This window comes from Lepus europaeus, chromosome 19 (genome assembly GCF_033115175.1).
Source record: "Lepus europaeus isolate LE1 chromosome 19, mLepTim1.pri, whole genome shotgun sequence".
Taxonomy (NCBI): Eukaryota; Metazoa; Chordata; class Mammalia; order Lagomorpha; family Leporidae; genus Lepus; species Lepus europaeus.
The window spans coordinates 56,984,285-57,128,463 of NC_084845.1; positions in this window are offsets into that span (position 1 = coordinate 56,984,285).

The window sequence follows — 144,179 nt, forward strand, 5'->3', positions numbered from 1 at the left end:
ACATTTTACAGGCATTCTTCATGTTGCTGATATCCTGTTAGCGCAAATCATGACTCGTTATCCCAGTAAAGACACCTTACAGTGTGGGAGCTGTCATAACTTCTGCTGGGCACTCAGCATACAGGTAGGATGTGAACAGGAAAGTGTGCCTAGGGGACACGTGTGTCCATGAGGCCTTGATTCTGTAGTTAGGTATGTTACTACATGTAACAGGTGAGGAAGACAATTTACTGCATGCCTTAAGAATGCATGAGCCTGGAGGAGCTGCAGTGAGCCACTGGTTCTTCCAGAATCAGTAGTATTTAGGATGTGAGTTCTTAAATATCAAACACTGAACAGGCTGTGGCCAGCCCTGAAGGTAAACACTGTTATTGCTAGACGTGTGAGTCACTTTTAAGTTCTGCAAGGTGCTGGTCAGTCTTGCCTCTTATTGGAGTTCTGTGATAGCTCCTCTGGCTGCGTTGCCCCATGGAAAGGCTGCATCGAGGGAGATCAAGATGCCCCCAACATGCACCCAGGAGAAGAGAACTCGCCTGTTCCATATGCAATGTGTGCAGAGCTCTAGAAATGGGTCAGCAGAGAAAGAAATGGCTGCCAGTCCCTCTGTAGGGCAATTCTGGAATGGAGCAATGAATTCTGGGTGCTCTTTGCAACACATGTCCAAAAAGGCCTTGGTGGGGCATCCAGGGGCCAGCTTCCTGGTCCAGATGTGTTTCCTCTGCCACTCCTTCCTCGAGATGATGACTGATGGGTGCGCCCCCTCCCTGCTCACCCTGCAGGTATCAACACTGGGTGCCCCTTTGGAAGCCATGTCCCTGGGAGGCATCGTTTGTGGGGCAGCAACTCCCCAGCTTCCCCTGGAGCCAAGCACAGATTTACATTTTGCTGTGGGTGTTCTGCAGGTCCCAGGCATTTCCTCGCCTTTCAAGAAGATTCCCAGTGAACATAAATCTTACTCCGGCTCTGACAGCCTCCACTCATCTGTTTACCAAAATAAACTTTCAGCATACATTGAAAAATAATTCCTAGTGAAATATGCATCCCCATGGCATTCGAGTCTGGTATTTAATGTCTTTTTTATGGTTAATAATGCATCAAGAGCATCCCCATTCTGAAACTGTCATTACATCACAGCCGTGATGTGCGGGTCCCATTCCGGTGACTGAAGAACTCGGAGTCGGTTTTTATTTCTTTAAAAAAATACTAATGTATAATTACAGTGGCCTGTTTTCCTCTGTCCGTATTTCTTTCTTAATAAACATGCGGCTCGTTGGAAATCAATCAGCTGAATATACCTGGAGAGACTCTTTGCTTTATACAGATAAAGAGACACACAATATAAACAACCCTAAAATCCCTTCATTAGAACTGCATCCTGTTCGGAGAGTACCCTGGCCTTCTTTTTTTATTTTATGTTGCTTTATTTAAAAATAGAGCCATCATTGTTGTGCTGTATGAAGTAGTGCAGCTAAGCCCCATCCTTGCTGGTGGACGTGGAAGAAATAGAGTATTTGAAACAAAACATCGGCACTCGTTTCAAATCTGGCCCCGTGACGTCTTAAAACATCCAGGAAAGTTCCGTTTGCCTTGTGTTTGCTGCAGAGTGAGCTTTGCTCGGCGAGTGTCCATTCTCTCTGCTCCTGCTTCGGCCAGCGGTGCTGAGGACAGGTGGAGGTAGTGCTGGGCAGAAAAGTTTCTTCCCCAGTTAGCCAGAGGCTCCCACTGGGCTTGAGGAAGCACAGCCGCAGGGCCGTCGCGGCTGTCTGCAGTGACCGCATCCGTGCCAGAAGTGGCTCCCGTGCCACTCTGGCCCATTTCAGACGGTCTGAGGGTGACACACTCAGGGGAAAACAGCACGCTCGTGAGGGCTCCGAGCCGGGCAGTTGGCTTGCCTGGGTCTGTGGCTCTGAGAGCCAGGTGAGATGACGAGGTGACCTGTGTAAAGTGTTCAAGATGGGCCTCCCACCTGGGAAACACCGAGGAAACGGTAGCAGGGGGCTGAGCAGGTGACTGGGGACTCAGATGGTCTGGGGCTCGCTGGGGGAGACTGCCTGCAGAGACTGTCTCCTGTGTAAAATGGGAGAAATCGGATTCCTCCCTGTTCTCCTGCAGGCACAGGAGGAGGGTTGGAATGAGATGCTAATGTTCACAATGGAAACCACTGCACGGATGACATCTGTGAACAGCATCAGTACCAGCAACAACACTGGCAGTTGGTCGGCTGGTCTGTGTGTGTTGGCCAACACGGAGGTGACAGGAGGTGATAGGCTCTTTGAAGCTCCCTCTGCTTAGTTAACTTCCTGGAAGATTCAGATCCGAAACACAGATTTTGAGCCAAGACCCATCCCAGGATGTCCTGAGAGCTTTCCTCTGTGGCCCTTAGAGCCCATCCATGTTTAGGAAGGAGAAACAGGGCCCAGCTTTGTGGCACAGTAAGTTAAGATGCCCACCGAGTCCCCACTGCTCTGCTTCAAATCCAGCTTCCTGCCTGTGCCCCTGAGGAGGCGGCAGGCGATGCTCAGGTCCTGTGTTCCCTGCAACTCCATGGGAGACCAGCATGGAGTTCCAGGCTTCTGGCTTTGGCCTGACCCATCCCTGGCCATTTTGGCACCAGTGAACCAGTAATGGAAGATCTCTCTCCCTCTCCCTCTCCCTCTCCCTCTCCCTCTCCCTCTCCCTCTCCCTCTCCCTCTCTCCCTCTCCCTCTCCCTCTCTCCCTCTCCCTCTCCTTCTCTCCCTCTCCCTCCCTCCCTCTCTCTCTCTCTCTCTCTCTCCCTCTCCCTCTCCCTCTTCCTCTCCCTCCCTCCCTCCCTCCCTCTCTCTCTCTTCCTCTTTTTTCTCTCTCTCTTTCAGAAATGAGAACTCCATGATGCCAAGTTTGTGTCTTGCAGGTCTCAGGTTTACATCATCAGTTCCAAGAATCAGCTATAAACCACAGAATAGGCGTTGAGGGCAAACCCTCATTTGTACCTTAAGGGGACTGCTCTGGCCAGAGGCTAGCAGCAGCCTTGTCCAGCAGCCAGCTGAGAGCCCTGGCATGTGGGACTTCCCTCTGATGTGCTGGCTTCCCCCAGCCCTGGGACTTAGCTCCGCACTTCCCCCCAGGCAGAGCACTTACGAGACTGAGTCCTTAGAGTTCCCATTGGTGCAGGGAGACTGGGGGTTGGCTTTTCTTCGTTTTCCTAAGTTCTGAGTTGGTGGGGTTCTCAGAGAAGCCCCTCCCCTGAAAATTCTTCCATCTTTGCCTGGAAAGGAGCACCCCGTGAGCCCAATCCAAAGCACCAGTGCCTGGGGAGGGGAGCATCAAGCACCTGTGCTCCTTGGGTGGGGTCCCCATCCCTGCCTCCTGTGCCCTCCCTTTGCGCCGCTGCACCCCCCCGGGCCTCCCTCCCAGGAGCTGACAGGCCTCACAGTGTGCAGACAAATGCAGATCGCTTTCCCTTTCAGAGGCGGTTTAAGAAGTTCCCCTTTGGTCGTGTTCGCACGGGCAGCCTTTCAGCTCTCGGGCTTCCTCCGCCCGCACAGTTCAGGCCCTTCCTGGCTTTCCCCATTGTTCCACTGCACGGTACTTTTTAAGTGTCAAAGCACATTTGTGTTTCCAGCAAGAAGGCACCTTTTGCTTTTTGCCTTTAAAAAAAAAATTTGCATGCGGCCTCCGTGATTCTAATTCCCACGGAAAACTTAACAGCACCCATCAGAAACGGCACGGACACGCCGCACACAAACCCAGCGAGCCGACGCCCGTGCCCCTGCACACACCCTGCCAGACACACAATTCCTTGCTGTAAAGCCGGCTAATGTTGATGCGTCCAGGCTGGAAATGACAGGATACTGTGGAGGGCCAGTCACTTAATGAACCCCTGCGGGACCAGTCCTGGTTACTAACAATTTCTCTCCAACTCATCAGGCAGGGGACTCGCAGCCCTTGGTGCTTCACTCCATCACGTCCCCCACTGCCCCCTTCTCCCTGCTCCGCACACACCAACCAATTACAGCTACGGATATAAATTGGACCCCTTTTCTGAAAATGCTCCCTCAACCTTTTTTCCACCCTTCCTTACTCAGCTCCGATCTGCCTGCCGCCCAGGAGAGCCCTCATGCACATAAGTGCACACACACACATGCACACACACATGCATGTGTAGGCACACTCAGCCCAGCCTGGTTCTGGTTGACTCTGTATTCCCTTAATCTACTGTCAGGAAATACGGGTTAGCAGTCACTTTGATGTGTTTTATCTTTGTTGGGTAGCAGAGACAGCCCCAAGTGTTCTCGTCCCTCTGTATGCCACACCTTAGAAAGTTCTAGACGCATTCTTGGAGCATACCTGGTGTAAATCATTTTGTTACTGTTGTGTTTCTTGGTTATCAGTTGATTATTTAGCTCTGAGGCTTTGTGTTAAGACCTGATGCTGTTTAAATAAAGCAATTAAAACATGGGATTTACAGATTTGCAAGTTGCGTCGTTAGAATTTGAGACTTTGGGAGCAAGACGGGTGAGGGCCTCTACACGCATGCTGCCCCAGCTCTGGGCCGCGGGCCATTTGTCAGAGATCCTCAGCATGTTGGGGCCAGAAACTCAGAGTAAGAATTTGCAGGTGTTTATGGCACTGTGACATTATAGCTACCTCCAAGTGACACTGCATTTTTTATTTGAAAGTAGACACACAGACAAGGATCTCCCATCTGCTGGTTCACTCTCTAAATGCTCAACTGACCTGGACCAGGCTAAAGCTGGGATCCAAGAATTCAATCCCAGTTTCCCATGTGGGTGTCGAGGACCCAAACATTGGAGCCATCACCTGCTGTCTGCTAGGGTACAGATTAGCAGGACACTGGAGTCAGGAGCAGAGGCCGACATGTTAGTATTGTAAACGGCAGCTTAACCACTGCACCAGACTCCCACCCCTAGTAATTTGGATTTTAATGTGTTTTACAAAAGGCTTGTGTGTTTGTATCAACACATCACCATCGATAATTTGAAACAGCAAGGTTCTCCATGAAGATGATTCCCAAGGTTACCGAAGGAAACAAGAGGCTCCTTTAAGTAATTAGACATTTTGGTTCAGTTATCCTTTGTAACTTTGGCTGTTTTAGTGAATGAGGTGATGGAGAAAAGGCAGGAGGGGAGGGCATTAGGTGCAGTGGTGAAGTGCAGCCTGGGCCACCAACCTCCAGCTTCTTGCTAATCCACATCCTGGAATCAGCTGGCGATAACTGGTGACTCAGGTCCCTGGTGCCCACGTGGGAGACCTAGATGGAGGTGCAGACTCCTGGCCTGGCCCAGACGTGGCTGTTGAGGGCATCTGGGGAGTGAACCAGTGGTTGGCAGAGCACTCACTTCCTTGCTTTCTTATTCTGCCTCTAATTTTAAAAAAAGGCAGAAAAGTTAAAAACTATCTCAATAATGATAGCAAAGAAATGAAGATGACCCCATGTTGAGTAAAGGTAGATACAAGAGAGACCAAAGCACTCAGCAAAGATTCTGTTTGGAAACCACACAGCTAGCATGTAGCCAGCTTGTGTCCCTGTATATTGACCCCAACCCACACCAGAGAGGGTGACGCTTACGGTGCTGGGCTCTGGTGGTCCTGCTGGCTCCTCCAGCCTTGTCGAGGTCATTTTTTTGGAGGAGGCTGTTGCCGGTCCGTGAGCTCCAAACCTTGCTGCCTCGGGGCTTTCTCTGTGAGATGCTCCCCACATGAGACCTCAGTGCCCTGCAGCATGGGAACTATCACCCAACTAAGCAGAATGATAGGTGTCTAGCAAATCGTGGGCTGGAGACTTACAAATAATAATAACTGGAATATTGGGTGCACTTCCCATTCACAGACTGCATTCATGGCTGTGAGTTCCCTCAACGCTCAAAGCAGACCAGCCAGGGAGATAGGGTGGGGCTGAGTGTCACTGTTGGAAGGCGGATCTGTTACCCAGGGCACACCTGTACCAGTGTCTGTCCATCTGTCCGAATGCTGCACAAAGCCAAGGGAGCCAGAGGAACTCCTGTTTGTAGCCATGTTGGTGTTTGCAATGTGAGGAGAGTCTTGGAGATGTTGCTGGATGTCTAAGGTCCTCTGGGCTCTTGGGGTGTTTTTAAAATAAAAGAACCAAATACCTGTGGGTTTTATTTGCTGCGTTATGGCTCCAGGCAGTGGGGAGAAAGGGAGGAGCCAGCATTAAAAATGACAAAGCACTTTCATTTGCGAGAGCCATCGAGGAAGGGGGAGACGAACGTATTTTTCTGAGGGAAAAGCAATTTTGCAAGCCCTGTGCGTGTACAGGCCAGCAGGACCGTGAGCCGGCTCGCTGGGGGCCTCTACCTTTCCCGGGGAAAGATGGGTGATGGATGCCTTCTCATTACATGGCTGGGAGGGAGTTATATGCAAAGTTCAAAGAAGGAAAAAAGCCCCCATTCCTGCTCTTCTTCCTTTCATGAGGGTCTTTCTAGACTGGAGACCGATGGAGCTGACCCAGAGTTACCCCGAGGTGAGGAGATGTTTCTGGGGCAGGCAGGAGAGCCGCAGGTCACGAGGCCCTGCTGCCTCCCAGGCTGGTGCTCCCTCTGGGGAAGAGCACAGGTAATAAATGCCTTTTTGCAGCAATTAGACTCAAGAGCAAAGGTGAGCCGCCAGCTGCACAGGGTAGCCCCTTTTTTAAGAACAGCGATAAAAATGACGGTGAGCCACCAACTTGGAAGAACCTTGCTCCCGACCCAGGAGGCAACCGGCTGTGGGTTTTCTGTTAGTCAACTTTCCACTGCAGCTTCCATGGGCTCCACAGGTCACGTGTTCAGGGAGAGCTCAGAGCGTCCCCCTCCGTCCTGCATTTGCTGAGATGCATTTAGAATCACAGTGTTACAGAATCAAGATCGGGACAGGGTACAGGTACAAAGTAGCCTGGGTTGCTTCTGACCCTTTGGAGAATGAGCTTCTGATGCTTTGGTTTTCCACAGAGCTGTTTGCCTAGGGGGGACCATCCGGCTGTGCCTGCCTTTTAATTACTGCCTGTGGGAGAAGGGGAAACATCCCAGCAAACCCTGGGCATGTTCCCGGGACCCTGCACACAGGCACAGGTGCACACGCCCGCACTCAGTGGAGTCCCAGCTTTAGAGCACTGGTTAGACATCACAGGCCACCTAGCGGGAAGCCTTCTTAGGAAAACTGGAGGTAAGAATGCAGGAACTGAAGTCTGCTCTGTTTCTCTGGCCTCAAGGAAATCACTTAGCCTCTCTGGGCTTCAGTTTCCTAATATGGAGTTGGGGGGTAGAGCTTTGGATTTGATGACATTTGTGATTTCAAACAGACTCAGTGTTTCCTGGCTCAGTCCATCCCTATCTAAAGGGAGTCCCCCCACCCCCGAGCATATTTTGTGTGTGTGTATGTGTGTGTATGAGTGTATGTATGTGTGTGCACACATTTGCATGCATGTAGCCCCAGCTGTACACAGGTGTTCATGCAGAAGCACCATTTCCCTCTCTCTCCAGCCCAGCCTCCGTGGGTGTGCCCCCTCTGCTGTATCTCCCCTCCCCTCCTTCCCATGAACTTTTCATGGCCCTGTAATATCCAGACAGCTACATCTTCTGAAAATCATAATTAGGGTGATGCCGGAATGACCCATCTCTGGAGCCCCTAGCACAGATGGAAAGCAGCCCCGGATTCCTGTTGGAGGCGGCCGCGGTGAGCGGAGCCCACTGGAGCGTGCAGGGAGATTGGCTGCATGCTCCAGCGCACTGCAGCGGGTCAATACTCCTGAATACACTCATCAGCCCATTTGCACCTTCGTGAAAGCACGTCTTAGAGTCAATGAATTAGGTGTGGTGCAGACATCTCCAACATGGAGTGCAGGGGAAAGAGAGGGGAGGGTTGCAGGGGAAAATCTCGCTGCCTTTCCAAAGGGCAGCGGGGTGCACTGGGCTCATAGTCATGGGGCAGGTCTGGAGGCAGGAACCCATGTCCATGAGGCTGGAGCTCCCTCTGCTCACCCTCCCTGGGCCAGGATCTGTCTCTGACCCTCCACTCCTGCCCCACTGGGTAGAAACACCCCAGGCCTCCAGTTCTTTTGAGACTGCTGTTCACTAGAAACAATGTCCTCCTGTCTTTCTAAGAGCTGCTTCTGGGCACTCAAGTTCCCAATCCCGCTCTGGGCTCTGTGAGACCTCCTGCTGCTGGCCGCTGTCCCCTGGTGGTGGCGGAGGAGTGACGCTTGATGGAGGTCGGCTCATTATGGGAGCTTCCGGCTGATGGGACCGGGCCCTGTGTGCTGCAAATGATGGGCCACAGGGGTCAGCACCTGCAGGGCTGAGGACATATGGAGTGCACAGGTGACATCAAGGTCCCCAGCCACTCCTTTGAGGAGGCTCAGCACCACCTCCCCTGCCCCCGCCACTAGGTGGAGGGATCAGTGCTGTGCTGACCCGTAGGTCTCACATTTGTAAAGAGGCCCCAATTTAGAGCATGTGCTGATTTCCATGACAACATTGTCCCCACCAGAATGCTTGCCACAACAGCTGCGTTTAGCCACTGACACACACGAATCCTGAGAACGTAACTGGCTCTTGTGAGCCAGCCCAACCAGGGCCAGCGCTGCACCAAAAGGTACTTCCATGATGCCCCTGGGGTCACAGATGGCGGTGGGGTGGCTCTTCCCTTGGAAATGCCAAAGGGCATCTGTCCCACAGAGCAGTGAACCCATGTCCACTGGCCGATCCTGCTCTTTCCCGGGCCCCCTGCATTTCTCCTTCCGGGACCTCTGCTTATGAGGTCTGACTTAAAATTCTGCAGATTTGCTGAAGACTCCCCAGATGCCCTCTGGAACCCCCACACTCTCTACTGCAACTTTTTGCCGGTGTCTCAGACTTAGGACCTTTACTCTGGGCCTCCTGATTCCCCCCGAACTTCCTCCCCTGGTCTTGCCCAACTCAGTAAATGGCACCGCTGCCAGTTTGCTCCAGGGAGCAACCATCCTTCACCCTCCATGCCCAGTCTGTTGCCTGCCCCTGCAAGCACACCCTGAGTCCAGTTCCTTTTCCCATCCCTGCTTTAACACCCTGATCTAAGCCACCAGCTCTGTTCACTAAGCCACTGCAATGATGTTGTCACTGTTCTCCGTCTTCTCCTGGCCCCTGTGCTCTGCTTGTTCACGGTAACCCAGGTAACCTTCAGTGTGCAAATCAAATGATCTCTCTCTGTCTCTCCCTCTCTGAGTATGTGCACCCCAACTCCCAGTTTCAGACACTCGGAGAGCATTACACAGCACTTAGATCTGCCTCTGGTTCTACCTGCCCCCAGCCTCACCCAGTGCCACTGTTAGCCTAGTGCCTACACTGCAGCCACTTTCCTCTTTAACTCTACGCACAGAGTTTAAAAGTTTTGCATTTGGTTTGCCGTCATGATCTTTACATGTCTCATTGTCCTTACCAGTTGGGTTATACCACGAACCTCACCTCCCCAGGGAGACCCTCCCTGATTACCTTCAGAATCGGCTGTTTAGAATGTGCTTCCTCTGTGAGCTCCACGTCCATGTCAGTAACCAGGGCGATGACAGTGAGGCCCAACCATAGAGCAACTGCAAGAACAAAGGGGTACATTTCTTGTGCACAAGACAGCAGGTCAGGGCCTGCCCTCACGTCCCCTTCCCACAGCCCTGGGCATGGTCACCATCTGCAGGATCCATGTTAAGGTCTAGGCACAGGGGTGGGGTTGGGGGGCTCATGCCTCTTGGGCTCACTTGCTACAGGTGACACCTCACTCACCGCCAGCAAAGCGGGGAAGCAAAGTCTGCCAAGGAGACTTTGGTGCTTAGTGTGTGCTGAATGAATGAATGATTGAATGAATGAAAAAATAAATGAATATTCCAGTTGAACACAGGAACATTTCAGTTCCCATTTAAAAGTCAGCAAATCCATGGAAGGAGGGTTAGAGAAAGGAAAACACAAGGCTTCTCTTCTTCCTTGATCCCACAGGACCATGGAAGGCACTCATAGGAAACCGGTCTGTAGCCATCCTGGCCTTGACCTACGTCCCCTCCCCATGAGCCTGTCCTGTGCTGCAAACTGGAAGGGAGTGGGGGAAGAGGCCCACTGGGAAGCTAAGGGAGGAGCCTGTACCTCTGGGGCTTCCTAACTCGCCTCCCCCATGCCAGCCCCCGCCACGTTCCCCAGTCTCAGGACGACAGCCTCCCCCCTCAAAGGCCCTGTCCTGGGTATTCCAGGGAGGGCGATGATTATGCAGCCACAAAGGAAGAAAAGTCCAAGAATTCCTTAGTGGTGTTCTCTTCCAAGTCCTGTTGAAAGTGTGGCTCTGCCTGAGATGTTCGTGTGCCATACTGTGCAGAGCCCAGGGGACCGCCGGTGTGCAGAGGAACGAATCGGCAGATGCTTTGTGTTTTCATACTTACCGCGGGTGACCAGGGTTTCTGAGTGGGACTCTGCTGTCCGTGGGGAGTTGTACACTTCAGGGCCTATGATGAAGCTCAAGTCTGTAGGCCTTTGGAACGTGTTAGTCACAGAATCGCATCCGGAGGAAAACAATGGTGTCTTTTGTGTAGCAGTGTAACGGTTGTATTAATTTCAGAAAGAATGCCTTGGCTGATAACAATTGTGGGATGATAGCCACCTACTATGTGCCAGGCGCTGTTTTGGGTGCTAGGGAGAAGCCAGCACTCAATTCAGACTTTCTTACAGGAAAACCAAGATAGTAATGATGTGTTTCCGAGCCTTGACCCTGTTGGCACTTGGGGTCAGAAGATTTTTGGTTGTAGGGCTGTGCTGTGTGTTGCAGGTACAGCATCCCTAGCCTTATCTGCAAGATGCCAGTGGCACCCCCACCCCAAGAAATGACAATGACAAAAGTCTCCAGACATGGCTAAGTGTCCTCTCTGGGGTAAGGTGACCCTTGTTGAGAACCACAGCTGTGGTGAGGACTTAGGGATCAGATCTGGATTCAAGTCCTGGTTCCACCAACTGTAAGGTTTAAACTCAAGGCAAGTCTCTTTGCCCTTGTGGGCCTATGTTTCTTTATCTATCAAATAGGGTAGGTAGTAAGCTGATAATAGATCCATGAATGTACGATGGTTAGGTCTGTCATTAGCACATAGATGTGCTCCAGAAACATTATATAAAGGGGATCAAGTGCTATTGGCTTCAGGACTATGTGGAAAAACTCAGTTAACATAAAATCTAGAAAATTCTTCATTATGCCCACTTCTGTATTTGTAGCAGGGTCTTCTGTGCCATTGCAGGCATCTCTGTATCCTCCCGTCTACATTTGTATCGGGCATTGTTTTAAAATGCTGAACAGGACATCAGTGTTACCGGTGGCACAGAGATAGAAAACTGCTCCAGCATTCTTGTTCTTAATTAATAGTTCCCTGTTTTCTAGAATTTTCCTTTGCGACTGCTCTTTAACCCCTAGGAATCGTGACAGCTCTCCTGAGAATGTGGTTTCCAGTAGGAAGTGTTGGCTTCTCTCTCTGAAGATCAGGTCCCAACTTTCCATAGTTTACGTGGTGTGATGGGAGCAGGGAAATAGCACAAAGTAGCCGAAGGAAGATTCATCTGAGAACGAACACATCCCTCCAGTGACATCCGGATTCTCTGCTCTGGCAACTTCACAGCTGTGAATGACCCCAAACACCTGGGGGTGTGTTGGCCTCTACTTCCAATCTGAGGTCCTGTCGTTGATCTCAGAGGAGTCAGCATGTGAACAGCTGGCTGCACTGGGAGCACTGAATGTGGAGTTTATGTAGAGGAAGGTGGGAGGCACCAGGGTGGTGAAATACTCCACTGGAGTCACTGGAGCCCAACCTCAGACCACTGGGCAAGAATGCGTTGACAAGTGACAATGCCAACCTTAAGTTGGAGGGATGGGAGGGAAAAAATGCAGCAAAATCTATTTCAAAAAATTAGGTATATAGCGGGGAGCCAGCATAATGACACGGCAGGTCAGCACTTGCAACACCAGCATCCTGTGTTGGAGCTGTGAGTTCTGGTTGTTCCACTTGCGGTCCATCTCCCTGCTAATGTGTTTGCAAAAGCAGCAGAATATGGCCCACGTGCTTCAGCCCCTGCCACTCAAGTGGGTGATCCCAATGGGCTTTCAGGGTCCTGGCTTCCGTCTTGCCTAGCCCTGGCCATGGTGGCCATTTGGGGAGTGAACCAGTAGATGGAAGATAGCTTGCTCGCTCTTTCTCTGTCAGTCTGTCTCTGTCTCTGTCTCTGTCTCTCTCTCTCTGCCTTCCAAATAAGTAATAAATCTTTAAATATATATATATATATGTATGTATATTTATAATGGAAGATCATCGAAGACATTTACAGAATAATAGAAGTTTTGCTGTATTTTGAAGGGAAACAACAGTGATTGTCAGAAATGACATTTACGCCCCAGATAACCCCGTGCACCTTTTGTGGCCAGCATGGCCGTGCTTCTCACGTTGCCGTCCATCTCTGGCAGCACTCCTCTCCGAAAGTGCTTTTCCAGGCCGGAATCACCACCCTTTGTGGACGCTTCTAATTCTGGGATTAGCTGGTTCCAAACAAACAAACAAAACACAATAAGCAGCTTCCGGCTGGGTGACACTGCTCTGTTAACAGTAGTGATGCTGTTAACTTAGACCTCCTTGCCGTGGAATGAGAATTTATAGAGCCCTCTGCGGGCATGGCAGGGTGACAATGATGGCTTCTAAACCCCCCACCCACCCACCCCGTAGCTGAGAAGTTGATGTCATGGGAAAGATCCCCTTTCCCCATGCAGGCAGGGGACTCCATCCCCGCCATCCTCCCCGGATGCTGCCTGCTCCTTTGTTCGCTTCTTGCAAATTTCCTGAGCCCTTTAAGCCACTAATACCGGTTGTATCCCCAGCAGCCACAACACATACTTAAGGCATTATGTTCGGCACAGCTTTTCCCATAATTAATCTGGCAATCCTGTTTTATGATTTGTTGAGTGGTTCATGCAAGATAGACCGTTCTCTAGAACGAGCTTTCTGGAGGAATCCCTGCTGTGGCTCCAGCCCCCAGAGCAGAGGCCTGGGGACCATACTTAGACGGCACCTGTGGGCACGAGGAGGCGATGGTGCCGGGCATCAGCTCTGCGCTTTGCTCTCAGAAGGTTCCAGCACTTGCTGGTAAACTGTGGGACTGTGGTGAGCGCAATGACGGGGTACCCAGGGTCCTCACGGCCGGGACCTAACATGGCACTCGCAGCTTTTGAAGTGGGAATAGGGACACTGGCTCCCAGTGTCCCAGTGTGGGGGAGGCAGGGCCTTGGCCCCAGCCAAAGAAAAGGCTGAAGGCATGGGGAGTTTCTACCCAGAGGTGAGGCATGCTGAACTAAATTCCAACGTTTTGGGGCTGGTGCTGTGGTGCAGTGGGTTAACGCCCTGGCCTGAAGCACCAGCATCCCATATGGGCGCCAGTTCGAGTCCCAGCTACTCCTCTTACGATCCAGCTCTCTGCTATGGCCTGGGAAAGCAGTACAAGATGGCCCAAGTCCTTAGGCCCCTGCACCCATGTGGGAGACCTGGAAGAAGCTTCTGGTTCCTGGCTCCGGATCGGCACAGCTCCGGCTGTTGCAGCCATCTGGGGAGTGAACCAGCGGATGGAAGACCTCTCTCGCTCTGCCTCTCCTCTCTCTGTAACTCTGTCTTTCAAATAAATAAAATAAATTTTTTTTAAAGAATTCCAATGTTTTATTTTACAGAGGGCATTGTCCTCTTTCCCTGACTGGTCTCAAAGGCCAGAATGAGGAGCAATGGGGAGAAATGACAAGAAATAAGATTTTTCTCTCCAGATTTAAAAAAAAATGCTTCTTACCAGAGCTGTTGGGAAATATCCCAGGCTTGCCTTGGAGCCCTGTGTGTTTGCTTGTGTTGGAGGGAGCAGGCATTCTGGAGAATCAGACACCAGGCTGCAGGAAGGAGTCCTGGTCTAAATCATAGGTTTCTGCATCACTTTTAAAACGACAGAGAGACTGCTTGACAATTTAAAAAAAAAAAAAAGATTTTCCAGATATAAGATCCTGCTTTAGAGTATGCGTCATCAAGACCAGAGAGCAAACGATTTAGACTTTGTGGACCCCGATCTCTCCTGTGAATACTCAACCCCATGATGGAACAAAGGTAGCCACAGTTCACAAACAAGTGTGTCTGGGTCCCGATGAGATGTATCTATAAAGCAGGCGGAGGGCAGGACCTGGCCCCTGAGTTCTGGTTTGCCGTCACCTGCCTTAGAGGAGACTGAGAAGCACAAGACTGGGGGACGAAGGCCACGCTGCTGCCCTGGGTGTGCTTGTGAGTCCTGCCCTCATGCACGGCTCACGAATGCGCGTCTGAGTGTGACGAGGCATTTTGTGTGCGTCGAGCTCGGGGAAGGGGAAGGAGAGAAAGAGACTGAATGCACACCGGCACACAGGGAGGCGAGGTCTCTAAGATGCAGTGGCCGAGTCTGTGAGGACTGGTTTTCTGTCACCGTGATGTAAAGGCTGCTGCCCCAGAGGTCCCCCAAGGGGAGCTGTACACACTGTCTGAAATTCTTGCTGCTCCACTCTCTTTGCTCTGGGCATCTGCCTTGTGAAGGAAAAGGTCTAACTAAACATAATTATGTCCTCCCTAAAGGAGGGATGGCATACTTGCCAGCCTGGCCTGTCAGAGCGGCTGGTGTCACAGAGGCCGCCAAAGGGGGCCGTCAGGCTGCTGCCTGGTGCTGCCAGGGACAGCCAGGCAATCCCCAGCCTCCGGGAGGAGGGAGGGAACCAGCAGAAGGGGGGTCCTGGGGGGGTACCCTTGCATCTCATGCCCCCAAGCCCTGTCCACTTATTTGTGGTAGACACAGTGTCATTTTCAAATTATTTTTATTTATTTGTCTGAAAGGCATAGAAACGGAGATACAGAAGGATGTCCCATCTGCTGGTTCCCTCCCTAAATGCCTGTGACAGCTGGGGCTGGGCCGGACCAAAGCTGGAGCAGGGGAACTCCATCCCCATCTGCCATATGGATTGACGGTGGCTCAAGTTCCAGGGTGTGCATTAGCAGGAAGCTGAGTCTTAAACAGAGTAGAGGGATTTCCGGTAGGCACATGATATGGGTTCAGATGTCCCAGGCACCAGCTTACCCCGTGCCAAACGCCGGCCCCCAAATTCTCTCTTCCTGCACACAGCATCATCTCCTGGAGCCTGGGTTATACACGTGGCTACCCTTTGCTGTTCTCTGGCTGCTTTTGTCTTCATCAGCCCCTGGTCTCTAAATGCTTCTGTCTTCCTCACCTTGGAAATCACCTAGCTCCGGAACACCCCACCAAAGGCCTGAACTCACACATGGGTTCCTCAGATGGTAAAAACCCTGGCCGCCATTGACTGTTCCTGGAGGTTCTATGGCAGCCATTTTGTGTTCTTTGCAGAGAGGGGGGCCATTTTGTCACCCAAGGGCTCTGTGGCTCTGTGAATTTTCCAGTCATCTCTGAACAGAGGTCTCCGTCCACCAGGAGCACACACTGCATTAGCAGTCCTTCATCTCCCTCTCTTGGTAGCTCCATGTTTGCCTTGCTGGGTGCTGAACAATGGGTGTCCCAGTAGCCAGGTGAGCCTTTAGCAAAGCATGGAGCTATCCAAGATGGGGCTCACGTAGGTGGTCTCTGTCCCGACCTTTGTGTTCCTACAAGGAACGGCACCCATGGAAGATGTACCTGGTTTGTGACAATGTATTTTATCACCAAATATGGACATGAGTAGATTAGTACCAGTTCTTGGAAATATACCCAGCCCTCACAAGGCACATCTCTTCTGTATTTTTTTTTTTTCAGTTGAAAAGAAAAATTTTGTCTGATTCAAACACTCTTGAGGAAAAAGATAAAGTTATTGAAAATAGGAAAAATTTTCTATGGGTTTTGTAGAAATTAATTTAGAGTCTCAAGGTTATGAAAATAACCTTCCAAGTAACTCTTCCCACAGTCGGGGAGTGAAAACAACAAATGGCTTTTTCTTCTCTCAGTGATGTGTTATCCTGAAGTCTTTAATATTACTCCCCGTTTCTTATCAGGAGCCTAATGCACGATTTCCCCCCAAGCTGAACATTATTTGTTATTTTTTTCAATAATGTTCATCTACATTTCCATGGAGTTATGGAATTCTCAAAGCAAAATGAAATGTGAAATTTCCGAAATGGGAAATGATAAGGATTTGCTTGCAAACGTACTGGATGCCACACTGTGTGGATGAATTTTACCTTCTGACCTGTCGTTTGCTAAAAGCAGGCACAGTCCATGGATCGTTCGTATTCCAAGGAAGCTGGGCTCACACCGTCTCATAGACTATGCTGTGAAGTGCAAGAGAAAAACCAGGGCTGTGCTGGCCACCTGCAGTTCCCTCTGTGGCCACCTAAACAAGAATCCCCAACTGCTCTTACAGTGAGAGAACTAATTTTCTGTGCCGTTGGGCCCTTTCTCCAAGCTACACTTGCTGATAGCTGGCTTTTGAGGGCATTCCTGGTTTATGTGAGGAATGCCACTTACAGAGGGGGCCAGATGATGCTGTCTTTGGCTATATCAATGGAAAACCTATGTGATAGGGGGCATGGTCGCTCCAGGTAGTCTATCGGGATTCAGTGATGATAATGACCTCTGAGAACTAGATTTTTAAGGCCTGAGTGTCACCCAGTCGCTTCTCCAATCTCCGGAATCTTTCTTCCCTTCCACACACAGGACTTGTGTTTCTGAGTTTCACAGTCATTGCTGCAGGCTACATAGCCTCCTGAATACCTTCGTTAAGGAGTTGCTACCAGGCTTACCCCCGAGGCAGTCTGTTGTTGGACCTGAAATTCTGACATTAGTGTTCCTAATGTTGGATTAAGGAAGGAATTGTTCCCTATGAAAATGCAGATACGGCTGAGGAGCTAAGCCATTATCAGAATTATGAGTGGAATATTATTTGTTGTTATCTCGTAATAGTCTTATAACTAAGCACTATATGTATTAGCTCATCTGCAACAACCCATCAAGGTCAATGTTTTTTAAATAAGTAAATCAGGATGCAGAGTTTACTTTTCTTATACTTACTTACATATCTAGTAAGTAGTGGGCCTAGGATTCAAATCCAGATATCTGTCTTATTAAAAAAAACCTGGAGCACCCAGGCCACACATTTGGCCCACCAGTTAACACACCACTGGGATGCCCATAACCCCTGTCAAGTGCCTGGATTCAAGTCGCAGCTTCACTCCCAGTTTCAGCTCCTTGCTCATGTGCACCCTAGGCAGCAGCAAGTGGTGGCTCAGATACTTGGGTCCCTACTACCCATGTGAGAGACCCAGATTGAGTTCCCAGCTCCCAGCTTTGGCCTGGCCCAGCCATAGAATTGTAGGTATCTGGGGAGTCAGTCAGTGGAGGGGAGGCCAATGTCTAGCTCTGTCTCTGTTTATCTGCCTTTCAAAGAGATAAGTATTTTTTCACATGTTTGTGAACCTGATTCTGAGGGTTGTCTAATGGACCCTCTACAGTCTGTTTCTTTGTTGAAAGCTGCTATGGTAAAAGAATGAAAAAGAAAAGGAGAGCAAGATCATTGGTTGGTTTAGGATTGAGGACATGCTAGGAGAATATGGAATGGATGCTGCTAAGGAGACATTACTTGGTGTCGCTTTGGGATGATGTACCCTGTGGTAGCTTCTGAATTATTCCTCACTCAGTTTACATGAGGAAGGAATCCTGACCTTTTTCCCAAGATCTTTCATCTCAAACCCTAGGAAATGTAGCGACATAAGCTGGTTGCGTTAGGAAAGACTGAAGCGACCCACCTGGGTCTACAAGCAACAGCAGCCTTCGTGTCGACCAGGGCAGCAGGTGCTGCAGCCCTGAGGCGGGCAGCTGCTCACTGATGCTGTGTCTGCAGAGGGGACAGAATGGGTTGAGACGTGCGGGTGTCTCATGAGAAGGTTTCTGGAACAGCAGGCGTGCTCATGAGCCAGCTGTGCGACCTTTTTTTTCCCCCATCTGGATCAGGATTCTCCCTTCAAAGCCCAAGAAGCCTCAGCCCCAAACGGCAGTAGTAAAGGGGACTTATGGACTCATACAACAGGAAAGTCCTTGGGAAGGTCACTGGGGTGGGAGCCCAATCCACAGTAGCATTTGATTGGGACATAAACAAGGTCACCAGGTTTCTTCTTGCCCCCTGTCACTTGAGCTGTCGCCTCCATCCTGGTTCCTTTCCTGTGAAGGGATCTCCTTGGAATTGGGATTTGGTTTCCCAGCTGGTCTTCACCAAACAGCATTGCCTCGCTGTGCACAAGCACACTGTTCTGCATGCTGGGAAGAGCACGCGGCTTCCGGGCAGCACCTGCCACATGAGCGCTCAGGAAGTCCTGGGTCCCTTCTGTCACTTATGCATTGCCTACAAGCCTCCTCAAGAGTGAATTCTCAACACACGGTGCAGAAGGAAGCACCTGCTTACCAGTGAGCACGCAACTTCTCACAGCCCATCAGGAAGTGAAAGCCCAGAGCAGAGGTGACAACCACGGGAGTTCAACTCTGGCTATGGCATCAGATCCTCCAGGCCAGAGAATGGCCTGCAGCCTGATTTTATGAATGAAGATGTATTGACGCATCACTATGCCCATTCCTTTACATATTATCTGTGGGTTCATTTTGAGCTTCAAGGAGTTGCCAGGTAGACTTAGAGAGTCACAGGGGATCACATGGCCTTCACAGCCTGCAACACTCGCCACCTGTCCCTTCACAGAGAAGCTTGCTGGTCCCTGGAACCCCTGAATTTAGCAGGTCAAGGATTCCCCATTTCTAAGAAGCTTCCAGGTAATGTTGACGTTCTTGTTGATGTTCTTGGCCAAGGAGATCCCTGCTGTTTCTTCACTGGACCACTTCCCACCTAGAAACTCTTGTCTAAAAATGACTCATAGGCAGTCATGGGGTCCCCAGACCTCAAGAGCAGAGCAAAGAGAATTCGACGCTGTCTTCCCCTTCCCACCACCCGCTGGGTGGCTGCAGGCTCATGCTCTGGCCCCCTCCCATTTGTCAGTGTTCCCCCACCCTCTGGTACCTTTGCTCCACCATACCAAGAATTTTCCAGTTCCTCAAAACAACAATGGGGTGGGGGTGGGCAGCACTGGGGGGCAGTGGGTTAATCCACTGCCTGCAATGCTGGCATCCCATATGGGCCCAGTTCATGTCCCGGCTGCTCTACTGCTGATCCAGCTCCCTGCTAATGTACCTGGAAGAATAGCAGAGGATGGCCTAACTGCTTGGGCCCCTACTCCCCACATGGGAGACCCAAATGAGGCTCCTGGCTCCTGGCTTCAGCCTGGCCTAGGCCTGGTTGTTGTGGCCATTTGTGGAGTAAACCAGCAGATGGAAGATACATGTGTGTGTGTGCATCTTTTTCTCTCTCTGTAACTCTGCCTTTCAAATAAATAAATTTCAATAACAATAAGTCTTACTGCCTCCCCTCTCCATAAGCAGAGGCAAGGAGGATGACCAGTGGGGGCCACTGTTGCTACTTTCTCAGGACTAGACCCTCGCTGCAACAAGTGCTCAGGTTCAGACAAGCAGAGCACATGTTTGTATGGAAAACTGGAGAAGTCACCACAGCACATTCTCACCTCACCTCCCCACAGAGGAAAGATCAAGGCATCTACTCTTGACCCTTGGGCCTCCATGCTGTGGGAGCTGGGCACAGATGGGTTTACCCCAAACCAGCCCACACTTACCACCTAGGAAGTCTCCTCTTGGGTTCTGCAAGCATATCCCAGTTGTACAGTGGTCCCCTGCCCTGGCAATCCATTGTCCACACAGCAGCCAGAGTGCTCTTTGTAAAACATAAATCATATTACTGTCTTGTCCAAAACCTCCAAGGGCTCCAGTTGCACTTAAACTAAAAATCCATACCCTTTGTCCATTTTCTGTTGAGTTGTTTGTCTTTTTCTTGTCAATGGGTAAGAGCCTTTTGTGGATGAGCCGTATCAGTCATTCACAATGCAAACATTTGTCTCAAGTCTTGTTTTTCTTTCGACTTTGTTTATGGCTTTTTTGTCACATAAAAGTTTTACATTTTTATATAGTCAGATTTGCCCAGCCGTTCTTGTATGACCACTGGTGTCCTGGCATGATGAAGATGGATGGGTGCCTTTCTTAACGCGATTGTAACTTAGTTCACCGGGATTTTTCTTCTAAGAGGTTTTTGTGGTTGGTATTTTACATGTAAGTCTTTATTCCATCTGGGATTTATTTTTGCAATGGTTTTGCAGGGTGTGTTTAATTTCCTCTAGACCTGGGTCAGAGAACATCAGGCCCACAGGCCATATAAGGCCCACAAAACCAATTGGTGCGGCCCTGCCAAGGCAACCATAGGTAGGACTTGTAATTCAATAGATCTATGGCAGGCTGACTTTTAAATTGGCCCATGAATGATGCTGTAAATATCTAAGTAGCCCTTTGTATAAAAACAATCCCCTGTCCCCTGAAAACCTAGACTAAAGGTTAGCAAACTATGGCCCACAGGCCAGATGCCTGTGTTTATAAATAAAGTTTTATTGTCACACAGCCATGCCCATTGACTTCTGGATTCTCCATAGCGGTTCTTGTACTCTCACAGCAGAGCTTTCTGGTAAAAGAAGGTATCATAAAGGCCAGAAAGTCTAAAATATCTACTCTCTGACTCTACAGAAGGTGCTCACCAACCCCTAGTCTAGATGCCTGGTGTTGGTATCAGCCCACTTAGTCAAACCGTCCACTCTGTGCCCTCAGAAATGAAATTCTGTCTGTCATACATGAAATTCTAATGCGCCCTAGGATCTTTTCCTAGATTTTCCCACTGTCTCCCTGACCTCTGCTTCTCTTTGCCAATGCCATTCAGATCTGCTTGCTGTGACTTTGTATTGGCATGCCACATCCCCCATCACGACTCTTACTTTTTGTGATTTTCTCAGTTGTTCGTATGTAGTTACCCTTCCATTGGAATTTATGCTCTTTTAACCCAGTTCCTAAAACATGAAAACCTCTTTGGAATTATAGTTAGGGATATATAAAATTTATTTATGTATTTTAGGAAGAATGGATATATTTGCAATGCTAACTCTTTTTTGGGGGGAGAAGGGGATATCTTTCTGTTTCTTTAGTTCTTATTTGGGGTCGTCAGTAATTCACTTAGCTCTGCAGTATTCAGGGTCTGGTCACCACAGCAGTAATTGAAACAGGAAAAAATATACATGACATTACCTAGTAGTAAGTGGTTACTTAAAGGGTTAGAAGGAGGGCTCTTAAGAGAAGGAACAAAGAAAACAGAAGAGGAAACTGAGGCCAGAGTTGCAGTTCAGACCTCAATGGAGAGAAGACCACTTCCACAGGAATACACAGCTGGGGTGCAGTTCCTTTGTTGTGAAATTTGTACCTAAATGTTTCCATAGTTAGTTTTTAATCTCCATTGTTGTTATTCCCATTCTCATGTCCAGGTACTTCTTGCCAGGACAAAGTGAAACTGTTGATTTTTGTGTATTTATCTTTACTAATTTGTCTCATTATTTATTTGACTGGAGCATTCATTGGGTTGCCTGAGTTTTCCAGATATTTGAACAAACCAGCACAAAAGAGAAAATTGTGGGTATTTTTCTCAGTACCAGTGATCTCATTTTCTTGCCTCAGTACATTAACAGATTCCTTAAAGTTAACTTTAGCAATTGATATATTCTACTGCACCTTATATACTTTTGTTCTTTATATATTGAGCTGTAGGGTTGTGTATTGCATACAGGTTTATGGACATTGCATCTCCTGCTGAGCTTTTCAGCACTGTATAATGGCACACTTCATTCTGTTTTATACCTTCAACTTTAAATCCCACCTTTTCTGATGTCTGTATTGCTATATTTGCTTTCTTTTTTGCCTCTCTATCTACAGTTTCCTCTCTTCCTTCTCAGTTTCTCATTCAGAACCAGTTAATGTAACTATCACTTGAGTTTCACCGGAAGTTTCCATGATTTCTGTGTATTTAGGCTCTAAACCTTGCCAGTCGTTTGCACTGAGTCCTGGTGACTCTCTGGCTGCTACCTCCTTCAGGAGTAGGCATTGAACACGCACTAGGCTAATCTGTCCTAATACTGCTCTGGTGTGGAGTTGCAGTTCTCTGGAGTAGGAAAAGAGCTTTAGCAACAGCCCCCACAGAAGACCCCAGCCTTTGTCTCCTGTCGTCCCTGACATACCTGGCCCAGCCTCTTACTTCGTACAAAGACAGAGGTGACTAGCCAGATAGGCTCCCTTTCTGCCTGTATTAACAATAACTTCCTTGTATGAGTTTGGTGTTGTGGAGGCATTTTGTATAGTCTACACATATTATCTTACTAAAATCCCATGGTGGTCCTGGGGAATAAATTGCTATTCCTAGTGTCAGGTAGGGTTAAGTGACCTTCTGGTTAAAAGCTGGCTTGGAAACAGCAAAGATGAACTTGGACTTTATTCTGCATTTGTCTGTGCCTTCTGCAGGGCCCAGCAGCCCATTGTGCCCCCCAGCCAGAGCTCAGATTGGGGGTGTGGGGAGATAGAGTCAGAAAGCCAGATCCTTCCATAGTGACCCAGCCATGGCTTATCTCACCCACTTCACCGGGCTTCATTATAACCTCTCCTTATACTTAACACCTTTACTTCTCTAAGATGTTGTCATTAAACATCGGAAAATTCCATCAGAATCATAATAAAATTTGAGGTTAGGCAAATATGAGAATGGCTCCTGGCTTCAGATCAGCCACTTCCAGCTGTTGCAGCCATCCGGGAAGGAAGCAGCAGATGAAAGACCGACCGACCTCTCCCTCCCTCCTTCCCTCCCTCCCTCCTTCCCTCCCTCCCTCCCTCTCTGTAACTCTGCCTTTCAAATAAATAAATAAATCTTTTTTAAAAAGGAAGCACCGGAAAGTATTGGAGCAGTGATAGCTGGTACACAATGAGACAGAGGTATTAACTCCCCATAGATATTCCTGATGGTTGAAGTGATGTGAGAAAGAACAGTGTCTAGTACAAGGCCAAAAACAAGTATTTCACAAAAGAAAAACTGTAAAGGGCCAATTTTTTGAAAAAGAAATAATAATTATCTTTATATGTTTTCAATGCAAATTTTGAAAACTATAAGCTACTCTGCATCACTCTCTAAAAGCAAAAGGATTTGAAAGTAACGATACTCGTAGTGTTGTCCTAGGAAGATTTTGACTGTTTTGAATGCTGCTAATGGAAAGTAAAGACTCTTCAGGAAAGAACTTAGAAATGTGGACCACGATTTTCCCTTTTTAAAAACTATCCCCTTTTTTATCTATTTTCTTTATCCGAAGAATTAATCCTAAGAATGTAGTAAGAATGTGTGGAGTAGTTTAGATTCAGAAGTCTATTGCAGCACTATTTATAAAGTGAAAGTTAGAAGCACCTTGCATGTTAAGCAATAAGGGATTGATTAAGTAAAGGATGGTTGAATGATGGTGATATGTGTAGCTGTTCACATGTTGTTTGTGGATAGCAGTTGAGATGGAAGAGGCTCACGTGGCCGTGGTACTCTTGCTTTCCCGTCAGTCTCCGGGACCACGTCTATCCTAAAGCAGCCATCGATGTCTGCAGGGGTCTCCTCAGGGCTGTCAGTTCAGTTCTGCACGTCTCATCTGTCTCTGAGCTGATGCCACACCCTCCAAATTACTGCACGTTTGTAATATGTCTTGATACCTGTTAAGTCCAATTCCCTGGTCTGGTCACTATATAAAAGACAGAGTTAGGCTGGCGCCGCAGCTCACTAGGCTAATCCTCTGCCCTGCGGCGCTGGCACACCGGGTTCTAGTCCCGGTCGGGGCGCTGGATTCTGTCCCGGTTGCCCCTCTTCCAGGCCAGCTCTTTGCTGTGGCCCGGGAAGGCAGTGGAGGATGGCCCAAGTGCTTGGGCCCTGCACCCTCAAGGAAGACCAGGAAGAAGCATCTGGCTCCTGGCTTCAGATCAGCAAGATGCGCCGGCCGCAGCGGCCATTGGAGGGTGAACCAACGGCAAAAGGCAGACCTTTCTCTCTGTCTCTCTCTCTCACTGTCCACTCTGCCTGTCAAAAATAATTTAAAAAAAAAAGAAAAAATAGTAATAATAAAAGACAGAGTTAAAGCAGCCAGATCACTTGGGGCACTGCTGCAATCATCAAAAGTAGTGGTGGCATTGGAAATACTCCTGTTCTACAAATCTCAAGGTCATACGTTGGCAGCTTAATAAAGTTTCTTTAATCATGCAAAATAGCCACCATGTAGAGGATCACAGTGTTGAGTTGAAGATTCTGCAAACCCTGGGCTGTCCACTCTACCTTTGGTTGACACAGCTAGACAAGAGGAGGTTCCTCTTTCTCCCAACCATCCATTCCGTTGGCCTCTCAAACCATGTTTCCTGGAAAGTGTGAAACATCTGTCCGATTGCTGTAGTTGTTAACACCCTGAACAAAGACTGCAACATTGACCCCAGCCATCAGAGAGAGAAGCACAGCATTCCTTCTCCTGAGTGGTTGTGCTACTTCAGAAGAACTGATCATGACTTTGAGAGCTTTCCTTCCTTCCATGAAGATGAAATGAATTAAAGTTTAGCAAGTAGGTGGTGAAAGCCTTGCTGATGTGGCTGAAACATTCGCTGGAAGAGCTGACTGAAGGTCATGGGGAGAAAATAGCCCAAGACCTCATATAATTTTTTCCAGAATTTTCTACAGTGATAAAGAATTATAGTCAATGATGACCTTTGTAAATCTGAATGGCTCTAGGATTTAAAATGGTGCCTTCAGTAACTATGATGTAGCAAAAGCGTAGATAACTCATTGGCTTTACAGCAAAAAGTTATGTCAAGGGTAACATAAATAAGCAGCTGTCTATATTTCTGAACAATCAACCCCACAGAGAACAAGCCATACCTTTCTTAAAGTTACAAAGTGAAGCAGGATGAAGAAGATAGTGATGGTGGTCAGGACTTAGAATTCTTCACATTTTCTTTGCTTTCTGCACTTGACCTTGTAAGTGGGAAAGTGTTTACGTAAGTATAAAACAAAAGTAAAATCTGAAAAGCCATCCTTGAAAAATCAAAATCAAGATGAAATCAGTGAATCTACCAGTATATCCAACGGATAGCATGACCGAAGAGATTCATCTCGATTATTTACAGCATAGTGGTTTGATGTACAAAATTAAGGACCAGAAAAACTGCCAGAAACAATCCCCACAGTGTTCAGTAATGATGTTACTAATGGTTATATTTTTGCTACTTTGGGACTATTGAGTATCCAGTGTGGGATGAAGCAAATAACTATTTAGATTAGTGTCAATGAGAACTGAGAAACTTTTTGGCATATGAAGAAATGGATTCAGTTGCAAGATCAAGATATGTGACATTAAAATAAAACTTGAAATTCTGAATTTTAATAGGAAGTGTCAGCATGAATGTATATTTTATCTTAAATCTATATGCCTAAATATTTTATGTAATTTTATATAGTTTGTGGTATGTATGTGCATGCGTGTGTGTGTGTGTGTCTGTGGTGCCTTGCTAGGTTCACGGAAAAGGGCCTGGAAGCAATGCCTAACATTAGCAGTGGTAAGCCCTACAACACAGAGTCTGGGCTCTAAATACTACTTCTCACCGAAAGGACCCAGCATTTCTTAGTGAAATGGCTAATTCCAGTCTGGGGCAGGAAAGACACCAGGTGAGCTTGGAACATTTTGTTACACCAGGAAACAAACACTGCATGAGCCAGCTTCCAAAGCTTCCACTGTCCAGAGAAGCCATCATCTGATGACTGATGACAACAACCATGGTGGATTTCAGTGGATTGAAAGACCACCGATATGTTCAAATCCATGAATTCATGATGACTGGACGAAACCTAAAACTCAAGGAAACTCAGTGTGGGAAATTTCTTTTGTTGAAGGTATTCCTGTTTTTCTGAGAGAGAAGGAGGAAGCCAGGGAGAAGCCTAGGATGATAGCACTAAACTGTGCCACTTTGTAGTCCTTAAACAATCATGGATCTAAGCAAAGTTCATGAGTACTCACATCTGGAAGAGATCCAACAGGGCATTCAGCCTCCTGATAGAGACAACACGAGGCCACCAGTGGCACAGGCTGGGCAGAGAAGTAGATCTGATCAAAGCTCTGGATCCAGCCACCGAGGTGCAACTGAACATGTTCATGCCACCTTAAATAAGAAAGTGATCAGGAGCCGGCACCGTGGCTCACTTGGCTAATCCTCTGCCTTGCAGCACTGGCATCCCATAAGGGCGCCGGGTTCTAGTCCCAGTTGCTCCTCTTCCAGTCCAGCTCTCTGCTGTGGCCAGGGAAGGCAATAGAGGATGGCCCAAGTGCTTGGACCCCTGTACCCTTGTGAGAGACCAGGAGAAAGTTCCTGGCTTCGGATCAGCACAGCACCAGCCATAGTGACCATTTGGGGGGTAAACCAACGGAAGAAAGACCTTTCTCTCTGTCCCTCTCTCTCACTATCTAACTTTGTCAAGTAAAAAAATTAAATTAAAAGAAAGCAATCAGCAGAATGCAGACTGTGAAGCTATAATTTCTTCAGCAATACAAACCTTCCAAGGACAAAAGGGAGCCCCACTGATTACTCATGGACTTAAAAGGCTTATCAACCAATTGCCATGTATGGCCCTAATTGTATCCTAGCTTAAACTTTTAAAAAATTAAATGTATAGGACAATCTGGGAAATACAAACGATGCTGGATATTTGATGAGGATGTCTTTTTAGATGTGATAAAAGTATTGTGGGTATGTTTCTTAAATGTATCATTTGGCTTTAAAGATACTTGTTGAAATAGTTATAGATGAAATGAGTGTCTGAGATTGATTGGGGAGAGAAGGGGAAAGAGATGAACCAAGGCTGGTTATGAACTGATCGCTGTTGAAGCTAAGTGAGTTTTATGAGAGTTCGTTATTTTCCATAGCAAATGTTTTTTAAAATTTATATAATTTCATGTAGGATCTGGATTGTGTGGATGGATAGATAAATAGATGTACAGGTATTGCTTTGCTTGGTATATGCCAGGGATTGGTACTGGCACACTCACCACCTGGGTACCAAATGCCAAGTCGCTTACGTGAAGTGGCATAGTGTTTCCAAGGAACTAACACACACCCTGTCATGTCCTTTACGTCATCTCTAGATGAATTACTATGCGTTGTCCACCTTTCATTTATGTGGATTCAGCATAGCACTCAGTGTATGACAAAGCCAGGTTTTGCTGTTTGAAACATGCAGTCATTTTTAAATATTTTTAATATCTTAATCTGTGCATGGTTGAACCGTGTGCGTCTCCATGTGTGTATGAAAAGTCCAAACATGCATTCTTTATTTAAAATATGTTTAATTGGAAAGGCGGATCGAGATCTTCCTTCTACTGGTTCACTCCCCAGATGCCTGCAATGGCTAGAATGGGGTCAGGCCAAAGTCAGGAGCTGGTAGCTCAGCCCAGGTCTCCCACATGGGTGGCAGGGACCCAAGTACTTGAGCCATCAGCTACTGGCTCCCTGGGACACACTCACAGGAAGCTGGGATCGGAAGCTGCTTCAGGATTCCAACCCAGGCTCTCTGCCATAGGACATGGATATCTTTACACTGCACCGAACACCCACCCCCAAACACATTATTTAAGAAGTAACTTACCTGCCTCTCTGCTCCACATTGGCCCTGTTGCTGGCTCCCTTGTCTTCTCTGCCGACTGTTTTCCTTGCTTCTATTGGCAGAATTGATTCTGACGGATCAGCAGCCGGGCCGGAGGGTCTGGCTCATGAGCCGTATCCCAGTCCATCCCCTGCAGGCTGCACTTTCTGTTCTCACCATAGGAGGACTTGCACTGTATGCCTTTGAATTTGCAGATTCTGTCAATCCCGGCTGCACTAACAGAGAGTTTATTTTTACAGCGCAACTTCTTTCAATAGCTTTGTCAGTTGACTGAGTCCAAAGTTTACACAACCGTTGAATAGTCTGAAGGGTTAACTCACGCTTTATTCTGTTATATAGGGAAATTGTGTATGGTAGTGATGACAGAGATGGGAGTTTGTGAAGATCTCTTTGTAAATTCCTGAACCAAAGAAGAATTCAGAGGCATGGCCCGAGGCAGAGAGGAGAATTTTCTCTTGTGCTGCCTCGCCATGTCCTTCGAACTCACATGAGGATCTGGCCCGCCCAGGCCCCACCCTCATGGTGTCCTTTTGCCACCAGCACTCCAGCGGGACTGGCAGGGGCTGGAAGCTGTGGCTGGCAGTTGCATGGAGGGAACAAGCCCTGTGTTCTATTCACACCCTGGTCCTCTAAGACTCTTGGGGTTACCCCTGCAAAAGTCCTTCTTGGACAGAGTGGTGTTAAGAGTCCGGTCCAATTTGTCCAGCCTGGGCCGGTCTTCTTTCCTCCTGGGTCGTTAGTGGTAGAACAGACTTGAACTGCGCCCACCAAGTTCATTTTACCAAACATTCCTGACCCCAGAGCTGTGTTTTGTGAAAGACAGCACAGCTCAGCCAAGGGGCTAGGAGACGAGGCTCCACTCCACCAGGTGAGGAGCAGGGGCTGTGGCTGCGCTCTGACAGTTGCTCTCTTACCAAATGAAATGAATCTGGGGACCTTGCAAACCTCCAAGTGTCTCTGATTCTTCACTCTGGAAAAGTTTGAAGCCTCAGTACCAGCAGCTGCTGCCCAGCTGTCTCTGGATGCTAGGCTCATTACACTCTGTGAAAGCAATTTGACAGGATCGGGATGTGTTTTGTCATTAGGGTGGGAGCGCCACCGGTAGTGACTCTGGCTGGGAAGAGGTGTGTGCGGAGGTGTTTGTGTGCAAGGGTGGGTGTTTCAGTCGCAGGTGTCGCTAGGCGTGTGTGTGTGACAGATGGGTGTGAGGTTTTTGAAGCTTTCATTACTATTTTTGTTTTGTGTTGTTTCTTCTGGGGCGATGCCCCCAAGAGCCAACAGTGTGGCTTTCCTGGCCAATGCTGTGCTTCTCTGCCACATCCCTGGGGTCACACAAAATTCTCTTCCTCCTCCAAGCCATTTTGGCCTGATTGTTCTGGCCAGCCAAAGAGCATCGTCTCCAAGATTTACGTTTCCCTTCCCTGTTATCTAGAGGAGCAAGTCATCATTCCACTTAAAAAAAAATTATAATAACTTTATTACATGAGTCAAGGAATAAAACCTTTGAATGACTTTTACTAAAATCCAGTTTAAATAAAATCCCGTAAAATTATTTGCCCATTAATCTCTGATTTGGGCTTGGCTGAATTTAAATGCGTTTTCTGGCAAGTGCTATGTGATACACAACTCGTGCAATTAGTGGTAAACGTGTTATTCTTATCATTTCTAATGTGTAATAAGCAGAAGCCAGCCATTTCTGTGTCATGTGTTCTTTTTAAACCTTTTATCACCCTTAAAAAAAATCTTGTTTAATAGATCACAGACATGATCTTTTAAACTGTTTTCAGTAGTTATGCAAAATCTTCACAAAAGTACTGGTGGGCAGGCTCCAGGGACTTCTCCACTTTAATCAGCCCTGAGAGTAGGCAGGATTTAGAAGTCATTTCTCAACTCAGGATCACCTGCAGAAAATGAAAAAGTCCCAGGGAAGACTGCTGAGTATAAAATGCCATTGTGTACATAGACTTTTATGGACTCTGAAAAGCCCTTTGACTTCTTGGAAATAGAAGCGATGTTGGAAGTGGAACGAGTAGAAAAATCCGTGTGACAGGTGCATGTGAACACAGCACTGATGTGGAGGCTTGAAACAGAGTGAAGAGGTCTGGGAAGGGGGCTCGCAGCCACTGAAAATCTTAACTGCTCACCCAGAGGGGCTGGGCTGAGACCTTGAATGGGAGGGAAAGGGCATCGCCATCAGCGAGACGGGCTTTGAACTGTTTGCCAGTGACATTGACTTCACAGCCCCAACTCAGGCAGCAATAGTGCAGGAAGTGGAGCAAGGTGTGGAGCATGGGCTCGGCGTGAGGATGAAGAAGCCATGTTTAAAGGCGGCGTGATAAAGGACAGCTGCCGCTCAGAAGCAGCTGCCTCTGCGGACCTCGCTGGCATTTGCTGCAGCAGGCAGAATGGGCAGGGAGCCGTCGCAGCCAGGGCACTGGGTGCTGTTGGCCCATGGAGATGCCCGTCCTGCCTGCGTTGCTTCCCGTTGCGAGATCTTGGGCAACGCATTCAGCCTTCGGGTTGGGAGTCAGAAGGGCTCACCTTGAATCCTCGCGGGTGAACGTCCCTCAGTTCAACAAGATGTGCCAGTGATGTGCTTCCTAAGAGGAGAGCAACCCAGGAGATTTGACTCATGCCTGCACCATATTACAGGGCTGTTACATGAGCATTGCTGTGCATAAGCCAACCACTGCTGGCATCTCCGAGCTTCTGTTTATGTTCATGTACTACCCAATTAACACCCTGTTAATGGCTGCACACATGCCCCCGGCTTTGCCTTGCCACCATCACCATGTAGTTCTTCCCTACCCCTAAACCTGTCTTCCCATAGGAAACCGTCTTCATTAATATTCAGGCAGAACTCACTCTGCTTTAAAAAAATGTCCAGTGGCTTTCATGAGAGAATGCGTGTGACCTGTCAGGTGCAGCCGTTCTGTCTCTCCCTGAGACAGACACGCCGGGGCTGCGGCTGAGTTATAGTGACATGCACCAGGTGGCATGGAAGTGATCACTGTACAGCCTGGATTTAACGTTATTGCACCTCCCTTCTCACCAGCGCTGGTCTTTTCTGGCTACATGGCAACCAGGAGCCTGAAGGCTGGGAGTGGCAGGTGCAGAGCTCAGAGAACAAACTTTGGCCTTGATGTCTCAGTTTCCAGCGAGGAAGAATTCCTTGCCTACTAATATAGAAGCAAGTTTTTGCATGTCCTAAAGCTGAATCACTGACCGACTGACCAAGTGGTATACTGAACCAGTTTCACAGAGTAAGCTTCAAGGGACCTGGCCCTTCAACTATACCTCGACTGAAATCTCAAGACGAAGGCAGGAGCATCGTCGTCCTGGGTCCATAGGCTGAGTGTTCCTTTACAAACAGTGTCCACGCTGAGTCCTGCAGTGTTGCCTGATCCTGGCCAGGCATCAGGGGTGCCTTGAGCTCATTACTCCAGCCGGCACACCCACCCTCCAGGAGCTGACTCTGCCTTGGCACCACCAGCTGCTGGCATGCGCATTTTCAACACACTCACCGGTGGCTCTGCCACATGGTCAGGAGGGAGAACTGTTGCCATGCTGTTTCGTGCTTCCATCAGACTGTCATCTATCCCATCAGCCCATACCTTCCTCCAAAATCCTGCGAGCCAAGAGTGGTCTCTGTATTATTGAGAAGACATTCAGAGACTGAAGAAGTCCCAGCACTCCGCCTGTGGCCACAGAGTCTGTGAGTGGCCCAGACAGCCTCCAGTGCTGACCTCATGGGCGTGTGACTCAGGCACCTGTACAGGTCCCAGGGATTAAAGGTCCTGTGCTTGGCCTGATGCTCTGCTGTTGCCATCTTGAAATCCTCAATAATTTTTTTAGCGTGGATACTACAGTTTTACTTTGCCTTTGGACCATACCAATTACATAGCCAGATCTACTTCCTAGACTTGTGGCCCTGTGCAGCTTCCATCACGTTAAATTCATGCAGGGCCTAGGGAGTGTTCTTCTCCAAAGTGAATGCCTTGTGCCTTTCCAGCCCTGGGCTGTGAGCTCCTCGCATATCATCTCAGCACTCTCAGTAACCCAGTGTCCTCACTGTCAGCATTGAAATTGAAGAGTGTTCCTCAAAAGGTTTGCAGAAAATGGAAGCAAACAATAATTTAATGGGTGCAAAAGGTTGTTGAAATCCAAGCATATGAGAGATCTTCCATTGTATATTATGGAAAAAAATGCAACAATTTCAAAAAAAAAAGAATCTGTACCCAAGCAGAATTATCACTGAGGTCCATTTCTCCACAAATGTTTTGAAGTACACATATGAGAACGTAGGGGTCATACTGTGTCTGTGGCGACAGTCAGGAGGTGTCTTTCCCACAATTAGATCTCACATCTACCGTGTATCAATCCTACGACCCTAAGCAAGTGGCTTGGGATCTCTGAATTTCGGTTTCTTTTCTGTTAAAATGGCGGTGCGATAATAATTGCCTCAGAGAGTTAATTTTTTGAGGATTAAATGAGTTAATATGGACAAAGTGTTCGGTGTGTAATAGATACTCAACGAATGTTGGGTCCTTGAACGACATTTATACTTAGAACGCTACCCATGACATGCCAAAATAGGGCTTTAAATGGTACCTTACTTGGGAGTCTGAAGTGTTTTCGTGGCATGGGATAATATAGTCAAGGTGCAATTAGCCATACATTATAATATTTTAAGTGACTCAAGTGACACTTCTTATGTCTAAGTGTGATCTCTCCCACTTTAGCATTTATCACAGTTTAATAACTACCGAATTCTGTTGAATTAAAATACTATTCTGTCTGGGGACACGTTGACCCTTAGCTTAGGAAGGCTCATCGCAAGCTCAGTTACAGCCTGGAGGGCAGCTCACTGCAGGGATGGCCCTCGCATGATCTTTTGAGATGAGAAAAGACCCCAAGTAAAACCGAGAGCCCATGACCTTCGGGAAACCAGGCAGCTTCACACCTGCACAAGGAGAAGACGCAGGCGGGGGGCTTGCCCACCATGCCGATGTCTCCGTGGGAGTTTACAGGGGCTGTGTGTCTCATGCGTTTGCATTCGCTGTTAGCTTGTTGAATCCACACAAAAACCTGTGTGGTAGGAAGGGGGTGTGGTATTAAGGCCTTCCTGTCATCACCCCGCAATTGTTTCCATAGAGAACCACGGGAACACACCTACCAAGTGCTTCTATCCCATGTCCAGTGTTGTGTGTGCGTTTGTTCAGAGCTCCCCTGCAACCAGCATGCTTGGGGATGCTGCCCATCCTACAAGTGAGGGGAATGAGGCTTGGAGAATGCATGGAGTTGGCTTGGTGGTGGAAGCAGAGTTGACACCCAGGGAGGCCAGGCCTTGAGTCCCCTGGGCACCTGAGCCCTCTGCTCCCCTGCGGGAAGGAGGAGGCACCTGTCAGCCCTCCATGACCGAAGGGTTGTGGGCTGGGTGGGAACTACACCAGAATGTTGTCATGGCCGTGTGGACCGGCTTAGACGTGTGACCCCATAAAACGTACCGTTGTTTTAAATTATTCAGAAGCGGTGAAACATTAGTTTTTCTAAGTGGCCATTTTTCTTTTCTTTATCGCGCACTGTTCTTCCCGCCGCACCGTGCAGTGCAACAGCGTGATTGAGGGGCGTGTGGTCTTCTGAGCAGCCGGCCGCTTGCGTGCAGTGGTCTCACGGCATCTGTCCTGTGCATCTCAGGCTCAGCTCCAGAGCCATGGAGCCCAGTTCTCCCAGTGACTGCTCAGCGAGAGGGCATTTCATATTAGCAGTTCTTCATGAGGTCGCTGAGATGGTTTTAGTTAAAGGTCAGTTGGCTCCTCGAAGAGTTCCCTGGTGAGTTGCTTGGGACCTGGGAGACAGGATCAGCATTGCTCACTGTAAGTGAGGAAGTGTGTGTGTGAGTGTGTGTGCGTGTGTTGAGTGTGCACGTCTGCTCACCCCTAGTGCTGGATCCAGTGCAAGGAAGGCCAGGGCTCAAATCAGTCACAACACGGGCTCTTACACCATGTCCTCAGGAAGTTGGTGAGAGATGTTAGATACAAGGACTTTTCAGCTGTCTCCAGAAACTTTAGGGTCCCAACCAAACAGAGGATGAAATGTGAACTGTTTTGAACTGCTCTTTGTGGTCTGGTTGTGATCACAGACCCCTCTGAGAAATAATAAATTCTCAAAACCCCCACTTCACCCCAGGAAATACATGTACACGCACACACACACACACACTGACATGTACACATGCACACACAAGCACGCACACAGATGCACTCACACATGCACACATACAGGCACACTGACATGTACATGTAAACACATGCATGCACGTATATGTGTGCACACATGGACACTGACATGCATGTGTGCGTATGTGCAGGCATACACATACATGCATACGCAGTGCTGACATGCACACACTGACATGTACACACATATGCATATACACTGACACACTCACATGTATGCACACACTGACATGCACTCACAGTTTTGTCAGCAATACCTGCCACGTGTCATCCATGGGATTTGTGCATTGCCTTTTAGGACCACTGCACCGTAGACTTTCTCTCCTGCCTCAAAACAGTCTTCAAGGACCCATGTCTTTTCCCATCCATCTCTTTCTGTCCCTTTGCCCCACAGAAGGGTCAAAACAGGGCAGATTTTATTTTCCACCACTGCATCATACCATGAGCATTTTCCTACAATAATATTCATAATGATCCTTACCCATGGCTGCATCATTTCCCGCCTCGTAGCTGTCTTGGCATCTTCGTAGGTGCCCCCTCTGGCTGGACACTGGGGTTGTGTCCAGTGTTTAAACAACATCTCAGCAAACAGTGCGCCAGCAGCACTGCTCGTTCCCCACTGGAACTGTCAGAACTGTCCCACTGTCTTGAAGAGTGTTAGTGGTCATCATTTTCTTTTCCTTAGCTTAGATGTCCTTGTGCCTCCCCCTCCTGCCCGCCCTGAGCTGGAGGTTTGAACCAGTCCCATCTCTTGCCACCATCAATTTTCTCATTTTCCTCTTGTACCTTTTGGTTTCTCCTTTCTCGGACCTCTTCCCTTTCCCCAAGAATGCATTGGGCCAGAGCTCTCTTGCCACTGTGGGTCTGCACGTGCTGGTTCCCCTGCCTGAACTCTTGCCTCTCACCTGCATCTAACATCCCTATTGGCTGTTAGATGGAGCAAAGATGTTAAGAAGGGGATTCTTGGGTCAGAAGGGGTGAGTGTGACTTTCTTGGGATACTGTGAATCATAGTGAGCTGCAGGTCAGAGGGTGCCATGGCTGTGTGCCCTGCCTCAGGACGTCAGTCTTGGTGGACATCTTTACAAGCCCCTGGGGAATCAGAGCATCCTGGAAGGAGCGTGGCATTGGGAAAGGGGGGCTGACATTGAACCAAGTCTTGGCTCCAGCCTTGACCACCTCCCTCTCTGTCTGTATGTCACTGAACAGCGATTTCTTCACCTGTAAAGGCATTAATGAGATGTTGCCTGGCTTGGTGCCGAGCCCCCGAGCTAGTGTTTCGTAAATAGTTCCTCTCCTCCATTCAAAGCTCTCAGACCTCAGCAGGGTCTAGACTCATGACTGGCTCACCTTGGATACTCAGTAAATATTTGTGGAAGGAGTCGACATTGACTGATAGCTTTGGGGTGCAGGTAGGATTCCCCATCTGTACGCTCACTTATTGCAGCTCAGGCAGATGAGCGGGCAGTGCCTGCTGCAGAGCTGAGCACTCTGTTTGGGAAGCAGAGGAGTCTGTGATGACAAGTGCATACCCAGCCAGGCAGCAGCTGTCTCCAGATAAGGGGGTGGCACCATGCCAAGTCCCCGTGGCCTCTCCACAGAGGCAAAGGAGTAATTACGATCCTCACGCTCCTCCTGCGGAGTGCCTCCCTCCCTGGAGCACGTGGCACTTCACACACACTGTCTCAGTGATCTTCACCACCTGCTCGGGAGAGGAGCAGTGTGCCACAGGGCACCCCGGAGGCCCCGCGGACACGTGGCGAAGGAGGGTTGGTGATGAGAAGGACTGAGCAGGGTGGCAGAGGCACGTGTGCTTGTTCTGCTGGTGGGAATACGGCAGAGGTTGCAGCTGCTGCCCACAGTCAGTGGGGCACAGGGAACAATTCAAGACCTCTCAGAACTTTTCCCACAGCTCTCCCAACAGCGCCCACCACATCCACCAAACGGCAACTCTGGGGTAGGGGAAAGAGGCAGATAGAACCACTCAGGCCCAAGTGCTAAGAATCTAACAGAGTCCATAAACTCTTTAGAATGCAGTCCCAAGTTCTCGAAACCACACCTAACAAGAAACCAGCATTGTGACACCTGCAATACCTGCATTCCTTATTGAAGCAGTAGTTTGAGTCCTGGCTGCTCCACTTCCAATCCAGCTTCCTGCTAATATGCCTGGGAAGGCAACAGACCGTGGCTCAAGTACTTGGGCCCCTGCCACCCACGTCGGAGACCTGGATGGAGTTTCCAGCTCCCAGTTTCAGCCTAGCTGGCTGTTGTGGACCTTTGGGGAGTGAACCAATAGATGGAAGGTCTCTATCTCTTCCTCTTTTTCTTCCACTCTGTCTTTAAAATAAATGGATAAATACATGTCTAAAGAATGTCCTAAAATTGACCAGCTTCAGTTGTGATGGCCTTGTGCAAAGCTGCTTGCTCTGCCCAGGTGTTGCGAGGCCACCCCCTACACAGATGATGCATTGCGCTCCCCCTGTGACAGTCCCCTGTGCCTTTCCTTTGTAACACAGGGTTCACTGGTAACTATTTCCTTATTAGCATGACTATACACATGCTCTCTGTCTATCTGGTGAGATGGAGAGCTCAGAGAGTGTTCACCTAGTTCATCTTCTATATACCTACCACCAAGCACAGACAGAGCACTCAAAAATAATTTATTGAGTGGCTGAATGAGTTATAAAATTTAAATGAATAGGAAAAAAATAAAGACACAAAAATCAAATTACAGGAGAGAAAACACCTTGTTTCAGGATGAGCCAGCATTTGTTATAGAGACACCAACCAAGGGCCTTCCCACAGTTCTAAAATGAAATGAATTCTGTGTAACACAGAACTAATGGCCTAAATTTCTGCAGCTCAACGAGGCCACGGATGCTATCCATCTTGTTTATCCGTCATATCCTGGGGGTGAGCACAGCACACATCGCAAATTATGTACTAAATAAATATTTGTTGAAGGGTGCATGGAAGGAGCATACGGATGCTTTAAAATTCATCAATCCATGCCCCATTAATTAAGAATATTGGATAATTAAGACACGGTCTACTTGAGTTTTTTCTTTGTATTTTATTTATTTATCTTGAATTTATCATTCTTCCTTGCCTCATTTGGAGAAAAAAAAATAAGTGCCAGCAACAAAAGTCTGTTTCACACTATGCTTTTGCTCACCACGTCTTTGGCACGTAGTCAGATGAAGGAGCTGAGATGGAAAAACAGAGGTCACCATGTTTGCTTTCACAGATAGCACAGTGTTGGAAAGATGTCGGTAGAGCAAGTGTCGTGTCTAAGGTACACAACAGTTAGCTTTTGCTGCGTAACAAACTACCCCAGAACTTTCTATTTTAACGCAACAACCACTTGTTCAATGTGTACCTCTGTGGGTCCACAGTCTGGCTCACTGGAGAAGTGCTGTGGACCTGGGTCAGGCTCAGCTGGTCTTGGCTATAGCTTCTTTGGGAGCAGCTGGAGGCCAGCTGTCTATGCACACGACCCCATCTTCCAGCAGGCTTGCTCAGACTGACTCCCACGGAGAGCTTGGGTGTTCAACACCGAGGTCTTCGAAGGCCCACCCACCAGAGCTCTCGCAACGTCCCCTGCACTGCAGCCTGCTGATCGGAGAAAGGCCCAAGGCCCAGATTCGGTAAACAAATAGAGAGCATCTCTTGATGGAGTGAGTTACAAAGTAGTGTGGTTGGGTTTTGTTTTGTGTTTGTGTTTGTTTTTTATTGGAATGCTAGAGAAACAGAGACAGAGGCAAGAGATCTATCCGCTGGTTCACTCCCCAGCTGCCTGCGGTAGCTGGGACTGGACCAGGCCAAGGCAGGAGCCCAGAACTCATTCTGAGTTTGCTGCATGTGTGATAGGGACCCAATACTCCAGCCAGGACCTGCTGTCTCCAGTATGCACACAAGCAGGAAACTGGAATCAGAAGCAGAGCTGGGACTTGAACCCAGCCTTCCAGTATGGGAGGCGGTTCTCCCAAGCAGTGACTCGACCACTGTGCCATGGGCTTGCACCCCAGCCACTTTCTCAATCATGTACAACACTTACCAGAAAAGGGGGGCACGTCTTTAAACTTAACTTTGGTAGCTCTCATTTGTATGCAAACTAAGCAAGATGCTCACAGAGGTGCGGAGCTGCCTGGAATTTTATTTGGCAGTGCTTTGTTAGCTATGTTAGATTGCTTAAATCAGACCACCTGTCTGCCCCCACCAACTCCACATTAGGGTGATGCTATTATCCATTTGCACCTCTGAGAGACAAGGAAGGCTTCCTGGGCGCAGGCTCCTGAGGACAGCGCCGCTGGCCGGTGGGCAGGTGCCCTCTTCCCCCGGCTTCCTCCGCCATCAGGTTCCGGAGATGTCAGACGAATTCATCAGTGGTTCTGGATGTTTCTTTAGGACTCATTTGCAGGACGTTCGGCAATCCTTCCAGGCACTCTGTGAAGTGCCGCCCGCCTCCGGTGGGGCTCACACCCATTAGACACTCCGGCTGTAAATTGGATGCGCCAGCTCCCGTGAGCTGGTGCCAAGGTGTGAATTAGACAGGGATGCTTTGGACTGTTCCTCTGGCCTCCCGACTCTGTTCCTGGGCCATCCCGGGGCTGGCCAAGCCCTCAGGCGGCAAGCCTGACCTCAGCTGTCTCAGGACAGGGAGGTTCCACAGCAGGTCACAGCGAGGAATTGTGGCAGCTCCTGCATCCCTTTTGCAAACGCAGGAGCTCTCAGAGATTGGAGCCGCTTCTGATGCCTTCCCCAGGTGCAGATGTTGGCGAGGTCTGCACCGTGGTGGGCAAAAAGGTCCCGGGGGAAGGGGCAAGGGAGGAGAGCAGGGGGATGCAGGCCAGGCTGAGAAGCCAGGGCACCACTGGCTGCTAAGATTGTTACAGATCGTGTGGAAACCACTTTCCCAAGAGGATGAGAAAAACAGAAGCTGGCTGCTCAGTCCCTCTGTGGGCATATCCTTCTTTGAGGATGCTCGGAAAGGAAATCGACACATCGGGTTCACGTGGGTTACAAGCACGGAGGCAGGAGGATGGATAACATGGTTGGAGCCAAGTTGGTTGACAACAGTGACACGGCCAAGCTCAAGGTCAGGGTGGGAGAGGACCAGCAGGGGCTTGAGTCCCAAGAGGTGCTGGGGGCCACCAGTGTCCCAGACTCCTGCCCTAGTTCTTCAGTTCTTCCAGACCAGATGGCTCCCTCGGAAACGGGGCCTCACACGTGTTGCACGATGTCTCCGACATTTCCGGAGCTTTGATGAGCTTTCCTAGATCTCATACTCCATATTCCAAAGCTACCCACATTCTCTTCTGCGCCGTTAGACCTGCCTTTTCATTTTTTCATTATCTTCCCTTCCTCCTATTCCCTTCTTTACTAACTCTGGGGGATTGGGGTGCTTGCGACCCTCCATTATTTTACTTTCTTTTGCGTTGCCTGAACTGAACTGGCCCATCAGAAAATCACAGCTGTGATCCCAGCAGTTTGCAAACATTTAACGAAAGAGACAACATGGACTCCTAGGTCCCCCATCACCATATATGGCAACTAGTCACTCAGCATTTATTTAGCATCTGGTTACCACACACTGCCAGACAGCTAGCTAGCTAGACAGACAGGTAAAAGCTGCCTTCTCACAGGTCAATGCCGCCAGTTCTGAACACAGGCTACCCAGCTCCAAGTCCTGGCTCCCTCTGCATGTGTGGGGAGGGGGCGTACATGCTTCTGGGCCTCCGTTTCCTCACTGGACGGTAGTGAGGAAGCAAGAATCGTGCTGGGCATGTTGGCTGCAATCAGGTAAGATTATACACCATGCCCTTGTTGTGGTTCTTACTCTCATTGTCTCCTGTTTAATGCTCACAGCCACCTCCGGCTGTAGATGTGAGCTCTCCCCTGGTGCATCGTGTAGTGCACCAGCAGCCCAGGGAAGGTGAGCAGCTTTCCCAAGGCCGCACAACTGATGAGCCGCAAACTCCGTCTGCCACGGGTCTGCTCCACAGCTGTGTGTTCACGCACTGCCTTACGTCTTACTCAGGCTTTCAGCCCGCACACAAGGTGCAGGTGGGTAATTCTTACTTAGTTTTCTACCAATAGTTGTTTGATCATTTAACAGAAAAAAACCATCTAACAAGACCTACCCATGATCAATACCCACACACACTGAATCTTTAATGCTCTGTCTTATCAAATTAGCAGCTTCTACCACGACTCAGGGTGGAAATCAATGCTCCCTTGACCTTCAGCTCGTACCAACTTGCAAACACTCACGCCTCAGGGCTTCCGTGCCTCGGGGGTGAAAGGAGCCTCTCACAGCCCGGCAATGGCGGCCCCTCCGGCCAGCCTCCCTGGGCACACAGCACACAGCCAGGCAGCCTCTGGCCTCTGCCGGACCCTGACACGTGCCCCCAGCCCCACGGTGATTTCCAGAGTTCCCCATCCAGTAGGACGGAATTGGAAGCTTTGCCATTGGAGTCCCGGAGCTGTCCTAATTGGTGCTGTTTCTCCCCAGTTCGCGTCCTCCACTTCAGCCAAGTTTCTTGCTCTCCTCCTCCCATTCACCCCTGGCTGGCTCTTTGCTCAGGCCAGAGTCTTGGTTGCTTCTCCTTCCTCTATCCTTTGGTGCCCAGTGGAGGTTTTTTTGTTTGTTTGTTTGTTTGTTTTAAAGATAGAGTTACAGAGAGGCAGAAAGAGAGAGAGAGAGAGAGAGAGAGAGAGAGAGAGAGGTCTTCCATCTGATGGTTCACTCCCCAGATTGCCACAACAGCCGGAGTTACGCTGATCCACAGCCAGGAGCCTCCTCCAGGTCTCCCACGTGGGTTCAGGGGGCCAAGCACTTGGGCCATCTTCTACTGCTTTCCCTGGCCATATCAGAGAGCTGGATCAGAAGAGGAGCAGCCGGGACTAGAACCGGTGCCCATATGGGATGCCGGCACTTCAGGCCAGGGCTTTAACCACTGTGCCACAGCACCGGCCCCTCAGTGGAATTCTAATGATCTTTCATACATAATAACATTTTACTGTAAAACATTCCAGGAAAACCCAACTCTTTTTACTTCCACTAAATTCTTTGATTTTGTCAACTCTAAAGAGCACGGCTTGGCATCCAGTTGTCTGTTATCTTGTGTGGTCGTCATGAGCTGTGGCATCTCTTCAGCAGAACACAAGGGCCTCGATTTCCACAAATGATACCTGCTCTTCCTAGCCTTAAAAGAATGATAATGGGGCAGGCATCTGAGGCAGTGGTTAAGACACTCTCACATCCCATGTTGGGGTGCCTGAGTTCAAGTCCCAGCTCTGGTCCAGATTCCAGCTTCCTGCCGCTGTGAACCCTGGAAGGCAGTTGTGGCTCGAGTACTGGGTTCCTACCACTCACTCATGTGTGGGACCTTGATTCGGTTCCTGGCTCCTGGCTCAGACCTGGCATAGTCTCAGCTCTTGCATTTGGGGATTAAAGTAGAGCATGGGTGAGCTCTGTCTCTCTTTGTCTACCTCTCTCTGCCTTTCAGGTAAATAAAATAACAAAATGTATTTAATGAATACTAGATGGCATTTATTCAATGCTTATCATGTACCAGGTAGTATTTCAAGCAATGACAAGTTTTGTCTTGTTTAATCCTTTCAGCCGCTTTATAAAGTGACGAGTGTTATCATGTCCACTTTGCAGATGAATAAGGAAAACCCATAGTCCCTTCACACATGAAGAACCAACGGTACACTTGGCAAGTGATAAAGCCAGAATCGGTCCCCAGTAGTCGGACCTCAGAGCCCAGGCTCCTAGCCCCAGCACTTCTGTGCCTCCCACAGCTTAACAGAGTTGTTTCACAATCAATACCCATTGTAAAATTGATCCCTGAAGCATACGCTGTCTTAGACTCTGTGGAGTGACTACATACAGTGATGAGACGTAATCTGGGTTAGTTATCTGTTGCTATGTAACACATTGCCCTAAAACCTAGCAGCTTAAAATATTTACCATCTAAGCTTAGCTGGGTGACCCTGGCACTGGGCCCCTGCCTAGGATGCATTCAAAGTCTGGGTCAGGGCTGCAGTCATTCCAGGCTTGACTGGGGAAGGATCCACTTCCAGTCTCACTTACCAGGCTGCTGCAGAAGCTGTTTGCTTGTGGGCTCCTGGCTGAGGCTTCCCTTGCTCCCTTACCATGTAGCCTGTCCATCCTGTAGCTCCATCACGCCCTTGCAACTTGCTGCCTGCTGCAAACCCATACAGAACAGTGCAGGGGGGCTCCCTGCAAAAGGGGCTCCTACACTGATGCCTGCTAGAGGCTAAGAGTTGGCCAGGGGGCGTGCCTAGGACAGGGCAGCCAGCCAGAGTGTCCTGGAAGAGCTGGGCAGGTTCAAGGAACAGCAGAACACTCTGTGGGTGTGACCTGTGAGGGTCAAGGTGAGGACCCAAGAGGAAGTCTTGGCAGGGCCTTTGTAGGTGGGTCCAGAGTTTTCGTGCTTCCCCTGAGAGCAATGAAGCTCCCCTGGGGGGTGGCGGTTTAGGCCATGGAGTGTGGACATGGAAATGTGTTGGAAAAGATGAGATGGTGGGAGAGGGAGATGGGCTGGGGGTTCTTGGAGCAGGAGGGGGAAGAGATGGGTATTTGAGTGGGAGCATGAGAGTGAAGAATGGACTAAAACAAGCAGCCACCCAACAGGGACCATGGTTCCGACGCTGGGGCACTGAGTGGCTCCTGCCCTGTGCAACCACGTTCCTTCCACCTGCCTGTCTGCTGGGCCAAGCTGAAGCTGTCATGTTAGGTTCCTGTTAGGGTCTAGAGGCGATGGGGACATAAAGGGTAAGCCCTCTGATTTTCTTACAAAACCATCCTGGAATTCAGGTGACGCGGGCACGTGCTCTCCATGTTCATGCCTTCTTGGGTCTCGTTCTCTCTCACTCTGTCCCCCCCACCGCCCCATCCTCTCCCTCTCATAGAAGGTTCTGGCCTTGCCTCCACTCCTCCTGTTGCCATCTGAGTGGCCACAGGCTACCCTGTCATCATTTGCTCCTTTTCAGGAGACTCTGCCATTGCTTCTTCACCTCTGTCTGTCTCTCTCTTTGTGTGTGTCTGTCATTATTATTGTCAACACCTGTGTCTTCACACGGGTTTTCTTGGAAATAAAACCAGAGACGAACATTCAAGAAAATATGTGTTGGGGCGGCGGTGCTGCCAACCCTGGTAGGGGTGTGAGGTAGAGACTGGTACCATGTGTGTTATCATGCTCATGTCCTCTGTGGCTGCTCGGCGCCTCTGGGAGACAAGCAGAGCACACACTCGGGGAGCTGCCAGCCAGGCCCCGGGAATCCCCAGGACAGCACTGGTTAAAAGCTGCTCCTGCCCGCTTAGCTCACAGTTACGTCCCAGCCCGGGGTTGCAGGCTCCCATGGCCAGAACAAAACATTGTCAGGTGGGACGCTCAGGTGTTGGTGACAAGTGCTTTCACGTGTGGGGTGAAGGCCATGAGTAGACCTAACAAAATGTAATGAGAATAACAGCTAAAAATGCCCTCCTGTAATTAGCCTATTTAATCCCCACGGAAGTGCTAGCTCGGGCGCCGACACATGAAGTTGCTCAACAAATGTTAATTGAACTTGTTAGTGTCGCGGTTGTGTCGTGCAAGGTCGTTTGGCTGGCAGGCATCGGGGGCTGCCCCTCCCCAGGGTCACCTGGGGCCCAGTCCAGTGATCTTCCTCCTGTAAGACAAGGGCAGTATCACCACTGGGCGGGGTGCCCCCTGCGTGGAGACAAGCTAAGGACAAAGAAGGGCCAGGGAGACAGAGGCCCGACCTTGCCAACGTCACCATCTTGCTCGGGGTCAGTCCAATTAGCAGGATTTGTCTGATAAAATCAAGAGGCAAACTCCCACATGACCTGGAGAGCTGAAGTTGAGACTGCAGGGAGAACAAATGAGGGTGACACAGGGTGCACAGCAGCCGTCTCTCTCGAGCCCCCGGTGCCCGGTTGAGATTCACACAATCAAGGACCGACCTACCTGCTTGGTGGTGGGGCACATGTGCCACCGAGAAAGTGCCTCTGCCACTGGGAACTGGCAGATTCTTGGGCTGTATTTGCACTTGGCCTTGATCTCTCTCCTTTTTTGTTCTGGAGCTGTGATGTGATTTCAGAAATGTGGGTCTCTAGGATGGAGTCCAAGCAGAATGGCAACTGTGCAATCGCTGTGCAGGCAGCGGAAACCGAGCCAGTGGGTGTCGGAGGGAGCGGGCTCCTGGCTCAGCTCCTCCAGTAACCAACCGGGTGACCTTGAATAAGGCAGGGAGGGAGTGACCTCCACAAGCAGTAGTCCTACGATGTGCCTTTGTGGTGGGTTGCCCTATGGAGCAGGAGTGAGCACCCCCTTTGTACGGAACCCGAGCTGCCCCAGGTGCCCCTGTGTTAGGAGCAGAGACAGCGCTTGTTTCCACTCTGAGTGCAGACTCTTCCTCCTGGTGGAGGTGTGGCTGATGATGCTCGGGAACGCACCCATCCCCAGCCTGTTGTATCGGATACACAGGAAGTGCCTTTTTTATAAGAGGATGGAAAGTATCATTTTCTGTGCTCAAGGGTGGGGACTAGCAGAGGACGCCAGCTCCTGCCCTGCTGTTCGCCCCCATCTGGGATAAGGAGACAGCAGAAGGCTCTCAGACCTGGGCCCCTTCTGCATGGAGCTGGGGGGGGGGGGGGTCTGCCCCGCCCCCCACGAGAAAGGCTTCTCCAGAACTTCAGATCAATCCCACAGGGTCTGGTTCTGGTAGGGAGTTAAAAAAAAAAAAAAAAAAAAAAAAAAAAAAAAAAAACCCAAAAGGATTTTTCTTCTGCCAGGTTTCCTTTTATTATTATTATTATTCATGTCGGGAGTCCCCTGGGAAAATCTGTATCTGCATTAAAACATACATAAGAAGGGGAGAGAAGAAAAGGCAGACAAGAGTGTGTCCTACAAAGCGTTTCTTTGAGCCCAGCTCTGTTCCTCTGTCAGGTTCTTTGCCGTGCTCTCCACAAAGATGGAGTCCGGGTTCAAGGTTGAATGGAAGCCGGCTCCTGCTGGAGCCACGTATCCCCTGAACACACCTCTAGGAGATTAGCCCGTCATTAAATATTTGTAGGATAACAGGAGAAGCCTAATTTAGTTTTTGTTTCTTTCTCTCTGTGGTTTAATCACAGATGAAAGAGACTAATAGCACTGCAGAGCTTTCCGGTGATCAAAGGCCAATCAATCCTCTTTGTGGAGTAATTAACTATTTGCTAAACTTGCTGGATTGATTTCCATTTAGGGCTAAGAGAGAGGGTTTTAAATGAAGACCGATTCACCAGGCGCGAAGAGGGAATGTAGGGCTGATGCCAGGAGATGCTCAGGGTGATGAATCGGAATCTGCTAATTAGAGACTGGAGCGTACAGCCAGAGCCTGCCCCTGCCCAGGAGATGGTAGGGGAAGGATAGGGAGGAGGAAGGGTGCCCAGGGGGCCAACCGTCTGTGTCTGCCAGGCATCTGTGTGCCGGAAGCCTCGGGAAGCCTTGGCATCGTGTACCAGGCAAAAAACACTGGATCGCAGACACATGCTGTACCGGACAGGAGACCCAGTGCCTAGGGTCCCGAAACCAGGGTGTGGAAGGGAGACCTGTGCAATGCGGGGACCTATGTAGGCACGGCCCCCATCACGGAGATGGGCCCCCAGCCCTTGGGCACCCAAGAGACGCGACTCAGGTACTCCATGCTTGCATTTGAATCCAGTCAGGAGTTTCAATCCTGTGGGCCTCTTTCTTGGACCAGGTGCACACACTGGGGGCCTTAAATATAAAGTCCATGCCAGCTTTGAGATGCACAGACCTGAGACTGCCCCATCATGCCACGGCTGATGGACAGCCAGGTAGAATGCAGGAGGCCCAGCCCCGTTGGACTCTCAGATCAGTGTTTTTTTGTTTGTTTGTTTGTTTGTTTGTTTTTTTGTTTAGTGTATATCCTAAATTATGTGTAGCTTTAATATAAGTATGTCCCGGAGGGCTTGGTATTCCTTTGAAATTCAGATTGAACAGGGCTTCCTGTGTGTTTATCTACTGGATCTCACAGCCCCGTTCGGACAGAGTCGCAGCCTCTCCCAGCCTCGCTCCCCTCCTCTGTGAATGAGATTCCTGGCAGCAACTGATTGTTTCGTTATGAATATCAGTCACAGAATGTGAGCACTTCATACAGATCAGATCCTGGCCTATTTTATGCTCGCTGTGTTACCTGTCATTATGGAAACCACTATTTATTTGAAAAATAAAAAAAATAGCACCCGGTGTGGTGGAGCAACAGGTTAAGCTGCCACCTGCATGCCATCATCCTTAGCAGAGCATGGGTTCAAGTCCTGGCTGCTCTGCTTCTGAACCAGCTCCCTGCTAGTGCGCCTGAGAAAGTAGCAAATAACAGCCCAAATGCTTGGGCCCCTGCCACCCACCTGGAAGACCTGGATGGAGTTCCAGGCTCCTGGCTTCCACCTGGCTCAGACCTGACTGTTGGGGCCATTCGGGGTGTGAACCAGTGGATGGAAGATCTCTCAGTTTCTCACTCTCGTTTCTTGCTCTCTCTGTGTCACTCTGCCTTCAAATAAGTGAAATTCATCTTTTAATGTAATAATAAAATTAAATGCCGAAAACATATTTCTCTCGGAGCTCCTTGTGTTCTTTATCTCATGTTCTTTTCTTCCTCGTCCTCCGCCCACCTCTTCTCGCTCTCCCCTTGTCATTTTCCACTGCGGATTGAACCATCCTGAGAGCGTTCAGGGTGCTTTGTGGACTACAGCATCTCCACCCACTTTCCCCCCTGCTGAGGGCCCTGAGCTAGCTCAAGGTCGTAGTTCTATGATCCCAGCCATGGCCTTTGACCCCTGTGTGCCTCAGTTTCGTCAGAGAGGATGGAAGTTTTAGTACATGTCAGATGAAACGAATATAAGGAGGGCACTAAAGTCCATGCCTGCCGCATCGTCATCCTTGTGCCAATAACATTTATGTGTGGGTTCCCCAAGAAATAATGCACCCATGTCCACTGCGATGTGGCCGGTGGAGCTGATGCTGGTGCAATGCAGGGAAGTTGCTAAGGAAATGCAGGTCCAAGCTTGGGTTTCTGCAACTCCCTCTGGCCAGAGGAGCTCCGTGTGAGCTGGGCCAGTGAGTGGTTGCAGTGCCTGAAGCAAACAGGAATATTTTCCTTGCCCCTGCACCCAGTGCTGATAGTGCCATGCCGGTGTCGAGGCAGAACTCCCCAGAGATGCACAGCGACTCAGAACTCAGGTGACTGATTTCCCCGGCCGCCGTGACCACCACCTCCTACCCTACCTGTCTGGGCAAGAGGGACGCCCTCTGTGCTGTGCCCTGAGACCACCCATCAGCGCCTCACCAGCTCTGTGCACAGGTGGAGAGTGCTGGCCCTGAACCAAGCTAGGTTCAGAAGCCTGGTCCGATTCGTGGCGGTGGATTCCACAGCACATGAGGTCCTAAGTGAAGAAAAGATTCGGGAAATCTGATCCCGTTGCCTGTTGCAGTCCTCTATCAGTAGCTGCCAATCGTATCCCTGCTTAATGCTTCTGTACGTCCCAGGTGCAGTTCCAAACCTTGACACACGCTAACATGTATTCTTCTTACAACCTAGCATCGCACATGCTCTTGGCTACCCTACCCCATCTTGCAGATGAAGAACAGGCAGAGAGGTTAAGTCGTTGCTCGTGTTCGTCCTGCAACCCTGTGACCCTTTTGTCATGACAAACACTTCACTAGGGCTCCTCAGACAGTTGCCGAGTCTGCCTGAGCCCACAGAGGGCTCTCAGTACCAGGAGTACGAGGGTGCTTCAGACGCCACTCCTGTCCTCTGTGCGGGCCACGGGCATGAACTAAACACACGCACGCGAGATTTTCTTGCTGTAATACTGCAGAAGTATGTCGGTTTCTCAAGGCATGAGGCTGTGATGAGTGGAAAGGCAAACTGGGCTTCGGGGCTGGCCACAATTTCTGCATCCGTGCAGAAGGCACTTTATTGGGCTATCGTGGCCATGTCTGAAGGGTTCCCAGACGGCTTAGTTCAAACCCCCAGCTTCGGGGCACCACTGAGGTTTAAAAGGTTTTATAATGTCCAGCGGCAAGTTCACGGGCTGTGGTGTCTCAGACCAACGAGGTCCTGGTCTGAATGACACAAGCAGGAGTCTTTGGGGGAAAATGCTCTATGGGGAGAAGACCCTCCGTGGGTCTACCTCTGGCTGGCAGGATTCACAGAAGGCACTGGCACCGTGCGGCCGAGAAGCCTTCAGAAAAAGAAAGCGGTTGAACATCACAGCATTTGAAAAGGATTCCATTTGTCTTTATTGTGAATAGAATTCACCTGCCCAGCAGCCAGGACCCAGTGCTCCTTGGCACAGGAGACCCCTGCCTCCTCAGCCCCTTGTCCACAGGGACAGGGCAGTGCCCGCTTACGACAAGGTTACTTGAAATCCCCACTGCTCTTTAAATGATTTAGCATGGTGGGGACAAAGATGGCTGGGAAACCAACGGGGCTCCCTGTGTTGGAAGAAGGCACCTCGATGCAGCCGGCCCTGCTCCTGGGCTGGCCAGCGGGATCTAAATGCAAGGGCTGCCGTGAACTGACTCACCACTGGGTAATTACGTTAGGGACCAATACGGCCTGTTGAAAATCAATTCTGTTGGACCAGTGTGTTTGTTGGGAAAGCCACTCAGCCAATTCAGGAGTATATTAGGCAGCAGGCCCGGTGCGGTGACCTCTTCCGGATTGGGGTTGACACTTGAACGAAGGCGTTTGTCCAGTTAAAGGACAGTGCTAGCAGCAGGCTCTTATCTCCCCTAAATTGGATTACTCAGATCTGCTTGTTCTCTTTAAAGATAGCCACTCTTGGGTTTTTCCCCCTCTCTTTCGATCTGTCTGAGATGGTTACCTAGTGATTACTGTTTAACTTGCCATCCGTATGTATTCTCGGACAGTTAACGCTGGATGCCACCAGTGTCACTTCCCCTTCCTGCGTGGGGAAGGTCATCTGATGCTCATGCCTCCATTTTTCAGGTCACTGGTTGGACCAGTGAGTGGGTTTGGATGCCAAAGCACGGGCCTGGGTGCTCACTGACGCAGCCAGCTTGTGGTAGGCAAACCCGCACTGGGGTTTTCGGGAAACAGGGCACGCATCTGGGATAGCACAAACTTCCATTCCAAGGTGCTGATTCTCTCCGAACTATCACTCCCAAGAGGCTTTCCTTGGCTTGGAAACTCTTGAACATACTCCCAGTCGATGTCCCTTACCTGGGAGGGCCACCAGCCACCAGGGCCACAGACAGCAGCTGCCAACAACCCCCAGGAGCACCGGAGCCTTCAACAAAGAATTGGGATGCAGGAGAAACACCGATGGAAGGGGGAGGCCATGTGAACCCTGAGAAAGCCGGGGCCAGCTCTCGCGGCTGAGCCTTGGCCGCCTGGGGTTACAACAGCCTTCTTCTCCCCGACACCTGCAGTCATACAGGGGGTCAAGAAGGTGGAGGGAAGCGCACGAGATCCCACACACACCTCTTGAAAGAAGGGAAGACTTACGGCCACAATTACAGTTCTTTTAATGACACATAAAATTAACAGCTCCACATAGTCATTGCCTTTGACAGCTGTGGGTTTCACTGCGCTCCAAGGAGGGCCAGGCGTACTGTCCGTGATTTACATGTCCGTATCCCAAACCCTGTCAACCAATTAGACTGCAAGAGTGAGCGGCACCCTTTTCTAATGAAGCTATAATCAGGCTGCTCCCTCACCCAGAAACAGCAGATACTCGTGTCCGGCGTGCGGCAGGTAATGAGCAGGGGAGAGGGTCTGCATAAATCAGACGCGGTTTCCCTGCAGCTGGCCATAGGTCTGTTGTAATTGGAATCTGTGGATGGAGACTCCACAGCAGCCTCGGTCTGTTTTGCTTAAAGTAGACTTGTGGGGGGCAGGGGGACAGGCAGGACGGCTTCTGAAATAAACAGGGGCGGGAGGCAGAGGCCAGTTTATCACCACCGTGTTCTCCAGGAGCCGGGGAAACGGGAGGAGAGGAGGAAGGGAGAGGACCAGGAGGCACGGAGTGGGAGATGGAGGAAGATAGGTATCCTGGCTCTTTATCCAAGCTTCCTCGCTTACAGAAAAGTGGCCGATAGCATCTGGACTCCTTATCTCTGGAAATGACGGTGACAATTAAGCAAGATCATGTGGGTGAGAGAAACGGAGCAGTAGCCTCTGAGGAAGGCTGCTGCTCACACCTCTTAGGAGAGTGCAAGCCCCAGGTGAGCGACGGCCCCGTGCTCTTGGCCCCAGATGACTGCTCAGGTCAGCCAGTGCTCCGCCCAGGTGTCAGGACTCCAGCGAGAGAGGACGGGAGGCTGTGACTTTCGGAGGAAGTGTGGGTGGCAGCAGCCACAACACAGCCTTTGGAGCCCAAGGCCTGTCCAGGTGTGAGCACCTTCAGCCCCTTTGCTGGGCAGAACAGAGGGGTGGAGGCTGTGGGGAGCTGCAAGAGCCCCATTTCGGGGATCCCTGGCTGGGGAAATTTGCAATGGAGCCCTGGGGAATGGTGCGGCTTTGATCTGTTATTGAAGCCGCAGAGAGAAGGCACAGCCACGGAAGACACTGTGCAGCCGAGGTAGGATAGCCACCCATTCCCCATTCTTGCTGCATAGACTCTGAAAAGTGTGTCTTCTCAGTGTGTTTTAATGAAGCGACTCATTTCCCACCAAGCTGACGCACTGTGATGCCACAAGATGACACCTGATTCCCTCCAGCAGAGGACCACTCCCTGGGCTCATGGTGGCTGAATTTGCAGGGCCTGGGCCTCCCCTCCTCGTCCACCTTGGAGAGGGCTGCTCATCCAGGAGGGATTTTCCCATCCTTACCTGGGAGTGTGGGTCCCCCCAGAGCTTCCCAAACAAGCCCCAAAGTTTCCACACGGAGAGCACGTGAACGCGTTGCTTGTGCCAATTTGGCTCGTGTGGCTAATTGCAGTGTGTGCAACAAATAACACCTGCCAAGATCAGTACATCCTCTGAACACACGACTCTCAAAGTCAACGACAAAGCTCTCCGGGTGAAGCCCATCAGTAGAAACGCCCGTGGAAACATCAAACGCCGCTTCAAGTGGAAAGGGACTGAGCGAGAAACTTTCAAGATCAATGAGGAGGCTAAATTGAACGGAATTCTTTCAGGGTCTGAAGAGACTGGAGGTTGGGGGAGGGGAGGGGGCAGATGACACACCCCGAGGGTGAAGGACCCTTTCCTGAGAGACGCTGCACAGCCCGTTGCGGGGGGGACTCACTGAGCTGCTCCCAGATCCCTGGACGACTGGGACAAGACCAGGCTTTTTGTCTTAGGAGCTGTTTTCCAACCAACTTCAAGTTCGCTTGCAGCGGCGGAGTGCTGGGGATGTAATTACGTGGGGCGCGTCTTGACGACCCGCAGAGAGTAAACCATGTCTTTGGCAGGTGGGGCACAGTTTGCTTTGAAGCGGCCTGGCTGCTCGTGTTCGGCGGGCTGGGTGGACAGAGATGGGACGTCTTGTTTAGAGTGGGGCTGCAGCGGGCCACACTGGCGCTCTGGAAGGTGCGAAGCCGCTTTCTTCTGCTTCCACCAGTCAGCAGCCTAAGCAACAAGCCTGATACTCTGCCAGCTTTTTCTTTTACGAAAATACTTAAATATCAAAAGTTTTCACTCTTTCTGTGTGTGCAAAATATCAGCTTAAAGCCCAAAGGGAGTCAAAGTTCTCTCTTAGCATACAAAGGCTTATGAGTTTTATAGTGTTCGGGACTTTAATCTACAAAGTATAATTTAATCCTCTTTGAGCTATCTGCACGGCGGAGCCCTGGTTGTAAATAAACCATATGGTTACAGTGGATGCAGACAGAGCTGCCTGCCTCCATCACTCACGCTTAGTAAATATTTCTGCAAAACAGATGAAATTAACTACTGTAACAGATAAATAGAGAACGCAGCTCTCAGAGCAAATGTGCTAGCACAGCAGTGGTGCTTAAACACAACTGATGGCTGGGAGGTAAGGCTCGGCCACCTGCCGTCACAGTGACGCGCCCCTCTCCCCAGGCACCACTGCACCTGGCAGCTGGTACCACCTGCGAGGAGAGTGCAGCTGAAACACGCCCCTGGGCGAGGGGGCCAGCGGGTGAGGCACGGGTTGAATCCCCAGCGCTCCCCAGTGCACCAGATGCCCGTGTGTTCCTTGGCATCCAGTTCCTCTACCTGTGGCAAGGCTGCGGCTCTGTCCCAGGTTGCAGATACGCACTCCCGGGCATCCAGGCCTGAAGAGAGGAGGAGAAGCAAGCTGAGAAGAATTGGCGATGCCCCGGGCAGGGACCGAGGCTGCTCCAGTTGGAAGCAGTAACTGCAGCTGAGTCTTGGCCGTGTTGGGAGGTAGAGTCGGATGGAAGACCTCTGCTCCGGGTGGCGTGGATTGGGTACTTCCCCAGCCAGCTTGGAGTTTGCAGGCATTTGCAAGAGCTAACGTCCATGTGCACAGTGTCCTCTGTAAGGTTCTGGTATCTCAGAGACATTGATTCAATCCAGTCCTTGCACCAGCAGTTACAGAAACTTGTGTTGGCTGTCCCACCCTCTGACACTCAGTTTCCTTCCACTGTAAAACGGGAATATTTACACCTTTCAGTAGATGCCCATGAGGTTAACTGGAATTATTCATTCTTAAACAGTAAGAACAATGAAGACATTAGAAACAGTGTTGTGGTCTGGGGAAGGAAAGAGGTTCTCACGTGGGCTCTTCAAGAAGTTCATAGAAAATGCATATTACAGGAGAACTAAGCCTAGATTTCAAAACTTTTTGCACCAAAATAAATTTACCTCTTAATCCCATTTTTTCCATGAACTTTTCCAGGTTCCCCCATAGCCTTGGTATCACAGGGTCCCAGGTGTCCTCGGCTGGGTCTGTGGTCCTCGTTACCCGTGTCCGAAGTATGTGGTCGTCCAGGTGACCCATTCCATGGTGCGTGGCTCTCCCAGGCTTTTTCAGCCGGCCACGGTTTCTCCATCAGATCACCATCACAGAACTCGACAGTCGGTGGGAGGTGCCTGCGCTGGGGGCCAGGAGGACACAGTGGGAGAGCAGCGTAGGCATGGACGGTTTTCAAAGACAGCGTTGAGTGGCCGGGGAGAGGCAGGTCTTTTTGAAGGCTGGGTGAGGTCTGGAGGCAGGGTGAAGCCACCCTGGTTGTTCAGCCACCGCTGCTCTGGACGTCTGCATGTGGGGTAGAGGCATGGTGGGCTCAGCTGAGGGTCTCGCCTCACTCCCGGCTGAGAGAGGGACCCACCGTGGGGTGCAAGGTCCCTGAGCTTTCAGGGAAGGAACCCACGGGTGAAAGGGTCTCAGAGGAACAGCTTCCTCATGCTAGCCTGGGAGCTGTCCCCAGGGAGTAAGACCGAGACAAGAAGGGACTCTGTCGAGAAGCTCAATGTCCGTATGGCTCCATTTCCCAACCCGGCACCAAGATGTTGCATTCAGATCCCAGCCACGACAGAGGAGAGCAGGGACAAGCTGGAGTCCCCAGGCGGGGCAGCAGCTTCAGAGCAGGTTTGAGGACTTCTCACTCAGAAACATCACGTTTAAAAACACCCAATGTTAATTCTGAGCATTTGCTTTTTAAAAGGGAGAGGGTAGCTTAAATCCAGGGGCCGTTTGAAAAACAAGATTATTAACTGGGCACAAGATTTTGTCCACAATGATTGCATCCACACCCTTCATGCTAAGCATGGGCCTAAGCGGTTCCCACACAGGACAGGGGTCCAGGGAAAGTTAGTTCAGCTTAGCACACAAAGGCCCGAAGGACCCCAGTGATCTCTGGAGCCTCCCCCGCCAAGGTTCTGTGCAAGTGTTGCAGCTGAGATGTGACAGCCGCCTTGCTATCGAGAGCCTGTGAGCAATGTCTTCTTTTATTTTCATTCTATGGAAGGAGTAAAAAGCACTCCGTCTACACCTCACACGCTGTCCCCTCCTTGATCACTCCTCCTTCCCTGCTTTTCCAATCATCCATCTCCCATCCCTCTCCTCCTCCCTCCCCCGCCTCTCTCTCTCTCTCTCTTACATGTATTTTATATATTTTGCTGTCATTTACAAATAAATTACTCCTTTGGACCTAAACACTCCAGCATATATTTCTTAAGAATAAGGATATTGTCTTACATAATCACAAAACAATTATCTAAAACAGGAAATCGAACATTTATATGATACCATCTATTAATCCACAGTCCACATTCAAATTTTGTCCATTCTCCCAAACACGTACTTTATCCAAAAGCACATATTGCCTTTAGTTGTGACATCTATGTAGTTTCTTTTAAGCTGGAACAATTCCTCATTCTTTATCTTTACCTGTTGTTTTTCTTTCTTTAACCTTGACATTTTTGAAGAGTGCAAACCATTCATTTTGTAGAAGGTTACTCAATTTAGGTTTGTCTGATGTTTCCTTGTGATTAGATCCCAGTGATGAATTTGGGGAAGAAACACCCCAGAAGCGATGTTGTGTCTTTCTCAGAGCGTCAAGTCAAAGGGCTATGATGTTGGCTTGGTGCCATTATTAGTGATGTTATCTTTGATTACTTGGAAAGCAGGTGTGTGCCAGGTTTCTCCACTGTAAGGTTGCTGCTTTTCACTTTGTGATTAGTAAGGAATTATGGTGAGCTCTTTGGAGACCACGGGAATATCCTGCTGTTCATCAAACGTTGACCCACTCGTTCAAGCAGCCATAGACACCTCTTGCTTGAATCCGTTATTACCGTGATGTTTGCCAAATGGTTTTGTAATTGTGTTACTCTACATTTATTAGTTCAGTTCCACCACAAGGCAGAGTTTTGCTTCTCCCCACTTCACTTGTGTCCATGGTTTCAGGCACAGAAGGATGAATTCATGGATTCTTGCCGATGGCCCCATAGGTAGACAGGGTCACTTTGATGACTGACTGACACTCAAGATGTGTCCAGGTTGGACAAAGGGAGCCCCGTCTGCCCTCTGGGTGTGTTCTTGTTCTTGTCATGTTTAGAATGCTTTTGTACTTGCTGGGCTTGTCTTGAGCCTTACCTGCCTTGGAATCAGCATCTCTGGGGAATCTTGGACCCTTTGAGAGAAGAAGGGAATTTAGAAACCAAGATGTACTTAGGCTTTAGGTTCTAGACATCGAGGCTACTGGGAAATCTCTTTAAGGCCCTTTTAATGGACAGACCTAGGAGATGTTACACACACACATGCACACACACTATATACCTTTCTGTGTGCATGAGCGGGCGTCAAAAAGCTGCTGGAAGAATGGAATTAAAATATAAGGGATACGTGTAGTTTGGTTGGTTGTGGTGACATCCCCATGCTTAACTGCTGTGCCAGTTTTTATTCCCTCTAACGAGGTTTGGGAAAAGCTTGTTTCCCCTTATCCTCAGGGGCAGAATGTATTAAGCTTTCAAAGATTTATTAATTATTTGCTCATTTGTGATTATTTATTTTCTAATGAAGTTTATTCTAAAACCACTTATATGGATATAATTGACCTGGCCAAAGGGTAGAATTCCGTGGATTTCAGTGTATTCACAGATACCCTCAGCAACCACCACAGTTGGTTTTTGGAGCTCAATGCCCTTTACCAGTTGTTTTCCTAACTGCCCCCAGCCCTGGGCAACCACTGCTCTTTCTGTCTACACATTCCCTTGGGTTGGCCATTTTGTATAAAGAGTGTAATACAGTGTGTGGCCTTTTGTAGCTGCTGCTTTTACTTAGCATCCTGTTTTCTGGCCTGTCCAAGCCAGGCCTGTATCAGAACCTCAATCCCTTCTGTAGCCAAGCAGTTTCCCATTGCATGGATTTACTGCATCTTCTTTACCCTTGATCTCTTTGAAACCAAGTCCCTCTGGATACCTTTGTTGAAGGCGTTAGATACACCAGGCCATAGGCCTCCAGAATCTCTCAGTGTCCTTTCCTTAGCTTCAAGTCCCCTTGCCCAGTGATCCCAAGTCAACTTCTTAGTAAAATTAACTTACAGAATGGGGCAGGTGGTACAGCCAGCCCCACAGCATTCCAGATCTCAAGAACCATGAAGCCATTTCTCTCCTCTGTAGATAATATCTTGATGTTCGATCTTATCTTGAGGGTTTTTCCAGGAACCACAGCCCTTGAACAAAGAGTAACTACCACCTACCTGTAGCCGCTAGACTGACCGAAGCTCCCCTTGCGATCGCAAAATCCCCCAAAAAGCACAGCCTCACTCAACAATCAAAAGGTGGTCACAAGCATTATGCACCGACCAGAGACTTCACAGAATCCAAACAGGCGCCCATCCACCCCAGCTTCAACCCCTAAGATCCCTGTACTTTAACCCCTGAAGGAACCCAGGAATTTGGCTGTGGCTGCCTCACTCCTTGCTCTGCCCTTCTCAGATAAACGCCTACTTCCTTTGAGCACCAGGCCGTCAGGGATTGGCTTGTAGTGCCGGGGCCAGCAGGCCCACAGTTTGGGATTCTACAGCATGTGGATGGACATGTGGGTCGTGTCCACCGCCACATGCCTTAATGAATAAGGGGACTGTAGATAGTGATGTACAAGTTTTTGTGTGAGTTGATGTTTTTATTTCCCCTGAGTGTATGCCAAGAAGTAGAACTGCTGAGTCAGGTGGTAACTCGCGTGTAGTCATTTGAGGAATAACTCTGCTGTTTCGGTATAGTTTTCATTTGAATTTCATCTATTATGGGTGAAGACCAGTGTTTCTCCTCGTGCTTAAAAGCTATTTTATGTGCCTTTTGAATCATCTGTTTGTATCCCTTTGCCCATTTTTATTGGGTTTTTGGTCTTTTCCTCATTGCTTTTGTATATTACAGGAATTACCCTTTTATCTATGATATATATTGCAAACGTTTTTCTCCCGTTTGTCGTGTGTGTTTTGATGTTGCTTATGGTATTTTTCCACACAAAACATTTATGTAATCAAATGTTTCAATATTCCTTCTCTTGCCCCTGTATATTGGTTCACGTTAGAAGGTATTTTTCTGCATCCAAGAGTTCACCTCCACTTGCTTTCAGGACTGGCTTGCAGGGCTCATTTTTTCATGAAGTTATCCCACATTTTGGGATGTGTTCTTCTGTGGAATCGGAAGATAGACCTAACTTTGCTAACTACCCTACCCAGCTGTCTGTCCTGTGGTCCTAGAACCACTTACTAAACACAGCATCTGCACCCCAGGGATGGTCCCTGCCTCCATCAGCCATGTCTGCTTGGCTGTGTTTCCAGACCTTGTACCTGGTCCCAGTGGTCTTTGTGTTGACTCGGGCACCACACCATGTTGTTTAACTTCTTATGAGCAAATCTGACAATGTCTTCTGAGCTAAGACCTTGGCTCTGCAGAGGTTCTCCCTTGTGTCTAAGCCTCTCTCTCCCCTGCTGTAACTGAAGCCTACTTCCTGCCTCAGTTTTCCCTGGGCCCCACTGAGTTGCCAGGAGCTCCGAGCTCTCTCTCTTTATGCAAAGGGAGGCTGTGCTCCTGCCCCAGAGGTGGCTCTCACTGACAGTCCTGACTGCCGACTTACAAGTCCTTTGCTGAGTTTGTCAGGACTGCTGAATCATGGGAATGCCATTATCGGGTTTGTCATCATCATCATCAGGCACAGCATCAGCTGCTCTGCCCCTTGCACCTGTTGTTTAGAGCAAACGAGGAAGCTGCTGACTCCCAGAAGCAAAGGCTTTCTCTGCAAAACATCCAAAGTCGGAAGCCCCTGGCCGTCCGTTCATGTCTTAAGAGCTCAAGGGGACCAGGAGTAGGACTCAGCCGCCACCTGCTCTTCATGGCTGAGTTGAGTTATCTCACAAGGGTTGGAGCTGCAGCCCATACCATCCCCAAGGACTGTTCTCTCCTATTCTTTCTGGCAAAATGTCCAGTTGAAAAATGTATTGATGCATTATGCTTACGACATAGTTGTTGAAAAGAATCAACAGACTCTATAAACCCACATCCCCCACTCTTCTATGGTAGAATATGGGATGTTATGATTGACACAGCTAATCGGTATTTAAGTCCATTCAACAGGTGCGTGGTAACAACTTCTCTGGGAAAAGCCCTGTAATAGAATCCATGAGGGACTTGGAGGTGAGTGGGACGTGACCTGTTCCTCTGAGGGTTCACTCTCCACAGGAAAAGATAATGGGAGAGGGAAGAGAGAGGCACTCCTTGTAAGGCCAATGAGAATAGGTGAGATAAAAAAAAGTTACATAGTTCTTTGGGAGAATAGGAGAAGAACTCTTTGTTCTCCTACCTCTTGGGAAGAGTTGAGCCTTAGAATCACATGCTAAAGAGTAAGTCCAGGAGGCTGGCGCCATGGCACAGCATGTTAAAATACCAGCCTGCAGTGCTGGCATCCCATATGGGCGCCGATTTGAGTCCCAGCTGTTCCACTTTTTTTTTTTTTAAGATTTTTTATTTATTTATTTAACAGGCAGTTACAGACAGTGTGAGAGAGAGAGAGAGAGAGAAAGGTCTTCCTTCCGTTGGTTCACCCCCCCAAATGGCTGCTACTGCCGGCGTGCTTCGCCAATCCGAAGCCAGGAGCCAGGTGCTTCCTCCCGGTCTCCCATGCAGGTGCAGGGCCCAAGCACTTGGGCCATCCTCCACTGCCCTCCCAGGCCACAGCAGAGAGCTGGACTGGAAGAGGAGCAACCGGGACTAGAACCCAGTGCCCACATGGGATGCCGGCACCCCAGGCGGAGGATTAGCCAAGTGAGCCACGGCGCCGGACCCACTGTTCCACTTTTGATCCATCTCCCTGCTAATGTACCAGGGAAAGCAACAGAGTATAGCCCGAGTCTTTGGGCCCCTGCACCCATGTGGTAGATCCAGTAGAAGCTCCTGGCTCTTGGCTTCGGATTGGCTCAGCTCCAGGGGTTGCAGCTACTGGGGGAGTGAACCAGCAGATGGAAAACCTATCTCTTTCTCTTTCTCTACCTCTCTCTGTAACTCTGTCTTTCAAATAAATAAAATAAATCTTAAAAAGAGTAAGTCCAGAAAGGTAATCTGGCACTTAAATGCCTTGTGCAGAATTACAGAGGTAGAAACATTTCCTAGGTTGAGCCATATGTAGTTGCTACTTTGTAAGTTAGTGCAACTGCTTATTGGCAAGTTCACATGACATGCCCAGAAGCATCTGAGGTGAGAAACCCAGCACATGGTTTGGGATGTGAGCATGGAGCTCAGGGGAGAAGTTAGGCTGAGAGTCTGAACTTGGGGGTCCCCAGATGTGTTTAAAGCTCTGACCTTGAACAGATGATAGCTCAAGTACGTGGGTCCCTGCCACCCATCTGGGAGACCCGGATTGAGCTCTGTGCTCTGGGTTCAGCCTGGCCTAGCCCTGGCTGTTGTAGGCATTAGGGAATGAACCGGCGTATGAAAGAGCTCTCTCTCTCTCTTTCCTCTCCCTCCCCTCTCTCCCTTCCTCCCTCTCTCCCTCCCTCCCTCCCCCTCCCCTTTTGTCATTCAAATAAAGCAAACATGAATAAGCAAAATTTTTTTGAAGCAGACACGTACAATCCCTGAGTCTGAACTTGACACCGGAGGATTACACATGGAGACGGGAAACGAGGAGTCCGATGGCTGGGATCTGGGGTGGTTGACTTGCACAGCTGACAGAAGCAGAAGGACCAGCAGAGGAGACCTGGAAGGAGGAGGCAGCGAGGGAGGAAGAGCACAAGGAGAGGGTGGCGTGCAGAGCCATGAAAGGCAGCATTCCGGAGAAGAGGGTGCCCCGCTGAGTGCCCGTGAGAAGGTCTTGTGGGACAAGGACAGAGCTGACAAGGAAACCGGCAGAAGAAGACTGTCAGCGACCTGGACAGAGCAGTGTCAGTGGCGCGTTGGGGAATACAGTCAGAGGAGAGTAGATGGAAGGGGATGGGAACAGAACAAGTAGAGCACTTGGTTCTGGTATTTGCAAGTAAGAGAAACTGGAAACTGGGATGGGGTTTGGGGAAGGACATAGTCTCACCAGAGCTCTTGTTAAGGAAGGGACACCTCTTCCTGTGTGTGTGGCCAAGTGATCAAAATGCACGAAGCCGCGATGATGGGTCAGGAGGGAGACTGACGGGGATGGAGAGCACCCGAGGAGGCACAGGGCTGTGAGAGGAGCGCAAGCCTTGTAGTCTGTTTAGTGGTGGAACCCAGAGTGGAATGTATAGGGTTGGTGGCAGAAAATGAGAAGTTTTCTTATTGTTCCTGTTTTCTTGGTGAAATGGGCAAGCTAGGGTTAGGACAGGAGTTATGGAGACTCCAAGGAGAGAGCAGAGGGTGTGAGGCTGTCGCCTTGGACAATGGGTGCGTGAACTGCCCAGTAAAGTGTAGTGGGGTTGACGGGCAGGGCCAAGGGCCCACGGACCTTTGTGATCATGAATTCAGAAAGAAGAGTTGGCCTGGCTGTGTTGGTTTTCAGCACAGTCTGCTACTCACCTGCTGTAACAATGAAAAATAAAACATTGAGGTTTAAGCAGAGTTGGTGTTTTAATAAGCAAGGGCAGTAGAAGAGGGGGTTGCAAGATGCCTGAGGGTTTTTGTCTTGAACCTGGGGATGTAAGCTGGATAAGAAGGCCAACAAAGCTTGAAGCAGGGGATAGGCCTAAAAAGTGGGTTAGGAGCCCCAAAAAGAGTTGAAGACTTGTCCAAGCTGGAATACTAGAAAGAGTGAGCTCAGGAGACAAAAGTTTCAGAAGAGTGGAACGGTTCACATGTAGAATTTTAGAAGTGAAGACTTCCTGGCAATGACAAAGTCCAGAGTTTGCCCATGATGGTGGTGACATAGGTGGGTAGGGGTAAAGGCCACCAGAAGTAGGCAGTTGAGGGGCCAGCGCTATGGCATAGCAGTTTAAGTGGCTGCCTGTGACACCAGCATCCCATGTGGGCACAGGGATTCAAGTCCTGGCTGCTCCGCTTCTTTTTTTTTTTTTTTTTTTTTTATTTGACAGGCAGAGTTAGACAGTGAGAGAGAGAGACAGAGAGAAAGGTCTTTCTTCCATTGTTTCACTCCCCAAATTACCGCTACGGCCAACACTACACCCATCTGAAGCCAGGAGCCAGGTGCTTCCTCCCAGTCTCCCATATGGGTACAGGGGCCCAAGCACTTGGGCCATCCTCCACTGCCTTCCCGGGCCACAGCAGAGAGCTGGACTGGAAGAGGAGCAACCGGGACTAGAACCCAGTGCCCATATGGGATGCCGGTGCCGCAGGTGGTAGATTAACCAAGTGAGCCACGGCTCCAGGCCCCGCTGCTCCACTGCTGATCCAGCTCCCTGCTAATGTGCCTGGGAAAGCACTGGAAGATGGCCTGAGTGTGGGGCCTCTACCACCTACTTGGGAGACCCTGATGAAGCTCCTGGCTTCTGACTTCAGCCTGACCCATTGCTGGGCATTGTGGCCATTGGAAAGTGAACCAGCAGATGGAAGATCTCTGTGTTTCTCTATCTCTCCCCCATCTCTGTAATTCTGACTTTCAAATAAATAAATAAATAAATCTTTTGGAAAAAAAAGAGAGTCGAGCACCTGAGATGGGTCACCCGTGTGGGTATTGAAGTCATAGAGGATAATGACAAGGACGCCGAGCCAGGCTTCCAGAGACTGGGTGAATCAGCAGATGCAAGGCGACCAGTGATCGCTGGGAGGACTTGTGGAGGCACAGGCAATGGCATGAGCCTCAGAGGAGGTTTCCAAGGAGCAACGAAAGTGACCCGGAAGCAGCGATGAGAGCGACGACACCCACCACCCCCTGGCTGTGTGGTGCATGGGATGTGGGAGGTAGACAGTCATCACCTAAGGGGACAGCAGGGGAAGTCGTGGCCTGCAGGGAACGCTGGTGCAGAACACTGAAGGAAACTGTTACAAGGAAGGTGCAGGTGACAGTGCTTCTAGCTAAGAGCCGTTCCTGCATTTCTGAGAACATGGTGGGGTCAGGCATGGAGGAAAGGGGGGCTCAGATAAGGAACACAGAGCTATAGAGTCTAAGCATCTGGGCAAATACAGATGATCTGGAGCCTTGTTAGGTAAACTGAGGCAGGCAGGGATAGAAAACATGATGTTATGGAGCCTGATGGTCTTGGAGGGGAAAACCGTGGATTCTGCTACACTTGGAGAGGTCATTTGGCAGGAAGTGTTGGCCAGACCAGGAGGCCAACAAGCCCTGTGGGTCTGCTTAAACCTTTGTGTAAGTGGCCTTAAGACGGTCAGGGAGCTCTTGGGGAGGAGGAGTAGAAGTTTTGAGGGGTGGAGGGAGGAGGAAAAAGAAATATTAAGTTGGGGTTGCCCTAAATTTAGGAAGGGACAATAACCCATAGGAAAAGATTGGGTAAGGTTGCCAAGATGGCGGGGGACAGATTCTGCATTAGAGAGTGGGAGTTTTTGGACCCATAATTGCTAGGAGGGTAAATGAGATCCTTATCCCCCCAGTGCCTTTGCACAGTCCCCTGATGCTTTGTAGGAGGTTAGAGTTTATTTCCTGTCTTCCCACGATCTCCATGGCCTTCAGCTTCCCCCTACATGTACCCAGGTGGAGTACACAGTACTGCGAGTGTGGATCTTTATAGGTGCATCTCCTGCTGTTAAAACATCTTACAACATGTGCAGTGCTGTGGATGGCGAGAGACAGAGTGGGCCCCAAACTAGCAGGGAAAGGATGTGTAATGTGGCTTGGTGGAAATGGCCCAGACTTCTCTAACGAACACTCATGATGTTGAATACAGCTCTTGAGAGAATCAAATGGCAAACCTTTGATATAGTTGAAGACATCACCATAAGTGCATGAAATGTAGCCAGAATCAATGTAAACAATACAGAACTTGAGTCTTCATTAGCAACCCACAATAGCAATGGCGGCCAGAATTGTATTTGAGTTTGTGTTGATCACTTTAACTATAAAGTGATGGGTGGTGATGTTAATACCTTAAATACATCAATTAAGCAGGAAATATATTTTGCTGCTGAAATTTGGCCTGGGTAATATGAGATTCAAATGTTACACAAAGTAAAAGATAATTCCTTTGCTAAGGTTGTTTATTTTTTTTCACTTTATTTTTCTCAAATTCTCCTTGATGTTTGTTGACTTTTTTAATGATTTATTTGTTCATTTGAAAGTCAGAGCTATAGAGAGAAAGGGAGAGAAAGAGAAAGAGGGATATCTTCCATCCACTGGTTCACTACCCAAATGGCAGCAACGGCCAGTGCTGAGCCAGGTTGAAGCCCAGGAGCTTCCTCTGGGTCTCCCACATGGGTGGTGGGGTCCCAGACACTTGGGCTAGCTTCCTTTGCTTTTCCCAGGCCATTAGCAGGGAGCTGGACAAGAAGTTAAGCAGCTGGGACAAGCACCAGTGCCCATATGGGATGCCAGCATCCTAGGCTTAACCTGCTACACCACAATGCCAGCCCATTTGTAGGTGTCTTAATTATAAAATTTCTGGAAAATTCAAAGTCATCAGGAGAAGAAACTTGTCTTCATTTGTGTGATTTCATTGCTTTCTAGAAAGGGAAAAACACATAACCTAGTACATAACCGTTGGTAAATCTTGTTACTGTTGTCACTACAACCACTTGGCACCATTTTCTTACTAAAATTTACGTTATTAACCCAAGGAAGTGAAACTCATTTTCTGTTTGTAGGTTTTCCTAAAAAATACAGCTGAGATGTTAAAAACCATAGCTTTGTCACATCACAATTGCTTCCCCGTTTGCTAATTGAATTTACCTCTTAATTTTTTTAAACATTGTTGTGAATAGACCTGCCAGGTTTAGGTTCATTTTTTGCTTTTTTCTGTTTCCTTTTGGTCACTGTTCTAGGCAAACTCAAAAACAAAACAAGCCATCAACACGAGTATGCCACAAAGGAACTTCTTAAGTCAAGTGGATTCAGAAAGCATTCATTTTCCCCAAAAGAATGAAAGGACAAGAGGACGCAAGGTCCCTTCTCCAATGTAGTGGACGACAGCACTGGGCGGAGGAGGGGCCGCTCTGAGGGCCTCCACTTGTCCAGAGCCTCTGTAAGCCCCTTCAGCCCGAGATCCTTGCTTCTAATCTCACTTGAGCACCACAGAGAGCTACTGCAGTGGCCGCTCGGCCGGCGGTCCTTGGAGGAGCCGGCAGAACAATGGCCCCTCCGCTGACCTTGAGGCTGAAGGGCACAGGGACGCTGACGGAGTGGAGGCGCCGTCGCACTTCCTCCGGTTCTGAGGGCTGGAGTGGTCTCCTGGGGGCAAGTCTACATTTCCCTCTTGCCTGTGTGCTGCTTGTTGGGCTGGAATCAGCAGGCAGGGTGGTGGATGAGTTTTCTGCTCCGGCAGCCCTGTGCCCCCAGGTCCCCTTCACTCCTCAGTCCCCCGCAGGCTGTCCTCTGTCCTGCCATGAAAACAGCCCTCCTGGAGGCCACTTCAGCCTGCGTGGCTTCTTCTCAGCGTGGAGGCCCCATTGGAGTTTATTTCCTCTCCCCACCCCCCACCTTCGCTGGCTTAGCTCCCCTCTGCAGGTTCATAAGTGGACTCTGCAGGACTCCAAGGCCACTCTGCCTCTTTAGAATCCACTCTGGCTTTGGCAACTTTACCCTCCCGGCTCTGCTGACTTTGGGCTGACATTCCTCCCTCTTGTTTCTCTTTCTGTCTTCAGAGCAAAAGCCATGACCTTGACCCTTTCCTCTGCTCATTCAGGTGCCATCCCCCCTCCCCATTCATTTGCCCATGCATCTGTTCTCATAGGAGCTTCTCCAGACTGACCCAGGGGAGACTCCACCTGCTTTGAATGTCCACCTGCATGAGCAGCAGAATCTTAACCCCACAGGAAGATGGTGTCTCAACAGCCTATTCTTCTTTTTTTTTTTTTTTTTTTTTTGACAGGTAGAGTTATAGACAGAGAGAGAGAGAGAGACAGACAGACAGAGAAAGGTCTTCCTTCCATTGGTTCACTCCCCAAATAGCCGCTATGGCTGACGCTGCGCCAACCCGAAGCCAGGAGTCAGGTGCTTCTTCTGGTCTCCCATGTGGGTACAGGGGCCCAAGCGCCTAGGCCATCCTCCACTGCCTTCCCGGGCCACAGCAAAGAGCTGGACTGGAAGAGGAGCAACTGGGACTAGAACCTGGTGCTCATATGGGATGCTGGCGCCGCAGGCAGAGGATTAACCAAGTGAGCCACAGCGCTGGCCCCTCAACAGCCTATTCTTAACCCCTCCTCCCCATGCCTTCTTTCTTAGAAAGGTTCCATCATTTGGGGGATGATTCTGGGTGAAAACATCCTTTGACCTCATCCCGCATTGATTATTTTTTTAAGATTTATTTATTTGAAAAGCGGAGTTACAGAGAGAGAGAGACACACACACACAGAGAGAGAGAGAGAGAGAGAGGAAGCAACAGATAAAGGTCTTCCATCCGCTGGTTCACTCCCCAAATAGCCACAACGGAGCTGCACCAATCTGAAGCCAGGAGCTTCTTCCAGGTCTCCCACATGGCTGCAGGGGCCCAAGGACTTGGGCCATCTTCCACTGCTTTCCCAGGCCATAGCAGAGAGCTGGATTGGAAGTGTAGCAGCCGGGACTCGAACCGGCACCTGAATGGGATCCTGGCACCACAGGCGGAGGCTTAGCCCACTATGCTGTAGAGCCAGCCCTCATCTCACGTTTAATTTGCTGCTCAGTCCTTTTGTTTCTGTTTTCACGCAGTGCTCCTCTGCCCTCTCTCTGTCCATCACCTTTGCTGTTAACTCCCTGTTTGGCACCTTCATCACCCCTTGAAAATCCAAATGCTTGCTGACAGCTCACACACACACACACCCTCATCAACTCCTCCTGTACTCTACCAATGAATGAATATTCCCGAAATAAAACCCTGATGAGGCTCCTAATAGCTACCACGTACATATACTAAATCTTTCTCTTCTATGAGCATACAATGCCCAATAAATAAATGTGGCTGGGGGACAGATGGAAGAGAGCGATCAAGAGAGGGCAAGACAGCAGCCATGGATGTACTTCTAGGTCTGTGGCTACTTTGGCCTCTGTACACTCACTGGTTGTCACTGTTCCTCAGTTTCTCTCTTGAAGCTTGTAAAACCCCTTGCCACCACTCTGGTTGCATGGGATACATTCTTCAACGATGACTTCAAGCCCTTCAGGCGCACTGCTTAGAAAGAGATTGCCATGCCTTTAGTAATACCGTTGCCTCCTCACACGTGTGTGTGTGGTTCCTAGGGTTCCAGGACTAAATCAATGCGTGCTGGGAAGATGATCTGACATCACTTAGCATTCGTACTCCTAAACACCAGCAAAGGATTTCGCTGCTTTTTCTGGCCAGAGAAAATTTTTTCCAGGAACTTCAAAGAAGGCTTATTTGGATAATGAAGCTGCGATCGTCAAAAAAAAAAAAAAAAAAAAAAAAAAACTTCATTTTGTCTTGCCCAGTCATGGTTTAAGCAGAGACCCATGTTGCTGGGAAGATTCCTAGTACTTTGTGAGTTCAGACACTCTGGAGTGTCTGCAGCTGGTGGGAATTTTTAAGCCAAGGTCCCCGATTTGTCTCTGTCATCTTGGGAAGGAAGGGGAGCTTAGGTCCTGAGTGACTGACTTGCTCAGAGTACAGTTTGAGTTCTGTACCCCCTTCAGTGCGGTGTTAGTTACATGATTGTCTTCTCCCTGTTTGGACTTCTTGGCACACAGTCTCCATCTCCTGTTGACTTCTTTTTCCAATAACTTCAGTTTTCCCCAATTTTCACTTTCATCATCTGGTTTCATTATGGAGTCAACTTTTTTAGGCTACTCAAACTGTTTCCCCAGGTGCCTTTTCCTAAGAAAGAACCCAGAAATGGAATCACTGTGGTGCGCTGAGGCCCCTGCAATGCACGTTGTCCGAGGATCCCTCCAGGAGGCCATGAGCTGCACGTCGTTAGGGAATCTCAGGAGAGCCCACTGCCTGCTTCTGCCGTGTCTTCCTTCCAGTGTGTGCCACAGTGCTTTCCAGCACCAGTTCACCAGCTCTGCTCCCACGGGACCCTGGTTTTCCACGCTCAGGTCAAGGGCACCGCTCTGGATCAGGATTTAGTTGGGGTGATCTTTTCTCAACTCCCAGATACAAGTTTTTGAATAGAAATGTCGTGACTTAAAGCCCACCACCTCTCGTTCTGAAGTGATGACCGCTTTTGCTGCTCACACTCAAGTTTCAGGTCATTGTAGATTCAGCAGGACGTGCAAATGTGGGATTTTAACACACTGCATCAACAGCTCCTGATCGTCTGCGGGAAGGACTAAGACTTCTCGGTGTTCACACCACTGATAGAACAAGGGTACTGCAAAAAGTTCACGAACGTGGAATTCAATAGGCTGACTTTGGCACAGAACAGCTTTGAAATCCATGCAGGACATTTTTCATAATATAAGTTCTCCACGAACTTTCTGACGACCCCCTCTAAGTTGGTGAGTTACTTCTGCTGACCACATCTTGTGGGCAGACTGTGATGCTCGTAAGAGCTTGGCTGTGCATAACGTGGTTTCATTAGACCGCGACAGAAGTATGCAGGGCTCCAGGCATAAGGGCAGGGATGGCTCAGCTCAAAGCACAGCTTTTGTCCTACTGCACAACACTGAACACCTTCTTTCTAGTCTTCTCTCTTGGGCATTTGTGTAAGTGCTGTCCACAGCTTTTATGTTGAGGATCACTGAGATATTCCATGACCAGCAAGAAAAGCAGAAGCAAGAAAACCACAGCAAATTAAGCCAGATGCTGACATCCCATAGCAGAGTGCCGTCAACTCCCAGCTACTCTGCTTCCCATCTAGCTTCCTGCTAGCGTGCCTGGGAGGACAGCAGGTGATGGTCTAAGTGCTTGGGCCCCTGCCAACCACATGGGAGACCTGAGTGGGATTCTGGCTCCTGGCTTCAGCCTGGCCCAGCCCTAGCTGCTGCAACTGCTTGGAGATTGAACCAGTGGATGGAAGATCTGCGTGTGTGTGTGTGTTGCTCTGCCTTTTAATCAATCAATCAATTGTGGCAGCAAAAAAATGAGACCAAAGTGGAGAGAAAGGGGGGAAGCATAAATGCTATGGGCTGCTGCTGCTCTTCCTTTCAGCCGGGACAAGCCAGACAGTGCAGACACCGTCGTGTCTTAAACCTATTGTCTTCCCGTCTTTTGGTTTCTCCCTCCCCTTCCCCAAACTACAGTCGTAAATATTTCATAATGACTCCCCCTCTCCCCACCCCCACACCCCGCGCCCTTGCTGTGCCATTGTTCAGCAATCACATTAGCCCAACTTGTCCACGTCCACCCATGAGCCTGCACACTCCTCCCTGACCAAGCCCGTTTTCAAAATTCGGCCAGGCCACGTGTGTCTTAGAGAAGAGCCTTAAAAACTGACCCAGGCCGTTCCTAACCACGCGACACTGGCATTTTCCCATCAGTGCAGTGGACGTCCGCGAGTTGTTGTCTCCACCTTGTGTCACCTGCTGACAGACATGCCTGATGCGTCCCCCACTTCTGCTCACTTGGAACCGATCCCCCCTCTCAACTCCTGTTTTAATCAGGGCCTGCAGGACTTCACCCCAGCAATGATACGTTTGTTAACCAACCCAGGTTCGTTCCGAAATGCAATGCATCCACTGCTTGTACTTTTTCTTTCTTTCCTTTCCTGTCATTAGCTGCTACCTGGACCACCTGAGCTGCTTCCCTTGCCTATCTGTAGGTAGCTCGAAACACTCTCGCTCGCCCTCTCACCCACAGGCCCAAGTGTGAGGGCCCTTCTGCATTGGGAACGCCTGCTTAGGATGCCCCTGCTTGATCCCGGCCACATTCCTCTGGGCTTGTCAAAGGTTTGCATTGTGTCCCTGAGTAGCCGGGGCCGTGCCGTGAAGAGTATGCACGGCCCAGTCCTTATCGTGACAACCTCAGCCCCAGCGCAAGATGAATAATAACAGCCGCTCTACCCAGTCCCAGAAGAGCCCACGGAGAGGACGTTTGTTTTGGAATAATGAATATGGAAATGCGAAATCCATAATAAACTGCAAGCAGTCTTTCAACTCACTCGTGCCGAAAATTCACACTCGCCTTTCCCATAACTTGTCACTTGTGTTTTTTATTGTTCGATATGTAAACAAGGCCGGGAAGGCCTTTGTTCCTTGGTGCCGACTTAGATTTGCCCATTAATCCCAACCCCCCTCCCTTTCCCACCAATGCATGCAGGATTACACAAAGCAAAAGTCATTAATTTTTATCTCTGACTATCTGTAGGGTTTTTAATGTGGCCTGGCTTGCTTATGCACCACCAATTACATGTCATAAGTGCTTGTAGATGCTGGAGCAGTAGCATGGGCTGATGAATCACTACCTCCTCTCCTGATTAGTATGCAAGGGGCCGTGTTCCTCTCGAGCAGCTGGCATGCCAATGAGGATCTGGCTCCGCCGGTCAAGGCATCTGGACACGAATTCAATATGGATTGCTTTAATTAAATGGCTAAGCGCACAAGATGCCAAGGAACAACTCCATCATTGAGTGAAACTCGAAAATAGAGTCGACACAAGCAAGAAGGTAGACAGAGTGGAGAGAAGTTTCGTCCACACCGCCCCCTCTACCTCAAACCCTCAAAATACATCTGCCTGCCTTGCAAAGCACAGGCACTCGCTAAAGGCAAGATGGATCGCAGCACCCACAAAGAAGCAACAGAGGTGAATCCAGTTCATCACCCTTGCATGTAGAAATCAAAACAGCCCAGCAAAGCCTGCTCTTCTGCCCATTGGAAAGCTTCTGTTTGAACGATGCTCTTGCCTGCAAACTGCTGATGGGCTGGTTTTGAGAAGGAAGAGTGAGAAGAGAGGTGGGTAGGCAAGGCTGGCGGTAGCTGTTGCCAGCCATCCCGGAAAAAGAGAACACACTGACAGAGCTTCGCAGGGCCCAGGAGGACGGAGGGGCCCATCCGACTGCTCACGTGCGGAGGAGAGGGGAAAGCAGCCTGGATTCGCACTGTCCACCTGGGATGGGTTTGCATAGGTCAGAAAGATGAGCATCTGCCAGCTCATCTTCACTTTCAGCCTATCCGCTCCTAGTCTGGTTCAACAAGGAAGTAAATGGAATATTTTCATGAAGAGCAGATATAGCAGTGTTCACCCCAGTTGTGTTCTTCTGAGCGCTTCTCTTTAATTCTGTTGCAAGTTTCCTCCGACCCACGTTGCATTTTGTCTGCCTGTATTCTTTCATCGGGAGTCAGGATAAAATAATAGCCAAGAGTGAGAACTCTCAATTCAGATGGTGCTGGACTCTTATCCCAGCTTCGTTAACTTCTGGTTGTGTGATCTTAGGCAAGTTTATAGGGATTCTCTCCCCATCCCCTCTTCCCCATAATTAAAACAGGAATAAGAATAATACCTACATCACCAAAAGATTGAATTAATACATGCCAAATACTTAACACACATTATAGACTTTCAAAAATAATTATGTTTAATGGAATATGTTGTTGTTTTTTGTTTTTTGTTTTTTGTTTTTTTTTTTTGACAGGCAGAGTTAGTGAGAGAGAGAAACAGAGAGAAAGGTCTTCCTTCCATTGGTTCACTCCCCAAATAGCCGCTACGGCCGGTGCTGCACCGATCTGAAGCCAGGAGCCAGGTGCTTCCTCCTGGTCTCCCATGCAGATGCAGGGCCCAAGCACTTGGGCCATCCTCCACTGCCTTCCCGGGCCACAGCAGAGAGCTGGACTGGAAGAAGAGCAACCAGGACAGAGTCCAATGCCCCAACCAGAACTAGAATATGGTCTTAGCAAGTAGAAATATTTTACTGATGAAATGCAGGGAACACAGTCTTGTAGTTGATGAGATTTATCTAAGAGGGTTCTTCAGAAAGTTCATGTGTACTACGAAAAAACCACATGGATTTCAAAATTTTTTGAATCAGAATAAACCTATCTTTTGATGCCATTTTCCACGAAGCATTTGAAGTCTGCTGTCATACACCCAATAGGTAGTTAAGGGATACCTTTTTTCTTTTTTAAGATGTATTTATTTGCTTGAAAAACAGAGTTAGAAAAGAAGACACACACACACACAGAGAGAGAGAGAGAGTGCGGGCTTCCATCTTCTGGTTCAGTCCCCATAGGCCACAGTGGCTGGGGCTGTGCTAAGCTGAAGCCAGGAGCCAGGAGCTTCTTCAGGTCTTCCACGTGGGAGGCAGGATCTTACGCACTTGGCCTTCCTCTTCTGCTTTCCCAGGCACGTTGTCAGAGAGCTGGACTGGAAGTGGAGCAGCCAGGACGTGAACTGGTTCCCATATGGGACGGCAGCGTTGCAGGTATGCCACGATGCCAGCCCTAAGAGGGGCCTGTGAGATGGATGACTGATAGAACCACCATTCCCCGCTCCCCATCAAAGATCTGGTACAGACAATAGATAATAACATGTGCTACCAATGGACCTGGGGCTCTATTTTCTTTTTTTAAATAATTTATTAAGATACCATTGTTAAAGAGACCTTGAGGTGCTCTGACTTAGAAAAATAAATAAATAAAAAGAGCCTATGAAAATGGCAACATGGCCTCAGGCTTCCAGCTGGTGCTCCTCCCTCATTCTGTGTTAGAAGGAGAGGCTAGGAAGGAAGTCCAGGGCTGGGGTCTGTGCTCTCCCTCTCCCCCCATACTTCGTTCTCTGGGATTTTGCAAATGTGTAGAGGAGTGGGGAATTCCAGGCTGACAAGACCACCAGGGTCCTGATGGCAAATGACAGCACAGTGTCCACAGTGCACAAAATTCAGTGAAGTCTCATGTGGGAAGTACAAGAGCTTGTAGCGGGGACCCAGCTCTTCTACCCCAGAACTTCTCAGTCTTTAACACAGCAGCCTGCCCAGCCTCAGCTTGACGTCTTCGTAGTGTCTGTGAGTAATAGGCAAGACACTTGCTGCATGTTGCTCTTCTCTTCTGAGTCTTCACAGAGGAGAAGTCCGCTCTGGGTTCTCCTTGGGGCATCATTCATTCACCTGTCAGGTGCCACCTTCGGAAGGAAGCATGTCAATAAAATGTTGCAGGAGAAGACACCTGAAGTCTGTGGTTTGCGTCAACCACGAGTCACTACCAGTTTACAGTAGGTGGGCACAAGTCTCTTTTTGGGGAAGTTGGGGAGAGAAGAGAAGAGGTTGTTTGGTTAAGCATTGACTCTTTAAGGGTGAGAACACGTTTAGAAAGGAGTCCCCATATGTGATCTCATGGGTGATTGGGACCACAGGCAGCATTCACTACAGTGGTGTGTAGAATATGGCAAGAGCACCGCCTCACATGCCACAGATGGCTTCTTCCTGTTCCTAGTGGGTAAGGGAAAAGTAGCCTGTATCCAGAGCTCAAGAACAAGGAGAGCCAAAGGCTTATCAGTTCACTACTGTGCCAACAGCCACAAAGCTGGAACATGAATATCCATGACTGCTTGTCCAGGCTTCTTTCTTGCCAAATTTTCTCTTTTGTGTTATTTGGACAAAGCCTTTCAAAGAGCCCTTGGGAGATATAGTTTTCTAGGGAGTGGGACTTCCCTTTGCCTATGAATGCTGAAGTCCTGCTGTAATTCTTTAGGACCACATATGCATGTGGAGGACTATCTAAGACATCAAAATACAGAGTTGGCTGAGTTTGGCAAAGGAATCGGTTGCATTGTCTCCAATGTATGTTGGCATTTTGATCTGTTAATTTGCTGGAGACCCAAGAAAGGGCTGTAGCTTCAGTTTTTGTTAACTTTATGGAGCTGTAATTCACATAGAATTCATCTCTTTAAAGTTTATGGCTCAAGAGTGTCTGACGTAGTCACAGACTTGTGCAACCATCATAACAGTGTAAGCTGAGAATATTTTTGTTGCACCAGAATGAAATCCCACGCTTACTAGTGGTCACTTCCTAGTCTTTTGTCTTTGCAATCACTGATCTCCTTTCTGTCTCTGTGGATTTTTCTGGACATTTCTGATAAATAGCATCATATAGGGTGTGAGCTTTGATTCTTCCACTTTTCATGATTCCTTCAAGGTTCTTCCACGTTTGTAGCACGTAGCAGCACTCCATGCCTTCCTTACTGCCGTTTTAAAGGTCACAGACGTGCACTCTGCATTGCACTGCGAGCAGGAATGTCAACTCAGAATGGATCTGTGAACTTGCTGACATTCTTGGACTTAGGGCTTTTCCTATACAACTCAGTGTCTTCTGTTCTTCTACTTAGATCCCTCCCTGACTCCCAAATTCTTGATGTCCTTTGCATATGATATGAGATACTGTTCTTTGTGACTTACATGCTAGGAAATCAAAAGTGTCATTGAAGAAAATGTCTTTAACACAGAAGGGATCTTGAATAGCCCCAACATTCTGGATTTTGTCAACACTTCAACCTTGAGGGTGTGGGCATATCCCTTGGTGTCTCGGGTTGAGTCTGCCCATCCGCAAAGATGGCCATCCCTTTCCCCCTTCACCGGCCCCTCCACAGCCCGAGAATCAAATGCCGATTTCCTAGCATTATTGCGTGGGGCTCTCCCTGCAGAGTCTCAGCTCACATCTTCAGCACCCTTGGCCCTGTGCACTTGCAGTATTGGGCCAAGCTCCCAGATTCCGTGGCACACATCCTTGTGGCTGCCGCTCCTTCCATCCCAGAAAAATTCCTTCTCACTCTCCCAGACCCCACTCAGATGACTCCTCCCCTATGGAAGTCTTCTCCAGATTCCCAGAGCAGAGTTAGCACCACCCCGCTCCGTGCCAACACGGTCCTAGGACATACTTGCTCAACAGCCTTTATCACATTGTGCCACGGGCACTCTGCGCACATCTGCTCCAGCACTGCCCATGCCAGATTTTAAGCAGTTTTAATAGCATCTCTGAGCACCCAGCTCCTAACCCCATGCCTGCACATAGTGTGTCTCTGTAAATGTGTGTTGAACTCGTAAATTAGTTTGAAAACATTGACATCAAATTAACCATGCACTTCTCATCCTCACGGCGCCATCCTAGACTCAGCTGCCACATTGCCTCTTGCCTGGCCTGCTTTTGAGACCCCCATTTTCCTTCCTTCCTTCCTATAATCCTTTCTCCACCCCGCAACCAGAGGTTGGAAAAGATGCAAATGAGATCTAATGCACGCGAAAGAGATTTGAAAATTTCAAAAGCACAAATACAAGGTTTTCCATGGTTTAATTTTATTCCTGTCTGATTTAGATTTTTGCAATGAATGTGACCAAGCGATTATGGGAAGCACTCCGGACCATCACAGAACTGGGGCTGAGCACCGTCTCAGGCTGCTGCCCTGTGTCCTGCGCCTGGAAACTCACATTTCGCCCTTTCAGGCCCCGTAGTGTCTGTTCTAGGACTTCTGGAATTTTATTAGACTACCCTAACTCACAAAGATTGGGTGAAGCCTCACTCTTTTCTTCCTTCTGTGTAATTTCATTATCGTTTTTGTTGTTGTTGTTGACGGGCAGAGGGCAGAAAGATCCCATCCACTGGTTCACTCACCCAAACACCTGTAACAGCCTGAACAGGGCTGAGTCCACACCGGGAGTGGGGAACGCAATCAAGGTCTGTAATGTGGGTGGCAGGAATCCAGTGACATCATGGCTGCTGTGCAGGGTCTGCGTTCGTAGGATGCTGCAGTCAGGAGTTTCAGCTGTTGTCAAAGCCAAGTACTGTGGTATGAGACAGGTGCATCTTCCCTGCCCTCAGTCGCTAGGCTAAATGCCCCCCCCCCCCCAAGCGTCAATTTCTGGAAACCTCCACCGATGGTCTTTCCTACAGTATGAGAGTTTGAGAGTCATGGTTGCGGTGATGCCTGCTCTCACATCAGCGGTGAGGTGTCCTTCTACCCACTCTCCCTGTTTCCTCCTCCTCTGTTTCTCCATAGTGCAAGGAGCAGTCTGCTAAGCTCGCTTGACCTGTTCCCTTTCCTTTATAGAAGCCATGACAGAGCTGTCTGTATTCGTGATCTTCCGGCAAAACCAACCTTATTCTTTTGTCTACTCAAACTGCTGGTGTCTTCTCATGACACACCCTGTAAATAGAAGCATGATACCGCCTACAGACTTGTAACTCTAATGTTTACAGCCACCCAAAGAAGAAACTGATAGAATCAAGATGCCCACCCTACCCGTTGCTCTCCGTCCTGGGTAGGGCTCTGTCATCCTCTTGCCAGGGCTACTGCAAAAGTTGTCCTGTTTTCTTTTCTCCCAACAGTTCACTCTCCACACAGATGTCTGAACGGTCTTTTAAAAAAACAAACCAACAAACTGAATCAGATCATATCAGTGCCTTGTGTAAACTCACACCGTATTTCCCTCTCACATACGAAGTTGAGTCCAGACTCTCACCCAGCCTGTGACCTCTGTGCAACCTGGCCGCTCCCTGCCTGTCCACCTCGTCTCCATCTCTCTTTCCCAAAAAAAGCAGACCGAGGACTTTGTGCTCTCTCTGCTGTCTGCCTTGAGTGTCCTTCCAGACTCTCCAGCAGCCAGCTCCTGCTTGCCATTTGGTTTTCAAGGTAATCGTTGTCGGTTCCGAGAGCTCATTCCTGCCACCTGAGCTCGAGGAGCATGCTGTGTTAGGATGAGCGAGGTGGTGCTGTATTTACAAGCGATCCCAGCATCCTGGTGTTTTCACTTGGAATAAGATGTGTGTCTCCTGTATTATTTTGCTGGTGTTTCTATAGCAAAACACTACAAGATGGGGGGCTTCAACAACAGAACTCTGTTTTCTCACAGTGCTGGAGACAGGAAGTGCAAGGTCAAGGTGTCGGCAGGTTTAGTTTCTCCTAAGTCCTTTCTCGTGGGCCTGTGGTGGCCACCTGCTCACTGTGTCTTCAGGTGGCCTCTCCTCTGGGAGTATTCAGCCACAGTGACTCTGTCCAAATTCCCTCTTCTTTCCACCATAACATTGTACTAGGACCCACTCCAACTTCCTGTTAGCATACACATCTCTTTAAAGGCCCTGCCTCCAAATACAGTCACAATCTGAGGATAGGGCTCAAAAATTTGTGAATTTTGGGAGGATGCAGTGCAGTCAGTAGTGTCTCCCTCACTCTCAGTCTGCTGGGTGGGGGTCCAGGCCCCTCCTGAGGGCTGTTATCCTCCGCATTTGGCTATCCTTGCTTCTACCATCTCAAAGCAAGGCCTTCTCCATGATTCCCAGCAGGAGTAGAGAGTTTGGGAAGTGGGGTGGTGCTCACCCCGGAAAATAAAGGATCTAGGCCCAGAGTGACCTGGGTCACAGCCATTCTCACTTCGTTGGCCAGGTCCTCTCACGTGGCCATGTCTTAGCTCAAGGTAGGTGGGAAGTAGAACTCTTCATATGTGCAGAACTGGAGGAGACTGGGTATTGGTGAGTTGGAGTCACGCCTCCTGTTCTCAAAGAGCAACCCACTAGGTCCACGGCAGAAACCAGACCACTGTCAATTTACCTGCAACAGCTCAAAAACGGGATAAATTCTTGACCTCCAAAACGACACTGATAGAAAAAAGCCGTCCTGGGAGTGTAGTGGAGGATGGCCCAAGTGCTTGGGCCCTGCACCCCATGGGAGACCAGGAGAAGCACCTGGCTCCTGCCTTCAGATCAGCGTGGTGCGCCGGCTGCGGCGGCCATTGGAGGGTGAACCAATGGCAAAAGGAAGACCTTTCTCTCTGTCTCTCTCTCTCACTGTCCACTCTGCCTGTCAAAAAAAAAAAAAAAAAGCCGTCCAGCATCGTCAAGCCCTCATCCCCAGGGCAGCTTGGGCAAGCTTTCTCTCTGACTCAGTGGCGACCGTGAATGTTGGTCCTAGACTGACGGCCCAGGTCATTAGTTCCGCTGGCTATCCATTGCTCCCTGCTCCACCCAGCTGCGCCTCCCTGGTGGCCGATTCCCCCGTCCTCTGTACGCTGTACTGCACTAACATCGACCTGAGCCACCTCTACCGCACACCTGGGCCCAGGCCCCCAGTTCCCACTGAGGGAAGTCAGCAAGGGAAGCAGAAGTGACTGTCCATCCCAGAGCCCTCGTATGCACTTGCTCGTCCTCATCACGCCATGCACGGGCATCGCCTTCACACTCATGGTGTCCTCCACGTGCTGAGGGAGCTCATCCAGGATCCAGGGAACGTTGCCTGGCCTGTGCACTCCTCTGCCAGAAATGTCACTTTCGTCTCCCGGCTTCCTCCCTGGTCTTTGAGGAGGGAGGACCCTTTCTCTCCAGCCCCCTTGCTTCCCAGCTCTCTGCTCCTCAGGCCCTTCCTGTCTGTTGTTGCACTTTTACCTCCAGACATGCGCACTCTCTCCGAACCTGACAGATTCGGCCCTCGACTGTGGCACTTACTCAGATCGCCACTCCTGTCCCTCCTTTTCTTCCTGATCAAACGTCCTGAGCAGGTGTCCCACACAGGCCGCTTCCTTTTCTTTAGTTTCCTGTTACTTCTCTGCCTTCCACACTCTTGCTCCATGGAGTGGTAGCACCAGACACTGTTTACTTCACCCACCCCCCCAGTCCTTCCTTGCCTGTGGGAACCCCGTCGTGTTTGGACTGCCTCCCATTTCTCTACCAGCTGCTCTGACCACATGGCTCCTCTTGTTGTCCCTAAAACAACAGTGTCACCTCTGCCCTCTGCACTCCTGCCCAAGCCCTTTCCCTCCCCAGAAATGCTTTCTCCACCCCTCTCCCTGTGCCCAGGTCCCACCAGGCCCTCCTGAAGGCCTTTGCAGTATCCTTTCACAGGCACCCCCCATCTCCCTGATCATTCTCTCTGAACACAACACAACTTGTTCTGGTTTGAGGCCAGATAGCAGATATTCTAAGGAGGCCGTACAGTCTCATCACTACTCAGCTGTCACGCTGTGGGGAGGAAGCACACAGAGACCACGTGGTGTGAACAGAGGGTGTGGCTATGACTCAGTGAAACTAGACTGACAAGAGCAGGCGGCAGTCCAGTGTCGGCCTGGAGGCTGTAGTTTGCTAACCCTTAATCTTGATCATTTAAGCCTTCATTTCTTAAAGAACTTGTTAGCTGTTCACGTATGAATATCTTCAAGGATAAACTCCTTGTTTCCTGCTTGTCAGTGCTTTGAGATGCACTGGAAGATGTTCTGTGAGCATGAGTGGGTGTCTAGAAAGCAGACAATGACCGAGCGTGGAGATAGCCCTGTGACGACCTCTGTAGCTGAGTGCTTTGTGGGTGGACCATCCAGCACAGCTCTTAGCGCCGTAGGAGTTCAGTATTTTCAGCTGTGGCTCTCCCTGAAAATCACTTCCTGAATCAAAGGCTGTTGGCGCAGGTTGGGTACAAGAGCAACACCGCGTCTGTGCTAAGGAATATTCCTGTGCTTGTTCCGTGGCAACGGCCACGCAGCCTTTTCTGAGTCTCCGATTCAGATTTCGGCGTCGCCACACAGCGTCTTTCTATCACCCGCCTGCCTGATGGGACCGAACATCAAGACATGCTGCCGAACCTTATTATTCTGCGAAGGCACATTGAAATGGGAAAGTTTCTCTAAACCTCGCTGCCTCACCATTAAATGTGTGAAAAGAGTATCGTAAGCTGCAAAAAAATCGTCATGAGAACGCCAGTGCCTTCTCTCTTTTCAGCTTTTTCCAGCTGAATTCATCTGCATCTGGGCGTCCCCATGTCCCCACGTCTTTATGGCGCACGCCTGGCTGGGGGACTGGGCAGGGAGGGGGCCCAGCCTTGCTCCCGCTCCAAGCTGAGTGTGTTGGGCTAAAGCTGCCTGCTTACTGAGCAAAGTCAGATGGAGCGGAGGGAAGCAAATGAACTGTGAGGGCTGGGCTTTCGTGCCTTTGGGTTGGGAAATGGGAGTTTTATTCTCAGCCTCTACCTCCGGGATTTTCATGTGCTGAACGATTTCGTATACTTTGTAGCTATTCTGGTCCTCAAGAGGGAAGGTGAGTGCGGCTGTCATGGAAAGCTGAGGGACACCAGAGGGTTTCCCTCTCCCTTTCTCTCTCTTGTCTCTGTCTCTTGTCTCCACGCCTCGGAGGACATGCTCACCCACCCTCTGGGGAGGCTGGTATTTTGTCAGCAGACAGAATCTAGAACAAAAGGAAAGGCTGCTAGCAGAAGAAGGCGACTTGAGCTGCGTACCTGGCCCTCCTCTCCAAGAGCGTGTGGGAAAGAAGGTTCTAGAACAACTATGTCCAAGCCATGACACTTCTAAAGCAGGTGAAGAAAACCGGTGGCCTATTATTCATCAAGACCTTGTCATCTGAAAATTGTGCTTGCTAAAATTCACAGCACAAACAGCACTGCATGATACGTACTGGTCCACCTATTGATTAATGAAAAGTATCTGCCCTGAATTGGTATATCCGCTTTCATCTATTACCTCATTTAAGTCTCCCAACAATCTGAGGAGAGCAGGTAGCTGTGCCCCCACTTTTCAGACTTAGAGACTGAGGCTCGCAGGTCACCCAGCTAGCCAGTGACAAAGCAGCTCTCTACTACCAAGTTTAGGGTTTTTGCCCCCGAGCTGTCCCGTCTCCCTGCACTGAATTCTTTGTATGGGCTCACAAGGAAGCCAAAATGTGTTACAGGATCCTCGAGAGCAGTGCCTGGCAGCCTAAGGCTCGGGCGAGACGTGGGGATGGGAGCAGGGAGACAGCCGCTGACCGCAAAGCTTGGCTTTCTTTCGGTCCTCTGCCCCGTGTGCAGGCACAGGGCTCTGTGTCCCCTCTTCTCTGCCTGGACAGCAGCTCCTGAGGTGCAGGGCCCTCCGCCAGCACCAGCGCACCTAGAGCAGTGGCACAAAGTAGGTAGCAATTCAGTGGTCTGTAGGTAAGGCTGCGTCTTAGGACAGGTGTCGTCAAAAGACAAGACGACGCCAAGGTCGTCTGCTGCATCTCCACAGCAGGAGACCTTTGTGGCTCGTAAGGCTTTCCCTTCACTTGATGGTAATAAGATTTTCAAATAAAATACAGCCAGCCATTGAGAGGAAGGAAGGCAGAGTGCGGGGGAGGGGCAGAAGAGTGAGGGGAGCAGGAACTTCAGGGGCTCGGGCGTCTCACGGCTGGCTTACGATGCCACTTGGAGTCCATGGTGGGGTTCTACAGCCCTGTAATTCCCAGCTGCCTCCCTGTGTGCCGCAGCTCTGCTTGCCAAACAGCAGAGAGAAATCAAGCCCAGGTAGGCAGAAAGGGCTGCTGGAATAACACGGGCAGAATTACTGCCACCCTCTCCACGTCAGGAGGAGGAAAAATTGTCGCTGTGTTCCAGGAAACATGAAACCCGATTTCCAGAGGAAGCGCTTCCCCGCCAGGGATGATGCGATACGATGTGGGTCTGTGACTGTCAATGGACTGTTATATTCAATAAATACACGCCGTGTAATTTGCCACCCTCGTCATCATTAGAGTCTTTTATCGAAGCGGCAGCCGCTCGGCTCTTCATTACGGCAGCAGCTCGTGGGATGGGCTCGGTTTACTGTTGGTGCTTTCTGGTGCCAGCGTGGAGCGGGTTTGTTTGGGACATGTTTCTCAGACAAGGGGTTGTTAGCCTGATGGGCCGCTTCAGACGATGAATCCCAGATCAAGCAGAACTCATTGTCCGTCTTCTGAATCTCAGGCCCGCGATGGAGACGCGGAGCTGAGGATCTGTCTTTTCATAGTTAGTGTCTCCCTGCAGTTTTTTTTTTCCCCCAGACCTCCAACCTTTCCCTCCTCCTCCTCTTCTCCCTCATTTGTACTGGATGCTGGTCTCTGTCCGGCTCTCTCTGGAGATAAAGACTCGCGTTAGCATACAGCACACTCTCCTTAATGCAGCCCAGTTCACTCTCATCATTTTAATAGTGGACCTAAGGTATGTTGCCATGTGAACAAGCCATCACATCACCATAGCAACCAGCCAGATTGCAGCACACCAGTCTGAAGACCGGACCTTCCCCCCCACCTCTCTCTCTCTCTCTCTCTCTCTCTTCCTCTCCCTCTCCCTCTCCCTGGGCTCTTTCTTTTGTTAAATTTGCTAAAGTGCTCACAATAGGAAGATTCACTCTGCTTTTTCAAGCGGGGTTTCGTTTAAACCTGTAAATTGTTGTATAAACAGAAAGGCCAGCGTGGCACTAGAGTTCCTTTCAAAGAGGGCTTGATGAGGACTTTGAATGTGGACCCCACCCCCACTTTCTGCCATGCCTTACAGTTTGATCAAAAAAGAGACGATCACAGGTATTGGTGGCATTTGGACTTCGCCAAACCCCCGCCCCTGAGTTTCTTCTTAGCTTGCCGCAGCGGGACTCCGTGACTCTGCTGTCTGGGCCCGGTGACCACGGCTAGCCCTGAGCGATGTTCGGAAACCCTTTACAGCTTCTGAGCTCTGTAGGACCCGAATTAGACCCAATTAAAGATGTGGATTCTCCTTCCCCATTCCCTTATTGCCGAGTAACCTGCGCTGGTTCCAATTCCAGCCGCGTGGGGAGAGCAAGGATGTTGAAAGGACAAATGATGAAGGGGCCTATATCGCGTCCGCCTGCCAGTATTCATCAACGTGGCATGGCCTTTGATGCTCCTAACCTTCTCCTCGTTGTTCACGGATGCATAAAGAACCATTCTTCCAGGCCCTCACATCGGTTCCCATTTGATTCCCTGCTCTCTGGCACGTGGTGCCTCTATTACCTGCTCTGGTTCTCCTACGTCCCCCGCCCTCCACGCTCCCCTCCCTCCCCCACTCCCCACCCTTCCGTGGCATTTACTGCTGAGCTGGTACTGACAAATGCGCCGGCCGGCCGGCCAGGCTGCAGGCTGGCGTGGGCTGGGGTGAACTGCCCTCCACCGGCAAGCGGGGCCAGTTCAGTTTTGTGCATAAAATTACAGCAAACAAGCTTCAAATAAGGCAGGACACTTGCATAATTGATTTATGCAGGGGCGCTGAAAGTTCTATTACCTTTTGTTTAGCTCAGGGGGCCTGACTCTACGCGATCCATTGCTGAAACTAATTACAAGATATAATTAAACTGTGACACAAAGATATTATACCGTTAGTTTACTAATGACACCACGAAGCTGTACCACCAGCACAGGACAGTGATTACGCTTCATTTATTATTTATCCTTTTGCTAAATGAGACGCTGACATTTTCAAAAATTACTTTGAGGTTTCTTAATTGTCGGCAGCAGGATGGACTACAAGGAGATCTCTTTCCTCTTAGTTACTTATCCAAACCTCAGAAGCATTATTAGCCAAAAGGAAAAGGCGGTGTGTGGGGGCAGAGGAAGCAAAAACAGTCACCCAATAGTAATAAGTAAAACCTAACTGCATCTTATGGACGTTTTTGAATTTTTGCAAACAGCGCTGCTGGAGGAATGGGGTTGCTGACCTGGGGTTTGTGCTCAGAGAAGAGAAGCTGTGTTCTGGGATTAACGGTGGCTCTGCCTGTGTCACCTGGACAGGTGCAGGCAGCCCTGCATATATATGGGAAGAGGCCAGGACATGAGTGGCCAGAGAGGAGCTGACCCCACGGTTGCACCTTGCCCCAGGAGCCGGCTTCAGCAGACAGGGTGCAGGTAGGCTCTGGTGTTCAGTGACTGGTAGTAGGGCTTTTTGGCAACTTCTTCCTGGATCCATTTCCCCAAACAGACTACCTCATTAGCATGAGAGACGTGGAAACTTTTGCACATGAGAAAAATCAGGTCTTCTTGTGGCAAGGACCAGGGCAAATGTGTCCCCTGGCTTGGCTCTTTCTGTTGCACCCTCAGGAGATGGACAGACTCCTTGTGAGGACTCACAGACCCCAAATGATGGCTTTTGTGGCCTGCAAAGGTCTCCTTCCTCCTTTTCCTTAAACGTCAGTTTTGCTCCTTCTCTCTGCAGGAGGTGCCATGGCAAAGCTTGGGTAGGGAGTGGGAATTCCCTGTCTCTGCTTTCAGGACTGGGGTTCTCTGGCCCCATTTATCCACCATCCCTGCATCTCCATGCGTGAACCATGCTTTATTACCCTCCCATTTATCACATTCTCAGAACAATAAAAGATTAATTTACTGGCTGCCGTTTGATGAGTTTTTGATGCCGCGAATGTGTGTGTGCATGAGTGGGTCTCCTTACGGCCCATCTGGGTCAGGCATCCGACAAGGTACCGCTGGCCCCGCATGGCCACTAACCTCTCCGTAACCCCAGTGGTGATGCAATCCCAGCAACCGCTGGTTGGCTTGAGACAGGGTTTAATTTCTTCTGAGTGTAATGGCATCCGGCATCTATAATTATGCTATTTTCTCTCCTGTGCTGATTAAATACAATTTACCCAGAGAGCTAAATGATGAATATTTGAGTGGAGTGTGTTGAGCCAATAGCTGGTAAAATAGCCACAATAAATAAACTTGGAGGGGGAAGGGCCTCAGCCACAGCTATGGCTCTGCCAGGTAACGTTAGCAGGTGTAAGTAGAAGGAACACAAGATTAATACTGAAACCACAACAGTACACCCCAGCTTCTGTTTAAAGAAAAAGCAGTGCTTAAAAACCTGGAGATCTCACCCGAGGAGATTCCTGAGCGCCCCCCCCCCGCCCCCCCACCGGAGGTCGTTAAAAAACCAGAACGTCCCCGTAAATATCATAGATGGGTCTTATTTCTAACCCCACCCACCCCCACCATCACCCAAGCAAAATCTTCATTCCCTAGCATATAGCTGAGAAATGAAATCCAATATCACCGCTTCCCGTCACCCCAGCCCCGTTCATCTCACATCTCCTGTGTTTATTAAAGCAAAGCTAGTCCCAAGGTCCTCCCGTCTGCATCAAAGATTCTCACAGTTTGAGTCAAATGTCTGTGTACGTCTCGTGAAAGAGCCAAGAGCAGCTGAGGAACCCTTGCGAGCATTCTCTCCTCTTAGCCCAAGAAACAAACCAAATGTCTGGCTGACAGCTCCCTTCTCTGCCCTCTCGCAGTGTGTATGCCCAGCGACGCCTTGGGTGCTCGTAGTGCACGGGTCCAAAATGCAGCAGGAGTGAGGAGGGCCAAGCACAGTGCTGTGGCAGCAGACTGGTGTGGATGCTGCAAGTCCCCCGGGGGACTTGTGTTGAAGGCTTGCCAAATGCCAGCATGGCACATAGAAGTACAGAAGGTGGGCAGAGTGGGAGCTCCTTGGCTTATCAGATAGTAGTTCTCATGAGAGTTATTATTAAAGCCTGGATTTGGACTCAAATTCTCTTTTTGTGCATCCTGGCTCTCCATGTGCATACACTCCACCGTCCATCATCTGCCATGGCCAGAGCCCAAGTGTGTACCCAGGTCACTTGGACTTTGAGCAAAATGAAATGAACCTGTTCTCTTTATCAGCTTAGTTGCCTGGGTATTTTCTTGTAGTAATGAAAGGCTAATACGTGTAGGAAGTATTTGGGGGGACGGTATTGTGGCGTATTCCATGTGGGTGCCACTTCCTGTCCTGGATGCTCCAATTCCAATCTAGCTCCCTGCTAATGGCCTGGGAAATACAACAGAAGACGACCTAACTGTTTGGGCCACTTTCACCCACATGGGAGACCTAGATGAGGCCCTTGGCTCCTGGCTTTGACCTGGCCCAACCCTGGCTGGTGTGGCCATCTGGGGAGTGAACCCATGGGTGGAAGATCTGTGTGTATGTGTGTATCTCCTTCTCTCTCTCTAACTCTGACTTCCCATTAACTCAATAAATCTCTTCTTAAAAAATTAGATGCATGGAAATGTTTTTAAAAAGTTCAGCATTCTATCAGGAAGAATTTGTTGAGGTCACCGAAGTGATAAATGTGTTGAGGGTGGGGTGCCTGACCTGTGTAAGACAAGGACCTTTCTCTCAAGGCACATGGATTATCAAGGGATAGAGAAGACCTATCTATGTGAAACCTTTGGGAGAGAACATCAGACAGCGTCCACCATAGGGTTGGTTGGGGGAGATTCTGTAAGCCGTGTGAGGCCAGAGAAAAAATACATCATTGTGGCTTGGGGACGGCAAGGTAGACCCAGTGCTGTTGATGACTTCAAAGTGGGCAGGCAGAGGTGTTGGGGCAGGTGATGGTGCAGACGGAGGAAGGCCGGAGTGAAGGGGCTGAAACTGCAAGAGAAGATGCGACATCTGCCTCCCCGTGAATCCTAGGGTTCATCCTTTAGATGTTACTGCTTTTTCTTCACAAGCAGGTTGGTTGTCCTCAGTGGCATTCCACGTTCTCAGGGTTATACAGTAAGTAGATTTGCAATGGGAAGGTTCCCCTGGGGAGCAAGAGCTGCCATCTTTGATAGAACCTGTCAGGTTCTGGTTAGACTAGAAGCTTCTGGATGTGTTTTGCCCTAGCTTCCACCTTCTTTGGGATCCAACCTCCAGGAAAAGAAGAGTGTGGGACAGCTGTTCCTGGCACTCGCTGAAGGGTCGGGGGACTTGTGACTGGGCAAGGCTGTGGAGGGTGGCAGAGGCTGTGTCTGCTAGTATTGACTCCTCCTACTTCAGCAGCAATACTGTCCTCCTTGCAACTCCCAGGAGGGGCTGCAAATGGATTTAAAAGCTTCCCTTACACATCACTGTAAACAGGAAGTGAGTGGGCAGTGACACCCGCACAGGGAAATATCCTTTAGCATAGGGTGATGGCTGCAAAGAAGACACCATTTCCTAAGGCACTTTGCCTGCGTGAGCCAGTGTGCTGCCCTTCCTTCTTTTGCTAGCCTTGCTTTTTTCTTTCTTCTTTGCTGTCGAAGGTTCATATAATAAAACCATTGTAGTTCTGTTTGGGTTCATTTCAATGCCTTGTTTTTCAATACCTGGTTCCATGACATGTTTTTGTCCCACTTTTGTCTGTGTCGTCTTTTTGTTTGGAAATTATGTGCGCGATGAGCCACCAAGAGACAGCCTCCCTCAGAGAGTCCAAAGAGATACCAGGATCAACAGAACGCTGGCAAAAGTGAGATTAAACTGAGACTGTGGAGAAGGGTTTTTCTTACCAGGGAGAGGTTTGGACAACTACAGTGTAGAAACCTTACCATAGGAATTGCTGAGATCAGAGCAAGCTTCCAGCCCTTAAAAAATTAATAATCACGTATTTGTGTGTGTTCGCTGGGTAGGAAGAAGAGAGAGGAAATTTTGAATCATTGAATTGAGCATTCTGGATAAACACAAATTATTTGATGAGCACAGAGGATAGGATGGCAAGGCAGTTGGCTCTGAGTCATGGGAAAGTGAGAAGAGCTTTGCAAGTCCCTCTTCAGTCCAGTGAAAGGACGCTGGGAAGGGGACAGGGTCCCAGGTCCTGTTGCGTTTGATCTGGCAGACACTGAGAAGCATCCTGAAGTGGCAGGAACTTTCCAGAAGAAGCAGTCAATGGCCACTTGGACAGAGGAGGAGCCCAGAGAGATGAGCCTTTCTCTCCTGCCCTGAGTCCATAGTTCCATGACTTCACATGCAGCAGTTGACGGAGCAAAGACCTCTGGGGAATAGCACATGGGAGAAGGAGCTAGAGAGCCAGGTGGCTGGAGCTTCCATAGCAGCTCTGTCATTCATCGGTCTGTGGTTTTGAGCAAGTCTAGGGCTGTCTCTGGGGCTCAGTATTCTCACATTTAAACTGGAGTTAACCATCATAGCTACCTGGGTGGTCGGGTTCCTGCAGAGAGCCAGAAACAACGGGATGTGCATCAATGCTGAAGTCGATTTGTTAAAAGGCACTGGCTTGTGTGATTACCGAAGCTCTCAAATTTGAACTCTGTAGAGAGGCCCAGACCGGCAGTCTTGAAGACCCAGGAGACCCCGTGGTACAGATGAAGTTCAAAGGCAGTCGGCTGGAAAGTTCTCTCTTGCTTGGGAAAACTGGTCTTTGTATTCTGTTCAAGTCTTCAGGTGATAGGAGGAGACCCACCCACATTTTGGAGAATGATCTGCTTTACTCAGAGTTCCCCTGTTTAGATGTCAATCATCCAAAAACACCCTCCTTGTGGACACATAGAATTAACCGTCACCCTAGCTCCTGGATTGTTGTGTTCGCCTTTCATATTATGGGGGTTATCTAAGTGTTTGTGCTTTTATTACAACTGTGAAAATGACAGTGATGGCAATGAGGACTACTAGTACCTCTGTTGCCAGTGCCATTACGGAGTCCAAAATATCAGGTTTCAAAACCCTGTCCTATCGCTGATTAGCTATACGACCATGAGCAAGGTCTTCAACCTGTGCGAGTGTCTATTTCTTCATCTGTAAAACAGAGAGGAAGGCATTCCTCACAGGGTGCTATGTCACGTGAGTCTTTACAGAAACAGCATTTTGAACTATGTGCAACTTGGCAAGTGCTACTCAAGTGTTTGCCACTATATTTGTTCTAGGATGATGACGACTATGGCTTATTAATGTTCCCATAGAATTGGATGTGGTTGTGGTCTTGGACAAGATTCTTGACCTCCCCAGAGCTTGTTTGTAAAATAGTGATATCTCTGTAGCATGTTGATGCACAGTATGCCTTATGTTTATTTGCCACCACTGCTGTGATGGTGAGAGTGATGAATATTGCTATTATTACTGTTACTATCCAATCCAATACATTACTAGCTGTTGGCCTCAGACAACTCATGAACTTTCCTGAGTCTTCATTTCCTCCTTTGGAAAATGGGGTGAACAGAATTAGAGTCCCCCTCCTCTTTTTTTTCCAGGTAGCTTTAAGGAACAAGTTAGAGCATATAAGATGCTTGGCACAGCTCCTTGCCCCCGGGGCCCATGGAAGGCGCTCAGTGAATATTGGCTGCTATGCATCCGTTAATGCACTGAGCACCAGGCACCCTGAACGCTTTATAATAGTAGCAACCCTATTGTGTCTGTCATTTGTCCCCTCTGCAACCACCCTGCCCCACCGTGGATAAATCACTGCTCAAGACTGAGTGACTTCCCAAGATAGTCACCCTATTTCAGACAACTCGGAAGTAGGAAAGAGTTCCATCTCTGTTTGGAAATTATACAAAAGAAGCTAAATTATCAGTTCTCATCAGCGATGAGTGCTAGCTCTGTGGTCTGGGTCCCTGGGCAGCCTGTTTGTCCCTCTCCCTATGACAGCCCTCCAGATATTTGAAGGTAGCTCTCACGCCTCTCCTAAACATTTTTGTCCTCAGACTAAATATCTCTAGCTCCTTCACCATGATGTCAACATAACACGATTCCCAAATCCCTCATGATCTGAGTAGCTCTCATTTGGACCTACTCCAGGTTTTCAATGGCCCCTTAAAATTTGTCACACAGGACTGCATTCAGCAGGCATGTTGGACAAACTGGCCCCACAGAGGACGCTGCATACCTCTTTGTGGCACAGTCTAAGTCTGTAGGAGATCTTTAAACAGCCTCATCAGGCCCTTTCAGTTTTATTTTGAGCTTTGATTGGCTCACAGCATTTATGCAGGAATTGGTCGTAAGCAAAGCCATTCCCCTCCTGCCTCTGACAATTGAAGCTTTGAATCTATATGTAAATGTCTCACCATCCAGTTATATTTCATCTTGTTATGTTTGGCCCATGTTTCTAACTACTGAGATGTTTTGAAAAAAAAAACATATTTTTATTAGAAAATCAATTCATGCTTATTGTAAGATATTTCCAGAGAACAGAAATTTACAAAAAAAAAAAAGGGAATAAATATTTATATCCCACCATCCAGTTTGGTGACCTCTTTCCAGTCTGATTTCTTGGGTTGTTTTTGCATATGTCTTATGTGTATGTACATTCATTGTTACAAAATTAGAATTGCATTATATATATATTTATATATATGTATATACAATATAGATAGGATTGCATTATTTATATAGTTTCAGTTCCTTTTTTAACTTATTATTGTAGTTGAACAATTTCCTGTATCATTAAATCACATTTGGAAGCATGACTTCCAAGTGTGTCCTATGGACTGGTGGGTAGTCCCTGGTTTATTTAACTGTTCCTCTATTGATAAGAATGAAGATCATTTCCAAAATTTTTCTGTTATAAATCATGCTTCCATGAGCACCTTTGTCTGTGTCAGAGTTGCTGGCCCTCAATAGTGTGGACATGTTTCAGCCAGAGGAAGATCCTGCGTGTTTCAGGACACCCGGCAGCATCCCTGGCCTCTGCCTATGCAGTGTTAGTAGCATCACGGCCACCCCAGTCATGACAGCCAAGTGTGAATGTCTCCAGAGCCTGATCAGTTTCCCCACAGAGAACAACTGGTCTTTGTCTCAGCGGCCGTGGGTGCCGGGAGACTGTGGCAGTAGCCGCTCCGAGGGAGGGAGTAAGGAAATGCATTGTCAGTGGCCAATTACAAAACAAGAGTAAAACCAACTGGGAGCCGCCATTTTTCTATCACCTTCTGGGTCTCTTTGGGAACAAATCACAAAGCAGGCTCTTCATGCCTCCCACAGATGTGTAGAATTTTAACAGAACAGTTTTCTTCACGAATCTTGTCTCTTTTTTTTCTTATTGTTTTCCTGATTCCCACAGGTCTCAGCTCCATTAGGGACAGGACCTGCAGGCTGTGTTGTGCTTAGAATCACCTGTCCCTCTGATAAGCGTTATTTTCTTGCTGGATCAAGTTCAAAGGACCTAACTCTCTTTCTCTCTCTCTCTCTCTCCCTTTCCCTTTCTCTCTCTCGTTCTCTCCCCCCTCTCCCCTCTCTCCCCTTTCTCCCCTCTCTCCCTCTCTCCTCACTCTCCTCTGCTCTCTCTCCTCTGCTCTGCTTTCCTCTTCTCTCCTCTCTTTGCCTCTCCTCCCTCTCTCTCTCCCTCTACCTCTCCCTCTCTCCTCACTCTCTCTCCCCTCTCTCTCTCTCCTCTCTCTCCCCTCTCTCCTTACTCTCCCCTCTCTCCCCCCCTCTGTCCTCACTTTCTCTCCTCTCTCTATCTCCCCTCTCTCCCTTCTCTGCCCTCTCTCCCTCTCTCCCTCTCTCCCTCTCCCTCTCTCCCTCTCTCCTCACTCTCCTCTCCTTCTTCTCTCCCATTCCCTCTCTCCTCACTCTCTCTCCCCTCTCTCTCTCCTCTCTCTCTCTCCTCTTTCTCTCTCTCCTCTCTCTCTCTCCCCTCTCTCCCCCTCTCTCCCCCTCTCCCATTCCCTCTCTCCTCACTCCCCCTCCTCTCTCTCTCTCCTCTCTCTATCTCCTCTTTCTCTCTCTCCTCTCTCTCTCTCCCCTCTCTCCCCCTCTCTCTCCCTCTCCCATTCCCTCTCTCCTCACTCCCCCTCCTCTCTCTCTCTCCTCTCTCTCTCTCCTCTCTCTCTCTCCTCTTTCTCTCTCTCCTCTCTCTCTCTCCTCTCTCTATCTCCTCTTTCTCTCTCTCCTCTCTCTCGCTCTCACAGTGTGTTATCTCCCAGGGTTTGAGGACCTCAAGCGTGATGTTCCCTAGTTGGCCAAAAGCATTTTCCCATGATAATACTCCTCTGATTAAAAAACCTTTTCAGTATCTCAGTTCTCTGCTGACCAAGTGTAGACCCCACTCTTGCCTGTCCCTTCCCTTTCTATCAAGTCTGACTTCCCATGATCCCCTGGAGCCAGGCTGAATCCAAGAGCCTGGAACTTCAGCCAAGTCTTCTATGTGGTGGCAAGGACTCAAGGACGTGAGCCGTCATCTGCTGCCTCCCAGTGTGCAGTAGAGGAAGCTGGGTCAGCAGTGGGGCCAGGACTCAGAGCAGACACCCTGCACGGGATGCAGTCCTCCCAGGCAGCATCTTAACTTCTGTGTCAGATGCTTCCTGCTTTTTTTTTTCTTCAAGATTTATTCATTTATTTATTTATTTGAAATGCAGAGTTACAGAGAGGCAGAGGCAAAAAGAGAGAAAAAGAGAGAGAGGTCTTCCATCTGCTGGTTCACTCCCCAAATGGCTGCAATGGCCAGAGCTGGGCCGTTCAGGAGCCAGGAGCCAGGAGCTTCTTCCGGGTCTCCCACGTGAATGCAGGGTTCCAAGGACTTGGGCCATCTTCTACTGCTTTCCCAGGCCATGGCAGAGAGCTGGATCGGAAGTGGAACAGCCAGGACTCAATTCGGCACCCATATGGGATGCCGGCATTGTAGGCAGTGGCTTTACCCAATATACCACACCACTGGCTCCTGCCACCTGCTTCTTCAGCTTCTTCTCTGAACTCTTTGCTTGATTAGATGGGCTGCGTCCTATCAAGTCAGATCATTTTGCACTGAACTGTGTGTTTCTAATCGGTTTAGTAACTTATTCCCATCTTGACAACTGGAATATAAACTCCCTGAAGGCAAAAATGCCTCAGACTTGTAGGTTTTCCCTTGGAAGGAGTCTGTCAATACTCAACAAGTAGTTGGTGATTAATGTAGAATGTGTTCTCACATTACTTAGTCTACTTCTTTGTTATCTTACTTAGCACTCCAAAACCCAAAAATAAAAAAATATGTATGTGTGTGATTCAGATAGCTTAATGTTACCTTAAAATTAACTGGCTAGACATACAAACCTAAACCTCAAAAGATACCAAATTTGTTTCATTACTCATCTATCTGACAGGTGTTTTCTGCGTGAATCAGATTATGGGTAGCTAGTAGTTGTAGGCACTTTTTACCCCCTTCTAACTGTTTATGTTCTTCAGCATTCAAAACCAAGCCATCATTAAGCCTAGGTTGTAGAATTTATAGGAGCTGGTAGAGGTAGGTTTGGTTGCTGAATTTGCAAAATCAAGGAGGTTCCTAAAATTTCTGTACAGTATTCCTGTAAAGGTAACTGCCTATCCTCAAGGTCCCCGGTACCCATTTCCAAATGTCATCCTGCCGTTCATTCACGCTGAAAATAATGCCTAATACTTCTGGTGCTCCCCCCAATTTTTCAAATTCTGAACTTTTGGGAGATTGTCATCATCACATTGCAGGTAAAAAATGTTAAGGGAAATTTAAACTATGAACTTTAACAACTCAGAATACTTAAAGTCCATTAAGAAAGACATTGGAGGAAGAGAAAAAATGGCTAAGGGTAAGAAGGGAAGATTTAGGAACTAGTTTTCTCTTAAGACTCAACATCCTGCTCTTGTTTATCCCTCTGTGGTACCTGCAGTTATTGGCGGTAACAGGGGAACCCAGGAGACTGCACCAAAACTGAGCGGAGTTCACCTTGATTGGCTGCTGGCAGGAGAGGTTCAAGGGCTGTCCTAGAACAGACCAAATTCTATTCCGAGAATGTGTTTTTGCAGGAAGAGGCAGTTTTTCCAGTTTCAGAGAAACAAGAGTTCTTTTAAGTCCAGCCTCCAAAAGCTCCTTGACCAACAACCTTCGGCACTCACTGTCCTCGCGGGGTCAGCCCACATTGATTTAGTGATTGACTCCAGCAGTTTTCTGGCTTCTCCACTAGAGCAGCACATTTCAGGTTTCTAAATATAGGCCAACCCAGGCAATTAGGAGAGAGCTTCTGTTTTCACATGGTACTCAGCCGGCAGAAAGCCCAGTTTGCAAATGAGTGATGGTGTGTACGATTTTTGGACCCAGCTGGCTTGATTGACAAGGAGTGCTGTATTCTCAGCTACTTCTTTCCTGCTTATTGGGGTGAACAAGAAGCCTCTACACTCACTACTCCAAAGACTGACTGCGTTAAGCATAAGAAACTTTAATTTGTCCTCAAAAAGACGCACTTGTTAATGACCTTGTTGATCACCTCCTTTATAAGCTGCCAAGTTTGTGGTCTTGCCGTTCTTCTTGTGTGTGAGTTGAACTGGTGTGTTGCTGCAGGCATGCATGGCCTCACCATCAGCTGGCCACTGGTAACTTGATCCCTGAAGGTTGCTGTTGAGTCTTCACCTCATTGTACCCCGCTCTGTCAGTCATGTCCAAGATGGCGGACTGCTCACACTGCCCCCAGGAAGCTAGCAATGACGATGTGGGGTTGACTCTGGGCAGGCTATTATCCAGGACTCCCCTGCTCGAGGCTAGCGTTCTGCCTGGACAACCTGATTCCCTTGGGCAGGGTCAGGCAGCCTGTCACTGCTGGACCACAAGGGAAATTGGCACGTCTTAGGCTCACAACAGATCTCAACGGTGGATTCTTGTCATTGCATGTTCCCCTTTGCTGCATCGGAAGTATTAATGTGTTAAATGCAGACGCAGTCATCCTTCTGTCCCCTAGGGCCATTGGTTGCAGGAACCCGGGGGGTAGCAAAATCCATGGATGCTCAGGTCTCTTAAATAAAATAGCATAATATTTGCATATAACCTATGCATATCATCCCATATTCCTTAAATAACCTGTAGATTACTTATGATACCCCATGCAGTGTAGGTGCTCTGGAAATAGTTGTTACTTTGTATTGTTTAGGAAATAATGACAAGGAAAAAAGCCTGTTCAGTACAGATGCAGGTTTTTTGGCAAATATTTTCAGTAAGAAATGGTTGAATCTCTGGATACAGAACCCACAGAGATGAGTGCCAAATCACCCCAATCTTTGAAAATTCATTTTGATGTTTATTAATTTTTTTTAAAAAAATGAGAACAAAATATATGCAAGCAGAGGCATATAGTAAGTTTATCTTGGGTTGAAGCCCACACACAAAGGTACCTCTAAAAGTTTGGAGAAAAATAGAATTAAAGGATAAGTTGATTTTAATGCAAAACCATTTTGAAATCCATGCATTGTTTTGTAATGTGTATTTTTCACAAACTTTCTGAAGACTCCTTGTATGCAGGATTTTAAAATGATTTTGCACCAAAATACACTTCTCTTTTAATTCCGTTTTCCTGGGGCTGATGTGGCATAGCAGGTAAAGCCGCCGCCTGCAGTGCTGGCATCCCATATGGATGCTGGTTCTAGTCCCAGCTGCTCCACTTCCGATCCAGCTCTCTGCTATGGCCTGAGGAAACAGTAGAGGATGGCCCAAGTGCTTGGGCCCTTGCACCCGTGTGGGAGACCTAGAAGAACTCCAGGCTCCTGGCTTCAGGTCAGATCAGCTCTAGTTGTTGCAGCCATTTGGAGAATGAACCAGCAGAAGGAAGACTTCTCTTTCTCTCTCTACCTCTGCTTCTCTATAATTCTGCCTTCAAATAAATAAATCTTTAGAAAACCTTCCATTTTCCATGAATACACACATTAGGATAGAAGAGCAATGTCATACACAACAGAAACTCCTCCATCAATTGTAAGTCCTCATTCCCTAATGCTGGGTCCAGCAGCACGGGCTTCTCCTGGGATCTCACCAGAGACACAGGATCTCAGGATCCACCCCAGGCCCTCTGAACCAGAGTCTGCATTTTAAGACCTCCAGGTGATTTTTTTTAAAGATTTATTTATTTGAAAGAGTTAGAGAGGTAGAGACAGAGAGGTCTTCCATCTGCTGGTTCACCCCCTGGATGGCCACAACAGCTGGAGCTATGCCGATCCGAAGCCAGGAGCCAGGAGCTTCTTCCAGGTCTCCCACATGGGTGCAGGGGCCCAAGGACTTGTGCCATCTTCTACTGCTATCCCCGGCCATAGCAGAGAGCTGGATCGGAAGAGGAGCAGTCAGGACTAGAACCGGAGCCCACATGGGATGCCGGCGCTTCATGTCAGGACTTTAACCTGCTGCGCTACAGCGCCAAGCCCCTCCCTTAGATGATTCTTAACTTCACAGTTGGGGAAACTTTGATTAGATTGTGTGGACCTCCGTGCTCATAAAAGCTAGGCCTCTGCGTTGTCCCTGCCAGGGCTGGCTCTGAAGAGGACGCAGCATCTCAAATGGGATCATCTACCAACGTGAGGCATTTACATATCAAAGCTGTCTTTTCTTTCTTCCTTTCCTGTGCTGTCTCCACTGTAATGGATATGGCTGGCAAGTTAGTAACGCAGAAACTTCCCGGGACTTGGGACGTTTCAAAGAAGCGGAAATTCTTGAGCATCTCCGTTTTGACCCGGGCACAGGCTGGTGGTCTCAGGCTGCAGAGATGAGCACGTGACACCTGGGTTCCTTGGACATCACCAGGAGGTTTCTTCCTGGGCTACAGTAGTATCTTTCTTCCTCAGACCCCCACCCTGGATGTCACCTCCAGGCTCTTTCCAAATCCATTGTCCTGCAAATCCCTTGCCTGGAAAGTGGCCAGGACAGTGACTGCCTAACTTATGTTACAGACGGATTTCTTTCACTGTCTTTCACAATGGCTTATTGGCCCACACTCGAGCTTCCCTCTTCTCCCACATAACCTGGTGGAGAGCCCCTTTCTCCACCGCCCATGGGGAACCACTTCCTTCCCAGAGACTCCAGCCTGGCTCAGCTTTCCCTGCCTCCCACCCAGCCTCTCCCATCACCCTGGGAGCTCACCGTGCTGTTGGCAGGGGACTGTAGTGCTTCCTCTCTGGTCCCAGGCCATTTTTCCTAGGCTGCTTTTTTTTTTTTAATTTTTTTCTTTATTTTATTTGTGGTCTCTGTCATTCTGTCGGGGCAAGGGGGTCAAGAGATCTGACACAAAGTGGGGGGAAATGTGAAATCTGGAATCTATCTTCCAGACGGCACAAGAATAAAAATTCATGGCAGGACGGCAGCTGCTGACACGCTACCAAAGACATATTGCAGGTAGCATTATTTATTGTGGCAAGGAGTTCATAGAAGTGCTACCTCAAAGCACCCTGAGAGATCCTAAAAAGCCCATCTCCCATCAGGTAAGGCAGATTTATGGGGGCTGCGCTTAGAGAGGTCAGGAGGTACGGCTCAGGAAGCAGGCTCCTTGCAGAAAGCCTGGATTCTCTTAACATATTCAGTGCAGTGTGATTGGTTCAAAGGAGGGCTTGAGTCTGTAATGTTGACCATAAAATTGCAGTGACACGCTGCTTCAGATAAGAGGCCTGGAGGAAGGGGGCGGGGAGACCGCGGGTGCAGGCCAGACCCGAGGAGCATGCGCTCATATTTTAGGTTAATGCACAGGGAGAGGATGGGGGATGGGACAGGGCAGAGGAGTGTTTGCACAAAGGAAAGCTGGACCCAGCAGCCTCCCCGCATCTGTGCACACAGGCCCGCGGGGACCCCAGGGGTCTGGGGTTCGTGCACAGCCACCCAGAGAGAAAAGCCTGTGAAAGCCAGGCCACCCAGTCTGACCTCACCGTTGTCTGGGCGGTCACCCTGGGAAAGGACGGCTGCCCGCACAGCCCCGGCCAGCTTGGTCAGGTGTTCCCACAGCCTCTCGGGCAGCCCCGTGGACACGGTGTCAGTGCCCATGCTGGCTGCTGACCAGCTTCAGATGCACACATCTCTCTCCACACCCTGGATCCCAACGCAAGCCTAGAAGCGAGCTGTGTGCTGCAGGCTCAGTGGGGCTGAGAGCAAGAGGAGGCTGCCAGGCGGGGCTGCTGGCGGCCGCTTTTCTGACGTCAGCATGGTCCACACAAGCCCAAGGGCAGCACGGGCAGCCGGGGCAGGTGCGCCAAGGGGAGATGCCGGAGTCTGAACTGCTCGGCAGCAGCGCCTTCTCCGTGCGCTTGCTGATCCTGGCCGGTGTCCCCTGATGGTGTTTGTGAGGCACCGCGTTTCCTGTCCCCATGGGTGGCCTCCTGGAGGTGACTTGGACATTAGGTTTAACTGCTGTCGGCTTTGCACATCTGAGTTAGAGCGATGGGATATATAAGGGGAAGAGACGGCCATCTAAATAATTGAGGTGATTATCTTTTTCTGAATTATTCAGCCAGGACCTAAATTGTCCTATAAATTCACAGAAAGGTAGGTTTTTGGTTTGAATTATACAGATAATAGCTTTAATTCTTCACTTCTCTCAAGCTTGTAGGTCCAGTTATAAAGTGTCTCATTGAATCTGACGTCATATAAGCTTTTGGTTCCATCTGTTTTTCTGTCTTGTTTTTGTTTTTACAATTTGTTTATTTATTTCAATGGCAGAGTTAGAGAGAGAGAGAGAGATCTTCCATATGCTGGTTCACTCCCCAAGGGGCTGCAATGACCAGAGCTAGAACTACCTGAAGCCAGGAGTCTGGAGCTTCTTCCAGGTCTCCCACAGGGGTGTGTGGGTGCAAGCAGTAGAACCATCTTCTGCTTTTACCAGGCCATTAGGGAGCTGGATCAGAATTGGAGCAGCGAGGACACAAACTGGTGCCCATATGAAATATTAGCATCACAGGGGGTGGCTTTATCTGCTATGCCTCCATGCCAGCCCCTGTACCTTTTTAAATATTTATTTATTTGAAAGGCAGATTTACAGAAAGAGGGGTGTTGGAGAGATAGAGAGAGAGGTCTTCCATCGTTGGTTCACTCCCCAAATGGCTGCAATTGCCAGAGCTGGGCCAGGCCAAAGCCAGGAGCCAGGAGCTTCAGGGTCTCCCACGTGGGTACAGGGACCCAAGCACTTGGACCATCCTCCGCTGCTTTCCCAGGTACATTAGCAGGGAGCTGGATCAGAAGTGGAGCAGCCAGGACTCAAACCAATGCCCATTTGGAATGCCAACATCATAGGCAGAGACTTAACCTTCCATGCCACGACACCAGCTCCCATCTGTTTTTAAATGTTATCTCAACCAATTGTCCTGCATGAGTTTGGTGAAAACAATGGATTAAAAAGATGACTTGACTTTAGTGCAAAAAAAAAAAAAAAGTTGAAATCCATGCCTGTTTTTTTGTAATATGCACTTATAGTGAACATACTAAAGACCCATTGTCTAGGGCAGGCCTTTGGGTCTCTGTTTTGGTTTGGAAGGTCGGTTTCTAGCATGTGAGTTCTTGGGGAGGGGCCATGAGGGTTCTTCCCCTTCTTGAATGAGCCTTGTCCAGTTGCTTACTTATCAAAGCGGTGCAGCTGATACAATGTCTCCGTGGCATTTTGCACCTTCAGAATCCCCTTCATTCACTGGCATATTCTGGGGATCTCTCCCACCCGTGGTTGTTCAAACAGAAATGCCTGCTCCTGTTGGTGCTAGGTGCTCACAGCAGGCAATCCAAGGCCCTGGAATTTTTCTACATCACTTCCAGATCCACCCTCCCTCCTCGCTCTGTCCTGAGCGATGTGGCCACTGGCATTGGCAAATCCAAGAAGACTCTCAGAGCCCCTGAGTGCCCTGGTCAGCCCTGCCCATTGGCCTCCACAGCCACTCTCCCAAGTAGCACGGTTGAGCCCCAGAGGGCCAACGCTTGACCTCATTAATAGAGAAGGGGAGAGGGCTAAGTGAATGTTTTCACAGCCTCCCTTCTCCCCAGGCCACCTGGAGGTTAGCAGGGCCAGAGGCCACTCTTGAGTTCATAAACCTGTTAGGGTATTCGGAGTCATGATTCTCTTATTCAACTGTCTGTGCTTTTCCTTGGGACAGCTAATCCCTCAGCGTGACTGGTGGAAGCCGCAGTATTGATTTCTGTGTCTCTCTAAACCTCAGTTGTGTTCAACGCTTGTTAGACATCTGAAGGCTCATCCACCAGGCTCTGGGGGCAATTTGAGAGCGTGGCTCCCCAGGCTGCTCTTGAGAAAAGTTTCTGTGAGGTTGCGGGCCACGGCAATCGAAGGGATTTTAAAATGAGAGGAAGAGAGGGGACGGAGGGGGTGACACGAGGGAGGAAAGGAAGAAAGGATAAAGAGAGAAATGGGGGAAACAGCAGAGAGAGGGAACAAAGAGAAGAAAGGAGAGAGACGAGGGGCTTTCTCCTGCTAATGAAAATCCTGTAGGGTTTTCATCGTCTCCTCCTTCGGCCTCCAGTGTCCCTTTATTAACAAACAAACAAAAAGATTGCATGTGTTAAGTTTTTCTCATCCACATCGGCTGGGATGAGAAGAGGATGCCCACCTGGCTGGTGCACCTGTCGGGGTGTACCTGTGGGAGCCAGTGGGCTGTGTGTCCTCCGTAGAGCCGTGTGGTGCAGCATCCACGGCCTGCATTCAGGTTGCCTCTCTTGTTGTGTGCAGTGGTGAGAACCTGAGGAAGCTCCTACCGTGACGCTTTGAGAAAGGTCCATACAAATTCAGTGTCTCTTCCGGGTTGCCACCTGTCTTCATAGAGCGCTGCTTGTGGGAGCACAGCGGAAACTAGCAGGCTAGCATCAGGTTTCCTTGCGGGGGGTCGGATCACCAGCTGCTGGCCATGACCCTCAGGGCCTTGGCTTCCCTGGACCCCCTGCAGATGCCCGGGCTGCATGGGCTGCAGGTCTGTCCACACCAGCGGCTCTCCACTGAGGCCACTGTGGCAAGTGCACTGCTTGGAGACCTGTGTGTTGATTACTTCCGGTGACCATGGATGCACGACTGGCGTCTACTGGTGGATGCTGCTGGACCCCCTGTGAGGCACAGAAAAGATCTGAACTGCGTGGCACAGATCTGAACCAGTGTGGCCGAGGTTGGGGAACCTTGGGCTACCAACACAGAGGCTTCCCATTATTTCTGTCTTATTTGTATCACACTTTTATGTAAAACTCGCCTTTCCTCACTAGAAGTAAATGAAGTCACTTTCATGGTTTTTTTTGTTTTTGTTTTTTTTTTGTTTTTTTTAAGATGTTTTGATGTCCCGGCCATACCGTCCATTGTCCTCTCAAACCAAGCTTTCTGAGGATAAGCCCAAGAAAATGTCTGGCTCTCAGATCCGAGACTGCTAGAAAGATGGAGGTGGTCCCTTCAAGCTGCTCTCAAAATGCAGGTTTGGATGCAGAGTTTTTTCTATCAGGAACCTGTTCTCTGAGCTGTAGAATTGGAGTGTCTGCCAGCCTGGCGCAGCCCATCTGACTGCATGCCCGGTCCCCAGGGGGCTCACTCCTCCACAGGAAATCGTGGTCCTGGGCTCCTCCCTAGCTGGTAAAGCTGGGCCTCATGGTAGAACCTCCATGACCCGAGACCCAGAGCCACCTCCAGGGAGGGTCCCCAGGGGCTCCGTGCTCCCATGCTCTGGCATCCCATCAAACCTAGTCTCTGTGGGAGCCGCACAGAGTCTGGTTTCTACGGTGGGGCATTGCATGGAAGCCCTTCCCATGACCTTGGAACATAGTTGGGAAAGAACAGTGGCAGAGGGATCGCACAGATCTGAAGTGAAAAAGGCAGGTCATTTCATGGTAGCACACGTCGCGGTCCAAATAACCCAGAGCTTTCAGGCAATGACGCAGACAACCAAGATTCGTGAAACCTGCGCTCTCTTCTTGCCAAGAGACAGAAAGAGGCTGTGAACTTACCCTCACACTTCTCACAGTTGTGAGCATGGCTCAGCCTGTGGGGAGCTGACTCGGGAACACAGTGGGGCCGGCACAGTGGTACAACTGATAAGCAGCGCTTGGGGTACCCTCGTCCCCTCTTGGAGTGCTGGTTCCAGACCTGGCTCCCCCATTTCTGATCCTGCTTCCTGCTAACGTGAACCCTGGCTCAAGTGCCCATGGGAAACCCTGATGGAGTTCAGGCTCCTAGCTTTGGCTTGGCCCAGTTCTGGTGGTTGTGGGCATTTGGGGAATGAAAGAGCAGATGGAAGGTCTCGATCTCTCTCTCTCTCTCCCCCCCCCCCCTTCCCTCTCTCTCTTTCTCCTTCTGTCACTCTGCCTTTCAAGTAGGTGAAAATAAACTTTTTTTTTCAAAGAAGGAACATGGAAAACCCATCGCTAGGTCAGCTTGCTTCCTTCGCACCCTGCAGCCGTGGTGGGGTGTGGGGCACCCCACATCCACAGGGCTGCACGGCTGGCCCTCTCCCAGCCTAGGTCTCAGCCTGCTCCTCCCGGCTGGGGCGTGTTACTGGTTTTCCTCTTCATCTGCAGCCTGGGCTCCGGCCCCTCCTCATTATCATTACCTTCCCCGAGACTCTGCTCTGCCCCTCATCAAGATTTATAGCGCCACATTCATTAGGTGATACAATACTGTCAACAGAATCAGCGGTGGCAGCGGCGGCCTCATTATATCCGTGGTTAACCCCTGCTTCCCCAGTGTTGGTCCCTGTCAGGGATTTTAAATTCAAATTAAATTTTAATGCAGCGGCTTTGATGTTCGAGGTAGAACTGCCTAGTCAGGAGGTGGCAGGGGATGGGGATTCTATTGTTCCGTTTTTCTTCCTCTTAAGAACTCCAACCACATGTCCCTGGAAAACACGTCTTCCTGTCCAGAACAGCCGCACCCTGATGCTGTGACTGACTTCATTTTTCGATTGGAAGAATGAATTAAGGCAAATGTATTTCACATGTGTAGATCATACCAGATTGTCCAAAGACCTGCGTATTGGGCGGAGATGCTGTACATGGCCCTGGGGGCTGGTGAGAGAATCCCAGCCTGAGAAATAATAGTAGTCATAACTTATGTTTAGGGGGGAAATGAGTCACTTTGGAGACTTCTTGACATTAAAAAGAAATAGCACCCTTTTTCCAGGCCTTCATCTCTTTGTAGCTCTCCCTAGGTGCACAGATACTGCCGTTGTGTGTGCTGCTTACTAAATGCACAGAGTTTTCCTTCTCAGGCATTTGTCAACTGAAGTGAAGTTCTCCCAGCTGTATTCAAAGCTCTGTAGGGTGGAGCCTTTGCCATATCCCGGGCATCTTTGCAAAATAATGAAATGGATTTTCACTGTGTAACTGGCGTGTGACAGATGCTTCTCTTCCACTTCCTGTTTCTCCCTCGCCTGACCCCATGCTTTGAGAGTGATGATCCTCCCCCTCAGTACAGCGTTCCCGCTGGTGTTGATTGTCCAGCCCAGCCCCTCGCCAATGCCCTTGGCAGCTCCCAGCATCAGAGTTGCCCATTTCAGTCACATGGTAAAGACCCCAATGTCTGAAACACATTCCATAAGCTAATTGGCCTCTATTGCTATCAGTAGCATTCTCTCTTAAAATTGTTGGACTAAGGAATAGAATGCAACGTACTTCATAAACGGCATAAATAAAATATAGCCTAATATTAATGGCATCCTCGCCACGTGCCGGGCATGTGCTAAGTGCCATCCCATGGATTCTGCTGAACAGTGCTCCAACGTAAGGTTATTATCACAGATGCTTTTCAGAGGAAGGATGAGCGGCTGAGAGAGATTCTGTAACTTGCTCAAGGTTGCATAATAAAGGGTCAGGATTTGAACCAGCTCTGCCCGTCCTCAGCAACCACATGCATTCTCTCTGTACTTGTCTTCTCTCTCAGAATGGAAACCCATGAGACACCAGGGCCATATCTGTCCAGTTGGTGACTTTCTAAAGTAAGCAGATCGCAGATAGAAGGATGTGACTCACTGTCACCTTTACTTAATTAATTGTTAATTATTTGAAAGGCAGAGACACAGAGAAAGAGACAGAGATTTCACAACCTCTGGTTCACTCCCCAAAGGCCCACAACAGTTGGGGCTGGGCTGGGGCTGGGCTGGGGCTGGGGCGGGGCTGGGCTGGGCTGGGGCTGGGCTGGGGCTGGGGCAGGGCTGGGGCAGGGCTGGGGCTGGGCTTGGCCAAGCTGAAGTCAGGAATGAGAACTCATTGCAAGTCTCTCATATGGGTAGCAGGGACCCAGTGACCTGAGCCATCATCTGCTGCCTCCCAGGGTACACGTTAGTGGGAAGGTGGAATAGGAAGTGGAGACGGGCCTGAAACCCAGAGACTCTGCTATGAGATGTGGCTTCACAAGCAATGTCTGAACGGCTGTACCAAACACCTGCCCCATCATGCCCATCTTTAATAGTGTATCTTGCATTTACTTAGTCTTACCCATTCAGGATACTTTATAAAAGGGGCCAAAACCAAGGGTTTTGTATATGTGTGTGTATGTGTGTATTATATATAATATATATATGTACATAAAGATTTATTTATATACTTGAAAGTCATAGTTAGAGGGAGAGATAGACAGGCAGATCTTCCTTCCACTGGTTTACTCCCCTGATGACTGCAATGGTCAGTGCTGGACCACGCTAAAAGCAGGAGCCAGAAGCTTCATCTGGGTCTCCCACATGGGTAGCAGAGGCCCAAACACTTGGGTCATCTGCTTATTTTCCTAGACCACTAACAGGGAGCTGGATCAGACATGGAGCAGCTGGGACACAAACCATTGCCCATGTGGGATGCCAGCATCACAGGCAGCAACTTTACCCACTACACACAACATTGATCACAAGGGTTGTATTTTTGTTGTATATGCTTAACACACCTGCTGTATCCTTGTGAGAAGATGAGATTGCCAGTTGTCTGCTGACTGACAGTGCCTGTTGAGGCCTAAGCAGGTTTTCTCTGGAATCAGTACCTGTATCATAGGCATGGAAGAGGGCTCCTCTTGAATCCGTTGACCATTGAAACTGGGGTTTGCATCCTGACTCCACCACAGGCTTAGCTTAGTGACCTTGGGCAATTATTTAACTTTCCTTAACCATGATTTTGTATCTAAAAAACAGATAATAATCATCCCTGCTTCTCACGGCTTCTAAAGAAGCAAATGAGATGGCTGTGTATAGAGAACTTTGAATAGCTACTCAATGATAGGTACTCAATATGTGTTCATTTTCATTGTCATTGTCAATATTATTATTAACATTTTGCCCTAGGCAAATCAATGCAAAGAATCCATCCATAAGCAAGTTTGAATACACAGGCTCCTCGCCTGATGTTGGGGTTATGTCCTGACAAACGTATCCCAAGTTCAAAGTGTAGCAGATTGAAAACACCCCTAATACACCCACCCAACATTATAGCTCGAGCTGGCCTTTCTGATATGTGCTGAGAACACTTTCCTTTGGCCTACAGTTGAGCAAAATAACTTCATACCAAGCCTACTTTATAATAAAATGATGGATATCTCATGCAATTTACTGAATACTATACAGTACTGAGAGAGAAAAACCAGATGATTGAAGGGGTCCACTTTTGCAGCCTTGTAAAGTCAAAAAACTCATGAACTCGCATCATTGTAAGTCAGAGACGATCTGTAGATAACTGTGTGTCTTGGGTAACTGATACCGACCAAAGCCATGAATGCTAATTCTGCACATCTCTGAGCAAGGATCTGGGGAATAGAGAAGCAGGAAGCAAGGAGGGAACATTAGGAGAATGGTTGTCTGCTAGGCTTGTTAGGCCCTGCAATGTCCAAGCCAGTCCTGAACATGCTAAAAGGGAGTAATTTTCTAATTGTACTCAGAGATGTTATCTTCACAGTAGGGCAGTAGTCTGCCCTCCGGTGTATTTTCCAAGTGAGGCCTGGAGACGCAGCCTCTTAGTGTTAGTTCCTCACAGGCAGAGTGGAGCCCTTTCCAGTTCTCTCCTCCTGCCTTCGCTGAGTGTATTTCCACAATCTTCATACTCCTGCTGTCACACCGCACTTACACATCCTCATACAAGATCTGAGCTTGTAGTCATGTTTTTCAAGGAGAGGCTTTGGCCATTCTTATGCTTTTTTAGTTATGTCTGTTAAAACAAAATTTCTGAAGCATTTAGCTGGTAATATGAGCCAATTGCCTGAGTTATTTCCGAACGGAATGTGCAGAGGTCAGGACACGATGGTTAGGGACACACACGCGCGCACACACACACACACGGGGTTGGGATGAAACATAGAAATACGAAGCCCTCCAAAGCTGATGGCAATCCGTGGCTGAGCCCTGTGACCTCTCGGGGTGGCTGGGGCAGCGGGAAATTGGGGAAGGAGCTGCAGTAGAAGCTGCTTCCTGCAGGGAGGGCCTCTGCTCTTGCCACCCTCTGTCTCCCGCCTGTCTCTCCTGCCCAGCGACCCATTGTCCTCCCAGCCCCTGAGCCAGGTGTGAAAGGCAGCTCCTGCCCAAGCATTCTGCTCCCTAACCCAGGCCCAGCTCTTCCCAGGCTCCCACAAACCACCCCCCACCACCACCACCAACCCCTGCCCGGCACTCCGTGCTCTGCCATGGGCTGAAAAGCAAATGGATCTGCTGAGATCCTAAATGTTGTTACCTCCTGGAAATGAAAACCAGGCAGCCCTAGGAATATTGCCGATGGCTCCAGGCAGCCCTAGGAATATTGCCAGTGGCTCCGTGAGAATTTCAAATGCTGTACAAGAGGTTGTGGGCATCTGGAAAATGTGTGGAACCCGACTGTAAAATCAGAGCTCAATTCTCTGAGTCCAGGAGAAAGGTGTCCTAATGCACACGCTAACCCCGTAGGAAATCCACACCTTTCTTTATATACTTTGGCCAAGCCGGTGAACACCTTGACAGACAATCAAGCCTCATTTGCTGTCACTTCCTCAACCACTTACAAGCTTACCTGCAAAACAGCCAGAAACCACCCCCAAAAAAAGGGAAGCAGAGATCAGGAGTCATCCTCCAACCCCCCGAGACTGGACAGCATAGAGGTAGACCTTGTCCAGGAGTGCGGCTGGGGATGTTAACACCCACATCCATCCACAACGGGAAGCCACAGTGGCCGACATCTCTGCCTCATCCGTGGCTGCCGTGAGTTCTTCTTGGCCCCAGGCCTGCTCCAGAGCACAAGGGCATGGACTGACTTCTCCCTGTCTGCTCCTCCCAGACGGGCACATCGCCCAACCCCCCGCTGTAGTTTGGAGGGTTGGTGTTCAGTGTAGTGATGGACGTGACTCCTATGGCCTCCACATCCTAGAGCAGAGCTTCCTGGTTTGAGTTCCGGCCAACTTCCTGCTGCTGTGCACCCTGAGAGGCAGCAGATGGTGTCTCAAGCATTTCAGACCCTAACACCCGTGTGGGTGACCCAGATGGAGTCCTAGTCTCCTGCCTCCCACCTTGCCCAACCCTGAATGGTTTGGGCATTTGGGGAATGAACCAGCAAATGGAAGATCTCGGTCTGTATCCCTGTTCCTCTTGCTCTCGAGTGAAATGAAAATAACTTTTTGGAAAACATAAGCAACGTGTTAACACTGTGGGAAGGGCCTGCTCAGCGGGCAGAAGCTCAGGGACCCACAGTGCATCACCCACTGCCTCGCTCGTTTTAGGACCTGCCAGCACATGCTCTCTACTTTGTAGGCAAGGAAAGTGGTGACACCCACATTCTAGCAAGGGGCTTCCCTCCTCTCCTGGGTAAACTCCCTTCCACAAATCTGTGAAGTCCAGCAAAGGCAGGTTGCAAATGCACAGCAACACATTGTAATAAACATGCCAAACACCACCTGTCATTACAGCATGGGGAACTTTCATTCTGATGGCAGCCTGCGTTGTGACCAAACCATAAATGGATTCATTGACAGAAGTCACTGTTCCAGAAATTGAATTGTGTATTCTGTTCCTGGGCCTTGCTCTTACAGGTGTTTCTCCTTAGGCAGCCAAGGAATGAGGCAGAGTTTTCTAGTGAGTGTTGGATCTCATCAAGGTAGAAGGATGAAACAGGGGGATAATGTATGATCTACCGGCGGTCCAAATCCTCGAAGTCTGTTGGCCAACACTCACTGGATCTATGGCCAGTTGGCTTTGCCAGTGCAGTGCCAGAGCTGCTCCGGCTCCATTGCCAGTGCTGATCTCCACAATCTGCCTTGATTGATCTGTGCTGCTGTGGTTGCCCAACCCTGCTTCCAGTGGACACATCCTTCCGGTCCACATGTTGAAGTAGGCATGGTCACTCATCTCTCCCTTTGAGATGACTCTGACCAAGAAGAGTTAAACTTCAAAATCAACACTCCCTTCATTCATTTCTGTCACTCCCACATCCTTGGGGCAGTCAGCTCTCTGTGGCCTCCAGGCACCAATAGCAGAAAACAGAGAATAGGATATCGTTAGTGAAGCTACAGGGACTTTATAGACACTGGAATCTAGTCGTCGTCATTCCTGCTTTCCATTTGAATTCTTCCTCCTCTTCTCAGAAATTCTGGCGGAAATGAATTATCCCCCTAAATATGGGTCTTTCTGTGGCAGTTGGTGTGGGTGCATAATTGAGGGCCCTGCGGAGTTGCTTCCAGGATTGGTGGGATTCAGTCTCTTCCACAGCTGTTTCCCTAGCTTTCCCAGCTGGGACTCCTGCTTTCTCAGAGACTCTACCCCTGCAGTGCCTTCTCACTCCTACCTCCCTGTAGCTGTTGTCCCCACCCCCACTTCCCCATCCAAACCATGTTCTGCCCCCTGTAGGCCACTTTGTAACACACACAAGGAATCTGGGTTTTAAGTTTGGTCTACCATTAGGCACAGCACAGTGTCTCGCTTGACTGTTCCAAGGCAGCTAGAATGATCTCTCTCTCTCTCTCTCTCTCTCTCTCTCAACCACACACTTCCCTGGTGGTCGCCATGTCTCAACCTGAACTCTGTCAACTTAACCCTTTCCACAACAACCAGCATATTGTCGTTTTGAGATTCAGGCCTCCTATTGAACATCCCCAAAGGTCCCACCTCTTACCTTAAACCCCTGCACAGAAGGTAGGTGACAGGTGTCTCTTGGAATGAAACCTGTTTGGGCTCCAGGGTAAGCCCAAAAACAGCCTTAGGCTTTCCCTAGTGACCCATCAGGCACCCCCAGGCCCCAGACACACCTAGCACATAGAGAAGGCATTTGCAGTGAGAGAAGAGCGGGGCAATTCCTCCAAGACCCTCAGGAAAGTGCTTCAGCTTGAGATAAGGGAGAGAACGATGGCCATTAAGAAGATCCACTTTTTTTAAATTATTGGTTCCTTCCAATTTTTGAGTTTTCATTGGCGCCACCTCTGAGTGTTGTTTTGCAATAAGGCGTGGTGTATCTGTAACTCAGCAGTGTCAGAGGTCTGGTTTAGGGCTGGCAGGTGAAGCTGCAGACCTGGAGCAGCCTGGCTGAGGCTCCTTGCAGGCTAGGAATCGTGTCAGAGGTCTGAGACTTCCCACTTCTCCCTGGAGAGATGTCTGCACCTGCAGGTAGCTCCGCGTGCTGTGCTCTGCCACACACACTAATCACAGCGAGGTCACTGTCCTGCCTCCAAGCCACTGTCTTTCTCCTGTTCAGAACACGTTTTCCTCTCCTGACAGCTCTATAGGAGGCCGTGGCCGATGTTCTGCTTGGATTTTGTGTTTCGAGTTCTCCCAGTCCATACCACTCTCCGTAAAGAGAGTAACACCATGAGCTTGCATGTGGGCTTCAGCAGCCTCTCGGGACTTCCCCACCATGAGGGCTTAGTCCTGTCAGCTCAGAACCTGGCTCCGCTTACCCAAGGGGAGAGCCAAGCCCAGGGGAGACCTTTATTGCAAAGGCAGATAAACAGGGTCAAGCAACGCTCACGGCAAGAAGCCAGACAAACAACCAGCACCTGAAAGTTCATCTCATGGTAGTGAGAGCCCCAGGGCCAGCTCCAAAACCAGGCCCCGCTGCCCTTGTCAGGGTCTCACAGGTCTCTCGTGGGGAGGCATCGCAAGTTGTTGCGCAAGAGCCTATCTTTCTTTTATGCAATGACCATGATGGCTTGTGATGGATTCTGATATTTAGAGGCCCCTGCCTGTTCCTTCAGGTTGGGTCCAGCAGGTGCTCAGAACCCTACTGGTGGCTGCTCACCAGAGAGAGAGAGAGAGAGAGAGAGAGAGAAGCAGATGCCACCCACACTGCAGCTTCCTAATCAGTGGCAAGCAGATGCTGTCCATGTTGAGATGTCACTAATATAAAAATTAGTGTTTTTCTCTTTCTGCCAGAATGCAGGATTTACATGATCCCGCTTATGGATCTCTGGAGGACTGGCATATAATCTCATAATAAGGCGCCACCTCCCGTGCTCTCCTGGACTCCTGTGCAAGTCCCCACAGAGTCTTCTGTGTGCCTGGAATACCTTTTCACCTGCTTCCTGCCCACCTGTCTGTCCTCAGCTCTGCCATGTTTCTTTGGAGAAGGCTTTCCTGACCATTTATGGTAAGCTGCAGTCCCTCTCGGGTTTTCATGGTTACAACACTGGGATTCTATACTCACTCCACCATTTGGTTCTGCTCTAAGGATTAGGGGCTTTGCCAAACTGTGATTTCCACAAGTGCAAACTCCACTGACTGGTCTGAGCCTCCAGTCCCCTGTGCCTAGCACACACCCTGCTTGGCGTACAGTAGGCACACAATAAATACTTGTTGAGCCCTTGTGACACAGAGGAATGAGCTTCTGTCCTTTGTTCACATGGAACGTATACAGCTGTCCCTCTGTGAATCCCAAACTCCGTGGGATTTCCAGACTCTTAGCTAAAGTGGTGTAGAATTTGCATGCAATCCACGTGCACCCTCCCGTATGCTGTAAATTATCTCTAGATTATTTATAATACCTAATACAAAGTAAGTGCTACATACGTAGTTGTTATGCTGTGTATTTTTTGTTTGAATTATTTTGTGGGATTCTTTTTTTTTTGCCTCTTTGATCTGTTATTGATTGTATCCACCAGCTGTCTGTATGTGTGTTCACACTCTCAGCACTACCTACAGCCCAGGTGTACAATCTTACCCTGCAGTCAGTATCCGGGGCCCCTGGCCCCAACACTGCTGAGCCACAGAGGGGCTGTCCCAAAGCTTCCTGGGTGGTGTGGCACTGGGGGCCTGGGGCAGCCTTCCCTGCTGGCCATGCCTTCTGCAAAACCCTTCACCTCTCCCTCCCTCCTCTAGTCCTGGCTCATGTCCACATCTGGACTCTTCCAGGTTGGCAAGCGAGTGGCCGCTTGTCGCGTCTTTAGCCTTTATCAACCAATAGAGCCGAGGCTGGCTTTGCTGAGGCGATGGGACGAGGAGCGCTGTGCTTGATTGAGTAACAGCTCGAGGCAAGCAACCCCTCCAAGGACCCAGAAAAAGCTTTGTCCGCTCCACCCTCTTGTTTGAAGAGATGCATGGGGTGCAACACCCAGTGGTTTTTACTCCACCCAGAAAACACACAGATAGGTTCTCCCGAGGCCCCTGATTTGAATCACCCACTTACAGCCCCACCAAGAGGGTGGAATAGCTGTCAATGATGGAACTGCGTGCCTCCCTCTCCCGTCTGCTCTGCAGAGCCATCACAGGACTCACGCCAGTCACCGGCCTGAGTCACACGTTCGATTTCTTTCCCCTTGGAGGGCTGTGCAGCCCACGGCGGTGTCTTTGCCCCCCTCAATGTTGTGTTCTACAGGGCAGCAGGCAGCAACCAGGGGCCTCTGTAGCTTGGGGAGAGGAACCCCGCTTCCGCTCTGGTCTCAGTTCATCCCCTGCTTGCCTCGTTTCTTGAAGGAGGTTGATTTGGTACTTTTGGGACTCGGTGACATTAATGTATCTGTTTTATGGAACACAAAGTCGTTATTAACAGCATCCTAGATCATAAAAAAGGTGTAAGGAGAGACAGGGAGGATTTTTTTTCCCCCTTGAAGATAATAGCAGTCAGGCTGAAGAAGAGAGGGGTCGCACGGCTGCTCTGCGATTGGAGGCTTCCCCCTCGCTTTGACATTTCTGCAGTTTCATCAGAAATTCTAAATAATCCACGTGAAAATGGGTGGTTATTTACCAAAGATGTATGCACTGCGCGCGCCTGGAATGCACCAAAGACATAATCTTGGCTCTCGGAGCTGCCTTTGGTGCACGGCAAAAGCCTCCAACGGAGCCGCCTGAGATGATGGGGGAAACCGAGTTAGCTGGTGACAGAGTCCCAGGGTTTGATAGCAGGAGGCCTGGAGAAATCCATCTCGGCTGCAGACAGCAGGCAGAGGAGCTAAGTAGGCACATCTGGCCGGCAGCTTGGTCCTGCCATGCTGCAGAGCCGGAATCCCATGCCTTTGTTTCTCAAGCTGGTTCCTATTTGGTGTGGGTGAGGAATAGCATCTTCAGCTGTGGGTGCAGGTGCTGCAGGTCGGCGGGATTCTGTCCCTTCCAGGTTGTCAGGGCGCATCAGCCAGCTCTCGGCACCTGGCCTCATTTTTCCTTTTTATGCTAATGGCACAGGATGGAGAAACAGACTCCCATGCAAGGGTGCTGAGTCGGGCTTCTGTCTGCAGCCAGGCGCCCTGGATTCCCCAGGCCTCATTGGCACTTGGGAAATAATTCCGGATGCTCTCCTAGGCCCCTTTTCCATCATCTCTTTCCCATCTCTCCACCCCCTGCCTGCGTGGCCAGCAGTCTGCCGCCCCCACCTTGAGGTAGCTGGCAGCACCCCCCGCTCGGCTTCCTCCTTGGCTCCCTGCAGACATTGATGTCTAAGAGCAATTGTGCAGGGTCAGAGCCTTAATGGGGGCACGGGCCGTCCATCTCTGCCAGCCCAGATGCTCCGTGGCCGCCGTGCGTCCTGGGAGAAGGAGGAATGGCACGACAAGGCTGCGGGGCACGGGGCTCACCCTGAGCACAGAGGTTTGTCGTCCTGCGGTTTGCAGGGGCCTGGGGTCGACAGTAGGGTTTGAAACCCTCCTGTAGCACATGGCCTGCACAATTCGTTTTCAAATTCTGCTCTTGTGCTCAGGGCCACAGCGTAGAGAACTGGAAGAACACGCTTCACGCGAGCTCACAGAGCCACTTCCCTCATTTTTGGCAGCCCCGTCCGTGGAGCTCAGAATCGCGTCTTTGCACAAGGTTCCTTCTCCTGGTGATTTTTGTTCAGCTTTGAAAATCAGATTTATTTCTAACAGAGCATTCCTCTGGGGATGTTTTTCCATTAGTGTTTTTATTATTTATTTGCATGGGTGTGACATACAGGAGGCGGGGGAGAGGGGATGTGTATGCATGTGTGTGTGTCTGTGTGGGAGAGAGAGAGAGCAAGCAGGCGAGCTCGGAGGAAAGGATTGGTTGGCTCTGTCTAAAGCATTTGTCTGATGGTCCCTTGCAGAAATGCCTGCTTGACAGACTGTCTCAGATCCAGTGAGGCAGAGGCGGCTTCTCCGGCACATATTGCAAATTCCAAAATGTATAATAAATACACATTTTACAAAAGCAATATGTGTTTTAAAATATAATATATGCAAACAATCGTATAAATCACTAGGCTTGACATGAGCCAGCCGAAGAGGCTTCTGGGGAAATGGTGTAGTGCCTGCGCGTGTGTTTTTAATAATGTAAAAATATGTGTAATATGTTTGAAAAACAACAGCCAAAAACCCCTTCTACCTGCCAACTTCACAATACTTATTTCCCCAGAGCCTGCTGTAGCCTCGACTCTCTGAGAAATAACAGGGGGCTTCAATAAAAAGTATAAATATGAATAAGATGTGGAAGCTCCACCCGTCTCACTCTGTATTTCCCTGAAGGACTTGACCAGCCCAGGCTTCCTGTGTCCAAAGAATATGCCTCTGATGGCCTTCACGCGCAGGTTTCTGTAGTGCTATTACGTGAGGCAGAGCCCCAGATGCCAGAGAGGTGAAGGTTGCACCGGGTCCCCGCCCTGATGTGCACGGTGGAGCCTGAAGCCGTTGTGCTGTGTTAAGGACTAAATGTCAACCTCGACCGTGAGTTCTGTGCCTTTGTCAGCTGGAGCCACCCTTTGGATTGTTCTTCAGGCCTGAGTTTAGTGTTTAGTGGTTGAATGGCGCTGTCCTGGTGTTGGGTCGTAATGGTTACTGTTGGGTTGCTGGCTCCCACAGAGGGGACCTCCACTGGGTCCTGCAGCCTCTATAGGCATTCCTGTGGATGCTGTGTCTCAGAGTGTGTCAGCAGCCTGGTCCTGGCCCAGGTCTGGTGCCAGCATCGCCTCCCACCCGACCCTAGCTAGCAAAGCAAACTACAGTTGCTCAAGTGTGAGAGCCAAAATTTTAACATAAAAATGAGACCAGTGCCCAGAAAGGGTAAAATATGTTTATCGGGAAGAAATTTATTACAGAGTACCTACAGAAAACACAGACTACATGGCTGCATTTAAATGAAAGGATATTCATTTCATTGTTGTTCCTAACCCAGGGGGGAGAAAAAAAGCAAAGGCAGTTCCCAACAGTGAAAGATTCTTTAAGTAAAGTATGATACATCTGTATGGTGGAAAACTATGGAAGCTCAGAGACCTGGAAAAGTTTTCATGATTGATTAGCAAATGCGAAAATCACATTACAACAGAGCAACTTAGGATGCTCCATATTGTTCCGTACGTTCATGCTTTTGTGCATTCCTTGTCGATGCCTGCAGACACAGTGCTAGACACTCAGGGGGAGCTCATGTCCGTGTTTACTAAATAGCATAGTATATAATGATGCATTTCATATATACTAATGTTTGATGTAGATTTACATTTAAGAGTCTACCTCGAAATGCTAACACTGATTGTCTCAGGAGGGGGATTAAGTATCCTTTTTATTTTTTCTGTTTGCCTAGCTGCAAGTGTTTCAACAATGAGTAGCAAGTATTTACTCAATGAGAATTTCAAAGTGTTTTTATAAAATATTTTAGTGGCCCAGGAAAATAAACTAACAACTAAGTGTTTAACACGTCTTATGTGCATAAAAGAATCCAGGCAGTGGAAATATGCTGAGTCGGGGGTGCTGTGGCAAGGCAGCTCTACCTCTTGCCCTGCGGGGAACTCTCCGAGCTGGGTGCCCATGCTTTCTCATTTTCTGGGACTCCCACACGTTGGAAGTCTCCCCAGTTAGCACTAGACCTGGAGGGTTATCGGAAGAAGCCGATGTTGGATTCATCTTTTCAGTCCTTTCACACTGGGTCACGGTCAGAAGTGGCCACCACGACTCCTTCCTCGTGGCGTGGAAGCCATCGTGAGAGAAGGGCTGGGCTCAGCACCGGGAGTACCACTCATCCTTCTTTTCCATGCCTGCCCTCCGTGCTGGCCCACCCAGGACCTTACACATCATTGTCCTAACAGACAACCTCAGCAAGGAATGCCAAACAGTGGTGAGAATAAACAGGATCCCCAGTTTCCCTCAACCAAGCGTTGCCAAGGTTTTATTGGAACACCACAGCACTCATTAGCTTCCCTGTTGTCCCTCCATTTTGCCCGACAATGGCAGAACTAACAGAGTCAGAACCATATAGTCCACAAACTCAAAATAATTCTCCACCTGGCCCCTTACAGAATAAGTTTTACTTGAGGAGTGGGCCTTGTCTCATCACAGGTTAAGCCACCATTTGTAATGCCCACGTCCTGTACCAGGAGTGCCTGTTTGAGTCCTGCCCACTCTGCACTTCCAGTCTGGTTCTTGGCTAGTGCATCCTGGGAAGCAGCTGATGATGGCTCAGGTACTTGAGTCTCTGCCACCCACTTGGTAGAGGAGAACTGGATGAGGTTCCTAGCACATGGCTTTGGCCTGGTCCAGCAATGGCTGTTGTGGGCATCTGGGGAGTGAACCATCAGATGGAAGATTTCCTCTCTCTCTCTCTCTCCCTCTCTCCCTCCCTCCCTCCCTCCCTCCCTCCCTCCTTCTCCCACTCCTTCCCTCCCTGTGTGTGTGTGTCTATGTCACTTTGCCTTTCAAATAAATAAATCTCTTTTTAAAATGTTTTACTTGACTTCCTTTTTTTTTCTTTTGAGAGGTTGAGAGACAGAACAACATTCAGGCAGGCACACAGAGCTTCCATCCACTACTGGAACTGGGCCAGGCTGAAACCAAGAGCCTGGAACTCAGTCCAGAACTCCCATGTTGGTAGCAGGGACCCAAGTGCTACCACCCGGGATATACATTAGTAAGGAATCAAACCCAGATATTCTGCTATGGAACATGAGGGTTTTACCCACCAGTCCAATTGCCTGCCCCTACTTGATGTTTTACCATACATTTATTATCCATTTATTTGTTTTGTGACTTCTCTATCTTGGATATAATAGCCTTGAGTGCAGGAGTTCGATTTCCCTAACAGGTTCTTCTTTAGCATTAAGAATAATGCCCTGTGCACTAACTTCCCCTGCAGGACCTCTGTCCTGGAAGAGTTATATTATAACTATGTCTCAGTGCTCCCAAAAGATGTATCATTCTTGGGTGCTTCGTTAATTAAGTTTCTTTAAAAAGGGTGACATTAACTTCAAGATGTACTGATTTTGAACAATCCTTGACTTAACTGTTGAGGAAGATTTTTGTTTTGCCTTGTGTTTTTTTTACTGTGCAAATTGTTGAACTCTTTACTCAGTGTAGTGTTGGTCTTCTTGCATAAAGTTAATTGAAAATGGATCTTGGTGGAGAATGGGACTGGGAATGGGAGAGGGAAGAGGAGGAGGGGCGGGAGAGTGGTGGGCAGAATCATTATATTCCTAAAGTTGTACTTATGAAATGTATGAAGCCTGTATTCCTTAAATGAAATGGGGGGGAATAAATTTTTAAAAAGTAAAAAACAACAATAAATAAAACAAATAGTGCCTGGCACACACTAGATGCTCAATAAATTGATATTGAAAAAAATACAACAGAGTGTAAAATCAACATGTGAAGGAGTCTGTCTGCAGTAAACAGAAGCCAGGGAGAAGGCAGTCCTGTAGAACCACACCACATTGCTAAAAAGGGGATGACGTATGACAATCGTGAATAAACTCACCCGTGAGAGGGCAGGGAGACTGCAGAGCTAAAGAGATTGAAGGGAAGAGCACTACCATAGAACTCGTAGGCAAACTGGAATAGCAAAGGCTGCATTGTGATCAGCGAAGATAGCATTCTGGTATAAGCAAAAGACAAAGTAATTGTGGTGAGTGCATCGGGGGGAAAGAGAAAATATAATGAACATGGAAAATACTCCAAAAACGATCCAATGTAGTCAATGTTCCTGTAGCAGAGAAACCACAATGGAAATATTTTCGAAAACATGATAGCCAAAAGGATTCTCAAAAGTAAGGAAATAGCAGCATTGCTGATAAAATAATAAACAACACACAGGTAGAGAAATACTAAACTTGAGCCATATTCTGGTTACAAATTTTAACCTGGAAAGGAAAAGGAAAGTTGTTGTTATTTCTAGCCTGGAAATGCAAGTCTCCAGCAGGGGAGGTTGGGTGGAAATCAGTTCTTTGGCTTTGCCAAATGTGTGCTTATTGACAGACCCAAGAGTAATGGCTACGCAGTACCAGGGGAAAGAAATGGGGCTTAGGAATGGGAAAAAGGGAAAATTGTTGTCAATTTTACAAGCATGTATACAAATAAGACACACCCTAAAGTACAGACTTCTGAAATTTTGCTTACAATGATTATCATTCATGTTGTATGTTTATGTTGGCATCAGTTTTAGGTATCACTGTGTCGAGAGTCCAGAAATTCTTGTTTTGTTTCTTTGAAGTTGATTTCTCCATTGTCTGCCCCCAAACCAGGCCAAGTAATCAGGGAGATTGCCTCTTTCACTCCTGATGTTTGTATTCTCTGATCAGTGTCTTTCCCCAAGTCTTTCTTTGCCTTTTAATTTTTAAAACTACTTTATAGAGGTATAATTGACATGTAAAATGCAGTACATATTTAATATATACATCTCATTGAGTTTGGAAATAAGTTTATACCTGTGACACTGGCACCACCATTGAGGTCATCAGCATGTATCAACTCCCAAAGTTCTCTCCCTCTCTCTCTCTCTCTTGTTATTTTTATTTGTTCATCTCATTAAGAGCACTCTCCATAAGATCTACTCTCTTAGCAATTTTATGGATGCAATACGCTGTCTGCTGTAGGCACTCACTGAAATACTCTAGCTTTGTAGCCATCATCGCCCCATTCTGCTTCTCAGCCCAGCTCCTGACAACCACCTCTCTGCTCTCTGCTTCTGTCCATCTATATTGTCCCAAATGGCAGGATTTCCCTCCTGTTGAGGCTTGGGTAATATTCCATTGTGTGTGTATCCTACAAGTTCTTCATCCAGTCATCTGTCAATTGATATTTAGATTGTTTCCAGATCTTGACTATTGAGAATAATGCTGCAAAGAACGTGGCAGTACATGCATCCCTTCAACATACAGATTTCACTTCCTGTGTATATGTGCCCAACGGTGGGGTTACTGGACGTATAGAAGTTCTATTTTTACTTTTTTGAGTAGCCGCCATACTGTTTTCCATTATGGCTGTATTAATTTCCATTCCAACCAACACACTTTTTTTTTTTTTAACATGAACCATCCTAACAGGTATAAGGTATATAACTCATTGTGGTTTTGATCTGCATTTCCTTGATGCATAGTGATGGTGAGCACTTTTTCATGTACCTATTGCCCATTGATGTGTCATCTTTGGAAAAACATCTATTCTGGTCCTTTGTTCATTTTTTAATCAAATTGTTTATGTTCTTGCTACTCAGTTGTCTGAGTTCCTCATGCATTTTGGATATTAGCCTCTTATTGAACACGTGATTTCCATATACTTCATCCTATTCCATAGGTTTTCTTTCTTTTTTTTTAAATTGTTTGCTGTGCAGAGTGCTATAGTTTGATGTAGTTGTTCACTTTTGCTTTTTTGTTACTTACTCTTTGGGGGTCATATCCAAAAAAAATAATTGCCAGTAACTTTCACTGTATTTTCTTCTGGGAGTTTTATGACTTCAAGTCTTTCATTTAAGTCATTAATCCACTTGGGGTTGCTTTTTGTGTATTGGTGTATGTAGATATTGTATGTAGATATTTTGTATATTGGTATATGTAGATATTGTATGTAGATATTCAGTTTTCCCAACACCATTTATTGAAGGTGTGTGATCTTTGTGCTCTTTTTTTAAAAGATTTTATTAATTTATTTGAGAGGTAGAGTTATAGACCATGAGAGGGAGAGGCAGAGAGAAAGGTCTTCCTTCCGTTGGTTCACTCCCCAAATAGCTGCAATGGCTGGAGCTGCGCCGATCTGAAGCCAGGAGCCAGGTGCTTCTTCCCAGTCTCCCATGTGGGTGCAGGGGCCCAAGCACTTGGGCCATCTTCCACTGCTTTCCCAGGCCATAGCAGAGGACTGGATTGGAAGAATGGCAGCCAGGACTAGAACCTGGTGATGCCGGCGCCTGCGGCAGAGGATTAACCTACCATACTGTGGAGCCGGTCTTCTTTGTGCTCTTGTTGAAATTTAGTTGACTTTGGATGCATAGGTTTATTTCTGGGCTCTCACTCTGTTGTATTGTTTTTCCCACAAGCTTTTGTAACATGTGTACTTGTTACCAGCAGATTACAGGAGCATCTTAGATACTTTTTTAAATTTGAGAGACAGAGACAGAGATGGAGAGAAACAGACACAGGGAGAACTCCTATCCATTGGTTTGCTTCTCAAATGCCTGCATCTCTCAGGGGATGGAAGGGGGTCAGGCCAAATTTAGGAGACAGGAGCTCAATCCAGACTTCCCACATGGGTGTCACGGACCCAATTACTTGATCATCATTGCTGCCTCTCAAGGTCTGCATGATTAAGAAGACGGAGTTGGCAGGCAGAGCTAGATATCCAACCCAGGCACTCGGATGTGGAATGCAGGGGTCTCTTGCATTGTCCTAGCTGCATTCCCCGGAGAGGCTATTTAATCAGCTGCAATACCTCATTTTGGAGGTAGTGACTGCTCCCTCGGCTCAGCTGCAGGACTCTGTTCTGAGAGGTCATTGTTAATAATGCATGCAATCTCCTTTGAGCTGCAGCTCTCGAGCCACTTGTCTTGAGATGGTTCCCAGTTCCTGCCAAGCTCCTAAATATGGGTAATAACTCCATTGTTGGGAAGATCCCACCCTGCATGGATGAAATGATCTGGCTGCTTTCACTGTGCTGTGTAAGATCACGAGAGGTATAGCAACAAAGGAGTTATTCAGGACTGATACCCTAGAGAGTTCAGTAGAAATGTCCATGGAGTTCCTCGGTTCTTTTGTCTTAAAATTATTTTTTCCTGTTTAAAAGACAGTGTTCAATGGAATATGAGCTTTTCTTCTTTTTCTTTTTACTGTAACTTAGTACATCACTGTCAGACCCCTAATATGGGAAGACTATAAATAAATTGTATCCTATTGACTCTAAGTAAAATAAGATACCCAATAACCTTATTGGGGGCAGATAATATGCATCCTTTGGATGTCTGGTAACAAAAACTTGATTACTATTTGGGACTCGGTTTTCTGAAAATGCTTTGGAGATAAAAAGCCAATATCTTTGGTTCACTGGGGTCAAAACTATTTGAGCTTAAAATTTTTGCAAAATGAATTAACTCTAATATGGACAAAAAAAAATCTGTCGTAGAAGATGACTCACATCTTGATGCATAAAGATTGGGAATAAGGTGTGTAGACAAGGAGTTTAAGACTTTCCAGGAAGTTGTATTCCTTTCCACTGAATGGTATGCGTTGCCCCTTCCTAATGGTAGCAAAAAATAATAGAAGAGATGTGAACAGTCTTGGAAGCTGTACTCTGAGCAAGTAGTCACAGCTTTATCCCTCCATCTTCATGAACACTTCATCCAAAATAAATGTGCCAAGGTTGACTCAATGTTTTGACTGTCTGAGACCAACATGATAAGAATACAGTTACTTAACAGGAAATTTCCAGCAATAAAAATGTTGTCTTAACCAAGTAGACTATGAAGACCCATTTTTTTAAATAATTATTTAGCTAAGAATCTTCTTTGGGTTGAAGTAATCATTTTCCAAATTAAAGAGAAAGAGTAAGATACATAAGATTGCTCCCTTTTGGAAAGATATATCTCTCTTGCACCATGAGCAAGGTGGACAATTCAGAGATCAAATCAGAAAATCACCAGTGACTGCTCTTCCAGGCTTATTGGTGACCTATAGACTGGAATGCTTTCACTGGGCAACAGCTACAAACTGATCAAAGTCATGCAAATTTCATTCACCCTTCAATTGTGGGAATTATTCTCTCTATAAATGTTGAACTCTAGGGAAAACTCTATGGTGCTTTTGGATCATAATAAAGATCTTGTGGACCCAGTGAGAGGCAAGTAGGATGACAGTGCTGGAAGCCGGAGTGACTGGCCTTGCTCCGGGACTTGAGCCGTGCTGCCGCCCTTGAGAATGGTTCGTCATCTGAGGCAAGGTTAGTGTGAAGTAAAGCTGGGGTGACTTTCAGTTCATTCTGAAAATTAAATATTTTCGTTAGATTGAAAACAAGGACATCACCAGGCATTTTGTCAGCCCTGAGATTTGACATGATTAAAACGCTGAGGTTATACCAACACTGTTTTTTATGAGTCAACTTAGCGAGTGTTTGTCAAGCCCTTAGCCATGAGTCATTTTAGGAACGATCATAAAACATGAGGCAGGATTACGTACCATCCAGATCTTACCCCAGTATGTTTAATGAGAACAATTCAGGCTACCCAGAAATGCTTAAACAGTCTGACAAAACTCTGCTTGTACAGAAACCTTCCTTTGGGAAATTCAGTATTTTCTGCATATTTCATCTGTCTTCTGATGAACAAAAATTCCTCCTAAACCTTGGAAGTTAGAAAAGAGAATGGCAGACAAGAGTCCTAAGGAATTCCCACGTTCTAGAATAGTTGTGCTGGAACACATATGATGGGATGTTTGTGCCGCCCCAAATGTTACCTCTCTCATGTAGAGAAAGATTCCCAAATTTGTGGAAAAGTTGATGATTGTCTTAAGTGGTTCCCACGTCGGACTCTGAAAGTATTTTCTGCTTTTGAAAAAATAAGGAAATAACCATAGCAGGAACATGGCAAGATAACTTCATATTGAAGCTGTTTCACTCTGTATATCAAAAGGTCATATTGTTCACATTAAATGTATAGAATTTTTACAAAGGAAGTATGCAAGAAAAAGGAAGAAAGGGGGTGAGGGTTGGCCTAGAGTTTAAGTCAACAGTTGGTACACCCACATCCTGTATTGGAGTGCCTGGGCCTGGGCTCTGCTCTCAACTCTACCTTCCTGCTGATGGCTCCCTGGAAGGCATCAGGTAATGGCTCAGGTATTTGGGACCCTGCCAACCACATGAGAGACCCAGATGGCATTCTCTGCTCCTGGCTTCAGCCCAGCTCAACCCAACCTATTGCAGGCGATTGGGAAAAGACGGCAAATAGTGGCCTTTCCTTTTTCTCTTTCTCCCTTCCTCCCTCTCTTCCCTGTCTGTCTCTCTCTCTCTCTCTCTCTCACTTTCACTCTGTATCTTTGCCTCTCAAAATAATATTTAATTTAGTTTTAAAAATCAGAGAAGAAAAGTAACCAGAGAAATGGGCAAGGAGTTTCCTTACACTTTATTGATTTCAAAATTATGTAACTTTGTCCTAGATAAGTAATATTACTTTACAAAATTCAACCATGGAAAAGCAATTATCACTCCATTGCCTGGTTCCTAAATCAAACAGCACAATCAGATAGATCAGAGCAAACATATTACACAGGCGGAAACCTAAAAATATAAATTGGAAGCTTCGTCTAGTAATTCCCCAGTGTCCTCCTTTCTAACCCTCCTGTGCCTACCCATAATTCTTCATTGTCACTAACTTTATTATGTTTTTAATTTTTATTTGAAAATCAGAGAGAGACAGAATTTTCCACCCACTGGCTCACTACCTAAATGCCTACAACAACCAAGCCTGGGCCAAGCCAAAGCCAAGAGCAAGGATCTCAATCCAGGTTTCCCATGTGGATAACAGAAACCCAAGTATTTGAGTCATCACCTGTTACCTCCCAGGGAACACATTAGCACATTGAGAATGGAGCCAGGACGAGAAACCAGACACTTGGATCTGGGGTGCAGGCATTCCAAGTATCATCTTAGTGTACCCCTGTTGCACTAACTTTATCATTAAGTGTAAAGTCATTTCATACATTTGAATTACTGTATCACTCTTAAAGGCATGTAGTGAAGTCTTCATTATGCATGAAGATTTTAGCAAATTGGAATTTGAGGATGTAGAATCAGAGCTCTATAAACTTCCCTGGTGAGAGATGACTATGTGAGCTTCCCCTGCGTACCTACAAACCACAGTGACCTGAAGCTTTGGCAAATAACAGTTATGCTTACAGATTCAAGGAGTCTCCTTTTCAGATCCTAAGAAGAAAATTACATTGGGCAGGGCGGGGAGGGGAGAGAGGGAGAGAGAGAGAATCACACACAGGCTCAACCCTCTCTGCACCAACATATAAAATATAGGAGGAGCAAGTTTAATATGTAGGTGGACTCAAAAGCACAATAGCTATCTCCACAGAACAGAAATACCAAGTAATGAGCTAGGCTACCAGACTGTCTATCCAGAAACACCTGGAATTGGGCTCCCACACCATAATGGAGACTGAACTGTGCTTGGGAGAATGGGGATTCGTAGGCTCTGGGCTTGAACCCAAAGGCTAGGGCTGCTGCCTAGAGGTACAGCTTCACAGGTGCTCTATAGTTACTATTTTGAAAGTGACAAAGAAATTAGTGTGGTTAGGATGTTCAAAGATTAATAAGAAATTGCACCCATTTGAACTGAGTTAAAAACTGTCATCTGGGCCAGCGCCGTGGCTTAACAGGCTAATCCTCCGCCTTGCGGCTCCGGCACACCGGGTTCTAGTCCCGGTTGGGGCGCCGAATTCTGTCCCGGTTGCCCCTCTTCCAGGCCAGCTCTCTGCTATGGCCCAGGAAGGCAGTGGAGGATGGCCCAAGTCCTTGGGCCCTGCACCCGCATGGGAGACCAGGAGAGGCGCCTGGCTCCTGGCTTCGGATCAGCATGATGCGCCGGCCGCAGCGGCCATTGGAGGGTGAACCAACGGCAAAAAGGAAGACCTTTCTCTCTGTCTCTCTCTCTCTCTCACTATCCACTCTGCCTGTCAAAAAAAAAAAAAAAAAACCTGTCATCTGGAAATAGTTATAAATAAAATAAAAACAGTTGAATATGTGAAAATAATTGGCAGTGTTGGAAATCAAAAGTCATTGTCAAAATCACACTACAGTTGACTCATGTAATACACACACACACACAAATTAATGATTCCTAAAAATAGATTGTGAAGCACTAACTTATGTCTAACAAGAATTTCAAAACAAGAAAGGATAAGAATTGTGAACTTTGTAAAATTAGGAATTTAGTTTGTTTATATCAATGCACTCTAAGTGTAATAAAGCCACTAAAGCCAGACAGGATGGAGAATTGTAAATCAGGTCTTCTGTCGAGTTTCTCTCCACTTTGTTGATTGACAGTTTGGTCCCCAAGATTGTACTTAAAAACCCGAATGCTACAGGACCTTTGTGGTTCTTTCCTCTCTTGGAAGTCCCCTTCATGCCAGCTGGAGGTCTTCATTCTAATAAATGCTTTATCTCAAATAAATAAAGCTACTAAAAATACTTTCAGAATAGACACATTATAATGAGTCCACCAAAAATAATAATAATAGTAATAAAGGTATCAGAGAGAAATACAGGTTACTTAAAAAAGAAATGAAAATTAGATTAACTACAGACATCTCAGCAGCAGCAATGGATGCCAGAGACAGAAAGTAATAAAGACTGTCGGTGTGTGCTTTAATCCCCTGCTAAACTATTCTTAAGACAGGGAGAATGCAGCTCTTCTTGGAGATGGGAGGTCAGTTTTTCAGCATCAGAGCTTTACTAGGAAAGGTTAATAGAACCTACAGGGGATTGTTGAAAAGTAAGAGAAAAAAGTGAAAGATGTCAATAAATTTAACTGTTTGCCTTTTAAATTTTTTGTTTTAAGATTCAAGTGTTAGGGGCCAGTGCTGTGGAATAATGGGTTGGGCCTCTTCCTGCCACAGCAGCATCCTATATGGTCACAAGTTCATATCCCGGCTGCTTCTCTTCCAATCCGGCTCTCTGCTAATGGCCTGGGAAAACAGTGGAAGATTGTCCAAGTGCTTGGGCCACTGCACCCATGTAGAAGACGTGGAGAAAGCTCCTGACTCCAGGCTTCAGATTGGCCCAACTCCAGCCATTGTGACCCTTTGGAGAGCCAACCAGTGGATGGAAGACCTCCCTCTCTGTCTCTCCCTCACTTTATCTGTAACTCTGCCTCTCAAATAAATAAATAGATCGTTTAAACAAATTAAAGTGTTAGACAGCAATGACAAAGTGGATAAGGGAAGGTTTCAAAGAATCAAGGGGATATTGTAACACACTCAAGAGCCTGATAGATATACTGTCTACATCTAGTTTTTGTTATAAAAATCTACAGTTAAGTATGTATGTTGTTAGAAGTAAGGATAATTTTTAAAACAATAGATGTACAAACTATACTCCAAAACTAGTGCAGATCACAAGGCCAACAATTGGTTGTCTGAAAAACTAGGAAAATAGACAAATATTTGTATAGAATAATTGATAAAAAAAAAGAAACTTGAAAAACAAATATTAGGAATAGAAAAGGGAATTCACTACAAAAAGTTTTAAATTTTAATAGTGATAATTTTATGCCAATACATTAAAAGCATGTAGGATATTTCTAATTACCTAGGAAAATATAAACAACATAGATTGTCTAAGTACTCAGATTTGCTACCCCAGCCAACACTGAATTTGCAAAGTTTTACAAATTTTTACTTGAAATGTATGGAACTGAAATACCCCTAACCTAATATATTTCAGAGAATATAAAAAGAAATGGTCTCCAGTTCATGTTTTGAAACTAAGATAATCGCAAGTCAGGCAAAATCAAAGCAAGAAAAGAAATAAGAAACCAGCCTCATTTATGAGTCTCGGTGCAGAGTCCTGACCAAGCAAACAAACAAAACACTACCAAATCAAAGTTAAAAAATACAGAAACTCATACTAACAAAGAAGAGTTAATTTCAGAAGTTCAAAAATTGTTCATTACTCAAAAAATTGATAAGCTAATATTCTTAACAGATGAAAGGAATAACTCCATTAGGTCATCTCTTTGAGAGAAAAAGTATTCAACCAAGTAATTTCTTTTTTTTTTTTTTTTTTTTTTTTTTTTGACAGAGTAGACAGTGAGAGAGAGAGAGAAAGGTCTTCCTTTTACCGTTGGTTCACCCTCCAATGCCCGGCATGGCTAGCGTGCTGTGGCCGGCGCACCGCGCTGATCCGAAGGCAGAAGCTAGGTGCTTCTCCTGGTCTCCCATGGGGTGCAGGGCCCAAGCACTTGGGCCATCCTCCACTGCACTCCCGGGCCATAGCAGAGAGCTGGCCTGGAAGAGGGGCAACCGGGACAGAATCCGGTGCCCCGACCAGGACTAGAACCCAGTGTGCCGGCGCCGCAGGCGGAGGATTAGCCTAGTGAGCTGCGGTGCCAGCCGTCAACCAAGTAATTTCTTATTCACTATAAAAATTCTCAGCAACCTGGATGTAAGGAAGTTTCATAAACCAATATAGGATATCTATCAAATTACACAGTAAGCATCATCCTAACAAAACTCCATGAGAGTCATTTTGTTTTGATAGAAAAAAATATGAAAATAATAATGGTAATTGTGACACATATATATATATATATATGTATATATGTATTTAGAATAGCGAGGGAATTTCAGAGAGGGGCTCAGAAAGACTAATGGAGTAAATTATCCCTATCAGATTATCAAACAGATTAAGAAGCTGCAGTAATTAAAGCTATTGGTTTTGCTAAAGAAATAGACAGATGGACTAGAATCCAAAAATAGATCTAAACATGAAATAAAAGTATATCACATCAGTGAGTAATTGATTAGGTAGAACCACTGTCTATAATTTGGGAGAAAATAGTGACTTTAATAAACCCAGATACATTCCTTGTGAATGAAAGATTTAACAAAAGCCTACATGTTCATAGGAGAGAACGCAGGGGCGCGTGGCACCCTGAAGCGCTGCACCTGCTAAAGTGAAGGAGCCACAAAGGCAAACGCTGATGAGTCCGACTGTGCTACCAGTGGAGAAAAGCTGGGTCAGCCAGGACACAGATGGGCAGCGAGGGGCGGGCGCTCGGCCCAGCGGTCAAGACGCCGGCGGAGACGTCTGTGTCCCCGACTCCTGACTCTAGCCAGTGAAGACCTTGAGACGGATCAAGCCCTTGACTTCCGGCCACCCACGAGGGAGGTCTGGCTGGAGCTGCAGGCTCCCAACTCCAGGCCCAGCCTGGGGCCACTGGGGATATTTGGGAAGTGAACCAGCAGATGGGAGCTCGCCCTGTCCATCATCTGTCTCATTGTCTCTCTGTCTCTCAAATCAATAAATAAAAGAAGCAATGTCAAATGTCAGTGTTACATCAAAAGTCAAGCTATCAAATTGACAAGCTTAAAAGTTTAAGGATACAAATTTCTGGCAAGGGATTATACTGCCAATCGGGTAATAAGTGTAAACCATTTAAACAGGTCTGTTCTCTTATCCAGCATTCCACTTGTAGGAATGTGCAAATAACACCTTGAAAGTACACCAAAGTATACATCAAAGCTACTCATAAAAGCATTATTATTTTTTTAGAGATTTATTTTATTTATTTGAAAGACAGAGTTACAGAGAGAGGTAGAGACAGAGAGAGAGGTCTTCCATCTGCTGATTCACTCCCCAGATGGCCGCAACAGCCGGAGCTGCACTGATCCAAAGCCAGGAGCCAAGAGCTTCTTCCGGGTCTCTCATGCGGGTGCAGGGGCCCAAGGACTTGGGCCATCTTCTACTGCTTTCCCAGGGCATAGCAGAGAGCTGGATCGGAAGAGGAACAGCTGGGACTAGAACCGGTGCCCATATAAGATGCCAGCACTTCAGGCCAGGGCTTTAACCCACTGTACCACAGCGCTAGCCCCAACATTATTTTTCAGTAGATAAAAGGTTAAGTATCTGGCAGATGGAGGAATCGGTCAAACAGAGCATGGTGTATCTTCTGGTGAGACACTGGGGCCTTTAGAAAGAAGGGGTGAACACAGATGAACTGCCCGGGACACATCTCGGGGTGCAGTTGCCAAGTGAAAAGCACCAAGTACAGGAGAGTGTAATTCAGTACAAGTCCTGTGGGAAACAGAAAAGAAAGGGGGGTCACTTATGGAAGTTGTATTCTGTGTGTTTTGTGTATAAATTTCGATGGTATATACATGGGAAATGTTTGTGGATAGATAAGCAGCAGCAGCCTACTGAGAGCAGTGAGAATTTATTTTCCTTTTATGCCTTCCTATTTTTAAGTTGAATTTTCTAACCACATGATAAAGTACTTTTATTTTCCTATCCAGCAGGGGTGGCTTAAATAGTAGGTTTTATGAACCATTCATATTCTTCATATCTTAATAAATGTTTCTCAAATGGCCCATGGCCCTTATATTTGTGTGTGTGTGTGTGTGTGTTTTAGAAGTCATTTCACACTCTGCACTTCCTCCTTGTAGCGTGTGGACCCCAGGAATGTAACCAAATGAGGGTCTGGACACCTTTCCGGATGTAGCATCCTCAGGGTCTGATAGGCTGACATGGGTCAGGGTGTTATGCCCTCTTCCTGTTGTTTTTCCTTTCAGGGTCAAAAGACACCCAGGGCGGTGAGCTGTCTGACTGACAGCCTTGATAATCTGCTGTTAAGGGTGGTGGACGTGTTGAAGCGATGGCCGTTTCTAGCAGGCACGCCTCCTTTGACTCTTCCCGAAGTGCCCCAGGAGGCTGTGAAGCTCCCTGAGGGCAGTGGTTCTGCTCTGTCGGTTTTGCGCGCTGAGGCTCGGTAAACACTAGGGGCGGGAATTAAATCAAAAGCTGAAGGTTGTTTGCTTCCTTCCTTCCTTCTGCCAGCAAGGCGTTGGCATCAGAAGATGATGCAAAGTGTCGTCTTTATTGACCGAACCAATAGAGATGGAGCACTGTTTCACAGACAGCTGTCCTTCGGACTAGCACATCTCAGACTTTTCCATTGAAAATACCAGTGACAAAAAAAAAAAAAGAAAATACCAGTGACATTTCACCTGAAAGCATGGCAATGACAGATGAAGGGAATTTGACCTCTTATTTTGCCATCTAAAGCATTTTAAAGTATCCACCTCAATCTACTATCGTTACTATGGCTTTCATGAAAGGGCCCCTCCCTCCCTCCCTCCCTCCCTCCCTCTCTCTCTTTCTCTCTCTCTCTCTCTCTCTCACACACACACACACACACACACGGGAGGCTGCAGTGTCCTTTGAACCCACATGGTTGGCTCTCCCTTCCATGTGCTCATTTTCACCTGAGACCCAGGAAGAATCCATCATGGAGGAGTGTTTTCCCACGGGCTGTGTGACCGCGTGTGCTTCCCCAGCCACCCTCAGGCTGTGGTCGGCTTGTCCGTGAGGCAGACACAGGACAGACGTTAGCTCGTACTGTCTGTGTGGACGATGACGCTGTTGCTGTCTTGCGACTGCCCCTGGGGAGACCAGAAGGCACGTGAGGCCTCGTTTCTGCTAAGAATTCAGCATCTCCCCGGCGAGAGGAAATGACCCACCAGCCACGTGGCCAGTGAGATGCATGGGCACCGTGCAGAGGCAGGAAGTGAGGCATAGCTGGACCAGAAGATGGGCAGGTCTGAGACAGCCAGGATGGGAGTCCACCCATGGTCTGCACCAGGTGTGTCGCCATTACCTAAGTTCCCCTTCATTCAAAAGCCCTGGGACTATGGCTATTGTTGTTCCATTTCACAGATGAGGAAGCTGAGGCCCAGGGATATTAAGTAACATGCCCAAGACCACAAAGCTTCTAGGTAGATGCCAGTCAGATTCTCTCCGAATCCAAGGTCAGGCTGCAGTGTGGACTCGGGCCTCTGGCCAAGCTTCTGACAGCTGGCCGGGCTGCTCCTGGGGTCAAGAGAAGCCCCTGAGAAGGGTGCAGAGGGACACAGCCGACCCCAGCAGGTGACCTAGGAGGGCGATGTGTGGGACATATTGAAATAGGGAGAGCCCGAGAGCTGGAAGATTGACCAAGAGAAACAAAAGGTGTCCTTCTGTTAGAATCACTGATGCTTAAAGCGCTGAGAGCTCGCAGGTGCCAGGGTTTTTTCCTCGTGCCTGCCGCTTACTCCTGGTCATTAAAGGACACTCTGTGACCATGTGGGTCAGCCCTGGCATGCATTCCACTCAGTGCCCAGCTCCAAAAACTGCAGGCGCCCAGACTGCACCCCAGGCAAATTCCATCACAGCCTGTGGGCTGAAACCTAGCAGTAGCAGACCCAAGCTCTGGAAGAAAAACAGAGCAAAAAAAAGTCACCGACCACAATCAAAGAAAACCTGTGCCTAGTAGTTCTTTAAAATGAGGAGAGAAATGGAGTAGATTACTTGGGTCTTGGGAGACCTCTTGGGGTGTCCTCGTAGAACCCCGTGTAACTCCCAGCGCCTCTCCTCCCCGCAAGGGCACCATGCAAGTGAGGCCCTGAGCTGAGTGTGCATCATCACCAACATACATCCTCCTGTGTCTTTTTTATACTCTCCATGACTCGAATGAGCAGCCCACCAGGTGATCGAAGACCTCAGGACAGCAACGATGCCCTCTGTGTGTGACCCTCTCCAGCCACACACGCACACGCTGGCCATGACCATGTGCTCTGTGAACACCATCTTGCTTCAGCCTGCCATCGGGTACTTGCTGAAGCACCTGCTGGGGGCTCAGTCCGCCCTGCAATGAGTTCAGCTTAAGGGAGAGTTGCTTACCAGGAGTTGCCGTTCTCCAGGTACATCGCTGGCCAGTGCTGTTTGGCTTGTCCTGGATTCTACATTGTTGGGTTCACAGTGGGCATTTGATGAATTCCTCCTGAGATAAGTGCAGGAGAACTGTCTTCAACCAGAATTGGACAGAGTGGACTCGAAGGACTTTATTTACATTGTTACATGGAAAGAATCTCAGTGATACTGGTCATTAGGAAAATGAAACCTTGAATCACAGTGAGATACTTCTAGATACTTAATAAAAATTCTAAACCCTACAATTCCAAGTGTTGGCAAGGAAGCGGAGCAATTGTGCCTTGCATGTGTCACTGATGGCAATGCAAAATGGCACATCTCACTTTGGGAAATATCTGGAGAACTTTTTATAAAGTTAAATGGATGGGGGCTGGTGCTGTGGCGTAACGGGTAAAGCCGCCAGCTGCAGTGCCGGCATCTCATGTGGGTGCTGGTTGGAGTCCTGGCTGCTCCACTTCTGATCCAGCTTTCTGCTATGACCTGGGAAAGCAGTGGAGGATGGCTCAAGTCCTTAGGCCCCCGCACCCATGTGGGAGACCCAGAAGAAGCTTCTGGCTCCTGGCTTCAGATGGGTTCAGCTCCGGCCATTGTGGCCAATTGAGGGAGTGAACCAGCAGATGGAAGACCTCTCTCTTTCTCTCCCTCTCCCTCCCTCCCTCTCTCTCTCTCCTGCTCCCCCTCTCCCCCTCTCCCCCTCTCCCCCTTTCCCTCTTTCCCTTTTTCCCTCTCTCCCTCTCTCTGCCTCTTCTCTCTCTGTAGCTCTGACCTTCAAATAAATAAATAAATCCTAAAAAAAAAAAAGTTAAATGGATGACCAGGGCCCACGTCATACTACTGCAAGGTATCTACCAGGGTACTTCAAGAAGTTCATAGAAAATTGAATTACTAGACAAGTTTATTTAGTGCAAAAAATGTTTAAATCCATGAGTGTGGGGGGGGGGGTGGGGCGGGGTCTTCCAAAAGTTCATGGGAAATGCATGTTATGGAAAAAGCATGAATGGATTTCCAAGATTTTTGCAACAGATCAGCTTCTCTCTTAATTCCATTTTCCAGAAACTCCTTTTCTTTTCTGAAAAGATTGATTTACTGGTCAATGATTGATTGATCTGAAAGGCACAGTGATGGTGAAAGAAATAGAGGTCTTCCATCTGCTGATTCACTCCCCAGATGACCACAGGCCAGGAGCCTGGAGCTCCAGCCGGGCTTTCCCCAGGGATGGCAGGGACTCAAGCACGTGGCCCATCCTCTGATGCTTTCCAAAGTGCACAAGCAAGGAGTTAGAAAGGAAGAGGAGCAGCCAGGACTCGAACCAGCAGTCTAATATGGGACACCAGTGCTGCAGGCAGCAGCCTAACCTGTTTGACCAAAAGGCTAGTCTCTCCAGAAACTCCTGGAAGTACAGACGTTTGTATAAACATTTGCCCACAAGAGGCTTGTACGTGAGTGTTCACAGCCGCACTGCATGTAATCCTAAAAGACAGACACAACCCAAGTGTCCATCTGTGGGAGAAGCTGGCACACCCACACCCTTACTGAGAACTACAGAGAGAAACTGCTGACAGCGTCATGCAGAATTAAAGAAGCCACTAACCACAAAAAATACTGAGTTACCCGAGTTGCATGCATTCTTGGAAAAGCCTAACAACTGGGACAAACCCAGGTGGGAAGCTGCCTGGGTGGGACAGGGAGGCTGGCGAGAAAACAGGAAGGAGTGGTTGTTGGGTGTCAGTAGAACTGCTCTCAGTGTGCCTCCTGGCTGCTTACGTTTGTCAAGGCTCATTGAACCATTCATTCTCTTTAAAGGGGAGACTTTTCCTTAATAAGCTTGACTTTTAAAGACAATGAAATCAATTAATGGTAAATACTGAATTAGGACAAAGGGTGCATTCTTAGAATAAGAACAGGGGCCAGGTTAGACGACTGAGCTAACAGGAAATAGCCCGAGGGCTTTGCAGTCTACAAGTGTGGCCAGCCCAGGTCCTTGGTTCTGCCACATTGTGTGCACTGTGGTGGCCTGTGCTGAAAGCCCGGCTGCTGCCCTGGGAGGAGGGTCCCTGGGCCCACCCTGTTTGCAGTTGCTGTCTGGGGTAGCTGCTTGGGCTCCCTGCTGTGCGCTGGCCTCCTTGCTAAGAATGTCTTCCAGTGCAGGTTCTAAGGTCTCCGCGGTTATCCCTAACTATGGGGAGACTGCCACGTTGCAGGTTGCACCAACCCCTCATTTTGAAACAAATGCCTGGTAAAAGGGCAGGTGTGCCCTGGGCCCTCTGTGATTAGCTGTAATTCTTGGCAGAGTGCGACACGCTTTTTCTTCTGAATTCACGCAAAGCACAAGGCATTTGCCACGGTGCTAATTGCTATTGGATGAAAACAAGCCATCCCAGTATGTGGGCATGAGGCAAGACAAAACAGATGCCAAAGCCATTCAGAGCAGGGCCCTGTGCGGGGCGCTGTGCCCATCCCTGTCAGAGAACAGGTTTGTCTAAATGTCAGTCCCCCGTGGATGGGGTATGGGGAAGTCCTGCTGGCTGGGTAACTGGGCAACCACACAGCCCTCCCCCTCCCCTGCAGGCACTCGCTGCTTGCTGTCTGCTATTCTGTGCCACGTGTGGAGTCAGGGCAGTCACAGGCGGTTCCTGAAGTATCTTCCCCAACACTGCCAGACCCAGAATTTCCTCCACCATAAGGGAATGATGGCACCCAAGCAAAGCCAGTGGTAGGCCATGATAACTCAGACCGCCTCACTTCCTTACAAATGGAAGTCCAGGGGCCGGCGTTGTGGCACAGTGGGTTAAGGTGCCACCTGTGATGCCAGCATCCCCTCCGGGGCCAGTTCGAGTCCTCGTGGCTTCACTTCTGATCCAGCTGCCTGCTAATGCTTCTGGGAAAGCACTGGAAGAAGGCCCAAGTCCCTGGGCTCCTGTATGCACCTGGCAGACCTGGAAGAAGCTCCTGACTCCTGCCTTCAGCCAAGCCCGGTCCTGGCTGTTGTGGCCATTATGGGAGTGAACCAGCAGATAGAAGATCCTTCCATCTTTCCTTCTCTCTCTCTAACTCTGCCTTTGAAATGAATGAATAAATCTTCAAAACAAAATGCAAGTCCAGGAAAACAGCAGGAGTCCTATCATTTACTGTGAGGGAGAAAAACACCACCTAGCCAATCCCCGCTCCATATTATTGCACTCCCAGCCTGCACCATAGATGTATGCAGGTGGAAATATCTAGCAGGTGACGTCTTCTGAAATCTCTCAAAAATGATAATGAAGAATAAATAATAGGAATAATATTGCTGCCCGTGTTTATCAACAAACTTAGAGATAGTGTGAGGGGACTTCATACATGGAAAAAATTAAAGACTCTTCCTGCGGCCCATAATTATCTCTCTTTAATTAAAAATCAAACTCCAGGCCGGCGCCGCAGCTCACTAGGCTAATCCTCTGCCTGCAGCGCTGGCACCCTGGGTTCTAGTCCCGGTTGGGGCGCTGGTTCTGTCCCGGTTGCCCCTCTTCCAGGCCAGCTCTCTGCTGTGGCCCGGGAGTGCAGTGGAGGATTGCCCAAGTGCTTGGGCTCCTGCACCCCGTGGGAGACCAGGAGGAAGCACCTGGCTCCTGGCTTCGGATCAGCGCAGCATGCTGGCCGTGGCAGCCATTTAGGGGATGAACCAACAGAAGGAAAACCTTTTTCTCTCTCTCTCTCTCACTAACTCTGCCTATCCAAAAAAAAAAAAAAAAAATCAAACGCCAGGAAAAGTATGTGGTATTGAGAAAATTCATGTAATGAAAGCTTATCACCTTGAAGGTGAGTGGAAACTGCCTTGCTGAGTCTTCCAGAACCCTCTGGTTGTGACCGGCTTCACTCCTAGGATCCAAGCCCGCTGCCCCTCAATGTTCCTCCAGACTGGACCCTGCCCACTCATGGGGGCTTTGGCAGGCAGACGGGTGCTGGAGGCAGAGGTTTCGTGGCAAGGGGTCAGGGCTCAGGAGGGAAAAGACATCTGGCGGCAGTGAACTTGCCACCTGACATCACTTAGCTTTGTCCCTTTCGTATAAAAATGCCCAGTGCTTTAGAGAATGCCTCTTTTTCAAGGCTGGGATGCTAGATTCATTCAGACCTGAGCCTGCTTAGTCACCACCAGGGAGGACTCTGCGCAATTTCTGCTTCTCCCAAACCAAGTCAGAATCATTCTCCTGCTGCCGTGGGCTGCCCCGTCGCAGTTAGGGGTGGCTGTGTGGAAGCCATATGTCTGCTGTTGAAGCAGGATCACCCCAAGACCCCGTTCCCTGGATCCTGGATGGAGTCACAGAAGCAGTGGGAATTCCATGAAAACCCAAGGGAGGGATGGGAATGGGAGGAATTTCTTGAAAGGGGGAGGACACTGTCTCTTTTTTTCCTTCCCTTCCCCCTATTCCGAGTCAAGCTTTTCTGCCACTGCTATGTTTTTCGCTCTTCGATGACACCGTGTTCTCAAGCCTTCACAAAAATATACTCAATCCACGAACCATACTTTTCTGTTTCATTACCATGTACTTGATTGAGCACAGAGTATCCTGGAAATAGTATAGTGGCATTGGAGTTAAGGTACCTGGGTTCAAATCCTTCTTCTGCTTCTCAGTACTCATGCAGGTGTGGCCAAGCTGTTTAAGTGTTTGGACTTTGTCTTTCCATCTGTGAAATGGGGACATGATGATACTCTCACTCCTTCAGCTCTCAGACATCTGGCACTCATGGCTATTCATGTATTTTTTTCTTTTTTCTTTTTTTTTTTTAAGATTTATTTATTTATTTGAAAGAGTTCAGCTCTTGTCCTGACTGTTGATATACAGTGTAATACTTTATCCATTTTAGTATTTTTTTGTTCTAGTACTAGTGGTTGAACTCTGTAATTAACACACAATTATTCTTAGGTGTTTAAATTTTAACTGAAAAGTGATCCCTGTTAAATATAAGAGTGGGAAAAAGAGAGGGAGGAGATGTACAATTTGGGACATGCTCAATTGGACTTACTCCGAATGGTGGAGTTAGAAACATGCCAGGGGATTCCAATACAATCCCATCAAGGTGGCATGTACCAATACCATCTCACTAGTCCAGGTGATCATCTTCAGTTCACAATTGATCACAATGATAGTCTAAGAGTCAAAGGGATCACACAAACAAGACTAGTGTCTGCTAATACTGATAGAATAAAAAAGGGAGAGAAGGATCCAACATGGGAAGCGGGAGACACAGCAGACTCATAGAATGGCAGATGTCCTAAACAGCACTCTGGCCTCAGAATCAGCCTTTAAGGCATTTGGATCTGGCTGAAGAGCCCATGCCATGAGAGTATTTTAGGCATGGAAAGCCAAGACACTCTGGGGAAAAAAAAAAAAAAGACCTAAATGAAAGATCTCTGCGAGTGAGATTCCAGTGGAAAGAACAGGGCCATCAAAGAAGGAGGTACTTTTCTCTGAAGGGAGTAGAGAACTTCCACTTTGACTATGACCCTGTCAGAATAAGATCAAAGTCGGCGAAACCTAAAGGCTTCCATAGCCTTGGCAACTTATGACTAGAGCCTAGGGAGATTACTGACGCCATAAACAAGAGTGTCAAATTGTTAAATCAACAACAGGAGTCACTGTGTACTTACGTCTCATGTGGGATCTGTCCTTAATGTGTTGTCCAATGTGAAGTAATGCTATAATTAGTACTGAAACAGTATTATTACACTTTGTGTTTCTGTGTAGGTGCAAACTGATGAAATCTTTACTTAGTATATACTGAATCGATCTTCTGTATATAAAGATAATTGAAAATGAAAAAAAACCTTGGTTTTAAATTGGAAATTGCATAGAAAATTAATCAATTTTTAAAAAATATCATGTAGGATCTCTGTCCTTAATGTGCTGTACATTGTGATTTAATGCTATAACTAGTACTCCAACAGTATTTTTCACTTTGTGTTGCTATGTGGGGGCAAACTGTTGAAATCTTTACTAAATATATACTAAACTGATCTTCTTTATATAAAAAAAAAAAGAAAAGAAAGAGTTATACAGAGAGAGGAGAGGCAGAGAAAGAGGTCTCCTATCCTCTGGTCCATTCCCCAGATGGTCACAATGGCCAGAGTTGCACTGATCCGAAGCCAGGAGCAAGGAGCTTCCTCCAGGTCTCCCATGCGGGTGCAGAGGCCCAAGGACTTGGACCGTCTTCCACTGCTTTCCAAGGCCATAGCAGAGAGCTGGATCAGAAGTGGAACAGCTGGGACACAAACCAGCACCCATACGGGAAGCCATCACTGCAGGTGGAGGCTTTACCCACCGTGCCACCGCGCTGGCCCTCACGTATTTCTTGAGCCTCACAGGAGAAGTGTCATGTTGTATGTAAGTTTGCCTCAGAAAGGTTGGTGCATAAGGCATGCTATAAAATGTGCATCTCCTGCCTTCCCAACTACCCTCCACCAATGCAGAACCTGTGACAGCTGATTTATGAAGCCACTGGGACTCAGCAAAGAATCCAGTGTGAAGTGCCTACTGGTGCAGGCCCTGGGCACTGCCTCCTGCCCTTACGGTTGCATTTGCATTTGTAATTGCTGCCCAGCTCCGTGCTGACACATCAGCGAGCAGCTCCATCTTCCTCTTGGAAAACTTCACTCCCTCGCAAGGCAGGGAATGCCCTGCCTGCAGGCCATTTAAGGCCTGAAAAATCATTTGTTCTGGCCCTGCCAAGGAAACCGCTGGTGGGACTCAAAATTCAATAGTTTAACGGCAGGCTACTTTTTAAGTTGGTAATTGTATATGGCCCGTGAGTGATGTTACGGATATCTAAATGGCCCTTGGCAGGAAAAAGGTTCTCCCCCAAAAGTAAGCATCCCAACATCCCATATCCTGGCTGCTCCACATCTAATCCAGCTCCCTGCTAATGCAGCTGTGAAAGCAGCAGAAGATGGTCCAAGTGCTTGGGCCCCTGCCACCCATGTAGGAGACAGGGATGGAGTTCCAGGCTCCTGGCCTTGACTTGGCCCAGCTCTGGCCCTTGTGGCCACTGGGTGAGTGAACCAGCAGATGGAAGACCTCCCTTTCTCTATCTCTCTTTGTACCTTTGCCTTTCAAATAAATAAATTTTTAGATTTATTTATTTATTTATTTATTTGAAAGACAGAGGTACAGAGAGAGGAGAGAGAGAGAGAGATCTTCTATCTTCTGGTTCACTCACCCAATGGCCACATAGCTGTAGGGGCCCAAGCACTTGGGCCATCTTCTACTGCTTTCCCAGGCACATTAGCAGGGATCTGGATTGGAAGTGGAGCAGCCGGAACAGGAACAACCACCCATATGGGATGCTGGCATCACAGGCAGTGGCTTTACCTGCTATCCCACAACACCAGCCCCCAAATTAAAAAAAAAAAAAAAAAAAAAAGTGTAAGCGGTTTGTTTTCAAACTGACTGCTTGACTGCCATGTTTCCTGTGCTCTGTTAGCAGTCAGCTTTGGAGAATTCCTGCCTGCCAGCCACACCCAGGGACTGTTTACCTCTTCCTGCCCTTGGGAGGACCTGCTTCCTCCAGGATGTGGCTCCCCGAACAGAACCTGAACTGCCTTCCCGGGTGGCCGAAGCGCTGCCCATCCCTGCAGTCCTTTTCATCCCAATGCCCAGAACCATCCATCAGGTGGATGGATGATCTCCATCCTGGATGGAAAACTGCCCAGGGGAATTCCAGAAGGGCCAATGAGGTCACAGAACAGCGTTTCCAGGGTGGTGACAGTCATGTCTTCATCCCTCTTCCAAAGTGCTTCCCAAAAGTACCAAATATCCCGCAAGCTGGAGGAAGCCAGCCTCCCACCTGCATGGCCCAGGCTTCCCAGCTTGTTCCCAGAGACCTACTGAGAAACCTGACATTCCTTGAAAATCATGGTGGGGTTCAAGCAGGAGGGAATTCTGAAACCTGAGGCCAGCACCCAGAGCGAGGGAGCCAGCCCCAGGGAGAAGACACCAGATGCGAGGCTGAGCCCAGCTCGCCTGCTCCCATCAGCATCTCCTACTCTGGCGATGGAGACACACATGGCCTCTGTATTTCTGAGTCCCAGCAGATCTTACCCTTGTCTCTCCCAAGTCAAGTAATTCTTTGTTAGGTGCCCTGGGCCTCCTGCCAACCAAGAGGTGCTGGAGCCTCTGAGACTCTGGTTGGAAGAACCTGGGGGCTTGTCAGGACCAGGTATTCCTAGAATCATCTTGATGAGGGCAGTTGGGAAGAAATAGATAAAAGACAAAAACGAAAAACCCTTCAACTTGGAGGCAAGGGGGATGGATGGAGGATAATGGGTGGGAAATTTCATGGCAACCAAGAAGACCCTCCTTTCAGTAGACAGTAGAGGGGAAATAAGTGGGGTGGAGTGGAGGGGTGGGGACAGGGCGTGACCGTTCAGGATTCTGTGACTCATGGAAGTCACTCCCTGGTGCTCGGTTTTATAGAATGTTCTCCCCCTGTTACCTAGCTCTTTCCAGCTGGTGCCGCCTAGGTGTTCACCCATAAGCCCTCCAGGAATAGTTTACCAACAGTGTGATTTGTGTCTCCAGGCACGTCTGGAATCTGTGGAGCAGGAGGAGGCAGGAGGGCCCTGCCTGCCTTCTTGGCTTTTGCAGGACAGTTACCCAAGGCACTGGAGGCTGAGGGCCTTTCTCTTCTCCGGGGCGGGGGGCCCTCAGCAGAGGCAGCTGGGGGACACGGGCCAGGCACCGTGTGAAGTTGGAGAGACAGTCCAAGTGGAGACCTGGTCACCCAGGACTTCCTCGAGAGGAGCGGTACCTGAGCTTTCACGGAGGACACACCACCCCTAGGGACACTCTGAGCTAGCTCCTGCTGCAGAGCCAACCACTGCAAGTGTTTATTCTTCAGCTCCAGGTTCCAAGTTGGTGGGAATGCCTGGGTGGCTGGGCAGCTCTTTCAGTCGGGGCCAGGTCAGCTGACATCTTTGTTCTGCCGGAAGCTCGGTGGTGGCTGGGTGATCCAGGAGCCGTCTCTCCTGTGCCTGGCAGTTGGCCGATGGATTGGTCTGGGTGGGCCTCCTTGAGCTTCTCTCCTCAGTTCCACGTGGTCTGTCGTCCCCTGTAGGCTGACCCGAGCTTTTGCACTTGGCAGCAGTGTTCAAAAGGGTGAAGGGAGAAGCTGTCGGGCCTCTTGTGGCCAGGGCTCAGATCTCACACAGCTTCCTTCCGCCACACTCAGGAGTGTGGAGACGGACCCCACTCCTGCATGGGAGGGGCCACACGGCATTTGTGCCCATCTGCAGCCCAGCACAGCCAACAGTCCAGACAGCTCCATTCCGGAGAGGAGCTGGCCGACAGTGCCAGTTGGGCAAACACTTGGTCTCCTCAATCTGTTTTCATCTCTCTGTCTCTCATCACCTGGAAAATAAGAGCCAAGGGTTAGTCTCTCAGCTGTCTACACTGACGATGGTAACGGTTACTATGTGTATGAGTGGGCTGAATTCTGTGGTCGTCAGGGTTCTGAGTGCATTGCGTGATGCCTTCACAGCAACCAGGGAAGTCTCCTGTTACGGGAGAGGAAACTGAGGCATGGGGAGGTTAAATGACATGCCCGTGTCACACAGCTGGAGCTGTTTGCCTGGTGGCACCTCCCGGTGTCCCCTGGAGCATCACAGTTCTCACCGGAGGTGTTGAGGGGGAAAATGCCTTGAGGGTAACCTGTCGGTCTTGAGTCCCCATTTCCGTGGTCTCTTTGCCAAAAATGCACACCCTGAGTGTGGTCCTGAGAAATGTCAGACAAACCGAAAGTAAGGGATGCCATACAAAACAGCAAACACCAGGTCCTGAGAGACAAAGACAGAGGTCTAGTACATTTGAAAAGACATTACAGGGGCCGGCGCCGTGGCTTAACAGGCTAATCCTCCGCCTGCGGCGCTGGCACACCGGGTTCTAGTCCCGATTGGGGCGCCGGATTCTATCCCGGTTGCCCCTCTTCCAGGCCAGCTCTCTGCTATGGCCCAGGAAGGCAGTGGAGGATGGCCCAAGTGCTTGGGCCCTGCACCCGCATGGGAGACCAGGAGAAGCACCTGGCTCCTGGCTTCGGATCAGCGCGATGCGCCAGCCGCAGCGGCCACTGGAGGGTGAACCAATGGCAAAAAGGAAGACCTTTCTCTCTGTCTCTCTCTCACTATCCACTCTGCCTGTCAAAAAAAAAGAAAGAAAGAAAGAAAAGACGTTACAGGGACACGACATTGCAGTGTAATGATCTTAGATTTGGATCTTAGAACAAGAAATGCATATTTCCTCTTATGCTAGTAGGACAATGGATAAAGTTCGAATAGATACATGGATTAGAGTGTTGCATCAATGTTAATATCCTGATTTTAGCAACCTTTATCTTATCATATAACAATATGTGTTTGTTTTTAGAAGGCTTTCAGAAGTGAAACCATTGGAAAAATAGTAATCTGTGTAGCATACAAATTACATTATATATATATATATATATATATATAGAGAGAGAGAGAGAGAGAGAGAGAGAGAGAGAGAAAGAGGAGGAGGAGGAAGGAAAGAGGAAGAGAGAAATTGAGAATTATAATGCAAATGTCTAAAATGGGAGCATTTTGACAATCTGGGTGTACAGGCATTCTTTCCACTATTTATTTTTTGCAACTTTTCTGTCATTTGAATTTTTTTTAATTCAAAGAAAATATATATACACTGACATTTCAATAGATTTTGTCAAATTGCTTGCTATAGAAAATGTACACATTTTCTCTCTCCCACCAGCCATGCACCAGAGTGGCACTTCATAGTTAAAAAGTGCATTCACACGTTACACCAGGAGAACCCATTACTACTCCAAGCAAGAGACAAAGGTATTTTCTCCATTTTACATAACAGAAGTTTCCAGAAGTGTAGACATTAAGAATAGTGGTTAAGAACACAGTCTTTTGAAACAATAATTATATGCTATTTCACCCCGATCAGACTGGCAAACAAAGTATGAAAATACTGAGCGTTGGCAGAGATGTGAAGAAAGGAACACTGCTGTAATGTGTTGGAGGGAATGTAATTTAGTACAGTCATTTTGGAGAACAATGTGGTGCTATCTAATAGAGTTGAAGATTTGCACATCATACAGTCTGGGAATCCCTTCGCTAGCTATATTTCTTAGATATTCATCCTTTTGCACAGGCATACTCACATACACACTCACATACACACACACACACAGCCATGTTGCCAGCAGTGTACTTGCAACAGTGGAAAACACAAGGCAAGTAAGTGTCCACTGAAAGGGGAATGGTAGAATACATTGTGGTCCACCTGTTACAGTATAGCAATTAAAATAAAATAGTTGGGTGGTTCCCACATAGAAAATAGTTCTCACATAGAAAAACTCAAAAATGTAGTGTTGAATAAAGAAAGCAAGTTGCTGTGTAAGACTGTGTAAGCTTTGTGTAAATTTTTAGTGTGCTATGTGTTGTTTGTGGGCATACTCATATCCAAGTGAGAAGAGTAGAAAGTCTTTCCCAGGGGGAATATGACACCAGACTCAGCTGAATGGTTATTTGGGGAGAAAAGGTGTGATGAACAGGATCAAGGAATCTAATAGGGAAATTCATCTCCATCCATAACATTTTATTACCCCCCCCAAAATAGACATAAAGCAAATAGGATAAAAATAGTAGCATATGTCAAACTGAGGTACTGAACACACAGTTATTTAATTAGACTATTCTTTGTGCTTTTCTGAATGCTTAAAATATATCACAGCAAAAGAAAAAATGGGAAACAACGAACATGAACCTTGAGGTCAAACCACCAAGGGCTCAAGTCTTTGCCAACACTGATGGGTTGTGTCATATTGGATAGCTTCCTTAACATCACTGGAGCTCACCATGTATGGAGTGGAAGTAATGCTTACTTTGAAAAGCTGATGTCAAGACTGAATGTGATGACACACATAAAGTCTTGGAACAATGCCCTGAGAGAAACTCAAAACCAGTGGTTGTTGCTGTTCTCCAGCAGTTTTCAACCCAAGATAATCTTGCCCAAGGCAATGTTTGCTTGTTATCCCGGTAGGTCAGAGGATGGTGTTGGCATCTCATGGATAAAGGCCTGGGGTGCTCCTGGACAAGCAGAGACCCCACATACACGACAGAGACTCGTTCACTCCAAATCTCAATTGTGTTGAATCTGAGAAATGTTTGTCGAGTCCAAGGTCACCCAGACTTGATCCAGCCAGTTCAGTGTTCTTGCCTCTGCATCATATAAGGTTGTGAGCTTGACCTTTCCCCTAATGGCTACAGTTACTAGTCATTTACCCTCCTGCCAGCTCCTTAGCTACACATTGGGTAACACTGAACTTCCTACTGAGCAGAACAACCACCTGACATAGGGAAAATTTTCATTATATTTCCTAAGTCAGTGAATGAGTTAGTCATTAACTAATCAATAAATGTAACCTATTTTCTTTACCTTTTTAAAAAATTGCTAATATAAGAACAGATTCCATGCATTCTATAGGTGCAGTTCCAAGAAGATAACCACACTTCCCTCCTCCCCTATTCGCTCCCAATCCTCGTCCTTTCCTCCCCTCTCTTCATCAGTTTTTGCAAGGACATAATTTGAATCCACATTCATGGGTTTAGCTTGCCACTAACCATAATATTCAACAAGTAAAAAGAAGAAAGACCACAGTTCCACAAGAGTGTAAACAAGAGCTAAACAACAATCATATCCCAAAATATCCACATATCAGTGAAGACATGTGACATTTGTCTTTTTGAGACTGGCTTATTTCACTAAGCATAATGGTTTCCAGTTGCACCCATGTAGTTGTGAAAGACAGGACTTCATTCTTTTCTATGGCTGAGTCATATTCCATAGTGTAGATATACCACAGTTTCTTTATCCAGTCAGCAGTTGATGGACATCTGGGTTGATTCCATGTCTTAGATATTTTGAATCGAGATACAATAAACATGGGGGTACAAATAATTATTTTCTAGGCTGATTCATTTCATTTGAGCAAGTTCCCAGGAGTGAAATGGCTGATCATATGGTAGTTCTATTTTAAAATCTTTATCTTCCATAATGGTTGTACTAGTTTACATTCCCACCAGCAGAGTATTAGGGTACTGTTTCCCCACATTCTTGATGATGTTTATTGTTTCTTTTTTGTTTTTGAATATTGTTGCTGAGTTTCTTGAGCTGTTTATAGGTTCTGGATATTAATTCTGTATCAGTTGCATAGTTTACAACTATTTTCCACCATTCCATCGGTTGCCTCTACATTTTGCTGTTTCCTTTGCAGTGCAGAAGATTCTTAGGTTGATGTAATCCCTTTTGTCTATTTTTGCTTTTATCACCTGTGCTTCTGGGGCCTTTTCCAGGAAGTCTTTATCTATGCCAATGTCTTAAATAGTTTCCCCAGTGTTTTCCTCAAGTAATTTGATGATATCAGGTCAAAGATTTAGATCCTTGATTCATTTTGAGCTTATTTTGTAGAAGGTATAAGATAGGGGTCTTGTTTCATACTTCTGCATGTGTAGATTCAATTTTCCCAGCTCCATTGTAAGATTGTCCTTTCTCCAGTGATTGATTTCATCTTGTTTGTCAAAGATTAGTTGTTGTGAATGCATGGATGAATTTCTGGGGTTTTTGTTCTGTTCCATTGGTCTGCATGTCTATTTTTGTGCCAGTACAAGGCTGTTTTGATTATAACTACCCTGTAGAATGTCTTGAAGTCTAGTATTGTGATTCACTTGGTTTTGTTTTTGTTGTTTGAGATTGCTTTGGCTATTCTGAGTCTCTTGTTTTTCCATATGAATTTTAGCATCATTTTTTCTAGATCTGAAAATAATTCCATTGGTATTTTGACTCAGATCTGTAAATTGCTTTCAGTGTTATGCATATTTAGATGATATTAATTCTTCCAATCTATGAATAGGGAAGATTTTTTATCTTTTTTTGTGTTTTGCTCTATTTCTTTCTATAATGTTCTGCAGTTTTCATTGTAGAGCTCTTTCACGTCTTCAGTTAAATTTATTCCAAGATATGTAAGTTTCTTGTAGCTACTGTGTATGGAACTGACCTTTTTTTTTGATAGGCAGAGTTAGACAATGAGAGAGACACACAGAGAAAGGTCTTCCTTCCATTGGTTCACCCCCAAAATGGCCATGACGGCCAGCACACTGCGCCAATCCAAAGCCAGGAGCCAGGTGCTTCCTCCTGGTCTCCCATGTGGGTGCAGAGCCCAAGCACTTGGGCCATCCTCCACTGCCTTCCTGGGCCACAGCAGAGAGCTGGACTAGAAGAGGGGCAACCGGGACAGAATCCGGTGCCCCAACTTGGACTAGAACCCGGGGTGCTGGTGCCGCAGGCAGAGAATTAGCCAAGTGAGCTGTGGTGCCGGCTTGGAACTGATCTTACAAGTTCTTTCTCAGCCAAGGCATTATTTGTACATGCAAAGGATATTGATTTTTTTGTGTTGATTTTATATCTTGCGACTTCACCAAACTCTTTTATGAGTTCCAATAGTCTCTTGGTAGAGACTGTTAGATCCCCTATATATAGAATCACGCTATCTGCAAACAGGAAATTTTTACTTCTTCCTTTCCAATTTATTTCCCTTGGATTTCTTTTTCTTGCTTAATGGCTCTGGCTAAAACTTCTAGGACTATATTGAATAGTAATGGTGAGAGTGGGAATCCTTGTCTGGCTTTGGATTTTAGTGTAAATGTTTCCAACTTTTCCCCATTCAATATGACGCTGGATATTTGTTTGTCATAATTGCCTTGACTGTGTTGAGGAAAGTTCCTTCCATATCCAATTTGCTTAAAGTTTTTATTTTTAAAGGATGTTGTATTTTATCTAATGCTTTCTCTGCATCTATTGAGATCATCATATGGCTTTTATTTTCAATGTGTTAATGTGATACATCACATTTGTTGATTTTCGTAAGTTGAACCATGTCTGCATACCAAGGATAAACCCCACTTGGTACAGGTGAATGATCTTTCTGATATGTTGTTAGATTCAATTCGATAGTATTTTGTTGATGATTTGTTGCATCTGTGTTCATCAGGGTTATTGGTCTACAGTTCCCTTTCTTTGTGGTATCTTCTTCTGGTTTTGGAATTAAGTTAATTCTGACCTCATAGAAGAAGATTAGGAGGATTCCCTCCCTTCTAATTCTTTTGAATTGTTTGAGAAAAATTGGAATTATTTCTTCATTAAAAGTCTGATAGGA